Source organism: Salvelinus fontinalis, unplaced genomic scaffold (assembly GCF_029448725.1).
Source record: "Salvelinus fontinalis isolate EN_2023a unplaced genomic scaffold, ASM2944872v1 scaffold_0097, whole genome shotgun sequence".
NCBI classification, from domain to species: Eukaryota; Metazoa; Chordata; class Actinopteri; order Salmoniformes; family Salmonidae; genus Salvelinus; species Salvelinus fontinalis.
The window spans coordinates 148,950-292,648 of NW_026600306.1; the positions used below are offsets into that span (position 1 = coordinate 148,950).

The 143,699-nt window shown below is 41.8% G+C and overlaps 3 protein-coding genes and 2 pseudogenes across 3 annotated transcripts; all 5 read right to left on the reverse strand.

Annotated features, from left to right (window-relative positions):
• Nucleotides 1–1,395: 1,395 nt before the first annotated feature.
• Nucleotides 1,396–66,831, reverse strand: LOC129843065 (zinc finger protein 345-like). Its single transcript, XM_055911819.1, has 6 exons — nucleotides 66,267–66,831; nucleotides 65,707–65,804; nucleotides 65,399–65,576; nucleotides 34,094–34,998; nucleotides 20,243–20,420; nucleotides 1,396–3,791 (listed from the first exon to the last, which is right to left on the reverse strand). Exons 1-6 carry the CDS (start codon nucleotides 66,589–66,591, stop codon nucleotides 2,962–2,964), a joined length of 2,514 nt encoding a protein of 837 aa, XP_055767794.1. The 5' UTR covers nucleotides 66,592–66,831; the 3' UTR covers nucleotides 1,396–2,961.
• Nucleotides 66,832–72,168: 5,337 nt separating this feature from the next.
• Nucleotides 72,169–82,356, reverse strand: LOC129843076 (zinc finger protein 436-like). The gene is made up of 4 exons (XM_055911832.1): nucleotides 81,534–82,356; nucleotides 81,152–81,249; nucleotides 80,848–81,031; nucleotides 72,169–73,652 (listed from the first exon to the last, which is right to left on the reverse strand). Exons 1-4 carry the CDS (start codon nucleotides 82,105–82,107, stop codon nucleotides 73,039–73,041), a joined length of 1,470 nt encoding a protein of 489 aa, XP_055767807.1. The 5' UTR covers nucleotides 82,108–82,356; the 3' UTR covers nucleotides 72,169–73,038.
• A 4,593-nt stretch (nucleotides 82,357–86,949) lies between these two features.
• Nucleotides 86,950–106,087, reverse strand: LOC129843066 (zinc finger protein 345-like; annotated as a pseudogene).
• An 8,449-nt stretch (nucleotides 106,088–114,536) lies between these two features.
• On the reverse strand, nucleotides 114,537–116,121 carry LOC129843077 (N-lysine methyltransferase KMT5A-A-like). Its single transcript, XM_055911833.1, has 4 exons — nucleotides 115,981–116,121; nucleotides 115,664–115,876; nucleotides 115,339–115,574; nucleotides 114,537–115,180 (listed from the first exon to the last, which is right to left on the reverse strand). The coding sequence occupies exons 1-4, from the start codon at nucleotides 116,064–116,066 to the stop codon at nucleotides 114,573–114,575; spliced, it is 1,143 nt and encodes a 380-aa protein (XP_055767808.1). The 5' UTR covers nucleotides 116,067–116,121; the 3' UTR covers nucleotides 114,537–114,572.
• A 9,661-nt stretch (nucleotides 116,122–125,782) lies between these two features.
• Nucleotides 125,783–142,068, reverse strand: LOC129843067 (zinc finger protein 501-like; annotated as a pseudogene).
• Nucleotides 142,069–143,699: the final 1,631 nt, after the last annotated feature.

The window sequence follows — 143,699 nt, forward strand, 5'->3', positions numbered from 1 at the left end:
AATGTCAGAGTCTGGAATATAAATATATATACCGGTACAGTTAGTTTACAATGTATATGATGGTGTGCATAGACATTATGGACTGTATATGAATATAAAAGGTGTGTACAGTAGTAGTTATATAGGATGAGCCTTGACTAGAATACAAGGTGGAGTACTGGGTGGTAGACGGCAGTGTAACAGTGACTAAAGTTCAGGGCAGGATACTGTGCGGAGGCTGGCTAGAGGTGATTATTTAACAGTCTGATGATCTGGACATAGACCACACATTAACCACACAATAAGCATTGTGGTGGCAGCATCATGTTATGGGTATGCTTGTCACCAGCAGGGACTGGGGAGTTTGTCAGGATCAAAATAAATATGAAAGGAGCAAAGCCCAGGTAAAAAGTTTGAGGAAAACCCACCTCAGTCTTCTGAGAACCTGTTTCAATCACACCTGTTGTGAGTTTTTTTTTATAAGGTATGACTTTACTCACATAACATTTTGGATGGTTAATCAAGCAAAATACAGCCTAATTATTTTCCCCTCAGGAAGCTCCGGTAAACAGTGGTTGTAGTACACTGCTGCCACCACCAGTCCTGGAGGGCATTTTGACTTTTTTCCAAATATCACTTGATTATCAGAGGGATGTATTATGACATCATATAGAACTACTCAGACATTCCAAATATCACTTGATTATCAGAGAGGTGTATTATGACATCAGATAGAACTACTCAGACATTCCAAATCAGGCTTCATCCATATCATGAAGGTGGACATTGATCCAACCATTTCAAAAGTAATGACGGGGCTGATGGAAACAGGATATGCCTGTACACTTTTATAAATGCAGACAGATGTTAGTTCGTTTGACATCGTGGGGTCTTTTTGTGTCAGTAAAAATGTATAAACGAGAAATGGAGGTGGAAACACCTTTATGAGCAAATATTTATATACTAACCATTACATCTTAGTTAACTTGGAGTCACGTGATGATATGGTGTGTGGTCCTCCCTCTACGACCTGGGAACACATGCAGTTTATTAGGCTACAGATGAAATAAGTAAAGAACTTCACAGGGTGGTGAAACTGCATGTGATGAGCTTGATGCTCCTTTCCAATACATTTGGATGGTCTTATTCTGGTGACATGATGATTGATGCTTGGTTGCCAATTGACAAATAATTTTGCTCTCATCCATAATAATCTCATTGTGTATGTAGCCTACCATCACTGTATATGTGAGCTGCTGACTACAGTGCACGGGACAAGAGGACATTTTCTATTTCACGCAACAGTTTGACCCCAGGAAAGTCAAACAAAGAACTCTTCATTGAGACAATGATAAACAGCAATCTGTGGGAGAGTTGTGGTGGATATTATAAAATAAGGATCTGCTGGAGTCCAAGTCAAACCAAGATTCTTTATTTCTGAGCTCAGAGAGAATAACAGAGTTACACAGCGCAGTGTAGACAGTTTGAATTCCTGAAGCATTGGGTGATGAGCACATTTCTTTATAGTTTCCTGTTCCTGGGAGGGACTCTATTCATACAAGGATGCAGGTGCAGCTGGTTTGCAACGCAGGATGATACTCCCAGGAGCAGGAGATTATAATAGGTCAGTTTCACAAGGTTAGTCTGTGGTGGTTAATTTCTGTATTACCAAATGTGGAGAGACAAAGTTCACACACCAATCAGAGTTATACTTAAAAACTTCACACACCAATCAGAGTTATACTTAAACTACATCTTTAATAATAAGATCTTTGCAATGACTTTCAACAATTCACTATTTCTAATGAACCGTTGAGAGTGGCAACACAATGGCTACTGAGATCTTTTATAGCAAAGATCCACCCCCCTAGTCGACATAACAAACCACAGATATTAGGAACAGTTCACAAAGTGAGACTTTATAATGAGAAAGGAGTTTCCCGTAGCCAGATAGCATTCGCTATAATTTATCATTCAGTTTGGTCCCTAAGACGAGGTTCTAATCTCGTTCCTGGTACTTCATAGCACAAAAACACCAACTCATCCAATGGCATAACTCAATTGTCAACTCTAGATACCCCCATCTCAAGTAAAACCCCTTCTTGACCCCACTCCTGGACACGCTCACTGAGGGGAGTGAGCCTCTAGGTCATACACTATCCCAGGATAAGTGCAACATCAGAGAGGACATACAATGGTTCCAGACACTGCCATACACCTCCCCCCAATGCCAAAGGAGGGAGTGACTTGCGCACAGACATTGTGGAAACCAGTAAGTGGTTCCCCATAAATCACACCATCCCTTCACATAGTTTAACAGATACATTCACATTTGAAGACAATGTTCCCTCCTGTCCTCTTCCCTTCCTGATATTCTGCATAGCACCAGGGACATGTAAAAGACAAGCCTGACCTCTCCCCTCTCTGGGCCCCAGGTGACTGAGCCCCAGCTGAGGGAAGAAGTGCAACTGCCAACACCAGAGTCCGAACGGATTCATTCTAATAACAAGTATATCACATCAGCATATTATGCAGATAAGAGATCTTAATTATCTATGTTACCCAACTAATTCTGATTCATCCACCAGATTATAATAGGACAGTTTCACAAGGTTAGTCACATACTCAGATATGTGGACACATACAATTAACATTTTGCATTACAGAGTCTGTGAACATTTTCATTTCATTAAATCATCAGTGGGCCAACATTGCAAATGTAAACAACGGAACAAATGCATCACATCCAAATATCACTTGATTATCTGCAGTGCTGGAGGAATGACACACAGATAAACACACACACAGTGTTAGAGTTTAAAAACGAACCATTTAAAACAGAAGGAATCTGACCAACTCTATATTCAAACTCCATATTCAAACTCCATATTCAATTCATGTTTTCTAATAAAAACATACAAATATATGTTTTAGTATACTTTGTACAATTCAAGTTCATATGGTAAAAACAGGTAATCATTATCAGTCAACAATATAAGACAGCAAGTCCCCTGTGTGTATTCTCTCATGCCATTTCAGCTCCCCCGGCTGGTTGAAACACTTTCCACACTGGGAGCAGTGGTAAGGCTTCTCCCCTCTGTGTATTCTCTCATGTTCATTCAGATAACCTTTCCGGCTAAACCGCTTTCCACACTGGGAGCAGTGGTAAGGCTTCTCCCCTGTGTGTATTCTCTCGTGTCGATTCAGGTTCCCTAAATTGTTAAAACCCTTTGCACACTGGGAGCAGTGGTAAGGCTTCTCCCCTGTGTGTATTCTCTCATGCCGTTTCAGCTCCCCTGGCTGTTTAAAACACTTTCCACACTGGGAGCAGTGGTAAGGCTTCTCCCCTGTGTGTATTCTCTCGTGTCGATTCAGGTTCCGTAAATCGTTAAAACTCTTTCCACACTGGGAGCATTGGTAAGGCTTCTCCCCTGTGTGTATTCTCTTGTGTTGTTTCAGGTCCCATAATCGGTTCCATCCCTTTCCACACTGGGAGCATTGGTAAGGCTTCTCCCCTGTGTGTATTCTCTCATGCCGTTTCAGCTCCCCTGACTGTTTAAAACACTTTCCACACTGGGAGCAGTGGTAAGGCTTCTCCCCTCTGTGTATTCTCTCATGTTCATTCAGATTACCTTTCTGGTTAAACCGCTTTCCACACTGGGAGCAGTGGTAAGGCTTCTCCCCTGTGTGTATTCTCTTGTGTCGTTTCAGGTCCCATAATCGGTTCCATCCCTTTCCACAGTGGGAGCACTGGTGTCGTCTTGCTGGTTTGGACATCCCTGGCTCTGGTTCCTCTGAGTCTGGTCTTTCTCCTGCCAAAGACAGTGTGTTTTTAAAAAATAGAGACCTGAATGAAACCTCCACATGATAAACCAACCTTGCTATGAGGGCAAATCCTAATCAGATCCCTCAATAACCTGAGGCCAGTTTTAACAATCTTAGTGTGATTTTAAAATAAATGTAGAGCTTCCTGGTAATTACTGATATGTTTACATTACTTATTTTACTCATCCTGTTTTACCAGTCCGAACACAAAAAAACTAAACAGTTCTAGGACACAGACGTCGCTGGATTCCAATTGAGCAGGTGGTTCTAAATATATAACTTTCATAGCTGTTCTAAATATATAACTTTCATAGCTGTATGATACAGAATGCGACCTACACACTTCCTTAACCTGTCTAGGACAGGGGTTCCTCTAGCGCCACTCCTCCCACATTCCACTGAAAAGGCAGAGCGCGAAATTCAAAAAAAATATTTTTTTAATATTTAACTTTCACACATTAACAAGTCCAATACAGCTAATGAAAGATAAACATCTTGTGAATCCAGCCAACATGTCCGATTTTTAAAATGTTTTACAGCGAAAACACCACGTATATTTATGTTAGCTCACCACCAAATACAAATATAAAAGCACAGACATTTTTCAGAGACCAAATTGAAATACCTAAATACTCATCATAAAACATTTATGAAAAATACATGGTGTACAGCAAATTAAAGACAAACATCTTGTGAATCCAGCCAATATTTCCGATTCTTTAAGTGTTTTACAGCGAAAACACAATATAGCATTATATTAGCTTACCACAATAGCCAGAAACACAAGACATTTACCAGCAGCAAAAGCTAGCGATCGTAACAAACCAGCAAAAGATATATAATTTTTGACTAACCTCGACAAGCTTCATCAGATGACAGTCCTATAACATCAGGTTATACATACTTATGTTTTGTTCGAAAATGTGCATATTTAGAGCTGAAATCAGTGGTTATACATTGTGCTAACGTAGCATCTTTTTCCCAGAAAGTCCGGATATTTTTAGGACACACCTATTCTGACCAAATAACTATTCATAAACGTTACTAAAAAATACATGTTGTATAGGAAATTATAGATACACTAGTTCTTAATGCAATCGCCGTGTTAGAATTCTAAAAATAACTTCATTACGACATCCAGCTTACGTTATGGCGAGAGAGTGCCCAAAATCTGGGCGCAAACTAGTAGTACACATGTACGACAGATATATGAAATAGCATCATAAAATGGGTCCTACTTTTGATGATCTTCCATCAGAATGTTGTACAATGGGTCCTTTGTCGGGAACAATCGTTGTTTGGTTTTAGAATGTCCTCTCTGCAGTCAATTAGCACGGAAAGCTAGCAAAGTGGCGCGAAGCTCTCATTCGTGAACAAACGCAGACAAAGCAACACGCCTAACGTCCCGAAAAAATTTCAATAATCTAATAAAACTATATTGAAAAAACATACTTTACGATGATATTGTCACATTTATCAAATAAAATCAAAGCCGGAGATATTAGTCGTCTATAACGACAGCTTTTCAGAAGGCAATACCAGGTACATTCTCAAGCGCGCTCCAGAAAACAGGAAACTGGTGTCACAACCACAGACCACATATAACGCCGCCAGCCAAGGACCTCCACATTGTCTGAGACCAGCCACCCGACTTGTATTTCTCTTTGTAACGAAGCCCTTTTGTGGGGAAAACCTCATTCTGATTGGCTGGGCCTGGCTCCGCAAATGGGTGGGCGTATGCCCTCCAGGGCCCACCAATGTCTGCGCCCCTGCCCAGTCATGTAAAGTCCATAGATTAGTGCCTAATTTATTTATTTACAATGACTGACTTATATGAACTGTAAATCGTTGAAATTGTTGTTTATATTTTGGTTCAGTATACACACACGTGCATTCGTTAAGTATTCAGACCCCTTCACCTTTTCCAAATGTTGTTATATTTCAGCATTATTCTAAAATTGATAAAATTGTTTTCCCCCCCCAATGTAAACAATGGAGCAAATGCATCACATCCAAATATCACTGTACTATCTGTAGTGCTGGAGGAATGACACACCCAGATAAACACACACACAGTCAGAGTTTAAAAAAGGACCATTTAAACACATGGAATCTGATCTACACCTATATTCAAACTGACAGACTCCATATTCACTTCATGTTTTCTCGTAAAAACATAAAATATATGTTTAAGACTACTTTTTACAATTCAATATGGTAAAAACAAGTAAACACATTCTCAGTCAACAATATAAATTGGAGCACTGTGTATGTTCTCTAATGAATTTTAAGTCAATGTGATGTGAAACATGAATTTACACACGAGGAGAAGTAATTATTCTCCCGTGTGGATTCTCACATGACGTTTAAGTGACCGTGATGAGTAATATGTCTTCCCACAGTCTGAGCATTTGCAAGGGTTCTCCCCTGTGTGCAGTCTCATGTGTTCTTTCAGCTTTTCTGAATGGTTAAAACGCTTTCCGCAGTGGGAGCAGCGGTAAGGCTTTTCCCTTGTGTGTATTTGCTTATGAGCGTTCAGCTTTCCTGACTCTCTGAAACGCTTTCCACAATGGGAGCAGTGGTAAGGCTTCTCCCCTGTGTGTATTCGCTCATGAGATTTCATGTTTCCTAACTTGTTAAAACTCTTTCCACACTGGGCGCAATGGTGTGGCTTCGCTCCTGTGTGTATCCTCTCATGTCTTTTCAGGCTTCCTAATTTGGTAAACCTAGTTCCACACTGGGAGCAGTGGTAAGGCAACTCCCCTGTGTGTATTCGCTCATGAGCTTTCAGGCTTCCTAACTGGTTAAAACTCTTTCCACATTGGGAGCAGAGGTGTCGTCTTGCTGGTTTGGACATCTTTGGTTCCTCGAAGTTTGGTTTTCCTCCTGCCAAAGACAGTGTTTATTTAAAGAGAAACCTGAATGAAACCTCTTCATGATAATGCTGCCTTGTATGAGGTGTCATGACCGTACCGATTATCTCTCACCCCCAACTTAGGAGAGATCTAGGGGTATGAAGATGTGGGGGGGTTTTGACCCCTCACACCCATTGTAAATCTTAGGCAACAGACAAAATTCTTTTGTCCTCTCACTATGGAGAACCGGCCTCAGAACATTAAACATGGAATAAATGGACTTTGGAACAATGGTTTCCGTCAGCCACAATGGTTGTAATGACGATAGATGGAATATGAAAATGTATGTCATTTTTGTTTTGTTATTAAAGGTTAAAGGACGACGTCATTATGAAAACATTGTAACTTTAAGAGTTTTCCTAGTATATGCTTGATGTTTATACATTGTACGTTGTGTGGAAAATGTTCAAATCAAAGAGAATGTTTTGGTAAAGATGAAATGTGAAGTTAGTTGTCTAAAATTGGATTTGAGTAAAATCTAGACCTTGCCTCATAACTTGGTAGGCCCAGAGAATTGCCCTAAAGGCCGTTACGCCCACATCTGACCCGAGGGTATAAGACATGTGAGTTAAGAATTAACATATCAGACTAAGTGACCCGAGCTGCAGCAAAGGTCTGAGTAGTCAACGAACCCAAAACACAACACGAGGTTGAAGACAAAGGAATCCTTTTCTTCTCAAGCTATGGATGAATAGCTGCATCTAAGCGGGTGAATTCAAGCCGGACCACCAGGTCTCAACCCCCCATCGAATCGTGGTATCTACACTGTTTTCATTCCTACGCCGTGAGCCCTGAGCTACAGGGCTGGCTGTCCTCAGAAGAATACTTTCAGAACAAGGGTGAGGAATCAGACCACTAAGCAAAAAGGACACTGACATCGTGAGGACAACCAGAGAGTTGCACCCGAGAAGTGCGTCATTTCTTGAAGCCTAAACGGCCCACGCGGAGAGACCCACAGCGGAGACCTTCAACACGTAAGTACATAATTATATTCTGACCCATAAGTGCGGCAGTTCGGGGCAAGGTTAGGGTTCAAATAAGCATAGCTGTCAAATGCACCCAAAGGGATATTTCTCTCGTGTACCTTTTCTTTTTCTCTCTTTTAAATCCCCATTTTGGGGAACACGCGTCAGAGTGTGTTGGCCCGTTGTACTAAGTTCTAATCAACAGCCTAGACTGTGTTTTTGTTTATGCGTATCTTCTATTATCATTTTAGCTTTCTAGTAAATAAATAGTCAACTACAATTGGTGTGGTACGAACTCATTGGTGGGACTCGGGTTTGTGCAGATTCCTGGATTATGCGACGTTCACAATGAGACTGTAGAGGAAATTGATTAATTAGCGACTGTTGTCAAATCGATATTCTGATATTATTTGAGGTAATTTGGGAAATAGAAACTCAATAAAACTAATTTTCCCATGGTGCCCAGGTTAATGAGTTAATAATTGTCTGATTCATTTAATCACGCAATTATAAACCGTTAATCATTCGATGAGCAGCAGTCGTCACATTAACTAATACAACGTCACAACATATTGGCACCCCGTGGGAGGCATTGAAGATAAAACTATGGCCGCACTTTTGGGTTAATTCCATACCAATTGTGTAGCAAGATACATATATACCATTAATAGCTATAGGCAGGACTGGTGTGGGAGAAGCGTGTGTGTGTCGTTCCATTTCACCCAGATACTGGTCGGGAGAGAACCACCCCTGTGGTACATCTGACGAATGTCAGTGTGTCGGAGGGTCTACTGAATGCTACGTGCTAGGGCATATGTACCAGCCGATGTAGACATTCTGAGAATAATACTAGTGGACCAACTAGTAGGTCACTTTCAAGAGTGATCTGACTCGGTCATAAGCAATTCCTAGAGCAGAGGACATATGAGCCAGCCATTACGGAAATTTGAGTAGATATATTCGTTTGACCGAAGCCATTATCTTTCTACCTCTCGCATTTGGTAAAGTGAAGAGTTTAAGGGTTGAACGTGAGACGTCACCTAGTAAACCCGTTCCCTTGTTGGGGGGAACTTCCCTTGCGCGGCGAAGTGGAAGGAAAGCTAAGCATTGCGCCAGATCAGCCATTTTTGTTTTCCCCTTTGTTCATAGTGAATTCCCGCGCCGGGCGGGAATCATGTGAGATCTCAGCTTGCGCTATCAGTAACCTCTGGCGAAGAATCGCCAGTCATTTTTCATGAAATAATTCAGGTCACGCTGTAGGATATCAAACCAGTCTCAACTGATTGGATATCATTGTCTCATTCAATTTAATACATACATTAAATTGCTACACTACCTTTCCAGGTTGGTTATTGGAATAATACACACACTAATGTCTTCTAACCAATGAGATGGTTAAACTTTTCCACATTAACTTAGATATAACAACTATTTCAGGTTAATTAAAGCTAATACCTTTAGCATATACAGGGTTGACAAATCATTCAAATTGATTAATAGATTAAATCCGTTTTACCAGTTCAATGGTGTTTAAGGAGACCTTTTAACAGCATTGTGAAATTCCACCTTCACTGATACCTTGGCGATTTTAGCTTGTGTTAATAGAGACCTCCGGTGGAGAAGAATCGGCAATAATTACTTTTAAAAAATTCAGGTTACGCTGTATGATATCAAACCAGTCTCAACTGATTGGATATCATTGTCTCATTCAATTTAATACATACATTAAATTGCTACACTACCTTTCCAGGTTGGTTATTGGAATAATACACAAACTAATGTCTTCTAACCAATGAGACATAGTTAAACTTTTCAATGTTAACTTAGCGATAACAACTCTTTCAGGTGAATTAAAGTTAAAATTCCCAAATAGCCTATACAGGTTAGATTTATCATTAAAACCGATTTAATCAATCAAATCTGTTTTGGCAAGTTCAGTAATAACCAACTCGCATTACTGACTCAGTCTTGATGATTCATTGACATTTACAAACTGAGTTAAATCGTGTTTGCAGCCTCCAACTCAAAAACCCAAATATTACGTAAAGTGAAATAACTGATCATCATAAAACGAGCAATCCATCAGATGTGTTTCCACCCATTCCCCCTCTAATCAGTGGACCTTCACCCACGGAAAGATTGATCACTGACCTCAGCAACGATGCAAATCCTAACTATGCCGAGGGGCTGAAAATGTTAGATAAGCGAGAAAAATGCAGACATTGTGACAGACGCTCTCCAAAATAGACCATCAGGCGGAGGCCTTGTGAAGGTTCTCTCCAGTTTAGCCCTCAACTATGGCCACCAGCAGAGATGGACAGTGCACCAGTACCTCAGTGGCCACCAGCAGAGATGGACAGTGCACCAGTACCTCAGTGCCCACCAGCAGAGATGGACAGTGCACCAGTACCTCAGTGCCCACCAGCAGAGATGGACAGTGCACCAGTACCTCAATGCCCAGCAGCAGAGATGGACAGTGCACCAGTACCTCAGTGCCCAGCAGCAGAGATGGACAGTGCACCAGTACCTCAGTGCCCAGCAGCAGAGATGGACAGTGCACCAGTACCTCAGTGCCCACCAGAGATGGACAGTGCACCAGTACCTCAGTGCCCAACAGAGATGGACAGTGCACCAGTACCTCAGTGCCCAACAGAGATGGACAGTGCACCAGTACCCAACAGAGATGGACAGTGCACCAGTACCACAGTGCCCACCAGCAGAGATGAACAGTGCACCAATACCTCAGTGCCCACCAGCAGAGATGGACAGTGCACCAGTACCTCAGTGCCCAACAGAGGCACGAGCAGGAAGCTGGGGAGTTCAAGGCACAGGTGGAGAGAACCAGGGAGCTGGCATCGAAAGCCGAAAAAGATAAGCTACTGCTAGCCGAGGAACTGTGTGTGAGAACAGATAAATTGGAAGATCTGGCTAACACTCAAAGAACGCAAACAAACTCTTGACCAAGTCCGTATCCGAAAGGAACAACTCGTTTTAGCCAAAACTAAATACGATGAAGTCCACGCAAAACTAGATGAATCTGACGAGCTAGCTAGAAACCGGGGCGAGCAACTTGATGCCCTGCAAACGGTTGTGAATGAAACCCCTCAAAGCAATAATGTTCTATTCCAAAAGCTGCAGACCAAAGACGATCAGTTAATGAACACAATGACCAAGTTGGAGGACAAAACAGCAGAACTCATTGAAGTCGCTTATTTAATGAAGGATGACAAAAACCAGGTGAGAAAGTTGGAAAATGTGACCTCTAAACAAAAGGACATCGCATCACTGGATCTTTCACTCCACACTTGAGACCCCTCCCTGCAAACCATGACAGATAAGTATGAGGCCGAGCGGAGCAAGGGCGACACCTACATGTCTAAAATAAACACCCTCAACTCCCAGATGGAATCTGCGATGAAACAGAACACCACCTTTAGGTATCATCTGTAGGAACTCCAGAACAGTCACGCACTATTGCGGGACAACCAAACCAAGCAACCTGGCTCACATCCGGAGCTCAGAGAACGAGGGAATGTAGACGACAGGAGATTTCAGCCTCTTTCTCTTAGCCATTCGGCCCACAGTGACATGGGGCCTCCTCGCAAACACAACCACAGCTTGACTTTTCCTCTTGGCCTTTCGACCCACAATTACCAACGGGAGGGTCCAGATGCTCCCCGCGCACTCGGCGGGGATCGCCTTGACAAAATCATCAAAAACTTCCGCCTCTTTGACCCCGTTCCAGGAAAGCCAAACAACACTGAGACATTCTTAGCAGACATAGAGGACGCCTTGGTTACCATCGCTTGGTACCACTAATGGATTGGAAAACCAACCAAATCTGGTCACAAATATGTATGCCAACTCCGTTGACTTCCCCGCATTCTTCCAAGGCTACCTGTCATACATTGTGCAACGGCGTTTGTTCGACGTCAGCATCTGCCACAAACCCGGTGAACTTGGTCATGAGTCCGCCATTGGTGACAGATGACAAGGTGAGTTCAACTTGGAACTTAACCGAACATGAGGTTTTCCTGTGTGGCTTGGGTGATTCACCAGCCACATACCGACCTCCTCTGATAGGGGGCGTGTGCCTAAACGGCACTATGGTTGAGGATGCCAGACTGGCAACCTGGTCAGAAAAATCTGCAATCAGTTTGGAAATAATCAACGAAATTTCGAAAATGGCTAACTGCCATCCCATTGTGCCGAAAACGTTTAGATTTCCACTGGGAACGACTCCCCAGACGACGCTCACCGCAATAGGGGTGTGTGCGCTATCGATCCGCATTGTAACCAAGGAAGTATCTCACTACCTACTGGTTGTCGCAGACCTCCCACACACAGTCTATGTGGGAGCGGACATTTTGGTAAGATTGGGTGTTAAACTCGATACCATACACCAAGTTCTTTGGTCTTTGGCGCAGCCAAACCAACATGCCTTGTCTTTCGACCCGGTGTGAATGGCATCCGGGCAGACTATTCCTGAAGCTAGCAAGGTGATAACTGAGTCCGCCATGATGATTCCGGCAAGAACCACAGAGGTTTCTGTAAGACTGAACCTGGCGCCCGGATACCGGGTGGAAGGCACCACTGCGTTCTTCCAACCCTCTCCGCAACTATTCGACTTGGGGCTAACTATCAATGGCAACCCGCTGTTGGAACTGACCACTAGATCCACTTACCCCCGGTACAAAATCTGACTCAAGCGGATATTTCCATTCCTCGGCACACTCAGCTAGGAACATTGATCGATTACTCCTTCCATGATTTTGAACTGGTTGTTCCCATGATTGGGCCTCTTCCATCCTCCCTAGACCTAGATGGCGAGGGAGGTACGCTGTTTACTTGTCTGTCAAAGGCATTCGCAGTAACCCCCATATTGCCACTTGACGACACATCAACGTTCAGGCTGGATGTCGATTCTGACATCTGTTCTAAAACCAACCGGTAAATGGTGTCTTACCGTTGACTATAGACAACTCAACAAACTGGTTCCGTTGTCTCGTTGGCCAATGACACAGCTCAACCAAGAGTTGCCAAAGGTGGCAAATGCCAAGAACTTCTCCACCGTCGACGTGGCAAACGGTTTCTGGACCATGACTGTCAACCCTCGTGACCAACACAAGTTGGCTTTCTCTTTCTCGAACAAGCTCTTCACGTTCAATCGTTGCCCGCTCGGGTATGTGAACTCCCCCTCAGAGTTCAACATCTTTCTGCACAAGGTAATGCCAGACGCAGCCTCTAGGGGGACGATAATCTATGTGGGCGACGTTCTCATGAGAAGTGAGACTTTGTCACATCACCTCAACGAAATGTTCTCACCCAACTCAGGTGAATTTTGGCCCATTCCTCCTGACAGAGCTGGTGTAACTGAGTCAGGTTTGTAAGCCTCCTTGCTCGCACATGCTTTTTCAGTTCTGCCCACAAATCTTCTATGGGATTGAGGTCAGGGCTTTGTGATGGCTACTCCAATACCTTGACTTTGTTGTCCTTTTCTCCAAAAAGTACAATCTTGGTCCCTACGTGCAGTTGCAAACCGTAGTCTGTCTTTTTTATGGCGGTTTTGTTCCTTGCGGAGCGGCCTTTCAGGTTATGTCGATATAGGACTTGTTTTACTGTGGATATAGATACTTTTGTACCCGTTTCCTCCAGCATCTTCACAAGGTCCTTTGCTGTTGTTCTGGGAATGATTTTAACTTTTCGCACCAAAGTACGTTCATCTCTAGGAGACTGAAAACGCTTCTCCTTCCAGAGCAATATGACAGCTGCGTGGTCCCATGGTGTTTATACTTGCGTACTATTGTTTGTACAGATAAACGTGGTACCTTCAGGCGTTTGGAAATTGCTCCCAAGGATGAACCAGACTTGGCTGATTTCTTTTGATTTTCTCCTGGTGTCAAGTTTGAAGGTAGGTCTTGAAATACATCCACAGGTACAACTCCAATTGACACAAATTATGTCAATTAGCCTATCAGAAGCTTCTAAAGCCATGACATCATTTTCTGGAATTTTCCAAGCCGTTTAAATCTCTAGCCACTTTAATAATCTAAAACTGATTAAAATGTATTTTTACCTCATTAAAATGTACAAACTACACCCCGTAATGACAAAGCAAAAACAGGAATTTTGATTTAGATTTTTACAAATGTATTAAAAAAAAACTTACATTTCACATTTACACAAGCATTCAGACCCTTTATTAAGTACTTTGTTGAAACACCTTTGGCAGCATTGAGGCTTCTTGGGTATGACCCTACAAGCTTGGCACACCTGTATTTGGGGAGTTTCTCTCATTCTCTGCAGATCCTCTCAAGCTCTGTCAGGATGGATGGTGAGCATTGCTGCACAGCTATTTTCAGGTCTCTCCAGAGATGTTCGATCAGGTTCAAGTCCGGGCTCTGGTTGGGCCACTCAAGGACATTCAGAGACTTGTTCCGAAGCCACTTCTGCGTTGTCTTGGCTGTTGGCTTAGGGTCGTTGTCCCGTTGGAAGGTGAACCTTTGCCCCAGTCTGAGGTCCTGAGTGCTTTGGAGCAGGTTTTCATCAAGGATCTCTCTGTACCTTGCCCCGTTCATCTTTCCCTCGATCCTGACTAGTCTCCCAGTCCCTGCTGCTGAAAAACATCCCCACAGCATGATGCTGCCATCACCATGCTTCACTGTAGGGATGATGCCAGGTTTCCTCCAGACGTGACGCTTGGAATTCAGGTCAAAGAGATTCCATCTGGCCACTCTACCATAAAGGCCTGATTGTTGGAGTGCTGCAGAGTTGGTTGTCCTTCTGGAAGGTTCTCCTATCTCCACTGAGGAACTCTGGAGCTCTGTCAGTGACCATCGGGTTCTTGGTCACCTCCCTAACCAAGGCCCTTCTGCACCGATTGTTCAGTTTGGCCAGGCAGCCAGCTTTTGGAAGAGTCTTGGTGGTTCCAAACTTCTTCCTTTTAAGAATGATCGAGGACCTTGTGTTTTTTGGGACCTTCAATGCAGCAGAAATGTTTTGGTACACTTCCCCCGATCTGTGCTGTCACTCAATCCTCTCTCAAGGACAATTCCTTCGACCTCAGGGCTTTGTTTTTGCTCTGACATGCACTGTCAACTGTGGGACCTTATAAAGACAGGTGTGTCCATTCCAAATCATGTCCAATCAATTGAATTTACCACAGGTGGACTCCAATCAAGTCGTAGAAACATCTCAAAGATGATCAGTAGAAACAGGATGCTCCATTCCGAGTCTCATAGCAAAGGGTTTGAATACTTATGTAAATAAGATATGTATTTTTTTACATTTGCAAAAATGTCTAAAAACCTGTTTTTGCTTTGTGGTTAACTTTCTTGGGATAGGAGGCAGCATTATCACTTATGGACGAATAGCGTACCCAGAGTGAACTGCCTCCCACTCTGTCCCAGATGCTAATATATGCATATTATTATTACTATTGGATAGAAAACACTCTGACGTTTCTAAAACTTTTTGAATGATGTCTGTGAGTATAACAGAACTCATATGGCAGGTGAAATCCTGAGAAAAATCCAACCAGGAAGTGGGATATCTGAGGTTGGTCGATTTTCAACTCAGTCCCTATTGAATGCACAGTAGGATATGGATCTGTTTGCACTTCCTCCGGCTTCCACTAGATGTCATCCCTCTTTAGAAACTTGAATGGGGCTTCTACTGTGTTGTGGGGCTGAATAAGAGGGGAATGAGTCAGGTTACTGGTAGAGAGCCATTTCCTGGTCACGCGCATTTCACATGATAGCGACCTGTGCTTCTCTACACAGAAAGGAATTCTCCGGTTGAAACGTTATTGAATATTTATGATAACAACATCCTAAAGATTGATTCTATACTTAGTTTGACAAGTTTCTTCGGCCTGTAATATAACTTTTTGAAGTTTTCGTCCGACGTTCGCCTGGACCTGCACGAGCGTTTGGATATGTGTACTAAACATGCTAACAAAAGTAGCTACTTGGACATAAATAATGGACATTATCGAACAAAACAACAATTTATTGTGGAACTAGGATTCCTGGGAGTGCATTCTGATGAAGATCATCAAAGGTAAGGGAATATTTATAGTGTAATTTCTGATTTCTGTTGACTCCAACATGGCAGAGAATTTTTTTTTCTGAGCGCCGTCTCAGATTATTGCATGGTGTGCTTTTTCCGTAAAGTTTTTTTGAAATCTGACACAGCGTTTTCATTAAGAACAAGTGTATCTTTAATTCTATGTAAAACATGTATCTTTCAACAAAGTTTATGATGAGTATTTCTGTTATTTGATGTGGCTCTCTGCAATTTCTCTGGATATTTTGGAGGCATTTCTGAACATGGCGCCAATGTAAACTGAGATTTTTGGATATAAATATGCACATTATCGAACAAAACATACATGTATTGTGTAACATGATGTCCTATGAGTGTCATCTGATGTAGATCATCAAAGGTTAGTGATTAATTTTATCTATATTTCTGCTTTTTGTGACTCCTGTCTTTGGCTGGAAAAATGCCTGTGTTTTTTTGACTTGGTGGTGATCTAACATAATCATATGTTGTGCTTTCGCTGTAAAGCATTTTTTAAATCAGACACGATGGGTAGATTAACAAGATGTTTATCTTTCATTTGCTGTATTGGACTTGTTAACGTGTGAAAGTTACATATTTCTAAAAAATATTTTTGAATTTCCCGCGGAATGTTGTCGAGGGGTTCCGCTAGCGGAACGCATGTCATAGACAGGTTTAAGGGGTATTTGTGTGTAGATTGAATCAGGCTGTAACGTAACAAAATATGTAAAAGTCAAGGGGTCTGAATACTTTCCAAAGGCACTGTATATAGCCATGTTATGAAGTATGAAAAGGCTTGTTCAGTCACATGTCATGAATTCACTATAACATCATCATATTTATATACATTTTATGGGTTTAAAAGTTATTTTTTTTCTCAGACATAAATAAACAATTCCAGGTGAAAGCCAAAGGCCATAGTTGTAATAAAATAACAAATTAACTGGCAAAGCAGCAGAGCGAGGCCCACATCCAGCAACGTCATAAGTCACGTTTTGCAGCTGTTTCAGTAAAGCACTACAGGGAGAGAGAAAACTCCACTGGACTAGTTTCAATGTATGGAATCACTTCAGAGTTTCTGGATTTTGGGTAAACTTCTCCTTTAACCTCACTAGGGTAGGGGGCAGCATTCGGAATTTTGGATGAAATGCGTGCCCAAAGTAATCTGCCTGCTACTCAGGCCCAGAAGCTAGGATATGCAAATTAGTAGATTTGGATAGAAACCACTCTGAAGTTTCTAAAACTGTTAAAATAATGTCTGTGAGTATAACAGAACTGAAATGGCAGGTGAAAACCTGAGGAAAATCCACCCAGGAAATGCTTTTATTTTGAAATGCCTGTTTTTCCATTGAAAGCCTATCCACCATACAAAGACTTATGACGCAGGTCACTAGCTCTATTGTAGAAAAAAGCTGCCGTGAGCAAGGCAGTTAACCTGCAACAACTGCTCCCCGGGCACCGATAACGTGGACGTCGATTAAGGCAGCCCCCGCACACTCTGATTCAGAGGGGTTGGGTTCAATGCGGAAGACACATTTAGGGTGAATGGATTCAGTTGTGACTGACTAGATATCCCCTTTCCTTTCCCATCCCAGTCCTCCTTTAAGACTCCATAATGTTTCATCATTAGATGCTACAGTCCTCCTTTAAGACTCCATAATGTTTCATCATTAGATGCTACAGTCCTCCTTTAAGACTCCATAATGTTTCATCATTAGATGCTACAGTCCTCCTTTATGACTCCATAATGTTTCATCATTAGATGCTACAGTCCTCCTTTAAGAGAGATCTTTGATGAAAACCTGCTCCAGAGCAGAACCTGCTGCTTGAACAGAGTTCTGAGTATAGGGTCTGAATACTTAAGTAAATATAATATTTCAGTTTTGTATTTTTTGATAAATTTGCAAAATTATCAAACAAAAATGTTTGGTATTGTGTTTTTAGAAAAAGGCTGTAATGTAACAAAATGTGGAAAAAGTCAAGGGGTCTGAATACTTTCAGGAGGCACTGTACTCTCCGATAGCAACGGCCAATAGCAGACCACTTCCTGTATCAGGGACATAGTTGCTCCCGTCTTCCATGTGTGAAAGGTAACCTGGTGAATATCATAGAATCAGGGTTCTGTTAGGTAACCTGGTGAATATCATAGAATCAGGGTTCTGTTAGGTAACCTGGTGAATATCATAGAATCAGGGTTCTGTTAGGTAACCTGGTGAATATCATAGAATCAGGGTTCCGTAAGGGAACCTTCAGTTCTATTTCAGTGACTTGTTAGTCTCTCACTTTGGGGATATAGTCAACTACTACAGAGCTCATATACTCTCTGATGCCAAGTCTAGACAGGATCATCCCTCAGAGGTCCCCACTCTACTCACCGTATGTGTAGTGATGTCCAGTCAGTAGAACCTCATGAAGGTACATCACCACAACATGCTGCATTACAGATCTCTTGAACAGAGATGCCTTTGAACAATGCCTATGTTGTAGCCATACCTCTGGTGGATTGAGCCATCAAGCCCTCCGGAGGTGTCAGATACTTGCTACTATAGAACCTCATGAAGGTATGGGGGTGTAACTCATTATACGGATATAATGGCTAAAGTAAAGCAGTTTTAAACAAGATAAATCTAATTTCTATTCTTTCCAGCGGCTCCAACAGCAGAAATGGCCTCAAGCAAAACATAAAAATCCCAGGATGGGACTAGCTGTTTGGGTACTGGGCGTAGGTGACCCTTCATAAAACAACAGATCAGGGGGTGTTCCACTGTATAGTTGTTGCAGCCTAAATGGCAGCCAAATACACATTTATAGTTGAAAAGGCTTTCCTTCGTTAGAAGGCAGAGTAGCTCTGAAACAGAGCAACAAAGGGGCCGATTTGTGTCTGATCTCACCATCTATTAAATACACTATGCTATAGTAATTATTGTGCTATAGTGAGTGTGTGGCTCTAGAACTCTGAATAGAGTTTATTCTCAAGGAGAGCGGTCACGTGTGTTGAGAAGCAGAGGATCACTGGTTTGAGCCTGGTATGGGGACAGGGACAGTGGAGGAATTTCAACTGTTCGCATCAGTTACACATTTTATGAATAAAGTTAGTCATTTCCAAATGAACCATGTTCTGTAAGGTCAATATGTTGGAGTTCAGGCTTTATTTGACCTGTTAAAGTAGGAAATGAAATTAACTTTGTCCATTACAGAGATGGAGGTCAAGACAAAAAAAAGGAGCTTGTTTTAAAATATATATTGGCCTATTTAACAAGTTGTGTAGATCAGATATTAATGAAGCAATACAGACCACATTGAAGTGTCTGGAGTTTAGTTTGTGTGTTCTACAGTCTTGTAAAGAAATGGGGTCTTGACTGGGACAGGCAATCCATAATGTTTTGAGAAAAGGTTTTTGTAAAATATGCATCTTGGATCATCTTTTTTATTTTATTTATATATTTATTTAAATTAATTTTATCCCCTTTTCTCCCCAATTTTCGTGGTATCCAATCGCTAGTAATTACTATCTTGTCTCATCGCTACAACTCCCGTACGGGCTCGGGAGAGACGAAGTTCGAAAGCCATGCGTCCTCTGAAGCACAACCCAACCAAGCCGCACTGCTTCTTAACACAGCGCGCCTCCAACCCGGAAGCCAGCCGCACCAATGTGTCGGAGGAAACACCGTGCACCCGCCCCCCTCGGTTAGCGCGTACTGCGCCCGGCCCGCCACAGGAGTCGCTGGAGCGCGATGAGACAAGGATATCCCTACCGGCCAAACCCTCCGAAACCCGGACGACGCTAAGCCAATTGTGCGTCGCCCCACAGACCTCCCGGTCGCGGCCGGCTGCGACAGAGCCTGGGCGCGAACCCAGAGACTCTGGTGGCGCAGCTAGCACTGCGATGCAGTGCTCTAGACCACTGCGCCACCCGGGAGGCCCAATTGGATCATCTTTTAACTTTCTCTCTAAAGCAAACTTTCATCAAGGGTTTATATGGTCTATTGGTTTCTCTCTTTTCATTGGCAGAATCATTTTTCAGTGTTATGATATTCATAACATCCATATCCACCAGTCTATCTTCCTGTCAACTAACAGGACTCTGCTGGTTGTCCTGGTAACAGATACCAGTCTATCTTCCTGTCAACTAACAGAACTCTGCTGGTTGTCCTGGTAACAGATACCAGTCCATCTTCCTGTCAACTAACAGAACTCTGCTGGTTGTCCTGGTAACAGATACCAGTCCATCTTCCTGTCAACTAACAGAACTCTGCTGGTTGTCCTGGTAACAGATACCAGTCTATCTTCCTGTCAACTAACAGAACTCTGCTGGTTGTCCTGGTAACAGATACCAGTCCATCTTCCTGTCAACTAACAGAACTCTGCTGGTTGTCCTGGTAACAGATACCGGTCTATCTTCCTGTCAACTAACAGAACTCTGCTGGTTGTCCTGGTAACAGATACCAGTGGGCAGATCTATTTTACTTGTTCAAACTAAACCACAGCACTTACTTTGATGTGTCAAATCTGATCCTTTCTTCTCTTCTCCTCCTCTCACAGTTACACTCAGCCCCGTTGTTTTCCTGCAGTCCACCAGCAGCACAGACAACCTCTTCATACCCAGCAGTAAGGCGCTACCGGGAGAGGCACGACATGGGGACTCCGGGAGGGAGGAAGGGCTAGCGTTGTCCTGGTAACCATAAAGAAGGGACACAGACAAATATCATTATGGATGCTGATGTCACTGTTGTCATGAAGTGCTTTACAAAAACCCAGCCCAGACCCCGATAGAGCAAGCTGTATGCTAGACCAGACCAAGCTGTACCATCTGGTGTTCTGATCTGGAGAGACTCTTCTCTGACTCATCAGCATCAGGATGTTGTTGAGGCTCCCCAGAGGATCCCCAATAGTCATGTCTCTCTCCTGTGTGAATGAGAACATCAAACAGATAGTAAACTTACGACCGTCTATTACAATCATAGGGTCTTACAAGAGGCATTAATCTCTCTAAACAGCCTAAAATGCAAATGTTAAAGGGTCGTTCCACTAAATGGGTTCCTTTTGCATCCCTTTGATATTTTAAGTATAAATGATGCTCCAACATTGCATTTTAAAAGCCTGTTATACTAGATGAGATGCACTTTAATGTAGACCACATGGATAATTTAATAAATCTAATTTAAAAGTCCCCAAAATATATGTACCAATGGCAGATTAAAACTAACAAAAGGCAGATGGCCCCTTTAACAATTCCTACAGTACTGAACAACATATTCAAGTGTAGAACTTCAGTAGAATGCCCCTTTAAACGCCACATTAGTTCAACAACGGCATAGTGTGTGTCCCTGTTTAAGACAGTACTCACTGGTGTTAATCTGATATTCTGTCTCCTCCTCTTTCACTCCCAAAACGTCTTCCTCCTTCACCTTTATTGAGATAGCATCCTCTTCCTCTCTAAAAGGTTCTTCCTCTGTTTCCTCTATAACACCCTCTTCTTCTTTCACGACAATGTTCAGCCTCAGAGCTTCTTTCTGCATACAGCAGACCTCTTCTTCTTTAACGGGGGAGGAGTAGTTTAGTGAGCTCATGGTCTGGGATGTTAGAATTAGCGACTAGCCTAACGCTAGGCTCAGTATCAATGTTTAACAACTTTGAAAATTGAACAAGCAAATTAGGTTAAAGTTAACCAGTTGATACGTCAACTGAACTGCGTTAACAACACTGAGATTAGCTAATGTACATTAACATGGTCTAAAGCGTCAATCTTTCTGTTTAATGTTGGCTAGCAAGCTACCGAGGTGGTTGAAAGAGTAGCCGCGTTGTTGTTCCTGAAGAAGCGTCCGGTCCAGTAAATTATACGTCACGCAAGAATCAACACCTGAAAGACGCATATCGCCATCTGCTGTCTGGAGTGGGTAACGCAGTTTGGAAACAATAGTTAATACACTTTCTGTATTGGAAAAAAACGTCAGAATAATTTAACAATGAGCTGATATATTGTAAATGATGAATACATACTTCTATGAATAGGTAGTGTTTTAATAAACATTTGCTCTGTTCATTTTTCACATTCGTTTTTATCTAGATGTGACGGTACTATTCCCTTAAAGCTACGCTCTTTAAGATACCAATCATCCTGTAAACCAGGGGTGGGCACCTCCAGTCCTCGGGGGCCTGATTGGTGTCACACTTTTTCTCCCTCCCTAGCAAACACAGCTGATTAATCAAACTGCATTCTAAACTGAAGATTATGGTTAGGTGATTATTGGAGTCAGGTGTGTTAGCTGGGGCTGGAAGCTATGATCCCTAGTTGTCACTAGTTAAATCCCCTTCAATCAGTGTAGATGAAGGGGAGGAGACAGGTTAAATAAGGCATTTTAGGCCTTGAGACAAATGAGACATGGATTGTGTATGTGTGCCATTCAGACGGTGAATGGGGAAGACAAAATATTTAAGTGTCTTTGAACGGGGGATGGTAGTAGGTCCCAGGCACCGGTTTGTGTCAAGAACTGCAACGCTGCTGGGGTTTTCCAGCTCAACGGTTTCCCATGTGTACCAAGAATCATCCACCACCCAAACAGTGGTGTTTAAGATGAGGCAGAACGATTTGTTTTTTCATGAGCATGGCCTTAATTCTATTACAGCATATTGGATAACTGTCATTCATATTCCATTCACCCTGTTCAATGTAACAGCAATAGGTTTAGGCTACTACATGATACTAGAATTTTCCCTATACCCATCATGAGATTGCTACAACCTAGCCTATGAATGAAAGTTTAGAATGTAGGTGCACACAGGTCGAGATAGGTTTTTTAGGTGAGAGACAGTCTTGAAGACATCACCAACTAATGATCATGGTCCAAACACACCGAGACAGTCGTGAAGAGGGCACGACAACAACTTTTCCACCTCAGGAGACTGAAAAGATTTGGCATGGGTCTCCAGATCCTCAAAAAGTTCTACAGCTGCACCATCGAGAGCATCCTGACCGGTTGCATTACCGCCTGGTATGGCAACTGCTCGGCATCTGACCGTAATGCACTACAGAGGGTAGTGAACATCACTGGGGCAAAGCTTCCTGCCATCCAGGACAATTATAAAGAAAGCCCAAAAAATTGTCAGATACTCCAGTCACCCAAGTCATAGACTGTTTTCTCTGCTCCCACACGTCAAGCGGTACTGGAGCACCAAGTCTAGAACCAAAAGGCTCCTTAACAGCTTCTACCCCCAAGCCATAAGACTGCTGAACAATTAATCAAATGGCCACCTGGACAATTTACATTGACCCCACCTCCATTTGTTTTGTACACTGCTGCTACTTGCTGTTTATCTATGAAATGTCACTTCACCCCTACCTACATGTACAAATTACCTCGACTAACCTGTACCCCCGCACATTGACTCGGTACCAGTACCCCCTGTATATAGCCTTGTTATTGTTATTTTATTGTGTTACTTTTTTATTATTTTTTACTTTTGGTCATTTGCTCATTTTCTTAACTCTTCTTGAACTGTACTGTTAGTTAAGGGCTTGTAAGTAAGCAATTCACTGTAAGGTCTACACTTGTTGTATTCGGCGCATTTGACAAATAAAGTTTGATTTTATTTGACAAATTCAGGTATGTTTATCCCGTTTTTTTCTGTTTCAGAAACGTTTGTCTCTAGAGAGTTGAAACACAGCAAGGAGTCATCATGCCAGGTAGTCCTGAGGCATGGTCCTACGGCTCAGGTCCTCCGAGAGAGAGAAAGAAAGAAAGAAAGAGAGAATTCAAGAGAGCATACTTAAATTCTAACAGGACACCGGATAAGACAGGAGAAATACTCCAGATATAACAGACTGACGCCAGCCCCCCGACACATAAACTACTGCAGCATAAATACTGGAGGCTGAGACAGGAAGGGTCAGGAGACACTGTGGCCCCATCCTATGATACCCCCGGACAGGGCCAAACAGGCAGGATATAACCCCACCCACTTTGCCAAAGCACAGCCCCCACACCACTAGAGGGATATCTTCAACCACCAACTTACCATCCTGAGACAAGGCCAAGTATAGCCCACAAAGATCTTCGCCATGGCACAACCCAATGGGGGGTGCCAACCCATGAATACGGCTGCACAGTATTGTCTCTTCTCGATGGCGGTTATGATATCGTTTAGTACCTTGAGCGGGGTTGAGGTGCACCCATGACCAGCTCGGAAACCGCATTGCACAGCGGAGAAGGTTCATGCTGAAAGAGCTCTGATAGGTTGGAGGATGTCCTCCGGAAGTTGTCATAATTACTGTTTAAATCTATGGAAGGGCTTGAGAACCATGAGCCTCCAAGGTTTTGTATTGAAGTCAATGTACCCAGAGGAGGACGCAAAATATATGTTTTATTCAATTATTTGGTGATGTGATTATATGTAGTATAGTTTTATCCATAAAATGATTTTATTTTAATGTTTTACCAATTTATTTTATTCTGAAACTCACTGAAAATCCCATCCCACAATTATGTCATGTTGGCTCGATGTCCTTTGGGTGCAGTGGAGGCTTCTCAGAGGAGGAAGGGGAAGACCATCCTTCTCTGAGGAGCCTTCACTGCACCCAAAGGACATCCAGCCAACATGACACAATTGTGGGAAGCATTGGAGTCAACATGTGCCAGCATCCCTGTGGAAGGCTTTGGACACTTTGAAGAGTTCATGCCCCGACAAATTGAGACTCTGCTGAGGGAAAAGGAGGAGGTTCCTAGTCCATATTAGGACGTTTGTGTCTCTCCAAATGTTTGGTATGATCAGTGTATATATATATAAAGAAATTATTGCATGACCAAAAGCACAATTCTATTTTTGTAAAAATGAGACAAGAGTACGAGCATATGTGTGTTCTCTCATGAACTTTAAGTAGCCTGTATTTGATGTGATATACTCCTTTCGAGACAGGATTGTGTCAAGGCATAGATCTGGGGAAGTGGACCAAAACATTTCTGCAGCGTTGAAGGTCCCCATCGTCTTAAAAGGAAGAAGTTTGAAACCACCAAAACCCTTCCTACTGCTGGCTGCCCGGCCAAACTGAACAATCGGGGGAGAAGGGCCTTGGTCAGGGAGGTGACCAAGAACCCAATGGTCACTCTGACAGAGCTCCTCTGTGGAGATGGGAGAACCTTCCAGAAGGACAACCATCTCTGCATCACTCCACCAAGCAGGACGTTATGGTAGAGTTGCCAGACGGAAGCCACTCCTCAGTAAAAGGCACATGAAAGCCAGCTTGGAGTTTGCCAAAAGGCACCTAAGGACTATCAGACCATGAGTAACAAAATTCTCTGGTCTGATGAATGCCAAGGGTCACGTCTGGAGGAAACCTGGCACCATTCCTACGGTGAAGCATGGGGTTGGCAGCATCATGCTGTGGGGATGTTTTTCAGCGGCAGGGACTGGGAGACTCGTCAGGATCGAGGGAAAGATGAACGGAGCAAAATACAGAGAGATAATTTTAGAAAACTTGCTCCAGAGCACTCAGGACCTCAGAATGGGGCAAAGGTTAAGCAAAGGTTAACCTTCCAATAGGACAACGACCCTACGCAGAAAGCCAAGACAATGCAGGAGTGGCTTTGGGAGATATCTCTGAATGTCCTTGAGGGGCCCAGCCAGAGCCCGGATTTGAACCCGATTTAACATAACATAACCTGAAAATAGCTTTGTAGTGACACTCCCCATCCAACCTGACAGCGTTTGAGAGGATCTGCAGAGAATAATGGGAGAAACAAGAGGCTCCTGCTGCTGCTGTCCTCAAGGGCAAATTGACAGATTTTTCACCTAGTTGTCTTTGGGATTCAAACCAGAGATCTTTCGGTTACTGGCCCAACACTAGTAACCGCTAGGCTACCTGCAGCAGGAGCCCCATGTTGACAGGAGAGCCCACCTTTATTTTTCCCTCATTATGAACATTCATATTGGTCAACAGTCAACCTATTGTGTGTATTGAACATTAATATTGGACTGTAGCTGCTAGCTAACTGGCTACTGATCAACCTATTGTGTGTATTGAACATTCATATTAGACTGTAGCAGCTAACTAACTGGCTACTGATCAACCTATTGTGTGTATTGAACATTCATATTAGACTGTAGCAGCTAGCTAACTGGCTACTGATCAACCTATTGTGTGTATTGAACATTCATATTGGACAGCCTTACCTGTATAGTAGCACCACCACCCATCAGCCCATTCTCTTCTTGACGTCAAAGCTGCAGTGTATTGTTGGTATAGTTTTTGATGAATAATAATTCAAATTGTGAAAATAGAAGTGTACAATTTATATATATATATATATATATATATTTAATCAACTTTAAGATACTGTTTGCCTCTATGCAGATGTAGAAGCTGAATAGGAATATACATTATCAATAAATAGTTGATTGTTCTTTTTTCACATCATACTAAGAATACTGAGCCACAACCTGTAAATTTGACCATACTATTCCTTTAAAGCCCCTCTGTCAGATATAAATCATCAGAGTGGGAAACCAACTGACATGGAAACAATGAAGCAAATGGATCACTATCAGAGTGTATTATGACATCAGATAGAACTACTCAGACATTCCAAATCAGGCTTCATCCATATCATGAAGGTGGATATTGATCCAAACATTTCAAAAGTAATGACCGGGCTGACGGAAACAGGATATGCCTGTACAATTTTATTAATGCAGATAGACAATTTGTTAGTTTGTTAGACATGGTGGGGTCTTTTTGTGTCAGTAAAAATGTATGAGCAAGAAATGGCGGTGGAAACTCATTTATCCACAAATATTTATATACTAAGCATCACATCTGTTTTAACTTGGAGTCACGTGATGATATGTTGTGTGGTCCTCCCTCTACGACTTGGGAAACCATGCAGTTTATTAGGCTACAGATGAAATAAGTTATGAACTTCACAGGGTGGTGAAACTGCCTGTGATGAGCTTGATGCTCCTTTCCAATACATTTTGAGGGTCTTATTCTGGTGACATGATGATTGATGCTTGGTTGCCATTTGACAAATAAAATAATATCTCTCTCATCCATAATAATCTCAACATGTAGGTAGCCTACCAGCACTGTATATGTGAGCTGCTGACTACAGTGCACGGGACAAGAGCACGTTTTCTATTTTACACAAGTTTTAAAACCATCAGGGGAGTTGAAAATGTGATGGAAACCAATTTCACTTGTATTTTTCATTCGGTACATGGGAATTTAACAGGAAACAATATTCTTCTTGTGCACTACGTCATAACGCAAAGCCTTTTATCCGCAATAAGTCTGTTTGATGCAAACATTTCTGATGGGAAAATGTGTATATTGTTTTCTGCAGATTTGAGAATATTCACATGGAAATCTGGCGCAAATTGCATGGAAACTTAGCAACGAAAGTGGATATTGATCCAACACCTGCCACGTATTCAAACCAGCCCACTGGGCAGACGTCAGTTCAACATCTAGTTTCTATTTACATTTCTTTGATTCGTCAACTAAAGTGAATTCAACATGAAATCAACACAAAATGTCACCTGCCATTGGATTTAGGTTGCCAGTTCGTGAAAAATTAAAAATACCTGATGTTCATGGCTTTTTCAAAATCCAATCAGTTTTCCACATTAATCAAACATCATCACATGGATTTGTTTTGTTGAAATGACGTGGAAACAAAGTTTATTCAACCAGTGGGAGGTTTGTAAATGACCACAGGAAAAGAAAACAAAGAAGTCGTCATTGAGACAATGATAAACAGCAATCCGTGGGAGAGTTGAGGTGGATATTATAAAATACGGATCTGCTGGTGTCCAAGTCAAACCAAGATTCTTTATTTCTGAGCTCAGAGAGAATAACAGTTACACAGCGCAGTGTAGACAGTCTGAATTGCTGAAGCATTGGGTGATGAGCACACATCTTTATAGTTTCCTGTTCCTGGGAGGGACTTTATTCATACAAGGACGCAGGTGCAGCTGGTTTGCAACGCAGGATGATACTCCCAGGAACAGGAGATTATAATAGGTCAGTTTCACAAGGTTAGTCTGTGGTGGTTAATTTCTGTATTACCAAATGAGGAGAGACAAAGTTCACACACCAATCAGAGTTATTGTAACGGGTGACGCTCTCCTCATCCTCGGAAGAGGTGAGGAGAGAAGGATCTTCAGACCAAAACGCAGGCTCAGGGAAATAAGCCATCTTTATTATAAATTACGATGGCACACGAAACGAAACAAACACTTTCAAAACTACAAAATAACAAAACGACGTTGACGAAACCTGAACATAAACTTATATAACTAAACATAAACTTACGTACAGGAAACAGACGACATCGAAACGAAAACGAAACAAACAAACGCTACAGTCCAGTGTGGTACGAACAAACATACTGACACAGGAGACAATCACCCACAAACAAACAGTGAGAATGCCCTACCTAAATATGACTCTTGATTAGAGGAAAACGCAAACCACCTGCCTCTAATCAAGAGCCATACCAGGCAAACCAAAACCAACATAGAAACAGATAACATAGAATGCCCACCCAACCTCACGTCCTGACCAACTAACACACAAAACTAACATAAATAGGTCAGGAACGTGACAGTACCCCCCCCACAAGGTGCGAACTCCGGACGCACCAGCACAAAGTCTAGGGGAGGGTCTGGGTGGGCATCTAACCACGGTGGTGGCTCAGGCTCCGGGCGCGGTTCCCACCCCACCATAATCCATCCTAACTTCCTCCCTCCAAGAATGTCCACCCTCTTTTTCCCCCGACACAATTCTCTTAATAATATACCTAATAAGGATAACACCGGGACAGAGAGATAAATCAAGATAGAGGGATAGATAAGAATATAGAGGTAGATGAAGATAGAGAGGGAGATCAGGATAGAGGGGCAACTCCGGACTGAAAGGCAGCTCCGGACAGAGAGACAGCTCTGGACTGATGGGCAGTTCTGGGTATTTAGCCTTTTCAGGCTGAAGGGCAGCTCATGGCTGACTGACGAATCTCGACGCTCATGGCTGGCTGACGGCTCTCGACGCTCATGGCAGGCTGACGGCTCTCGACGCTCATGGCAGGCTGACGGCTCTCGACGCTCATGGCAGGCTGACGGCTCTCGACGCTCATGGCAGGCTGACGGCTCTCGACGCTCATGGCGCTCTGACGGCTCTGGCTGCTCATGGCGCTCTGACGGCTCTGGCTGCTCATGGCGCTCTGACGGCTCTGGCTGCTCATGGCTCGCTGGCGGCTCTGGCAGATCCTGTCTGGTTGGCGGCTCTGGCAGATCCTGTCTGGTTGGCGGCTCTGGCAGATCCTGTCTGGTTGGCGGCTCTGGCAGATCCTGTCTGGTTGGCGGCTCTGGCAGATCCTGTCTGGTTGGCGGCTCTGGCAGATCCTGTCTGGCTGACGGCTCTAGCGGCTCCTGTCTGGCTGACGGCTCTGTAGGCTCATGGCAGACGGGCGGCTTTGCAGGCTCATGGCAGACGGGCGGCTTTGCAGGCTCCTGGCAGACGGATGGCTCAGACGGCGCTGGGGAGACGGATGGCTCAGATGGCGCTGGGGAGACGGATGGCTCAGATGGCGCTGGGGAGACGGATGGCTCAGATGGCGCTGGGGAGACGGATGGCTCAGATGGCGCTGGGGAGACGGATGGCTCTGGCCGGATATGGCGCACTGTAGACCTGGTGCGTGGTGCCGGAACTGGAGGCACCGTGCTAATGACAAGCACCTTCCTACTAGTGCGGGGAGCAGGGACAGGGCACACTGTATTCTCAGAGCCTACTCTATCCCTGATGCGTGGTACCGGCACCGGTGACGCCGGGCTGAGGACAAGCACATCAGGATTAGTAGGGGGAGAATATATAGTGTGTACAAGGCTCTGGAGACGCACTGGTAGCTTAGTGCGTGGGGCCGGAACTGGAGGCACCGGGCTAGATACACGCACTACAGGGAGAGTGCGTGGAGGAGGAACAGGGCTCAGGATACGCACTGGTAGCCTAGTGCGTAGTGTATACACTGTAGGTACTAGGCTGGGGCGGGGAGGTGGTGCCGGAAATACCGGACCGTGGAGGCGTACTGGCACTCTTGTGCATTGAGCTTGCCCAACCTTACCTGGTTGAATACTCCCGGTTGCCCGACCAGTGCGGGGAGGTGGAATAACCCGCACCGGGCTATGTAGGCGAACCGGGGAAACCATGCGTAAGGCAGGTGCCATGTATGCCGGCCCGAGGAGACGCACTGGAGACCAGACGCGTTGAGCCGGCCTCATGACACCTGGCTCAATACTCAATCTAGCCCTACCAGTGCGGGGAGGTGGAATAACCCGCACTGGGCTATGCACTCGTACAGGAGACACCGTGCGCTCTACTGCGTAACACGGCGCCTGCCCGTACTCCCGCTCTCCACGGTAAGCCTGGGAAAGTGGGCGCAGGTCTCCTACCTGCCCTTGGCCCACTATCTCCTAGCCCCCCCCCAAGAAATTTTTGGGAATTACTCACAGGCTTTTTTGGCTTCCGTGCCAGACGCGTTCCCTCATAGCTCCGGTTCCTCTCCCAGGTAGCCTCTGCTCTCCTCAGTGCCTCCACCTGTTCCCATGGGAGGCGATCCCTCCCAGCCAGGATCTCCTCCCAAGTGTAGCAACCCTTTCCATCCAAAACCTTGTCCCATGTCCATTGCTCCTTTCTCTCCTGTCCCTTACTCCGTTTCGTTTTCCCTTGCCGCTTGGTCTTAGCGTGTTGGTGGGTGATTCTGTAACGGGTGACGCTCTCCTCATCCTCGGAAGAGGTGAGGAGAGAAGGATCTTCAGACCAAAACGCAGGCTCAGGGAAATAAGCCATCTTTATTATAAATTACGATGGCACACGAAACGAAACAAACACTTTCAAAACTACAAAATAACAAAACGACGTTGACGAAACCTGAACATAAACTTATATAACTAAACATAAACTTACGTACAGGAAACAGACGACATCGAAACGAAAACGAAACAAACAAACGCTACAGTCCAGTGTGGTACGAACAAACATACTGACACAGGAGACAATCACCCACAAACAAACAGTGAGAATGCCCTACCTAAATATGACTCTTGATTAGAGGAAAACGCAAACCACCTGCCTCTAATCAAGAGCCATACCAGGCAAACCAAAACCAACATAGAAACAGATAACATAGAATGCCCACCCAACCTCACGTCCTGACCAACTAACACACAAAACTAACATAAATAGGTCAGGAACGTGACAGTTATACTTAAACTACATCTTTAATAATAAGATCTTTGCAATGACTTTCAACAATTCACTATTTCTAATGAACCGTTGAGAGTGGCAACACAATGGCTACTGAGATCTTTTATAGCAAAGATCCCCCCCTTGGTCGACATAAACCACAGATATTAGGAACAGTTTACAAAGCGAGACTTTATAATGAGAAAGGAGTATCCTGTAGCCAGATAGCGTTCGCTATAATTTATCATTCAGTTTGGTCCCTAAGACGAGGTTCTAATCTCTTTCCTGGTACTTCATAGCACAAAAAAAACAACTCATCCAATGGCATAACTCAATTGTCAACTCTAGATACTCCCATCTCAAGTAAAACCCCTTCTTGACCCCACTCCTGGACAAGCTCACTGAGGGGAGTGAGCCTCTAGGTCATACACTATCCCAGGATAAGTGCAACATCAGAGAGGACATACAATGGTTCCAGACACTGCCATACACCTCCCCCCAATGCCAAAGGAGGGAGTGACTTGCGCACAGACATTGTGGAAACCAGTAATTGGTTCCCCATTAATCACACCATCCCTTCACATAGTTTAACAGATACATTCACATATGAAGACAATGTTCCCTCCTGTCCTCTTCCCTTCCTGATATTCTGCATAGCACCAGGGACATGTAAAAGACAAGCCTGACCTCTCCCCTCTCTGGGCCCCAGGTGACTGAGCCCCAGCTGAGGGAAGAAGTGCAACTGCCATCACCAGAGTCCGAAGGGATACATTCTAATAACAAGTATATCACATCAGCATATTATGCAGATAAGACATCTTAATTATCTATGTTACCCAATTAATTCTGATTCATCCACCACAAGACACATATGTGGACACATACAATTAACATTTTGCATTACAGAGTCTGTGAACATTTTCATTTCATTAACCTGTCTAGGATCAGCGTGGCGCTAGCGGCACACCCCCCCCCCCCCACTGAAAAACCAGTGCCGCGAAATTCAAAAAAAATATTTTTTTAAAATATTTAACTTTCACACATTAAAGTCCAATACAGCTAATGAAAGACACAGATCTTGTGAATCCAGTCAACATTTCCGATTTTTAAAATGTTTTACAGGGAAGACACAATATGTAAAGATGTACATCTATTACCTAAAAACACATTAGCATAATCCACCATCTTTTATTTGTCCACCAACACCAGTAGCCATCACCAATTCGGCTAAACTAAGATATTTATAGCCCCTAACCAACAAAAAAACTCATTAGATGACAGTCTGATAACATATTTATGGTATGGGATAGGTTTTGTTAGAAAAAAGTGCATATTTCAGGTAGATGGCATAGTTTACAATTGCACCCACCGTCACAAATGGACTAGAATAATTACAATGAGCAACGTGTTTACCTAACTACTAATCATCAAACATTTCGTAAAAATACACAGCATACACGAATCGAAAGACACAGATCCTGTGAATACAGACAATATTTCAGATTTTCTAAGTGTCTTACAGCGAAAACACAATAAATCGTTATATTAGCTTAGCACATAGCAATTAGCAGCCCAGCATTGATTCTAGCCAAAGTGAGCGATAAAAGTCAACATCGCCAAAAGATATTAATTTTTTCACTAACCTCAGAATTCTTCCGATGACACTCCTGTAACATCACATTACAACATGCATATACAGTTTGATCGAAAATGTTTATATTTAGCCACCAAAATCATGGTTAGACAATGTGAAATGTAGACAAGCTGGTAAAGAAAAAGTCCTTGCGCCACTTAGACAGTGATCTACTCTTATACATAAATACTCATAAACGTGACTAAAAAATATAGGGTGGACAGGGATTGATAGACAATTTAATTCTTAATACAATTGCGTTATTACATTTTTTAATTTATCCTTACTTTTCAATACAGTTTGCGCCAAGCGAAGCTACGTCAAAAAACATGGCGTCCTAAGCCACTAAAATGTTTCGACAGAAACACGATTTATCATAATAAAAATGTCCTACCTTGAGCTGTTCTTCCATCAGTATCTTGGGCAAAGGATCCTTTCTTGGGAGAAATCGTCTTTTGGTGGAAAGCTGTCCTCTTGCCATGTGGAAATGTCAACTGCGTTCGGGATGAACTGAAAAGCGTGCCCAACTTTTCACATCGTTGCAAAAATAAATGTCCCAAAATCGCACTAAACGGATATAAATTGCTATAAAACGCTTTAAATTAACTACCGTATGATGTTTTTAACTCCTATAACGAGTGAAAAGATGACCGGAGAAATATAACAGGCTAAACTAACGCTTGGAACAGGAGCGGGTCGGTGTCCAGCACGCGCGTTACGCAGCAAGGAAAGACTTGCTAGCTACAGGGTTTTTTGATTTATAGGGCCTGTGAACGCGCAATCGACCCCATTGGAATCGTCATCACGTAAATGCATCCAGGGGAAGACGTAAGAAGTGTCCGTATAGTCATAGCAATGACAGTGCCCTTTTAACTGACTTCAGAAGAGTGGCCAACATTTCTCAAATCTGACTCCATGTCAGGGAAATTGCTGTAGAATGGGCTCTGTTCCACTTAGAGACAAAATTTCAACTCCTATAGAAACTATAGACTGTTTTCTATCCAATAATAATAATAATATGCATATTGTACGATCAAGGATTTTGTGGGAAGCCGTTTCAAAAATTAGCAAAATTAGCATAAATAGTCTAAACAGCGCCCCCATCCCCAACAGGTTAAATCATCAGTGGGCTAACATTGCAAATGTAAACAACGGAACAAATGCATCACATCCAAATATCACTTTATATATGTAGTGCTGGAGGAAAGACACCCAGATAAACACAAACACAGAGTTTAAAAAAGGACCATTTAAACACATGGAATCTGATCTACTCTATATTCAAACTGACATACTCCATATTCAATTCATGTTTTCTAATAAAAACATACAAATATATGTTTTAGTATACTTTGTACAATTCAAGTTCATATGGTAAAAACAGGTAATCGTTATCAGTCAACAATATAAGACAGCAAGTCCCCTGTGTGTATTCTCTCATGCCATTTCAGCTCCCCCAGCTGGTTGAAACTCATTCCACATTGGGAGCAATGGTAAGCCCTGTGTGCATTCTCTCGTGTCTTCTCAGGTTCCCTATATCGATAAAACTCTTTCCACACAGGGAGCAGTGGTAAGGCTTCTCCCCTGTGTGTATTCTCTCGTGTCTTTTCAGGTTCCCTAAATCGTTAAAACTATTTCCGCACTGGGAGCAGTGGTAAGGCTTCTCCCCTGTGTGTATTCTCTCATGTTTTTTCAGGTTCCCTAAATCGTTAAAACTCTTTCCACACTGGGAGCAGTGGTAAGGCTTCTCCACTGTGTGTATTCTCTCATGCCGTTTCAGAACCCCCGGCCGGTTGAAACACTTTCCACATTGGGAGCAATGGTAAGGCTTCTCCCCTGTGTGTATTCTCTCATGCCATTTCAGCTCCCCCAGCTGGTTGAAACTCATTCCACATTGGGAGCAATGGTAGGGCTTCTTCCCTGTGTGCATTCTCTCGTGTCTTTTCAGGTTCCCTATATCGCTAAAACTCTTTCCACACGGGGAGCAGTGGTAAGGCTTCTCCCCTGTGTGTATTCGCTCATGTTTTTTCAGGTTCCCTAAATCGTTAAAACTCTTTCCACACTGGGAGCAGTGGTAAGACTTCTCCACTGTGTGTATTCTCTCATGCCGTTTCAGAGCCCCCGGCCGGTTGAAACACTTTCCACACTGGGAGCAATGGTAAGGCTTCTCCCCTGTGTGTATTCTCTCATGTTTTTTCAGGTTCCCTAAATCGTTAAAACTCTTTCCACACTGGAAGCAGTGGTAAGGCTTCTCCCCTGTGTGCATTCTCTCGTGTCTTTTCAGGTTCCCTAACTGTTTAAAACACTTGCCACAGTGGGAACACTGGTGTCTTCTTGTTGGTTTGGACGTCCCTGGCTCTGGTTCCTCTGAGTCTGGTCTTTCTCCTGCCAAAGACAATGTGTTTTAAAAAAAGAGACCTGAATGAAACCTCCACATGATAAATAGGCCTTGCTACGAGGGTAAATCCTAATCAGATCGCTCAATAACCTAAGGCCAGTTTTAACAATCTTGGTGTGATTTTAAAACAAATGTTATAGAGTTTCCTGGTAATTACTGATAATGTTAACATTACTTTTTTATTCATTCTGCTTTACAAGTCAGAACACAAAAAACTAAACCGTTCTTGGACACTCAAGACACAGACGTCGCTTAACTTCTTATGGCTGCAGGGGGCGTATTGACTAACTTGGAAAAATGTGCCCATTTCAAACGGCCTCGTACTCAATTCTTGCTCGTACAATATGCATATTATTATTACTATTGGATAGAAAATACTCTCTAGTTTCTAAAACCGTTTGAATTATTTCTCTGAGTGAAACAGAACTCCTTCTGCAGCCCACTTCCTGACAAGAAGTGAGTTTCTGAAATCGGAGGTCTCTGTTCAAGAGCTTGCCTATAAATGGGCATGACACGTATTGATATGCATACACGTCATACACCTTCCCCTAGATGTCAAGCGGAAGTGAGAGAAGAAATGAGTGGATTATCTTGCTCTGAAGTGGAATAAATCCTCTTGGAATGACTGGTCCCCCGTTTCCTGTATTTTCGAAAGCGCGAAGTTGAACCTGGAATCGCCTTCTGGAAAACCTTCTTTATAGGCGAATACTATCTTCGGCTTTGATTTTATTTGATACATGTCACAATATCATAGTAAAGTATGTTTTTTCAATATAGGTTTATTAGATTTCGAAATTTATTCAGGACGTTAGGCGTGTTGCGTTGTTTGACTTTGTTCACGAAGGAGAGCTTAGCACCACTTGGCCAGTGCGCTTGCTAATTCAAGAGGGAAAGAAGTCGTTCATATTCCAAACAATGACGTTTCTGGACAAAGGACTCCTTCAACAACATTCTGATGGAAGACCACCAAAAGTAGGACCCATTTTGGGATGCTATTTCATATATCTGTCGAACTGTGCTATCGGTACCGTTTGCCTTGAAGCAATGCTGTTGTGTGTTAGCTATTGTAGTAAGCTAATATAACGCTAGATTGTGTTTTCGCTGTAAAACACTTCAGAAAAAACGGAAATATTGGCTGGATTCACAAGATGTTTATCTTTCATTTGCTGTACACCATGTATTTTTCATAAATGTTTTATGATGAGTATTTATGTATTTCACGTTGCTCTCTGTAATTATTCTGGCTGCTTTGCTGCTATTTTTGATGGTGGCTGCAATGTAAAACTATGATTTATACCTCAAATGTGCACATTTTCGAACAACACATGTTATAAGACTGTCATCTGATGAAGTTGTTCAAGGTTAGTGATTAATTTTATCTCTATTTTGTCGGTTTTGTGAAAGCTACCTATGCGGTGGAAACATGGTGAAAATATGCGGTTGTGTGTTTGGCTATTGTGGTTAGCTAATAGAAATACATATTGTGTTTTCGCTGTAAAACATTTTAAAAATCGGAAATGATGGCTGGATTCACAAGAAGTGTATCTTTCATTTGCTGTATTGGACTTGTGATTTCATGAAAATTATATTATATGATATCCCTGTCCCGTTAGGCTAGGCTATGCTAGTCAGCTTTTTTGATGAGGAGGATCCCGGATCCGGGAGGGTGATGAAGAGGTTTTAAGGTTACAGTTATGAAAACTTAGAACTCTAAAGAGGCCTTTCTACTGACTCTGAAAAACACCAAAAGAAAGATGCCCAGGGTCCCTGCTCATCTGCGTGAACGTGCCTTAGGCATGCTGCAAGGAGGCATGAGGACTGCAGATGTGGTCAGGGCAATAAATTGCAATGTCCGTACTGTGAGACGCCTAAGACAGCGCTACAGGGAGACAGGACGGACAGCGTATCGTCCTCGCAGTGGCAGACCACGTGTAACAACACCCGCACAGGATCGGTACATCCCGAACATCACACCTACAGATACAGGATGGCAACAACAACTGCCCAAGTTACACCATGAATGCACAATCCCTCCATTGGTGCTCAGACTAGAGGTCGACCGATTATGATTTTTCAACGCCGATACCGATTGGAGGACCAAAAAAAGCCGATACCGATTAATAGGCCGATTATTTTAATTTTATTTGTAATAATGAAAATTACAACAATACTGAATGAACACTTATTTTAACTTAATATAATACATCAATAAAATCTATAAATAATGAAACGTGTTCAATTTGGTTTAAATTATGCAAAAACAAAGTGTTGGAGAAGAAAGTAAATGTGCAATATGTGCTATGTAAGAAAGCTAACGTTTCAGTTCCTTGCTCAGAACATGAGAACATATGAAAGATATTTCCCTCTATACCATTTGTATTTCATTAAACTTTGACTATTGGATGTTCTTATAGGCACTTTAGTATTGCAAGTGTAACAGTATAGCTTCCGTCCCTCTCCTCGCTCCTCCCTGGGCTCGAACCAGCAACACAACGACAACAGCAACCATCAAAGCAGCGCTACCCATGCAGAGCAAGGGGAACAACTACTAGAAGCCTCAGAGCGAGTGACGTTTAAAACGCTATTAGCGCGCACTAACTAGCTAGCCATTTCTCTTCGGTTACACCAGCCTCATCTCGGGAGTTGGTAGGCTTGAAGTCATAAACAGCGCAATGCTTGACGCACAACAAAGAGCAGCTGGCAAAACGCACGAAAGTGCTTTTTGAATTAATGTTTACGCGTCTGCTTCTGCCTACTACCGTTCAGTCAGAAACGTAGATACTTGTATGCTCAGTCAGATTATATGCAACGCAGGACACGCTAGATAATACCTAGTAATATCATCAACCATGTGTAGTTAACTAGTGGTTATGATTGATTGTTTTTTATAAGATAAGTTTAATGCTAGCTAGCAACTTACCTTGGCTTACTGCATTTGCGTAACAGGCAGTCTCCTTGTGGAGTGGAACGAGATAGAGGCATGTTGCAAGATTGGAAACCCCGGGCTGACAAGGTGAAAATCTGTCGTTCTGCCCCTGAACAAGGCAGTTAACTCACCGTTCCTAGGCCGTCATTGAAAATAAGAATGTGTTCTTAACTGACTTGCCTAGTTAATTAAAGGTAGCAAAAAAAAAAGGCAAATTGGCGCCCAAAAATACCGATTTACGATTATGAAAACTTGAAATCGGCCCCAATTAATCGGCCATTCCGATTAATCGGTCGACCTCTAGCTCAGACTGTCCGCAATTGAATGGGAGAGGCTGGACTAAGGGCTTGTAGGCCTGTTGAAAGGCAGGTCCTCACCAGACATCACCGGCAACAATGTCGCCTCTGGGCACAAACCCACCGTCATTGGACCAGACAGGACTGGCAAAAAGTTATTTTCACTAACCAGCCGCGGTTCTGTCTCTAGGGGTGATGGTCGGATTCACGTTTATCGTCGGATTCGCGTTTATCGTTGAAGGAATGAGCGTTACACCGAGGCCTGCACTTTGGAGCGGGATCGATTTGTAGGTGGAGGGGCCGTCATGGTCTGGGGCGGTGTGTCACAGCATCAACAGACTGAGCTTGTTGTCATTGCAGTCAATCTCAACGGTGTGCGTTACAGAGAAGACATCCTCCTCCCTCATGTGGTACCCTTCCTGCAGGCTCATCCTGACATGACCCTCCAGCATGACAATGCCACCAGCCATACTGCTCCTTCTGTGCATGATTTCCTGCAAGACAGGAATGTTAGTGTTCTGCCATGGCCAGCGAAGAGCCCGGATCTCAATCCCATTGCGCACGTCTGGGACCTGTTGGATCGGAGGGTGAGAGCTAGGGCCATTCCCCCCAGAAATGTCCGGGAACTTGCAGGTGCCTTAGTGGAAGAGTGGGGTAACATCTCACAGCAAGTACTGTCAAATCTGGTGCAGTCCATGAGGAGGAGATGCACTGCAGTACTTAACCTGTTTGGGATAAGGGGGGAGCATTTTCACGTTCGGATGAAAAGCGTGCCCAGAGCAAACTTCCTGCTACTCAGGCCCAGAAGCTAATATATGCATATTATTAGTAATATTGGATAGAAAACACTCTGAAGTTTCTAAAACTGTTTGAATTATGTCTGTGAGTATAACAGAACTCAAATGGCAGGCAAAAACCTGAGAAAAATCCAACCAGGAAGTGGGAAATCTGAGGTTTGTAGTTTTCAACTCATTGCCTATCGAATGTACAGTGTCTATGGGGTCATATTGCACTTCCTAAGGCTTCCACTAGATGTCACCAGTCTTAGAACATTGTTTGATGCTTCTACTGTGAAGGAGGGGGGAATGAGAGCTGTTTCAACCAGAGATCTGCCAGAGTGGCATGAGCTGATCACGCGCCTACAAGTGAGAGCGACCAGCATTCCATTGCATTTCTAAAGACAAAGGAATTCTCTGGTTGGAACATTATTGAAGATTTATGTTAAAAACATCCTAAAGATTGATTCTATACATCGTTTGACATTTTTCTACGAACTTTAACCTTTTCTCAATACAGGGGGTGCTGTTTCCACTTTGGAAAATATCGTCTCCAAATTAAACTGCCTCATACTCAATTCTTGCTCGTACAATATGCATATTATTATTACTATTGGATAGAAAACTCATCATGACAGTCATGACAGGAATCATGACAGGAACTGCGAAGGTCTGAAAACTAGGCTCTGATCTCGGATCAGTTTAAAGCTCTGTGTATATCCTATGGATCGAAATGAACTGCACCCGCCTTCCCCTGGATGTCAGTAACCAATGAGAAGTGGAATGGTGTTTCTACATATTTCTCAGAGCTTATAAAAGGGCAAGGAACGAGGTGCGCTCTCTTTTCGACTTCCGCCATTACGCAACGCAAGACCTCAGGATAGCATTTTGAAACGCTCAGTTATCGGCCATAGATATGTCCGTCTGTAATTTAATTCGATATAGGTGTTAGAAACATCATAACGAAGTTATTTGAAACCGATTTATATCAGTTTATGCGAGTATATTGCTATTTTCGGAATTTTCGTAGTATTGCGTTTGAGGATTTGGACATGTGTGTGCCACGTAGCAATTGTTAGCCGCTAGTTCCGAAGTTGAAGAGGACGTTTTACAACAAAGCAACGATTCTTTTGGACAAAGGACACATTGCCCAAGATACTGATGGAAGCTCGTCCAAAAGTAAGAGTTATTTATGATTTTATTCCGTATTTATGTGGAAAAATGTAAACGCATTTGTCGGCCATTGTTGCGGCACTAGTCAAGCTGTAACGCACACTGTATGTCTAGAAACTTTAATTTTAAAAATCTAACTCAGCGGTTGCATTAATAACTAATGCATCTTTCATTAGCTGTCCAACCTGTATTTTTTTTGTCAATCTAATCGATAGATAATCGTAAACTTACGTGCCTTTCCAAGATGGCGCCGGCCAGAATGCATGCCATGTTTTGACAGATTACATTGCATAACCACGATTTGTGATGCTAAATATGCACATTATCGAACAAACTCTATATGCATTGTGTAATATGATGTTACAGGACTGTCATCTGAAGAATCCTGAGAAGGTTAGTGAAAAAATTAATATATTTTGGTGGTGATAACGTTATTGCTCTTTTTGCCTTGAATCAATGCTGGGGTGATGTTAGCTCATGTGGTATGCTAATATAACGATATATTGTGTTTTCGCTGTAAAACACTTAGAAAATCTGAAATATTGTCTGGATTCACAAGATCTGTGTCTTTCAATTGCTTTATGCTGTGTATTTTTAAGAAAAGTTTTATGATGAGTAATTAGGTAATACACGTTGCTCTCTGTAGTTATTCTAGTCGCTTTGGTGAGTTTTGTGATAGTGGCTGCAATGGTAAACTATGATTTATACCTGAAAAATGCACATTTTTCTAAAAAAACATATGCTATACCATAAATATGTTATCAGACTGTCATCTTATGAAGTTGTTTCTTGGTTAGTGGCTATATATCTTTATTTAGTCGAATTAGTGATAGCTACTGATGGAGTAAAAAAGTGGTGGAGTAAAAAAAGTGGTGTCTTTTGCTAACGTGGTTAGCTAATAGATTTACATATTGTGTCTTCCCTGTAAAACATTTTAAAAATCAGAAATGATGGCTGGATTCACAAGATCTGTATCTTTCATGTGGTGTCTTGGACTTGATATTTAATGATATTTAGATGCTAGTATTTACTTGTGACGCTATGCTAGGCTATGCTAGTCAGCTTTTTTACTGTGGGGGGTGCTCCCGGATCCGGGATGCGTAGCAAGTAAAAGTTAATATACATTTTTGAATTTTTCATCGGAACTTTCGCCTGGACTTGCCCGCGCCTCGTGAGTTGGATTTGTTTACCAAACGCGCTAACAAAAGGAGGTATTTGGACATAAATGATGGACTTTATCGAACAAAACAAACATTTATTGTTGAACTAGGATTCCTGGGAGTGCATTCTGATGAAGATCATCAAAGTGAATATTTAAAACGCTATTTCTGACTCAACAACATGGCGGGTATCTGCATGGCTTGTGTCTGAGCGCCGTACTCGGATTATTGCATGGTTTGCTTTTTCCGTAAAGCTTTTTTGAAATCTGACACAGCGGTTGCATTAAGGAGAAGTATCTCTATAATTCTGTGCATAATACTTGTATCAACTTTTATAAGTTTATTATGAGTATTTCTGTAAATTTATGTGCCTCTGAAAATTTGCCGGATGTTTTCGATGCACAACATTACTGACCATAAAGCGCCAATGTAAACTGAGATTTTTGGAAATAAATATGCACTTTATCAAACAAAACATACATGTATTGTGTAACATGAAGTCCTATAAGTGCCATCTGATGAAGATCATCAAAGGTTAGTGATAAATTTAATTGAATCTATATTTCTGCTTTTTGTGACTCCTCTCGTTGGCTGGAAAATGGCTGTGTGTGTTTTTGTGACTAGGCTCTGACCTAACATAATTATATGGTGTGCTTTCGCTGTAAAGCTTTTTTGAAATCGGACACGATGGGTAGATTAACAAGAAGTTAAGCTTTAATTTGGTGTATTGCACTTGTGAATGCATCAAAGTTACATATTTCTAAAACATATTTGTGAATTTAGCGCTCTGCCTTTTCAGCGGAATGTTGTCGAGGGGTTCCACTAGCCATAAGAAGTTAAGACTAAATAATGTTTCATCATTAGATGCTACAGTTCTCCTTTAAGACTCCATAATGTTTCATCATTAGATTCTACAGTCCTCCTTTAACTTCTTATTGCTGAAGTGGCAGTACTGAGTAGCTTGGATGAAAGGTGCCCATATCAAACGGCCTGCTCCTCAGTCATAGTTGCGAATATTTGAATATTATTATTAGTATTGGATAGAAAACACTCTAAAGTTTCTAAAACTGTTTGGATTATGTCTGTGAGATTAACAGAACTCACTGCCTATGGGTTCCACTAGATGTCAACCATCAATATAAATTATAATGAGACTTCTATGATGTTGTGGGAGAGAATGAGAGCATAATCAGTCAGGTGTCCTTCAAGCAGCCATTTTCTGATCATGCTTTTTCCTCATGGGAGTCATTTGCGTTCCATTTACCACGAAGACAAGAAAGAATACTCCGGTTGGAACTTTATTGAAGCTATATGTTAAAAACATCCTAATGATTGATTGTGTACTTAGTTTGAAATGTTTCTTCGACCGGTAATATCACTTTTTGTCCGATATAACGCTGACTAGAATTAGTGTTTGGATATGTAAACCAGACGCGCTAACAAAAGAAGGTATTTGGACATAAATAACGGATTTTTTCAAACAAAACAAACATTTATTGTGGACCTGGGATTCCTGGTGTGCTTTCTGATGTAGATCATCAAAGGTAAGGGAATATTTATCATATATTTTCTTGTTTATGTTGACGCCATCTTTGCAGCTCTGGTGTTTTACTTTTGAGCGCCGTCTCAGATTATAGCGTGGGTTTCTTTTTCCGTAAAGTTTTTTTTAAATCTGACACAGCGGTTGCATTTACATTTACATTACATTTAAGTCATTTAGCAGACGCTCTTATCCAGAGCGACTTACAAATTGGTGCATTCACCTTATGATATCCAGTGGAACAACCACTTTACAATAGTGCATCTAACTCTTTTAAGGGGGGGGGGGGGGTAGAAGGATTACTTTATCCTATCCCAGGTATTCCTTAAAGAGGTGGGCTTTCAGGTGTCTCCGGAAGGTGGTGATTGACTCCGCTGACCTTGCGTCGTGAGGGAGTTTGTTCCACCATTGGGGTGCCAGAGCAGCGAAGAGTTTTGACTGGGCTAAGCGGGAACTATACTGCATTAAGGAGAGGTATATCTATAATTCCATGTGTAAAACTTGTATTATCATCTATTTATGATGAGTATTTCTGTTGAAACGATGTGGCTATGCAAAGTCACTTGATGTTTTTGCAACTAGTGAATCTAGTCACCTCAATGTAAACTCAGATTTTTTATATAAATATGAATTTAATCAAACAAAACATGCATGTAATGTGTAACATGAAGTCCTATGAGTGTCATCTGATGAAAATAATCGAAGGTTAGTGATTCATTTTATCCTTATTCAGGATTTTGTGAAGCTATCTTTAGCTGTAAAAAATGGCTGTGATTATTGTGGTTTTGTGGTGACCTAACATAATCGTTTGTAGTGCTTTCGCTGAAAAGCCTATTTGAAATCGGACACTTTGGTGGGATTAACAACAAGATTACCTTTAAAATGATATAAGACACATGAATGTCTGAGGACTTTTAATTACGAGATTTCTGTTTTTTTAATTTGGCGCCCTGCACTTTCACTGGCTGTTGTCATATCATCCCGTTACCGGGATTGCAGCCATAAGAAGTTTTAAGACTCCATCATGTTTCATCATTAGATGCTAAAATCCTCCTTTAAGACTCCATCATGTTTCATCATTAGATGCTAAAGTCCTCCTTTAAGACTCCATCATGTTTAGAATGTGTCTGGAAGCGCTACTCTATCTATCCTACTCTCATCCTTTCGGTTTGAATAATATTTAATAAGAATAATAATAATGTTATAATACGTAATAACTAACTTTAATAACTAGGGTTAATACCTGCCTGGCTCCCCAACAAAATCTTTATCTTTACCCCCCTCTAACAATACCGCTACAGAATTAGCATAGTAGGCCATGTAACTTAAGGTCATCTGAAATATTTAGGACTAACTAACTATTCCTTGCCACCCATTCTGAAACTCACTGCAGCTCTTTGTTAAGTGTTGCTGTCATTTCAGTCGCTGTAGTAGCTGACGTGTACAGTGTTGAGTCATCCTCATACATAGACACACTGGCTTTACTCAAATGTCAGGCTTCCATTAAAGAACACTCTCTGTGTTCTGTTAGACAGGTAGCTCTGGGGCGGCAGGTAGCCTAGTGGTTAGAGCGTTAGGCCAGTAACCAAAAGGTTGCTGGATCGAATCCCCGAGCTGACAAGGTAAAACTCCGTCGTTCTGTCCCTGAACAAGACAGTTAACCCACTGTTCCTAGGCCGTCATTGAAAATAAGAATTTGTTCTTAACCAACTTGCCTAGTTAAATAAAGGTTACATTTTTTTTTTAAAGCTCTTTATCAACAATATAGCAGGGGGTGTAAAGCCATACGTTTTTTTCAGCAGCAGACTATGATCGATACTGTCAAAAGTCGCAATGAAGTCTAACAAAACAGCCCAAACAATATTTATATCGTCATCAACTTCTCTCAGCCAATCAGTCATTTGTAAGTGCTATGCTTATTGAATGTCCTTCCCTATAAGCTGAAAGTCTATATTTGTTAACTGTAAAATAGCATTGTATCTGGCCAAACTATTTTTTCCAAAAAATGTAAGGGTTGGTAATAGGCTGATTGGTCGGCTATTTAAGCCAGTAAAGGGAGCTTTACTATTCTTGGGTAGTGGAATGACTTTAGCTTCCCTCCAGGCCTGAGGGCACACACTTTCTAGTAGGCTTACATTAAAGACAAGGCAAATAGGAGTGGCAATATCGGCCGCTATTATCCTCAATTTTCCATCCACGTTGTCAGACACCGGTGACATGTCATTGTTGATTTTTTCCCCCAAAATGTCATTGTTACTTATTAGTAACTGGGATAAGCATTTTCAAATGTGTCAAGGGCAGCGTCTGGTTGCTCATCATTACACACCACGGACCCAAAAATATTATTTACATCAACAACATAGGAATCACTACAAAACTTATTGTATGAACTCTTTTACACAATATTAGGCCCAGCCTTTGGAACTGTGGTTTTCCTAGACATGGCTACTATATTGTGATCACTACATCTGATGGATCTGGATACTGCTTTAAAATACATTTCTGCAGATTAGTAAAGATATGATCAAAACATGTTGATGATTTCATTCCTCTACTGTTTGTAACTACCCTGGTAGGTTGACTGATAACCTGAACCAGGTTAACAGCACTGGTTACAGGTTGAAGCTTTCTCTTGTGTGAGCAGCCTGATCACAGCTTTCCTCCAGTATTAGTTAATTAATTAACAGTGTCTGGAGTTTAGTTTTCCTGTTCTACAGTCTTCCCAAACCAGAAACCGTGGATTGACGGCAGCATTCGCGTGAAACTGAAAGCGCGAACCACCGCTTTTAACCAGGGCAAGGTGACCGGAAACATGACCGAATACACACAGTGTAGCTATTCTCTCCGCAAGGCTATCAAACAGGCTAAGTCCCAGTACAGAGACAAAATTGAATCGCAATTCAACAGCTCAGACACAAGAGGTATGTGGCAGGGTCTACAGTCTATCACGGATTACAAAAAGAAAACCAGCCCCGTCGCGGACCAGGATGTCTTGCTCCCAGACAGGATAAATACCTTTTTTACCCGCTTTGAGGACAATACAGTGCCACTGACACGGCCCGCTACCAAAACCTGCGGGCTCTCCTTCACTGCAGCCGAGGTGAGTAAAACATTTAAACGTGTTAACCCTCGCAAGGCTGCAGGCCCAGACGGCATTCCCAGCCGCGTCCTCAGAGCATGCGCAGACCAGCTGGCTGGTGTGTTTACGGACATATTCAATCAATCCTTATCCCAGTCTGCTGTTCCCACATGCTTCAAGAGGGCCACCATTGTTCCTGTTCCCAAGAAAGCTAAGGTAACTGAGCTAAACGACTACCGCCCCGTAGCACTCACTTCCGTCATCATGAAGTGCTTTGAGAGACTAGTCAAGGACCATATCACCTCCACCCTACCGGACACCCTAGACCCACTCCAATTTGCTTACCGACCCAATAGGTCCACAGACGACGCAATCGCAACCACACTGCCCTAACCCATCTGGACAAGAGGAATACCTATGTGAGAATGCTGTTCATCGACTACAGCTCAGCATTTAACACCATAGTACCCTCCAAACTCGTCATCAAGCTCGAGACCCTAGGTCTCGACCCCGCCCTGTGCAACTGGGTCCTGGACTTCCTGACGGGCCGCCCCCAGGTGGTGAGGGTAGGTAACAACATCTCCACCCCGCTGATCCTCAACACTGGGGCCCCACAAGGGTGCGTTCTGAGCCCTCTCCTGTACTCCCTGTTCACCCACGACTGCGTGGCCATGCACGCCTCCAACTCAATCATCAAGTTTGCGGACGACACTACAGTGGTAGGCTTGATTACCAACAACGACGAGACGGCCTACAGGGAGGAGGTGAGGGCCCTCGGAGTGTGGTGTCAGGAAAATAACCTCACACTCAACGTCAACAAAACAAAGGAGATGATTGTGGACTTCAGGAAACAGCAGAGGGAACACCCCCCTATCCACATCGACGGGTCAGTAGTGGAGAAGGTGGAAAGTTTTAAGTTCCTCGGTGTACACATCACGGACAAACTGAATTGGTCCACCCACACAGACAGCGTTGTGAAGAAGGCGCAACAGCGCGTCTTCAACCTCAGGAGGCTGAAGAAATTCGGCTTGTCACCAAAAGCAATCACAAACTTCTACAGATGCACAATCGAGAGCATCCTGTCGGGCTGTATCACCGCCTGGTACGGCAACTGCTCCGCACACAACCATAAGGCTCTCCAGAGGGTAGTGAGGTCGGCAGAACGCATCACCCGGGGCAAACTACCTGCCCTCCAGGACACCTACACCACCCGATGTCACAGGAAGGCCATAAAGATCATCAAGGACAACAACCACCCAAGCCACTGCCTGTTCACCCCGCTATCATCCAGAAGGCGAGGTCAGTACAGGTGCATCCAAGCAGGGACCGAGAGACTGAAAAACAGCTTCTATCTCAAGGCCATCAGACTGTTAAACAGCCACCACTAACATTTAGCGGCCGCTGCCAACATACTGACTCAACTCCAGCCACTTTAAAAATGGGAATTGATGGAAATTATGTAAAAATGTACCACCAGCCACTTTAAACAATGCCACCTAATATAATGTTTACATACCCTACATTACACATCTCTTATGTATATGTATATACTGTACTCTATATCATCTACTGCATCTTGCCATCGTATGTAATACATGGACCACTAGCCACTTTAAACTATGCCACTTTATGTTTACATACCCTACAGTACTCATCTCATAGGTATATACCGTACTCTATACCATGTACTGCACCATTGCCTATGCCGTTCTGTACCATCACTCATTCATATATCTTTATGTACATATTCTTTATCCCTTTACACTTGCGTGTATAAGGTAGTAGTTGCGGAATTGTTAGGTTAGATTACTTGTTGTTATTACTGCATTGTCGGAACTAGAAGCACAAGCATTTCGCTACACTCGCATTAACATCTGCTAACCATGTGTATGTGACTAATAAAATTTGATTTGACTTGATTTATAAAGATAGGGGGGTTGACTGGGACAGGCAATGTAACATCCATAATATTTTGAGAAAATGTTTTTGAAAAACGAGCACCTTACATAGGATCATCTTTTAACTGTCTCTCTAAAGCTACCTTTAATCAAGGTTTTATATGGTCTATTGGTTTCTCTCTTTTCATTGGCAGAATCCTTTTTCAGTGTTATGATATTCATAACATCCATATCCACCAGTCTATCTTCCTGTCAACTAACAGAACTCTGCTGGTTGTCCTGGTAACAGATACCAGTCTATCTTCCTGTCAACTAACAGAACTCTGCTGGTTGTCCTGGTAACCGATACCAGTGGGTAGACCTATTGTATTTGTTCAAACTAAACTACAGCACTTACTTTGATGTGTCAAATCTGATCCTTTCTTCTCTTCTCCTCCTCTCACAGTTCCACTCAGCCCCGTTGTTTTCCTGCAGTCCACCAGCTGCACAGACAACCTCTTCATACCCAGCAGTAAGGCGCTACCGGGAGAGGCACGACACGGGGACTCCAGGAGGGAGGAAGGGCTAGTGTTGTCCTGGTAACCATAAAGAGGGGACACAGACACATATCATTATGGATGCTGATGTCACTGTTGTCATAAAGTGCTTTACAGAAAGCCAGCCCAGACCCCGATAGAGCAAGCTGTATACTAGACCAGACCAAGCTGTACCATCTGGTGTTCTGATCTGGAGAGACTCTTCTCTGCCTCGTCAGCATCAGGATGTTGTTGAGGCTCCCCAAAGGATCCACGATAGTCACGTCTCTCTCCTGTGTGAACGAGAACAGCAAACAGACGTAAACTTATGACCATCTATTACAATCAAGAGGCATGAATATGTCTACAATGGCCTTTTTCATCATGATTTTGTCAAATATTGTTTGTGTTGCAAATGTATAGGGTCAATTCCACAAAATTGGTGCCTTTAAATTCCCTTTGATATTTTTAGTACATTTTAAAAGCCTGTTATATTAGATGAGGTGAACTTTAATGTACACCACATGGAGAATGAGAATTCAATCTCAAAGTCCCAAAAACATATGTACCAATGGCAGATTGTCCCTTACACAATTCCTACAGTACTGAACAACATATTCAAGTGTAGAACTGAAGTAGAATGACCCGTTAAAACAATACATTATTTCAACAACTGCATAGTTTGTGCCCCCGTTTTTAAGACAGTACTCACTGGTGGTAATCTGATCTTCAGCCTCCTCCTTTTTCACTCCCAAAACATCTTCCTCCTCTTTTATTGAGATAGCCTCCTCTTCCTCTTTTACTCTAAAAGGTTCTTCCTCTTCTTTCACTACATTCTCTTCTTTCAATGTTATGGCATCTTCCTCCTTTTTGATTCTGAAAGCTTCTACCTCCTCCTCTTCCACTTTGACCTCTTTCCCATCTTCCTCTTTCACTGTAATATCATCCTCTTCTTCTTTCAATGTGATAGCCTCCCTTTCCTCCCTATTCATGCTGAAAGCTTCTTCCACTCCTTGGATATAGTTTCTTTCTCCGTCGAGCTTTGTGAGCTCATGCTCCGGTCGATTAGCCTAGTACATTATCAATTTACCACATTTGCTAATTTAACAAGCAAATTACGTTTAAATGAACTAGTAGAAAGGTAAACAGAATTATCTTCAAAACACTAAGAGTAATATACACAAGATTGGTCTAAAGCGCTCCAATGTTTCAGTTTTATGTTCGCTAGCAAACCACCACGTTGGTTGAATCAGAAGTCTTTTGTCGCTGTTGTAGAAGCCTCCTGTCCCGTCCACTAGATTACACGTCACGCAAGAAGCATCAACTGAAATACTCATATCGCCATCTACTGACTGGAGTGGGTAATGCAGATTGGAAAAGTATTATTTACAATGTTTATTCTGGCAAGCAATGTCATGAGAAGTAATTTAAAAACAACCGGATTTGATGTTTTCTCTTACTTCTTACAGCCAATACTTTCCTCCAGGGCTGACCTGCCCATTAGGTAGGATTAGGTGACAGATTGATGAGTATTCATTTTTTGTCATAGTTATTCTGAACCCACTGCCTGCTAGTCGTCATTAAATTAGCCTCAGTGATTTGTACTTTCCTTAAACTTTCTGAAGAGGAAACAGCCCGGAAATCCCCCTGTCTGACTGCATTTGTCTACCACTATGTGTAGCTGTTAGCGATGATGCTAATGACAACCATCTTCTGGTTGATAGAAAAGTTTTCCCACAAACCTTGTCAATTAGATGTTAACTACAAAGTAGTCTATGCCTACCTGGCAGAATGATATCATGATTATTTGCATCAATCCAGTTGTGATTTGTTCAGCAGACTCTGCAATCACATGTGTGCTACAAAGACACCACTAACCAAGCAAGGCTCTTGCTGGTGCCACTTACATTAAAGGGTATCTACAAACAAAATTGAATTTTATTTCAAAAGTGGTCTCCTGATGTGGTTTGAGTATTGTTGAGGACTTAGAACATCCAATGTTGATGTTTTTCTATTAACAGTGTGATTTAGAGAGAAAAACAGAAAAACAGGGACAAATCAGAAACCTGGAAAAATGGAGAAAATGGAATTAGGTTAAAAAAAAACAAAAAAAAGGATTTGATGAATTGGGTAAAAAAATAAAATAATAATTGATAGAGATGTTATATATAGATAGAGATGTTATAGAGCCCTAAATCATGTAGAAATGTTCTCTTATTACTGGATTTACTAGGGATAGTGTAGAGTAACAGCTGTATCCTGAAGTGACCTTTAACCTCCCTGCTCCTCAATACTTCTTCCACTGGATCAAAGCTTTAGCCAAGTAGAATACATGATAGTGGCAACACATGGAGTTGGGTTGGATATAGTCATGGTAGGATACATGATAGAGGAAACACATGGAGCTGGGTTTGATATAGTCATGGTAGGATACATGATAGTGGCAACACATGGAGTAGGGTTTGATATAGTCATGGTAGGATACATGATAGTGGCAACACATGGAGCTGGGTTTGATATAGTCATGGTAGGATACATGATAGTGGCAACACATGGAGTAGGGTTGGATATAGTAATGGTAGGATACATGATAGTGGCAACACATGGAGTAGGGTTGGATATAGTAATGGTAGGATACATGATAGTGGCAACACATGGAGTAGGGTTGGATATAGTCATGGTAGGATACATGATAGTGATAACACATGGAGTAGGGTTTGATATAGTCATGGTAGGATACATGATAGTGGAAACACATGAAGTAGGGTTTGATATAGTAATGGTAAGCAAAATACTTTACTCAACATATTGTGCAGCTTTCTGTTGCAGGATCTTTTTATGGGGGGTGCCCTTTGTGTTATTGGTTGGTAGGTGATCAAATACTTATGTCATGCAATAAAATGCAAATTAATTACTTAAAAATCATACAATGTGATTTTCTGGATTTTTGTTTTACATTCCGTCTCTCACAGTTGAAGTGCACCTATGATAACAATTACAGACCTCTACATGCTTTGTAAGTAGGAAAACCTGCAAAATCGGCAGTGTATCAAATACTTGTTCTCCCCACTGTACATACATGACTGAATGGTTTCATGAACTTCTTTAAAGGTTTTGTAGGTAAATTGTAACAGGTCCTCATTCAGAAGTCTGAATTAACCTAGAGTCACCAAAACAAACGTTTAGAGATTATTCCACAAGTAAGGTGCAAAGAGCTGATTTACCTAACTCTGTACAGACCAAAGGAATTCCCAGAGCTAGCCATCCCTGAGACTGTGTCTGATAACACCAACTCTTACCTCTAATGGTTATTGTAGATGTTAGCTACAGAGGGAGTTACTGTCAAAAAGCTTTATAAATGCAAAGAGAGCAATGAATGGACCTACGTGACCACAAAGAGAGTCAAGCCTACTTCCTGATGGAGAATACAGGGATGTGTACTGAACCTGTACCCATAATAAAACAAAGTGCACTATGGTCAAATGCATCTAATGGCTTTAATGAAGTGGCAGCTGCATTCATATACAGTGGGGCAAAAAAGTATTTAGTCAGCCACCAATTGTGCAAGTTCTTCCACTTAAAAAGATGAGAGAGGCCTGTAAGTTTCATCATAGGTACACTTCAACTATGACAGACAAAATGAGAAAAGAAAATCCAGAAAATCACATTGTAGGATTTTTAATGAATTTATTTGCAAATTATGGTGGAAAATAAGTATTTGGTCAATAACAAAAGTGTATCTCAATACTTTGTTATATACCTTTTGTTGGCAATGACAGAGGTCAAACATGGCCCCATTCATGGCCCCAGAGGTCGATACATGGCCCCATTCATTCTTTCCTTTACACGGATCAGTCGTCCTGGTCCCTTTGCAGAAAAACAGCCCCAAAGCATGATGTTTCCACCCCCATGCTTCACAGTAGGTATGGTGTTCTTTGGATGCAACTCAGCATTCTTTGTCCTCCAAACACGACGAGTTGAGTTTTTACCAAAAAGTTATATTTTGGTTTCATCTGACCATATGACATTCTCCCAATCTTCTTCTGGATCATCCAAATGCTCTCTAGCAAACTTCAGACGGGCCTGGACATGTACTGGCTTAAGCAGGGGGACACGTCTGGCACTGCAGGATTTGAGTCCCTGGCGGCGTAGTGTGTTACTGATGGTAGGCTTTGTTACTTTGGTCCCAGCTCTCTGCAGGTCATTCACTCGGTCCCCCCGTGTGATTCTGGGATTTTTGCTCACCGTTCTTGTGATCATTTTGACCCCACGGGGTGAGATCTTGCGTGGAGCTCCAGATCGAGGGAGATTATCAGTGGTCTTGTATGTCTTCCATTTCCTAATAATTGCTCCCACAGTTGATTTCTTCAAACCAAGCTGCTTACCTATTGCAGATTCAGTCTTCCCAGCCTGGTGCAGGTCTACAATTTTGTTTCTGGTGTCCTTTGACAGCTCTTTGGTCTTGGCCCTAGTGGAGTTTGGAGTGTGACTGTTTGAGGTTGTGGACAGGTGTCTTTTATACTGATAACAAGTTCAAACAGGTGCCATTAATACAGGTAAGTGGAGGACAGAGGAGCCTCTTAAAGAAGAGGTTACAGGTCTGTGAGATCCAGAAATCTTGCTTGTTTGTAGGTGACCAAATACTTATTTTCCACCATAATTTGCAAATAAATTCATTAAAAATCCTACAATGTGATTTTCTGGATTTTCTTTTCTCATTTTGTCTGTCATAGTACTATGTACTTTGTACTATTAAGCAAGAGGCCTGACCTATTTCTATAGAAGAAGACCCTTTTCATACTCAGCATCTTAATTAACTAACTGATCAATATGTTTTTAAAAGACAGCTTAATGTCTATACAGAAACCCAGCCTAAAACACCAACTCAGCATCTTAATGAACTAACCCATCAATATGTTTTTAAAAGACAGCTTAATGTCTATACAGAAACCCAGCCTAAAACACCAACTCAGCATCTTAATGAACTAACTCATCAATATGTTTTTTAAAAGACAGCTTAACGTCTAGACAGAAACCCAGCCTTAAACACCAACTCAGCATCCTAATTAACTCATCAATATGGTTTTTAAAAGACAGCTTAACGTCAGATACACCATACAAGGTACATACTATATACTTTAATCATTAGAATAATTTTTGTTCACTCTAGAAAATACACTTAGTTTTACACGGATTCAATAACAATGTAAGGTCAACAAAGGTTTTCTGTAAAATAATGACAGCATACTGTAGTTCAGATAGAGTGTCACGTTCCTGACCTGTTTTCTCTTAATTTTGTATGTGTTTAGTTGGTCAGGGCGTGAGTTGGGATGGGCATTCTATGTTATGTGTTTCTATGTTGGTTAATGGGTTGCCTGATATGGTTCTCAATTAGAGGCAGGTGTTTTACGCCTCCTCTGATTGAGAACCATATTAAGGTAGGATGTTCTCACTGTTTGTTTGTGGGTGATTGTCTTCCGTGTCTGTGTTTGTCGCGCCACACGGGACTGTTTCGGTTTGTGTAGTCTATTCCTGTTCTGCGTGTTTATGTATGTTTTCCAGTACATGTCTGTCTACGTCGTTTTGTTGTTTTGTATATTCTCAAGTGTTTTTCGTGTTCGTCTTTTACTTTAAATAAATTCATTATGACTGCATACCTCGATGCCTATTGGTCCGATCCCTGCTTCTCCTCTTCAGACGAAGAGGAGGAGAGCAACCGTTACAGAGAGATTGATCAGCAGGGTGGGCAATATAGTACACAACTGTATCGTCTGCATACAGATGCAGGAAGCAGTTCATTTTGACAAAACAATATTGTTAATGTATACAATATAGTTGTTTATTAGACATTATCACATATAAAACAATGCCTAGGAACTAAAGATGTTATATGCAACATTTGAACAACAATTTGACCACCCTTGGGTTACGATGTATATGACATGACAAGATACTTTTTAGTAATTTGTATTTTATTTACATGTTTATAATCCAAGTAATAGATGAAGACATCAAAACTATGAAATAGCAGTGAAGTCCTATTACCAGTCAGATAGGAAGTAGCAGTGAAGTCCTATTACCTGTCAGATAGGAAGTAGCAGTGAAGTCCTATTACCAGTCAGGTAGGAAGTAGCAGTGAAGTCCCACTACCTGTCAGATAGGAAGTAGCAGTGAAGTCCTACTACCTGTCAGATAGGAAGTAGCAGTGAAGTCCTATTACCTGTCAGATAGGAAATAGCAGTGAAGTCCTATTACCTGTCAGATAGGAAGTAGCAGTGAAGTCCTACTACCTGTCAGATAGGAAGTAGCAGTGAAGTCCTATTACCTGTCAGATAGGAAGTAGCAGTGAAGTCCTACTACCTGTCAGATAGGAAGTAGCAGTGAAGTCATATTACCAGTCAGATAGGAAGTAGCAGTGAAGTCCTATTACCAGTCAGGTAGGAAGTAGGAGTGTCAACACTGCCAAGTGGCTGGGATGTCCTCCACTGAGTCCACAGTCCTCTGCACCATAAACACCATCTGTTGTCTGCACACCTCTGACCAGATCAAATCAAATGTTATTGGTCTCATACACATATTTCTCTGATGTCATCCCTGTTGTATCGAAACAGTGCTGTAATATCTAACAATACAAAACAATACATGCAAATCCCCACAATTTATTTCAAGGAAGAAGAAATATAGAAATAGTAGAACGAGCAATGTCAGAGTCCGGAATATAAATATATATACAGTTAGTTTACAATGTATATGATGGTGTGTATAGACATTATGGACTGTATATGAATAGAAAAGGTGTGTACAGCAGTAATTATACAGGATGAGCCTGGACTAGAATTCATGGTGGAGTACTGGGTGGTAGACGGCAGTGTAACAGTTACTAAAGTGCAGGGCAGGGTACTGGGCGGAGGCCGGCTAGAGGTGACTATTTAACAGTCTGATGATCTGGAGATAGACCACACATTAACCACACAATAAGTATTGTGGTGGCAGCATCATGTTATGGGTATGCTTGTCACCGGCAGGGACTGGGGAGTTTGTCAGGATCAAAATAAATATGAAAGGAGCAAAGCCCAGATAAAAAGTTAAAACCCACCTCAGTCTTCTGAAACCCTGCCACATTGTTTAATTTTTCTGAAGGACAATTACACAGATGTTTACACTGCTGCCACCACCAGGCCTGGAGGGCTGGGATAGGGTTTTATGTTTCTGCAATTACACAATTTTTTATGCAAAAAACACACCAGAATGGCAAGACTTGTTGAGTGTTCCTAAGTGGTCTGATCTCAGTCCTGACTTAAATGTACTGAAAAAACCCATCTGGTTTAAATATCGCTGTCCACCAATGAGCAGTTTTAACAAAAACTATGGATGTATTTTGCACAAAGTTGGTGGAATCTTAATGAAACTGTAATGGCTTCCACCAAGTATTAACTTGGACGGGGGACGGACTTATCCAATTATGATGTAAACAAAAAAAAAATTCAACATTTTCTATTAAATCTAATTTAATCCCTTTATAGATTTAATTTTAAGGAGCAAAACGTGTCAAAAAGTTAAAAGGCGTGTAGATGTTCTATAGGCACTGTTCAGCTTTAACTATGGAGTGACCCCATGAAATGGGACATCAGCCAACTCAGTGACAACCACAGAACACTGTTCAGCTTTAACTATGGAGTGACCCCATGAAATGGGACATCAGGTCAACTCAGTGACAACCACAGAACACAACTATGTATCGTTTACACAAATATTAGCGTCTTAGCTTTTATTGCAGGACTTTGACTGTGGTACATCACCTCCATAGTCAACCTATTGTGAGAATTGAACATTCATTGGACTGTACAGACTTACTAGCTGTGTTAAGATGGAGCAGCTAGCTAACTGGCTACTGATCAACCTATTGTGTGTATTGAACATTCATATTGGTCAGCCTTACCTATAGAGTAGCACCACCACCCATCAGACCATTCTCTTCTTGACGTCAAAGCTGCAGGGTATTGTATCTGTAGGTGTTTATGATTAATAATCCTATTTATTTAAAGCCACCCTAAGATGTCACCATAGTATTCCTTTAAAGCCCCTCTGTTAGATATAAATCTTCAGTGGGAAACCAACTGACATGGAAACAATGGAGCAAATGTATCACTACTCAGACATTCCAAATATCACTTGATTATCAGAGGGGTATTATGACATCATATAGAACTACTCAGACATTCCAAATTTCACTTGATTATCAGAGGGGTATTATGACATCAGATAGAACTACTCAGACATTCCAAATATCACTTGATTATCAGAGGTGTATTATGACATCATATAGAACTACTCAGACATTCCAAATCAGGCTTCATCCATATCATGAAGGTGGATATTGATCCAACCATTTCAAGAGTAATGACCAGGCTGACAGAAACAGGATATGCCTTTACAATTGTATTAATGCAGACAGACGACTTGTTAGTTCATTTGACATGGTGGGGTCTTTTTGTGTCAGTAAAAATGTATAAACGAGAAATGGAGTTGGAAACTCCTTTATGCGCAAATATTTATATAATAACCATCACATCTTAGTTAACTTGGAGTCACGTGATGATATGTTGTGTGGTCCTCCCTCTACGACTTGGGAACCCATGCAGTTTATTAGGCTACAGATGAAATAAGTTATGAACTTCACAGGGTGGTGAAACTGCATGTGACGAGCTTGATGCTCCTTTCCAATACATTTTGATGGTCTTATTCTGGTGACATGATGATTGATGCTTGGTTGCCATTTGATAAAATAAAGTAATATATGCTCTTATCCACAATAATCTCATCACGTAGGTAGCCTACCCCACTGTATCTGTGAGCTGTTGGCTACAGTGCAGTTTTCTATATAATGTTAAAAAAATAAACCATAGTAGATTTGAACATGTAATGGAAATCCATTTAACTTCTATTTTTCATTCGGTACATGGGAATTTAACAGCAAAAGTTTATTTTGGCAGTTACAGTCTTGTCCCATGGCTTCATCTCACGTACAGACTCGGTAGAGGCGAAGGTCGAGAGCCCGAAACACGACCCAGCCAAGCCGCACTGCTTCTTGACACAATGCACGCTAATCCCGGAAGCCAGCCCACTGGTCAGTTCAGCATCTAGTTTCTATTTACATGTCTTTCAGTCGTCAACTAAAGTTAATTCAACATGAAAATACCTTATGTTGATGGATTTTCACTAATCCAATCCGTTTTTCACATTGATCTAACATCACATGGATTTGTTTTGTTGAAATGACGTGGAAACAAAAGTTTATTCAACCAGTGGGAGGCTTGTAAATGACCCCAGGAAAGTGGAACAAAGAACTCTTTACTGAGACAATGATAAACAGCAATCTGTGGGAGAGTTGTGGTGGATATTATAAAATAAGGATCTGCTGGAGTCCAAGTCAAACCAAGATTCTTTATTTCTGAGCTCAGAGAGAATAACAGTTACACAGCGCAGTGTAGACAGTCTGAATTGCTGAAGCATTGGGTGATGAGCACATATCTTTATAGTTTCCTGTTCCTGGGAGGGACTTTATTCATACAAGGATGCAGGTGCAGCTGGTTTGCAACACAGGATGATACTCCCAGGAACAGGAGATTATAATAGGACAGTTTCACAAGGTTAGTCTGTGGTGGTTAATGTCTGTGTTACCAAATGAGGAGAGACAAACTTCACACACCAATCAGAGTTATACTTAAACTACATATTTAATAATAAGATCTTTGCAATGACTTTCAACAATTCACTATTTCTAATGAACCGTGGAGAGTGGCAACACAATGGCTACTGAGATCTTTTATAGCAAAGATCCACCCCCTAGTCGACATAAACCACAGATATTAGGAACAGTTTACAAAGTGAGACTTTATAATGAGAAAGGAGTATCCCGTAGCCAGATAGCATTCGCTATAATTTATCATTCAGTTTGGTCCCTAAGACGAGGTTCTAATCTCGTTCCTGGTACTTCATAGCACAAAACACCAACTCATCCAATGGCATAACTCAATTGTCAACTCTATCAATTGTCAACTCTAGATACTCCCATCTCAAGTAAAACCCCTTCTTGACCCCACTCCTGGACAAGCTCACTTGGTTCCCCATTAATCACACCATCCCTTCGCATAGTTTAACAGATACATTCACATATGAAGACAATGTTCCCTCCTGTCCTCTTCCCTTCCTGATATTCTGCATAGCACCAGGGACATGTGAAAGACAAGCCTGACCTCTCCCCTCTCTGGGACCCAGGTGACTGAGCCCCAGCTGAGGGAAGAAGTGCAACTGCCATCACCAGAGTCCGAATGGATACATTTTAATAACAAGTATATCACATCAGCATATTATGCAGATAAGACATCTTAATTATCTATGTTACCCAACTAATTCTGATTCATCCACCACAAGTCACATACTCAGATATGTGGACACATACAATTAACATTTTGCATTACAGTCTGTGAACATTTTCATTTCATTAAATCATCAGTGGGCCAACATTGTAAATGTAAACAACGGAACAAATGCATCACATCCAAATATCACTTGATTATCTGTAGTGCTGGAGGAAGACACCCAGATAAACACACACAGAGTTTAAAAAAGGACAATTTAAACACATGGAATCGTATCTACTCAATATTCAATTCATGTTTTCTAATAATCGCATAAAAATTGACCATTTAAAACAGAAGGAATCTGACCTACTCTATATTCAAACCGACAAACTCCATATTCAATTCGTGTTTTCTAATAAAACATACAAATATATGTTTTAGTATACTTTGTACAATTCAATTTCATATGGTAAAAACAGGTAATCATTATCAGTCAACAATATAAGACAATGGGAGCACTGTGTATGTTCTCTGATGAATTTTAAGTCAATGTGACATGAAATATCAATATACACGCTAAGAGAAATAATTTCTCTCTCCTGTGTGTATTCTCTAATGACCTTTAAGTGACTGTGATGAGTAATATGTTTTCCCGCAGTCTGAGCTTTTATAAGCCTTCTCCTCTGTGTACGGTCTCATTTGTTCTTTCAGTCATGCAAAACTTTTCCACACTGGGAGCAGTGGTAAGGATTCTCCCGTGTGTGTTCTCTCATGTCGTTGTAGGTCCCTTAACTGGTTGAAACACTTTCCACACTGGGAGCAGTGCTAAGGCTTCTACCCAATGTGTATTCTCTCATGTTTTTTCAGGTAGGCTTTCTGGTTAAAAAGCTTCCCACACTGTGAGCATTGGTAAGGTTTCTCCCCTGTGTGTATTCTCTCATGTCGTTTTAGGTCCCCTAACTGGTTAAAACACTTGCCACACTGGGAGCAGTGATAAGGCTTCTCCCCAATGTGTATTCTCTCATGTATTTTCAGGTAGCTTTTCTGGTTAAAACTCTTTCCACACTGTGAGCATTGGTAAGGTTTCTCCCCTGTGTGTATTCTCTCATGTCGTTTTAGTTCCCCTACCTGGTTAAAACACTTTCCACACTGGGAGCAGTGATACGGCTTCTCCCCTGTGTGTATTCTCTCATGTCGTTTTAGGTCCCCTAACTGGCAAAAACACTTTCCACACTGGAAGCAGTGAAAAGGCTTCTCCCTTGAGTGTATTTTCTCGTGTTGGTTCAGGTGTCCTTTCCTTTTGAAACTCTTTCCACACTGGGAGCAATGGTAAGGCTTCTCCCCAGTGTGTATTCTCTCATGTTGTTTAAGCTCCCATAACTGGTTAAAACACTTTCCACACTGGGAGCAGTGATACGGCTTCTCCCCTGTGTGTATTCTCTCATGTCGTTTTAGGTTCCCTAACTGGCAAAAGCAATTTCCACACCGGGAGCAGTGAAAAGGCTTCTCCCTTGTGTGTATTTTCTCGTGTTGGTTCAGGTGTTCTTTCATTTTGAAACTCTTTCCACACTGGGAGCAATGGTAAGGCTTCTCCCCAGTGTGTATTCTCTCATGTTGTTTAAGCTCCCATAAGAAGTAACAACCCTTTCCACACTGGGTGCAGTGGTACGGCTTCTCCCCTGTGTGTCTTCTCTCATGTCGTTTCAGGTCCCCAAACTGGTTAAAACACTTTCCACAGTGGGAACACTGTCTTGCTGGTTTGGACCTCCCTGGCTCTGGTTCCTCTGAGTCTGGTCTTTCTCCTGCCAAAGACAGTGTTTAAAAAAAAATAGAGACCTGAATGAAACCTCCACATGATAAAACGGCCTTGCTTCGAGGGTAAATCCTAATCAGATCCCTCAACCTGAGGCCAGTTTTAACAATCTTGGTGTGATTTTAAAACAAATGTTGTAGAGCTTCCTGGTAATTACTGATAATATGTTTACATTACTTATTTTATTCATTCTGTTTTACAAGTCAGAACACAAAAAACTAAAAAGTTCTAGGACACTGAAGACACAGACGTCGCTAGATTCCAATTGAGCAGGTGGTTCTAAATATATAACTTCCATAGCTGTATGATACAGAATGTGAACTACACACTTCCTTAAACATAAAATAAGTAAATAAGTAATTTTAAGTGGAAGTCCAAAACTAGTTTTTACGTCGAAGACACAAAGCACATCAGTAACATCTCCCCGTTGTTGAAAGGGTTCGACACCTGCTGTTTAAATGGACCAATTTCTTATTTAGACGTTCACAGATTTTCAACATTTTGAAACATGTCATATTTTGGGTAAAGTAAAAAAATAAGGTGAAATATTTGGGTAAATGTTCCTAAAACTGATAGTTACGACAATGAACAAAAATATAAACACAAGTGTTGGATGTTTCATGAGCTGAAAAAAAAAAGATTGGAGAATTTTTAACATCCCAGTTAGTGAACATTTATTCTTTGCCAAGATAATCAATCCACCTGACAGGTGTGGCATATCAAGAAGCTGATTGAACAGCTTGATTATTAAACACAGGTGCACCTTGTTAATAAATAAAAGGCCACTCTAAAATGTGCAGTTGTCACACAACAATGCCACAGATGTCTCAGAGGGAGCGTGCAATTGGCATGCTGACTGCAGGAATGTCCACTGGAGCTGTTGCCAGGGAATTCAACGTACAGTACCAGTCAAAAGTTTGAACTCACCTACTCATTCAAGTGTTTTTCTTAATTTTTTACTATTTTCTACATTGTAGAATAATAGTGAAGACATCAAAACTATTAAAAAACACAAACGGAAACATGTAGTAACCACAAGTGTTAAACAAATCAAAATATATATTAGATTCTTCAAAGCAGCCACACTTTGCATTGATGACAGCTTTGCACACTCTTGGCATTCTCTCAACCAGCTTCACCTGGAATGCTTTTCCAACAACAGACTTGTAGGAGTTCCCAAATATGCTGAGAACTTGTTGGCTGCTTTCCCTTCACTCTGCGATCCAACTCATCCTAAACCATCTCAATTTGGTTGAGGTCGGGGGATTGAGTAGGCCAGGTCATCTGATGCAGCACTCCATCACTCTCCTTCTTGGTCAAATAGCTCTTACACAGCCTGGAGGTGTGTTGGTCATTGTCCTGTTGAAAAACTAATGATAGTGGGACTAAGCCCAAACCAGATGGGAGGGCAATTCGCTGCAGAATGCTGTGGTAGTCATGCAGGTTAAGTGTGACTTGAATTCTAAATAAATCACTGACATTGTCAACAGCAAAGCACCCGCACACCATCACATCTCCTCCTCCATGCTTCACAGTGGGAACCACACATGCGGAGATCATCCGTTCACCTCCCTCACATCTCACAAAGACATGACGCTCGGAACCAAAAATGTCAAATTTGGACTCATCAGACCCAAGGACAGATATCCACCGGTCTAATGTCCATGGCTCGTGTTTCTTGGCCCAAGCAAGTCTCTTCTTCTTATTGGTGTCCTTTAGTAGTGGTTTCTTTGCAGCAATTCGACCATGAAGGCCTGATTCACGCAGTCTCCTCTGAACTGATGATGTTGAGATGTGTCTGTTGCTTGATCTCTGTGAAGCGTTTATTTGGGCTGCAATTTCTAAGGCTGGTAACTCTAATGAACTTATGCATCCGAAGTAACTCTGGGCTTTCCATTCCTGTGATGGTCCTTAAAGTAATGATGTTCTGTTGTTTCTCTTTGCTTATTTGAGCTGTTCTTGACATAATATGGACTTCGTCTTTTACCCAATAGGGCTATCTTCTGTATACCACCCCTACCTTGTCACAACACAACTGATTGGCTCAAACACATTAAAACCTGTTATGGCTAGGGGTTCCGCTAGCGGAACGTTTCGACAACATCCGGTGAAACTGCAGAGCATGAAATATATATATTTTTATAGGAAATATTTAACTTTCATGCATTCACAAGTGCAATACACCAAATTCAATTTTAACTTCTTGTTAATCTAGCCACCGTGTCAGATTTCAAAAAGGCTTTACGGCAAAAGCAAACCATACGATTATCTGAGGACAGCACCCCATCAAACAAACACATGACAATCATTTCAACCAGCCAGGCGCGACACAAAACTCAGAAATAACGATATAATTTGCGCCTTACTTTTGAAGAGCTTCTTCTGTTGGAACTCCAATATGTCCCATAAACATCACAAATGGTCCTTTGGTTCGATTAATTCCGTCGTTATATCTCCAAAATGTCCATTTATTTGGAACACCGGTTCCAACTCACCCAACATGACTACAAAATATCTAATAAGTTACCTGTAAACTCTGTCCAAACATTTCAAACAACTTTCCTAATCCAACTTTAGGTATATTAATACGTAAATACGTAAAACAACGTGAAGCACGTGACCTGGAGCGCGCATCAAAACATTAGAGAGCACAAGGCTGGACCCTCGTTCTGAATAGCCGTACCTCTTCATTTCTATAAAGAAAAACATGAACCAATTTCTAAAGACTGTTGACATCTAGTGGAAGCAATAGGAACTGCAACCAAGTGCCACAGAAATCTATGTTCCCATAGAAAAACAATTGAAAACAGAGTCACCTCAACAACAAAATGATCCTCCTGGATGGTTTGTCCTCTGGGTTTTGCCTGCCAAATAAGTTATGCTATACTAACAGACATTATTTTAACAGTTTTAGAAACGTTATAGTGTTTTCTGTCCAAATCTACCAATTATATGCATATCCTAGCTTCTGGGCCTGAGTAGCAGGCAGTTTACTTTTGGGCACGCTTTCAACCTGGATGTGAAAATACTGCCCCCTATCCCAAACAGGTTTTAAGGAAAGAAATGCCACACCTTAACTTCTAAAAAGGCACACATGTTAATTGAAATGCATTCCAGGTGGCTACCTCATGATGCTACAGTCCTCCTCTAAGACTCCATAATGTTTCATCATCAGATGCTACAGTCCTCCTTCAAGACTCCATAATGTTTCATCATTAGCTGCTACAGTCCTCCTTTAAGACTCCATAATGTTTCATCATTAGATGCTACAGTCCTCCTTTAAGACTCCATAATGTTTCATCATTAGATGCTACAGTCCTCCTTTAAGACTCCATCATGTTTCATGTCCATAATGTTTCATGTCTGGAAGTGCTACTCTATCTATTCTACTCTTATCCTTTCGGGTTTTTATAATATTTAATAATATTAATAATGTTATAATACGTAATAACTAACTTTAATAACTAGGGTTAATACCTGCCTGGCTCCCAACAAAATTTTTATCTTTACCCCCCTCTAACAATACCGCTACAGAATTAGCATAGTAGGCCATGTAACTTAAGGTAATCTGAAATATTTAGGACTAACTAACTATTCCTTGCCACCCATTCTGAAACTCACTGCAGCTCTTTGTTAACTGTTGCTGTCATTTCAGTTGCCGTGATAGCTGACGTGTACAGTGTTGAGTCATCCGCATACATAGACACACTGGCTTTACTCAAATGTCGTTGGCATGTTGTTGGTAAAGATTGAAACAAGCAGGTGCCAAACAGCTGCCCTGGGGAATTCCTGATTCTACCTTGATTTTGTTGTACAGGCTTCCATTAAAGAACACTCTCTGTGTTCTGGTAGACAGGTAGCTCTGGGGCGGCAGGTAGCCTAGTGGTTAGAGCGTTAGATCAGTAACCAAAAGGTTGCTGGATCGAATCCCCGAGCTGACAAGGTAAAACTCTGTTGTTCTGCCCCTGAACAAGGCGGTTAACCCACTGTACCCAGGCTCTTAACTGACTTGCCTAGTTAAATAAAGGTAAAATAGAAATTAAACACCGGTGACGTGTCATTGCTGATTTTTTTAAACCAAAATTTAATTGAAGATGCTCCAAAGATTTTTACAATCATTCTTTATGTCATTTATCTTTGTTTAAAAAAAAGTATATTATTTACATCAACAACATAGGAATCACTACAAAACGTATTGTATGACCTCTTTTACACAATATTAGGCCCAGCCTTTGGAACTGTGGTTTTCCTAGACATGGCTACTATATTGTGATCCCTACATCTGATGGATCTGGATACTGCTTTAAAACACATTTCTGCAGCATTAGTAAAGATATGATCAAAACATGATGATTTCATTCCTCTACTGTTTGTAACTACCCTGGTAGGTTGACTGATAACCTGAACAAGGTTGACGGCACTGGTTACAGTTTGAAGCTTTCTCTTGAGTGGGCAGCCTGATCACAGCTTTCCTCCAGTATTAGTTCATTAATTAACAGTGTCTGGAGTTTAGTTTTCCTGTTCTACAGTCTTGTAAAGATAGGGGGGTTGACTGGGACAGGCAATGTAACATCCATGTTTTAATGAAAAGTTTTTGTAAAACAAGCACCTTACATTGGATCATCTTTTAACTTTCTCTCTAAAGCTAACTTTCATCAAGGTCTTATATGGTCTATTGGTTTCTCTCTTTTCATTGGCAGAATCCTTTTTCAGTGTTATGATATTCATAACATCCATATCCACCAGTCTATCTTCCTGTCAACTAACAGAACTCTGCTGGTTGTCCTGGTAACAGATACCAGTGGGCAGATCTATTGCATTTGTTCAAACTAAACTACAGCACTTACTTTGATGAGTCAAATCTGATCCTTTCTTCTCTTCTCCTCCTCTCACAGTTCCACTCAGCCCCGTTGTTTTCCTGCAGTCCACCAGCAGCACAGACAACCTCTTCATACCCAGCAGTAAGGTGCTACCGGGAGAGGCATGACATGGGGACTCCGGGAGGGAGGAAGGGCTAGCGTTGTCCTGGTAACCATAAAGAGGGGACACAGACACATATCATTATGGATGCTGATGTCACTGTTGTCATAAAGTGCCTTACAGAAACGTGGATCCTGATAGAGCAAGCTGTATGCTAGACCAGACCAAGCTGTACCATCTGGTGGTCTGATCTGGAGAGACTCTTCTCTGCCTCGTCAGCATCAGGATGTTGTTGAGGCTCCCCAGAGGATCCACGAAAGTCATGTCTCTCTCCTGTGTGAACGAGAACATCAAACAGATGGTGAACTTATGACCATCGATTGCAATTACAGAGTCTTACAAGAGGCATAAATATGTCTAAAAAAGTGCCTATAATGGCCACTTTCATCGTGATTTCCTAAAATGTTGTTTGTGTTGCAAATGTAAAAGGGTCGTTCCAAGAAAAGGGGTCCTTTTGCATCCCTTTGAAAATGTATTAGAAATTATGCTCCCAGATGTTGAATTCTGAAAAGCCTGTTTTATGAAGTGCACTTTAATGTGGACTACATGGATATTTCAATACATCTAATATAAAAGTCACAAAAATATATGTACCAATGACGGATAGCACCATTAACAATTTATTGAGTACTGAACAACATATTAAAGTGTAGAACTTCAGTAGAATGCCCCTTTCAAACCCCACATTAGTTCAAGAAATGCATATTTTGTGCCCGTTTTTAAGTCAGTACTCACTGGTCTTAATCGACTCTTCAGGCTCCTTTTTCACTCGCAAAACGTATTTCTCCTCTTTAATTGAGATAGCCTCCTCTTCCTCTTTTACTCCAAAAGGTTCTTCCTCTTCTTTCAATGTTACGGCATCTTCCTCCTTTCTGATTCTGAAAGCTTCTACCTCCTCCTCTTCCACTTTGACAACCTCTCTCCCATCTTCGCCTTTCACTGTAATATCATCCTCTTCTTCTTTCAATGAGATAGCCTCCTCTTCCTCCCTTTTCATCCTGAAAGCTTCTTCCTCTCCTTTCACCAGAGCTTCTTTCTCCGTCGAGATTAGTGAGCTCATGTTCCGGGCGATTAGCCTAGTGCAGTATCAATTTAACACATTAGCTAATTTAACAAGCAATCTAGGTTTCAATGAACTAGTAGATATGTAAACAGAATTGTGTTTAAAACACTAAGAATAATATACACAAGATTGGTCTAAAGCGCTTCAATGTTTCGGTTTTAGGTTCGCTAGCAAATCACCACGTTGGTTGAATCAGAAGCCTTTTGTCGCTGTTGAAGAAGCCTCCAGTTCCGTCCACTAGATCATACGTCACGCAAGCAGCATCCCCTGAAAGGCTCAAATAGACACCTGCTGACTGGAGTGGGTAACGCAGGTTGGAAAAATATTAATTACAATGTTTATTCTTGCAAGCAATGTCATGAGAGGTAATAAAATAAAAAAAACAGATGTTATGTTTTCTCTTACTTCTTACAGCCAATACTTTACTCCAGGGCTGACCTGCCCATTAGGTAGGATTAGGTGACAGATTAAAGAGTTTTCATTTTTATGTCATAGTTATTCTGAACCCACTGCCTGCAAGTCGTCTAAATTAGCCTAAGTGATTTGTATTTTCCTTCAACTTTCTGAAGAGGAAAAAGCCCGGAAATGCCACTGTCTGAGTGCAATTGTCTACCATTATGTTTAGCTGTTGGGCGATTATGCTAATGACAACCATCTTCTGGTTGATTAAAAAGCTTTCCCACAAACCTTGTCAAGTAAATGTTCACTACAAAGTAGTCTATGCCTACCTGGCAGAATGATATCATGATTATTTGCATCAATTCAGTTGTGATTTGTTCAGCAGACTCTGCAATCACATGTGTGCTACAGAGACACCACCAACCAAGCAAGGCTCTTGCTGGTGCCACTTGAATTAAAGGGTATCTACACACAAAAATGAAAATGTCTTAGATTTTTCTCAGACTTAAAAAGTGGTCTCCTGATGTGGTTTAAGTATTATTGTGGACTTAGAACATCCAATGTTGTTGTTTTTCTATTAACAGTGTGATTTAGAGAGAAAAACAGAAAAACAGGGACAAATGTGAAACCTGGAAAAACTAAACGGAGAAAATGGAATTAGGTTAAAAAAAGAAAAGACAACGGATTTGATACAGATGTTATATATAGATAGAGATGTTATAGGGCCCTAAATATTCTATTCAGTTTCTCTCATTACTGGATTATCTAGGGATAGTGTAGAGTAACAGCTGTATCCCGAAGTGACCTTTAACCTCCCTGCTCCTCAATACTTCTTCCACTGGATCAAAGCTTCAGCCAAGTAGGATACATGATAGTGGCAACACATGGAGTTGGGTTGGATATAGTCATGGTAGGATACATGATAGTGGCAACACATGGAGCTGGGTTGGATATAGTAATGGTAGGATACATGATAGTGGAAACACATGGAGCTGGGTTGAATATAGTCATGGTAGGATACATACACGCAAGATGTTCTTTACGATTCGGCCATCAGATTTGCCACCAATGCTCCTTATAGGACACCTCACTGCACTCTATACTCCTCTGTAAACTGGTTATCTCTGTATACCAGTTGCAAGACCCACTGGTTTAATGCTTATTTATAAAACCCTCTTAGGCCTCACTCACCCCTATCTAAGATATCTACTGCAGCCCTCATCCTCCACATACAACACCCGTTCTGCCAGTCACATTCTGTTAAAGGTCCCCAAAGCACACACATCCCTGGGTCGCTCCTCTTTTTAGTTCGCTGCAGCTAGCGACTGGAACAAGCTGCAACAAACACTCAAACTGGACAGTTTTATCTCCATGTCTTCATTCAAGGACTCAATCATGGACACTCTTACTGACAGTTGTGGCTGCTTCGCGTGATGTATTGTTGTCTCTACCTTCTTGCCTTTGTGCTCTTGTCTGTGCCCAATAATGTTTGTACCATGTTGTGTTGCTGCCATGTTGTGTTGCTACCAGGTTGTTGTTATGTGGTGTTGCTTCCATGTTGTTGTTGTGTTGTGTTGCTACCATTTTTTTGTCATGTTTTGTTGCTACCATTTTTTTGTCATGTTTTGTCGCTACCATGTTTTTGTCATGTGGTGTCGCTACCATATTGTTGTCATGTAGTGTTGCTACCACGTTGTTGTTATGTGGTGTTGCCACCATGTTGTTGTCATGTTGTGTTACTACCATGTTGTGTTACTACCATGTTGTTGTCATGTGGTGTTGCCACCATGTTGTTGTTATGTTGTGTTGCTACCATGTTGTGCTGCTGCCATGTTGTGTTGCTACCATGTTGTTGTTATGTGGTGTTGCTTCCATGTTGTGCTGCTGCCATGTTGTGTTGCTACCATGTTGGGCTGCTGCCATGTTGTGTTGCTACCATGTTGTTGTTATGTGGTGTTGCTACCATGTTGTGCTGCTGCCATGTTGTGTTGCTACCATGTTGTGCTGCTGTCATGTTGTGTTGCTGCCATGTTGTTATTATGTGGGGTTGCAACCATGTTGTTGTTATGTGGTGTTGCTACCATTTTTTTGTCATGTTTTGTTGCTACCAGGTTGTGTTTCTACCATGTTGTGTTGCTACCATGTTGTTGTCATGTTGTGTTGCACCATGTTGTTGTTATGTTGTGTTGCTACCAGGTTGTTGTTATGTGGTGTTGCTTCCATGTTGTTGTTATGTTGTGTTGCTGCCATGTTGTTGTCATGTTGTGTTGCTACCATGTTGTTGTTATGTTGTGTTGCTACCAGGTTGTTGTTATGTGGTGTTGCTTCCATGTTGTTGTTATGTGGTGTTGCTACCATTTTTTTGTCATGTTTTGTTGCTACCATTTTTTTGTCATGTTTTGTTGCTACCATGTTGTTGTTATGTGGTGTTGCTACCATGTTGTTGTTATGTTGTGTTGGTACCATGTTGTTGTCATGTGGTGTCGCTACCATGTTTTTGTCATGTGGTGTCGCTACCATATTGTTGTCATGTAGTGTTGCTACCACGTTGTTGTTATGTGGTGTTGCCACCATGTTGTTGTCATGTTGTGTTACTACCATGTTGTGTTACTACCATGTTGTTGTCATGTGGTGTTGCCACCATGTTGTTGTTATGTTGTGTTGCTACCATGTTGTTGTTATGTGGTGTTGCTTCCATGTTGTGCTGCTGCCATGTTGTGTTGCTACCATGTTGGGCTGCTGCCATGTTGTGTTGCTACCATGTTGGGCTGCTGCCATGTTGTGTTGCTACCATGTTGGGCTGCTGCCATGTTGTGTTGCTACCATGTTGTTGTTATGTGGTGTTGCTACCATGTTGTTGTTATGTGGTGTTGCTACCATGTTGTGCTGCTGCCATGTTGTGTTGCTACCATGTTGTGCTGCTGTCATGTTGTGTTGCTGCCATGTTGTTATTATGTGGGGTTGCAACCATGTTGTTGTTATGTGGTGTTGCTGCCATGTTGTTGTCATGTTGTGTTGCAACCATGTTGTTGTCATGTTGTGTTGCAACCATGTTGTTGTCATGTGGGGTTGCAACCATGTTGTTGTTATGTGGTGTTGCTACCATGTTGTTGTCATGTGGGGTTGCTACCATGTTGTTGTTATGTGGGGTTGCAACCATGTTGTTGTCATGTGGTGTTGCTACATGTAATAATAACATGTATGATTTATATAAAGTTCTTTAGTAAAAAACATTAGTGACATAATTTAGTATTTAATATTACATAGTAAACTTTAATAATTGTAATATGTATGTTTAAATGACTGTACTAAAGTTTTTGAATAAAATAAAAGGTTTGAAAGAAAATGTAATTTACCTTCAATGAAATATATATCTCTCTCTTTCTCTCCCTCTATCTCTCCCCTTGGCTGGGAATGTTAAGGGTTAAGAAGTTGTGAATCTAAGGGGCCCTTGCACACAGGGGAACTATATGTATGTAACAGTATATCTTTACGTCCGTCCCCTCGCCCAAACCCGGGCGCGAACCAGGGACCCTCTGCACACATCAACAACAGTCACCCATCGTTCTACAAAAGCCGCGGCCCTTGCAGAGCAAGGGGAACCACTACTTCAATGTCTCAGAGCAAGTTAGCGCACCACCGCTAACTAGCTAGCCATTTCACATCGGTTACATGTACACAAAATAACTAACAACCTGGACCCCCAGGTGTCTTTCAAAACATATGTTTTACTAATGACCTAAACAGATCATTTTTACCCTTTTAAAAATAGTTATGGGGGGAGGTCCGGGGGATGTCTGTCTTTGAAAGGGTCATTGTAATCTTTAAGATGTCCCCTTTACTGATGACCTAAACAGATACATTTTACCCCCCATAAAAGACTGTCCGAGGGATGTCTCAGTCAACCCCCCCAAAATAAGCCCCAGAGGCCTCACCCCATCCTCTTTGAAAGGGTCATTGTACTATTTAACTATACTTCCTTTACTGACGACCTAAACAGATCACTTTTACCCTTTAAAAAAATAGTTGTCAGCTATCCAGATTTAATGGTCAAGAGATTGTGAACCGAGGGGCCCTTGCACACATGTTGTGTTTAGGTTAACGTTTTCTGTTTATGAAGGAATACATGATTGAGAGGATATAGACCACAAAAAAAAGATAATTGTATTCTTAACGATGTGCCCTTTACTAATGACTTAAACAGATCATTTTACTCCATGAATAACCTTTTACTGCAGGGGGCTAAATCAGGGGCCTTCAATGCTGCAGAAAAGTTTTGGTACCCTTCCCCAGATCTGTGCCTCAACACAATCCTGTCTCGGAGCTCTACGGACAATTCCTTCCACCTCATGGCTAGGTTTTTGCTCTGATCTGCACTGTCAACTGTCGGACCTGATATAGACAGGTGTGTGCCTTTCCAAATCATGTCCAATCAATTGAATTTACCACAGGTGGACTCCATTCTAGTTGTATAAAAACATCTCAAGGATGATCAATGGAAACAGGATGCACCTGAGCTCAATTATGAGTCTCATATAGCAAAGGGTCTGAATACTTATGTAAATCATTTTTTGTGTTTAAAACATTTGGAAAAATGTATAAAAAACTTGTTTCCGCTTTGTCATTATGGGGTATTGTGTGTAGATTGCTGAGGAAATGTTTCATTTAATACATTTTTTAATAAGGCTGTAACATAACAAAATGGGAAAAAGTCAAGGGGTCTGAATACTTTCCAAAGAAACTGTAAGTGATTGAGGAGAGAGCATAATTGCTATATTCTAATTAAAATCATTGACCCATAAGGGAACATATGACCAAAGCAATGCGTGACCCATACAGAATTAAAAAAATATTAATCTCAATGAGAAATATAATTAAATAAACAAATGTTTGCATAATCAAAGACATGAAAACTGGTAGGGAACATTGTATTTAGCTAGGATTTCATATGGCCAGGAAGGTTACTGAGAATAACAATAGACAATAGTTAATGTTGCTAGTTTAGGGATGAAGATAGTGAAGGTTCATCAATGTTAAAGATGTTTTTTATTTTGACGTGGAAACAATGTTTATTGGAAAGTAAAACAAAGAAGGTTTCATTGAGACAATGATAAACAGCAATCCGTGGGAGAGTTGTGGTGGATATTATAAAATAAGGACCTGCTGGAGTCCAAGTCAAACCAAGATTCTTTATTTCTGAGCTCAGAGAGAATAACAGTTACACAGCGCAGTGTAGACAGTATAATTCCTGAAGCATTGGGTGATGAGCACATATCTTTATAGTTTCCTGTTCCTAGGAGGGACTTTATTCATACAAGGACACAGGTGCAGCTGGTTTGCAACACAGGATGATACTCCCAAGAACAGGAGATTATAATAGGTCAGTTTCACAAGGTTAGTCACATACTCAGATATGTGGACACATACAATTAAAATTTTGCATTACAGAGTCTGTGAACATTTTCATTTCATTAAATCATCAGTGGGCCAACAATGCAAATTTAAACAACGGAGCAAATGCATCACATCCAAATATCACTGTATTATCTGTAGTGCTGGAGGAAAGACACACCCAGATAAACACACACAGTCAGAGTTTAAGAAATGACCATTTAAACCCATGGAATCTGATCTACTCTATATTCAAACTGACATACTCCATATTCAATTCATGTTTTATTACAAAAACATACATTTGAGTATACTTTGTACCATTTCATTTAATAAAATAAACACATTCTCAGGCAACAATATAAGACAACAATATAAGACAGTGGGAGCACTGTGTATGTTCTCTGATGAATTTTAAGTTAATGTGATGTGAAATATACATTTACACACTAGGAGAAGTAATTATTCTCTCCTGTGTGGATTCGCACATGATGTTTAAGTCACTGTGATGAGTAATATGTCTTCCCACAGTCTGAGCATTTGTAAGGCTTCTCCCCTGTGTGCAGTCTCATGTGTTCTTTCAGCTTTCCTGAATAGTTAAAACGCTTTCCACAGTGGGAACAATGGTAAGGCTTCTCCCCTGTGTGTATTCGCTCATGAGCTTTCAGGTTTCCTAAATGGGTAAAACGCGTTGAACACCGGGAGCAGTGGTAAGGCTTCTCCCCTGTGTGCACTCTCATGTGTTCTTTCAGGCTTCCTAATTGGATAAAACGCTTTGCACAATGGGAGCAGTGGTAAGGCTTCTCCCCTGTGTGCACTCTCATGTGTTCTTTCAGGCTTCCTAATTGGAAAAAAACGCTTTGCACAATGGGAGCAGTGGTAAGGCTTCTCCCCTGTGTGTATTCGCTCATGAGCTTTCAGGCTTCCTGACTGATTAAAACTCTTTCCACACTCGGAGCAGTGGTAAGGCCTCTCCCCTGTGTGCAGTCTCATGTGTTCTTTCAGGCTTCCTAATTGGGTAAAACTCTTTCCACACTGGGCGCAATGGCATGGCTTCTCCCCTGTGTGTATTCGCTCATGAGCTTTGAGGGTGTCTAACCGCTTAAAACTCTTTCCACACTGGGAGCAATGGAGTGGCTTCGTTCTTATGTGTACCCTCTCATGTCTTTTCAAGCTAACTAACTGGTTAAAACTTTTTCCACAATGGGAGCAGAGGTGTCGTCTTGCTGGGTTGGACGTCTTTGGTTCCTCCAAGGTTGGTTTTCCTCCTGCAAAAGACAGTGTTAATTTTAAAGAGATGACAGAATGAAATCTCCACATGATAAAACTGCCTTGCTGAGGTTTAATCCAAATCACATCCCTCAATATCCTGATGCCAGTTTTCAAACATTTCATAATTTAAAACAAATGATGTAGAGCTTCCTGGTAATTACTGATAATATGTTTACATTACTTATTATTCTTTCTGTTATATAAGTCAGACCACAAAACACTAAACAGTTCTAGAACACTGAAGACACAGACTGGATTCCAATCAGCAGGTGGTTCTAAATATATAACCTTCATAGCTGTATGATACAGAATGTGACCTACACACTTCCTTGAACCTAAATTAAGTAAAGAAGTCATTTTGTGTGGAAGTTTCATTTTTACATTGGAGACAGACACAAAGCACATCAGTAACATCTCCCCGTTGTCGATAGGGTCGACACATTCCAAGATGGCGTAGCAGTCGGACGTGTGTTTTGTCTTGTCCCGTCCTGTCCCATGTAAATATTTGTATATGTTGTTTTCATTTCGTATATATTGTAATCTCACTTTCCATTTACGGACTGAATTAACTTTCCTGCAACCCGCCTCCCCCAATGTGGTACAGATCTGCTATTTTTATACTTTAGAACCGGAACCCCCATCAGAAGCTAGCCAGCTAACTAGCTACTAGCTACTAGTCAGTTAGCCACTACTAGCGGTCTTCACTGTTAACTGGGACACCAGCCAGCTTCAGCCTGGTCAATACCTGCCAGTCTGCACAGCGCGATATCAACCCAGAGCGTATCGGACTGCTTTTTCTCTACCACATCACCGGATTCCTACCGCTCTGAACCTTTACACATCGCAGCTAGCTAGCTGCAATCCGAGTAGCTACTCCTGGTAAACGTCTCTGTCCCGAAGCAAGCACCACTTAGACTTGAACTAGCCTCGAGCTAGGCCTATCTCCCGGCTAGCCGAAGAGGTCCACCAGCTAATTCTTGGGCTACAATACCTCTTTTGCCAATTGGCCTGGACCCATTACTGCCGACACGGAGCCCCGCCGATCCATCACGACTGGTCTGCCGACGTAATCGCCCGACATCGCCGAAGACCCATCTGCTAGCCCCGGCCCGCTAGCTTTCTGAATCACCGTGTCTCCAGCTCGCCTAGCGTAGTAGCGACTACCGAACGCCTCCCTGACTCACCTATTGCTGCTCATTGGACCCTATGATCAGTCGGCTACACATGCCTCTTCCTAATGTCAATATACCTTGTCTATTGCTGTTTAGGTTAGTTATTATTGTTTTATTTCACTGTAGAGCCCCCAGCCCCGCCCAACATGCTTTAGATAGCCCTTTTGTCCCACCCCCCACACATGCGGTGACCTCACCTGGGTTAACTGGTGCCTCTAGAGACAAAACCTCTCTCATCGTCACTCAATGCCTAGGTTAACCTCCACTGTACTCACATCCACTGTACTCACATCCTTGTCACGTGCGTTGAATACAACAGGTGTAGACCCTAGAGTGAAATGCTTACTTACCAATAGTGCGAAAAAAAAGATATGTGTAAAATAACAGTAGCAAGGCTATATACAGACACCGGTTAGTCAGGCTTATTGAGGTAGTATGTACATGTAGGTATGGTTAAAGTGACAGAAACAAGTCTCTCACTGTTGCCGCTTGTTATAGATTCCCCTCAGCCCCCAGCTGTGCCCTGGACACCATATGTGAATTGATTTCCCCCCAATCTATCTTCAGAGTTCGTACAGTTAGGTGACCTAAACTGGGATATGCTTAACACCCCGGCCGTCCTACAATCTAAGCTAGATGCCCTCAATCTCACATAAATCATCAAGGAACCTACCATCAACCCTAAATCTGTAACCATGGGCACCCTCTTAGATATCATCCTGACTAACTTGCCCTCTAAATACACCTCTGCCGTCTTCAACCAGGATCTTAGCGATCACTGCCTCATTGCCTGCGTCCGTAATGGGTCCGCGGTCAAACGACCATCCCTCATCACTGTCAAACGCTCCAGCAGGCCCGGGTATCCTGGTAGGATATTGACCTCATCCCGTCAGTAGAGGATGTCTGGTTTCTCTTTAAAAGTAATTTCCTCACCATCCTAAATAAGCATGCCCCATTCCAAAAATGTAGAACTAAGAACAGATATAGCCCTTGGTTCACCCCAGACTTGACTGCCCTTGACCAGCACAAAAACATCCTGTGGCGTTCTGCATTAGCATCGAATAGACAGCGATATGCAACTTTTCAGGGAAGTCAGGAACCAATATACACAGTGTCGTGGAAAATTGCAAGATTATGTTATAATGCTTGTATTGCGTTATAATGGTTATTTTATTCGACAGAATGGAGTGTTCTGTTAACTATTGTGTGTTCCACTGAGGATGGGCCTCTATGAGATATAGCACTGACAGAGGAGATTTACGATGTCTTTGGGTGATAAAACCTAAAGAGCATTCCAGATAACATGAGGTAATGTTTTTGTGCTACCAGGAACGAGATTAGAACCTAATTTTAGAGACCAAACTGAACGATAATTTATAGCGAATGCTATCTGGCTATGTGCTACTCCTCTCTCTCTCAAGTAAAAGTCTTTCTTCGTGAACTTTTCATAAGATATGTGGTTCGTCATGGAAGTTGAGAGGGGTGTATCTTGGCTATAAAAGATCTTTGTACTTTTCTGTTGACACTTTCAATGGTTCATTAGAGATAGCGCATCATTGAAAGTAAAATGCTATTGCAAAGCTCTTAATATTAAAGATGTAGTTTAAGTATAACTCTAACTGATGTGTGAAGTTTGTAACACTCCTCATTATGGTAAACCAGAAAAATACCACCACAACACTCAGTTAGGAAAGCAAAGGCTAGCTTTTTCAAACAGAAATTTGCGCCCTGTAGCACTAATTCCAAAACGTTTTGGGACACTAAAGTCCATGGAGAATAAGAGCACCTCCTCCCAGCTGCCCCCTGCACTGAAGCTAGGAAACACTGTCACCACCGATAAATCTACAATAATCGATAATTTCAATAAGCATTTTTCTACGGCTGGCCATGCTTTCCACCTGGCTACCCCTACCCCGGCCAAAAGCTCTGCACCACCTGCAGCAACTTGCCTAAGCACCCCCCCCCCCCACCCAAATCAAGACAGCTGATGTTCTGAAAGAGCTGCAAAATCTGGATCCCTACAAATCAGCTGGGCTAGACAATCTGGAACCTCTTTCGTACTTGTTGCAAACCCCAACTATTACTAACCTGTTCAACTTGTCTTTCGTATTGTCTGAGATCCACAAAGATTGGAAAGCTGCCGCGGTCATCCCCCTCTTCAAAGGGGGAGACACTCTTGACCCAAACTGTTATAGACCCATTCCCATCCTGCCCTGCCTTTCTAAAATCTTTGACAGTCTCTATGGGGGTGACACAGGGTTCAATTTCTCTGTATATACAGTTGAAGTCGGAAGTTTACATACACCTTAGCCAAATACATTTAATCTCAGTTTTTCACAATTCCTGACATTTAATCCCAGTAAAAATTCCCTGTTTTATGTCAGTTAGGATCACCACTTTATTTTAGGTGTGAAATGTCAGAATAATAATAGAGAGAATGATTTATTTCAGCTTTATTTCTTTCAACACATTCCCAGTGGATCAGAAGTTTACATACACTAAATTAGTACTTGGTAGGATTGGCTTTAAATTGTTTAACTTGGGTCAAAGTTTCGGGGAGCCTCCACAAGCTTCCCACAATAAGTTAGGTGAATTTTGGCCCATTCCTTCCTGACAGGGCCAAAATTGTAATTGAGACAGGTTTGTAGGCCTCCTTGCTCGCACATGCTTATTCAGTTCTGCCAACAAATATTCTATGGGATTGAGGTCAGGGCTTTGTGATGGCCACTTCAATACCTTGACTTTGTTGTCCTTAAGCCATTTTACCACAAATTTGGAAGTATGCTTGGGGTCATTGTCCATTTGGAAAACCCATTTGTGACCAAGCATTAACTTCCTGACTGATGTCTTGAGATGCTGCTTCAATATATCCACATAATTTTCTTTCCTCATGATGCCATCTATTTTGTGAAGTGCACCAGTCCCTCCTGCAGCAAAGCACCCCCACAACATGATGCTCCCACCCCCGTGTTTCGTGGTTGGGATGGTGTTCTTCGACTTGTAAGCATCTCCCTTTTTCCTCCAAACATAACGATGGCCATACAGTTCTATTTTTGTTTCATCAGACCAAAGGTATGATCTTTGTCCTCATGTGCAGTTGCAAACCGGAGTCTGGCTTTTTAATGGCAGTTTTGGAGCAGTGGCTTCTTCCTTGCTGAGCGACCTTTCAGGTTATGTCGATATAGGACTCGTTTTACTGTGGATATAGGTCATTTTGTACCTGTTTCCTCCAGCATCTTCACAAGGTCCTTTGTTGTTGTTCTGGGATTGATTTGCACTTTTCGCACCAAAGTACGTTCATCTCTAGGAGACAGAACGCGTCTCCTTCCGTAGCTGTATTTATTTATTTTACCAAGTATGTTGACTGAGAACACATTCTCATTTACCACAACAACCTGTGGAATAGTTACAGGGGAGAAGAGGGGGATGAATGAGCCAATATGACGGCTGCGTGGTCCCATGGTGTTTATACTTGCGTACTATTGTTTATACAGATGAACGTGGTACCTTCAGGCGTTTGGAAATTACTCCCAACAATGAACCAGACTTGTGGAGGTCTACAATTTTCTTTCTGAGGTCTTGGCTGATTTCTTTAGATTTTCCCATGATGTCAAGCAAAGAGGCAGTGAGTTTGAAGGACGGCCTTGAAAACATCCACAGGTCCACCTCCAAGCGACTCAAATGAGGTCAATTAGCCAATCAGAGGCGTCTAAAGCCATGTCATCATTTTCTGGAATTTTCCAAGCTGTTTAAAGGCACTGGAATTGTGATACAGTGAATTAAACGTGAAATAATCTGTCTGTAAACAATTGTTGGAAAAATTACTTGTGTCATGCACAAAGTAGATGTCCTAACCGACTTGCCAAAACTATAGTTTGTGAACAAGAAATTTGTGGAGTGGTTGAAAAACGAGTTTTAATGACTCCAACATAAGTGCATGTAAACTTCCGACTTCAACTGTATCAATGATGTCGCTCTTGCTGCTGGGGATTCTCTGATCCACCTCTACGCAGACGACACCATTCTGTATACATCTGGGCCTTCTTTGGACACTGTGTTAACAAACCTCCAAATGAGCTTCAATGCCATACAACACTCCTTCCGTGGCCTCCAACTGTTTTTAAATGCTAGTAAAACTAAATGCATGCTCTTCAACCGATTGCTGCCCGCACCCACCCGCCTGACTAGCATCACTACTCTGGACGGTTCTGACTTAGAATATGTGGACAACTACAAATACCTAGGTGTCTGGTTAGACTGTAAACTCTCCTTCCAGACTCACATTAAGCATCTCCAATCCAAAATTAAATCTAGAATCGGCTTCCTATTTCGCAACAAAACCTCCTTCACTCATGCTGCCAAACATACGCTCGTAAAACTGACTATCCTAACGATCCTTGACACCGGCGAAGTCATTTACAAAATAGCCTCCAACACTCTACTCAGCAAATTGGATGTAGTCTATCACAGTGCCATCCGTTTTGTCACCAAAGCCCCATATACTACCCACCACTGCAACCTGTATGCTCTCGTTGCCTGGCCCTCTCTACATATTCGTCACCAAACTCACTGGCTTCAGGTCATCTATAAGTCTTTGCTAGGTAAAGCCCCGCCTTATCTCAGCTCACTGGTCACCATCAGCTCACCCACCAGTAGCACGCACTCCAGCAGGTATATTTCACTGGTCACACCCAAAGCCAATACCTACTTTGGCCGCCTGTCCTTCCAGTTCTCTGCTGCCAATGACTGGAACGAATTGCAAAAATCACTGAAGCTGGAGACTTGTATCTCCCTCTCTAACTTTAAGCATCAGTTGTCAGAGCAGCTTACCTGTACACAGCCCATCTGTAAATAGCACACCCAACTACCTCATCCCCATATTGTTATTTTTTTGCACCACAGTATCTCGACTTGCACATCATCATCTACACATCTATCACTCCAGTGTTAATGCTAAATTGGCCTATAGCCTATTTATTGCCTTACCTCCCTAATCTTACTACATTTGCACACGCTGTACATAGACCTTTTCTTTTGTGTTGTTGACTATACGTTTGTTTATGTGTAACTCTGTGTTGTTTTTGTAGCACTGCTTTGCTTTATCTTGGCCAGGTCGCAGTTGTAAATGAGAACTTGGATAAATAAAGGTGGAAAAAAAAGGCAATTTTTATTTATTTCGAAGTTCACCATTTTTTTTTTACATTTTGACTATCATTAATGTCATGATATTTTGAGTAAAGTAAAAAAAGAATGAAATATTTTGGGTAGATGTTCCAAAAATATAAATATGTAAAGTGTTGGTCCCATGTTTCATGAGCTGAAATAAAACATGCCAGAATTTTTCCACACGCATGAAAGATAATTTCTCTCAAATCTGGTTCACAAATTTGATAACATCCCTGTCAGTGAACATTTCTCCTTTGCCAAGATAATCCATTCACCTGACAGGTGTGGCATATCAAGAAGCTGATCAAACAGCATGATCATTACGCAGGTGCACCTTGTGCTGGGGACAATAAAAGGCCACTAAAATGTTCAGTTTTGTCACACAACACAATGCCACAGATGTCTCAAGTTTTGAGGGAGCGTGCAATTGGCATGCTGACTGCAGGAATATCCACTGGAGCTGTTACCAGAGAATGTAATGTTAATTTCTCTACCACAAGCCGCCTCCAACGTTGTTTTAGAGAATTTGGCAGTACATCCGACCGGTCTCACAACCGCAGACCATGTATAACAACGCCAGCCCAGGACTTCCACATCGTCTGAGCACCCGCCACCCAGAGCTACTTGACCAATTAGGAGAGTGATGTGGTGCTGCAGCAGTTGACCTGGCCTCCACAATCAACCGACCTCAACCCAATTGAGAAGGTTTGGGATGAGTTGGACCGCCGAGTGAAGGAAAAGTAGCCAACATGTGCTTAGCATATGTGGGAACTCCTTCAAGACTGGTTGTCCTGGTAACAGATACCAGAGGGCAGATCTATTTTATTTGTTCAAACTAAACTACAGCACTTACTTTGATGAGTCAAATCTGATCCTTTCTTCTCTCCTCCTCTCACAGTTCCACTCAGCCCCGTTGTTTTCCTGCAGTCCACCAGCAGCACAGACAACCTCTTCATACCCAGCAGTAAGGCGCTACCAGAAGAGGCACAACACGGGGACTCCGGGAGGACGGAAGGGCTAGCGTTGTCCTGGTAACCCTAAAGAGGGGACACAGACCATTATGGATGCTGATGTCACCGCTGTCATGAAGTGCTTTACAGAAACCCAGCCCAGACCCCGATAGAGCAAGCTGTATGCTAGACCAAACCAAGCTGTACCATCTGGTGTTGTGATCTGGAGAGACTCTTCTCTGCCTCGTCAGCATCAGGATGTTGTTGAGGCTCCCCAGAGGATCCACAATAGTCATGTCTCTGCCCTGTGTGAACGAGAACATCAAACAGATTGTAAACTTATGATCTTCTATTACAATCATAGGGTCTAACAAGAGGCATTAATATGTCTAAAAAGGGCCTAAAATGGCCACTTCCATCATGATTTTATTAAATATTTTTTGTGATGCAAATGTAAAAGGGTCGTTCCACGAATTGGGTGAGTTTTGCATTCCTTTTAAGTATAAATTATGCACCAATATTGAATTTTAAAACCCCACATTAGTTCAACAATGGCAGAGTTTGTGTCCCTGTTTAAGACAGTACTCACTGGTGGTAATCCGATCTTCTGTCTCCTCCTCTTTCACTCCCAAAATGACCTCCTTCTTCACCTTTATTGAGACAGCCTCCTCTTCCTCTCTAAAAGGTTCTTCCTCTTTTTCCCCTATAACATCCTCCTCTTCCACTCTGCCTGCCTCTATCCCCTCTACCACTCCTAAAGGTTCTTTATTTTTTTTCACAGCAACATCCTCCTCCTCTTTCACAGCCTCCTCTGCCTCCTCTTTCATTCTGAAAATGTCTACCTCCTCCTCTTCCACTGTGACAGCCTCTATCCCCTCTTCCACTACAATATGTTCTTTCTCATATTTCACTGTAATATCGTCCTCTTCTTTCAGTGTGATATTCTCCTCTTCCTCCTTTTTCATTCTGAAAGCTTCTTCCTCCTCTTCTTCCACTGTGAGAGCCTCCATCCCCTCTTCCTCTCCAAACGGAGATTTCTCTTCTTTCACTGTAACACCCTCTTCTTCTTCTTCTTTCACGACAATGTTCAGCCCCAGAGCTTCTTTCTCCGTCCAGTAGACCTCCTCTTCTTTAGCAAGGGGCGAGTAGTTTAGTGAGCTCATGGTCCGGGATGTTAGCTAGCTAGTTAACATTAGCGACTAGCCTAGTGCTATGCTCAGTATCAATCTTTAACAAGTTTGCAAATTGAACAACCAAATTACCTTAAAGTTAACCAGTAGAAACGTCAACAGAATTGTGTTTAAAACACTGAGATTAGCTAATGTACATTAACATGGTCTAAAGCGTCAATGTTTCGCATTTAAATTAGCTAGCAAGCTACCGAGCTGGTTGAAAGAGTAGCCGTGTTGTTGTTCCTGAAGAAGCGTTCAATCCACAAGATTATACAAGAAGAGTCACCTGAAAGACGCATATCGCCATCTGCTGGCTGGAGTGGGTAACGCAGTTTGGAAACAATAGTTACTACACTTTTGTATTGGAAAGAACGTCATAATAATTTAACAATAAACTGATATATTTTCTCTTCCATCTTACAAATAATACTTTCCTGTACACAGAAGTATAAGCGTAATATGAACATGTATATTGATTGAATTTATTTGACAGTTTGTAAAATACATACAATAAGGGCGCTCCAGCTGGTGACGCCTCCACATACAATTTAAGAAAATCATGAAGGATAACACAATAATGCTTAACAGATATTTACATGGTGGTCCTTTTCAAAAGGGGAAGGGGAAATACAACAAGGTTAGGCGGCGATTGTAATGACAACAGACAACGACAGACACAATTGTTGTTTGTTTCACAACATCTGATAATTAATACAATTTCCTTTCCTAATAAACAACTATGGTACGTCTTCCTTGTCTCACATACCCTTAATATATAAACAATCAATCCCTAATATATATATATATACACAAGACAATCACAACATAATACACAACATACCCTTAATATATAAACAATCAATCCCTAATATATATATGTATATATATATATATATACACAAGACAATCACAATATAATAAACAACATACCCTTAATATATAAACAATCGATCCCTAATATATATATATATATATATATATACAAGACAATCACAATATAATAAACAACTAAAGACTGGAAACCCAAATTGGTCTACACGGACAAGTTCTGGCCTGGTTTAGATCTTACCTGTCGGAAAGATATCAGTTTGTCTCTGTGAATGGTCTGTCCTCTGACAAATCAACTGTACATTTCGGTGTTCCTCAAGGTTCCGTTTTAGGACCACTATTGTTTTCACTATATATTTTACCTCTTGGGGATGTTATTCGAAAACATAATGTTAACTTTCACTGCTATGCGGATGACACACAGCTGTACATTTCAATGAAACATGGTGAAGCCCCAAAATTGCCCTCGCTAGAAGCCTGTGTTTCAGACATAAGGAAGTGGATGGCTGAAAACGTTCTACTTTTAAACTCGGACAAAACAGAGATGCTTGTTCTAGGTCCCAAGAAACAAAGAGATCTTCTGTTAAATCTGACAATTCATCTTGATGGTTGTAAAGTCGTCTCAAATAAAACTGTGAAGGACCTCGGCGTTACTCTTGACCCTGATCTCTCTTTTGACGAACATATCAAGACTGTTTCAAGGACAGCTTTTTTCCATCTACGTAACATTGCTAAAATCAGAAATTTTCTGTCCAAAAATGATGCAGAAAAATTAATCCATGCATTTGTTACTTCTAGGTTAGACTACTGCAATGCTCTACTTTCCGGCTACCCGGATAAAGCACTAAATAAACTTCAGTTAGTGCTAAATACGGCTGCTAGAATCCTGACTAGAACCAAGAAATTTGATCATATTACTCCAGTGCTAGCTTCCCTACACTGGCTTCCTGTTAAGGCAAGGGCTGATTTCAAGGTTTTACTGTTAACCTATAAAGCGTTACATGGGCTTGCTCCTACCTATCTTTCCGAGTTGGTCCTGCCGTACATACCAATACGTACGCTACGGTCACAAGACGCAGGCCTCCTAATTGTCCCTAGAATTTCTAAGCAAACAGCGGGAGGCAGGGCTTTCTCCTATAGATCTCCATTTTTATGGAACAGTCTGCCTACCCATGTGAGAGACGCAGACTCGGTCTCAACCTTTAAGTCTTTACTGAAGACTTATCTCTTCAGTAGGTCATATGATTGAGTGTAGCCTGGCCCAGGAGTGTGAAGGTGAACGGAAAGGCTCTGGAGCAACGAACCGCCCTTGCTGTCTCTGCCAGGCCGGTTCCCCTCTCTCCACTGGGATTCTCTGCCTCTAACCCTGTTACAGGGGCTGAGTCACTGGCTTGCTGGTGCTCTTTCATGCCGTCCCTAGGAGGGGTGCGTCACTTGAGTGGGTTGAGTTACTGACGTGATCTTCCTGTCTGGGTTGGCGCCCCCCCTTGGTTTGTGCTGTGGTGGAGACCTTTGTGGGCTATACTCGGCCTTGTCTCAGGATTGTAAGTTGGTGGTTGAGGATTACCCTCTAGTGGTGCGGGGGCTGTGCTTTGGCAAAGTGGGTGGGGTTATATCCTTCCTATTTGGCCCTGTCCGGGGGTTTCTTCGGATGGGGCCACAGTGTCTCCTGACCGCTCCTGTCTCAGCCTCCAGTATTTATGCTGCAGTAGTTTGTGTCGGGGGGCTAGGGTCAGTTGGTTACCTGGAGTACTTCTCCTGTCTTATCCAGTGTCCTGTGTGAATTTTAAGTATGCTCTCTCTAATTCTCTCGTTCTCTCTTTCTCTCTGAGAACCTGAGCCCTAGGACCATACGTCAGGACTACCGGGCATGATGACACCTTGCTGTCCCCAGTCCGCCTGGCCTTGCTGCTATTCCAGTTTCAACTGTTCTGCCTGTGGTTACGGAACCCCTACCTGTCCCAGACCTGCTGTTTTCAACTCTTAATGATCGGCTATGAAAAGCCAACTGAGATTTATTCCTGATTATTATTTGACCATGCTTGTCATTTATGAACATTTTGAAAATCTTGGCTCTCTCTAATTTTCTCCTTCTCTCTTTCTTTCTCTCGGAGGACCTGAGCCCTAGGACCATACGTCGGGACTACCGGCCGTGGTGACTCCTTGCTGTCCCCAGTCCGCCTGGCCTTGCTGCTATTCCTGCTGCTATTCCAGTTTCAACTGTTCTGCCTGCGGTTATGGAACCCCTACCTGTCCCAGACCTGCTGTTTTCAACTCTTAATGATCGGCTATGAAAAGCCAACTGAGATTTATTCCTGATTATTATTTGACCATGCTTGTCATTTATGGAAATTTTGAAAATCTTGGCTCTCTCTAATTTTCTCCTTCTCTCTTTCTTTCTCTCGGAGGACCTGGGCCCTAGGACCATGCGTCGGGACTGCCGCCCGTGGTGACTCCTTGCTGTCCCCAGTCCGCCTGGCCTTGCTGCTATTCCAGTTTCAGCTGTTCTGCCTGCGGTTATGGAACCGCTACCTGTCCCAGACCTGTTGTTTTTCAACTCTTGATGATCGGCTATGAAAAGCCAACTGAAAATTATTCATGATTATTATTTGACCATGCTTGTCACTTATGAACATTTTTGAACATCTTGGCATAGTTCTGTTATAATCTCCACCCGGCACAGCCAGAAGAGGACTGGCCACCCCTCATAGCCTGGTTCCTCTCTAGGTTTCTTCCTAGGTTTTGGCCTTTCTAGGGAGTTTTTCCTAGCCACCGTGCTTCTACACCTGCATTACTAGCTGTTTGGGGTTTTAGGCTGGGTGTCTGTACAGCACTTCGAGATATTAGCTGATGTACGAAGGGCTATATAAAATAAAATTGATTGATTGATTGAACTATGGTACATCTTCCTTGTCTCACATACCCCCAATACATTTTGATTTGGCAAAATTATACAACTCAAATTCTTACACTATTAACTACTATCTTACACTACTTCTAACAAATTTGGCAAATACGGCTATTGGATCTTCCCAGACTCTTATCATCGGATGGACCCCAGCCATCAATCTGCAAGGCTTTGATCTTCCCAGACTCTTATCATCAGATGGACCCCAGCCATCAATCTGCAAGGCTTTGATCTTCCCAGACTCTTATCATCGGATGGACCCCAGCCATCAATCTGCAAGGCTTTGCTCTTCCCAGACTCTTATCATCGGATGGACCCCAGCCATCAATCTGCAAGGCTTTGATCTTTTGATCTGTGGAACCTTGCAAGTTGATTTGTAACAATAAATTCATAAAGTATTTGCTTGTTAGTTTGGATGAAAATGTAATTGAAACCAGAGTGAAAATTATCTTGAAGTTATACATTAGAATTTATTTCCTGTTGGAGTTTACATTATAGGACCACTACTTATTCAGTAGTTATTCAGCACACTACGATGATACACATCCATATGATTCCCTATGATACCCATCCCTATGATATCCTATGATACTATGATACACATCCCAATGATTCCCTATGATACACATCCTTATGATTCCCTATGATACCCATCCCTATGATTCCCTATGATATCCTATGATACCCATCCCAATGATTCCCTATGATACCCATCCCTATGATTCCCTATGATATCCTATGATACAATGATACCCATCCCAATGATATCCTTATGATACCCATCCCTATGATACCCTATGATACCTATCCCTATGATACTATGATACCCATCCCTATGATACCCTATGATACTATGACACACATCCCTAAGGGCCAGTGGAGGCGGCGCGAGACATTATAGCACCAGTACTTAATTACCCCAACATCATTCTGAGATAACAGTTTATTTACATAAAAATACATGCAGTAGTGAAAACACTGGAAAGTCAATACCTAACACGAATTTCCCAAGTCTCTGCAGCCTACTCTCCCACCACGTATAGGGCTTGCACCTCTCCTATGTCCCACTGTTCAGAGGCATATATTTATCCTACTGTTCAGTAGCCTACATCCTTATCTCCTGTGTGTTTTATCTCATGTGTTCTCATGTTACCTAACTGATTAAAACAATTTCCACACTGGGAGGAGTGGTAAGGCTTCTCCCCTGTGTGTGTATTCTCTCATGTGTTTTCAAGTTCAATAACTGGGTAAAACTCTTTCCACACTGGGAGCAGTGGTACAGCTTTTCTCCTGTGTGTATTCTCTCATGCCGTTTCAGGTCCCCTAACTGGGTAAAACATTTTCCACAATCGGAGCAGTGGTAAGGCTTCTCTCCCGTGTGTATTCTCTCATGCCGTTTCAGGACCCCTAACTGGGTAAAACTCTTTCCACACTGGGAGCAGTGGTACAACTTTTCTCCTGTGTGTACTCTCTCATGTTGTTTCAGGTCCCCTAACTGGTTACAACCCTTACCACACTGGGAGCAGTGGTAAGGCTTCTCCCCTGTGTGTGATCTCTCGTGTTTTTTAAGGTAGCTTTTCTGATTAAAACTCTTTCCACACTGGGAGCAGTGGTAAGGCTTCTCCCCTGTGTGTAACTGCTCATGTGTTTTCAGGTTACATAAGTGGATAAAACGCTTTCCACACTGGGAGCAGTGGTAAGGCTTCTCCCCTGTATGTATTATCTCGTGCGTTTTCAGGTTACGTAAGTGGGTAAAACTCTTTCCACACTGGGAGCAGTGGTACAGCTTTTTTCCTGTGTGTATTCTCTCATGTCGTTTCAGGTCACCTAAGTGGTTACAACCCTTTCCACACTGGGAACAATAGTACAGATTTTCTCCTGTGTGTATTCTCTCATGTCGTTTCAGGTCACCTAAGTGGTTACAACCTTTTCCACACTGGGAACAATAGTACAGCTTTTCTCCTGTGTGTATTCTCTCATGTCGTTTCAGGTCACCTAACTGGTTACAACCCTTCCCACACTGGGAGCAGTGGTAAGGCTTTTCTCCTGTGTGTATTCTCTCGTGTTTTTTCAGGTAGCTTTTCTGGTTAAAACGCTTTCCACACTGGGAGCAGCAGTAAGGCTTCTCCCCTGTGTGTAATTGCTCATGTGTTTTCAGGTTATTTAAGTGTGTAAAATTCTTTCCACACTGGGAGCAATGGTAAGGCTTCTGCCCTGTGTGTATTCTCTCATGTGTTTTCAGGTTACGTAAGTGGGTAAAACTCTTTCCACACTGGGAGCAGTGGTACAGCTTTTCTCCTGTGTGTATTCTCTCATGTGTTTTCAGATTACACAAGTGGGTAAAACTCTTTCCACACTGGGAGCAGTGGTAAGGCTTCTCCTCTATGTGTATTCTCTCATGTTTTTTCAGGTAGCTTTTCTGGTTAAAACCCTTTCCACACTGGGAGCAGTGGTAAGGCTTCTCCCCTGTGTGTATTCTCTCATGTTGGTTCAGGTGTCCTTTCTGGTTAAAACTCTTTCCACAGTGGGAACACTGGTGTCTTCTTGCTGGTTTGGACGTCCCTGGCTCTGGTTCTTCTGAGTCTGGTCTTTCTCCTGCTAAAGACAGAGTGTTCATTTAAATAGAGACCTGAATGAAACCTCCACATGATAAAACGGCCTTGCTACGAGGGTAAATAATAATCAGATCCCTCAATAACCTGATGCCAGTTTTAACAGTCTTGGTGTCATTTTAAAACAAATATTGTAGAGCTTCCTGGTAATTACTGATAATATGTTTACATTACTTATTTCATTCATCCTGTTTTACAAGTCAGAACACAAAAAACTAGACAGTTCTAGGACACTTAAAACACAGACGTCGCAAGATTCCAATCGAGCAGGTGGTTCTAAATATTTAACTTTCATAGCTGTATGATACAGAATGCGACCTACGATATGATACAGAATGCGACCCTTAAACTGAAAAATAAGTAAATTAGGAATTTTGTGTGGAAGTCCAAAACTAGTTTTTACGTCGAAGATACAAAGCACATCACATCCCCGTTGTTGAAAGGGTTCGACACATGCTGTTTAAATGGACCAATTTCTTATTTAGACGTTCACAGATTTTCAACATGTTGACTATCGCCGATGTCATATTTTGGGTAATGTAAAAAATAAGGTGAAATATTTGGGGTAGATGTTCCTAAAACTGATAGTTACTATATATAGTAAGTCTATATACAGCCATATCATAGAGTCTGAAAAGGCTTGTTCATTCTCATGTGATGAATAACCTATGACATCATATGTTTCTAAAACTGATAGCAACTACACTGAACAAAAATATAAACGCAACATATAAAGTGTTGGTCCCATGTTTCATGAGCTGAAAAAAAAGATAGCAGAATTTTTCCCCATACGTACAAAATGCTTATTTCTCTTGAATTGGGCACAACTTTTGCATCCCTGTTAGTGAACATTTCTCCTTTGCCAAAATAATCCATCCACCTGACAGGTGTGGCATATCAAGAAGCTGATTAAACAGCATTATCATTACACAGGTGCACCTTGTGCTGGGGACAAAAAAAGGCCACTCTAAAATGTGCAGTTTTGTCACACAACACGATGCCACAGATGTCTCAGAGGGAGCGGGCAATTGGCTGACTGCAGGAATGTCCACTGGAGCTGTTGCCAGGGAATTTAATGTACAGTACCAGTCAAAGGTTTGGACTCACCTACTCATTCAAGGGTTTTTCTTCATTTTTACTATTTTCTACATTGTGGAATAATAGTGAAGACATCAATATTATGAAAAACACATATGGAATCATGTAGTAACCAAAAAAGTGTTAAACAAATCTAAATATATATTAGATTCTTCAAAGTAGCCACCCTTTGCGTTGATGACAGCTTGGCATTCTCTCAACCAGCTTCACCTGGAATGCTTTTCCAACAGTCTTGTAGGAGTTCCCACATATGCTGAGCATTTGTTGGTGGTTTGTTTGCAGCAATTTGACCATGAAGGCCTGATTTACGCAGTGTCCTCTGAACAGTTGATGTTGAGATGTGTCTCTTAATTGAACTCTGTGAAGCAGTTATTTGGGCTGCAATTTCTGAGGCTGGTAACTAATTAACTTTTCCTTTGCAGCAGAGGTAACTATGGGTCTTCCTTTCCTGTGGTGGTCCTCATGAGAGCCAGTTTCATCATAGCTCTTTTGCGACTGTACTTGAAGAAACATTTAAAAAGTTCTTGAACTTTTCTGGATTGACTGACCTTCAAGTAATGATGGACTGTCTTTTCTCTTTGCTTAATTGAGCTGTTATTGTCATAATATGGACTTGGTCTTTTACAAAATAGGGCATCTTCTGTATACCACCCCTACCTTGTCACAACACAACTGATTGGCACAAATGCATTAAGAAGAAAATAAATTCCACAAATTTACTTTTAAGAAGGCACACCTGTTAATTAAAATGCATTCTACGTGCCTACCTCATCAAGCTGGTTGAGAGAATTCCAAGAGTGTGCAAAGCTGTCATCGAAGCAAAGGGTGGCTAATTTGAAGAATCTCAAATAGAAAATATATTTATTTGTTGAACACTTTTTTGTTTACTACATGATTCCATATGTGTTATTTCAGAGTTGATGTCTTCACTATTATTCTACAATGTAGAACATAGTAAAAATAAAGAAAAACCCTGGAATGAGTAGGCGTTATAGCGGTATTAATTAGAGAAAGGTAAAGAAGATTTTGTTCGGGCGCCAGGCAGGTATTAACCCTGCCGAAAGAAAAGAATAGTAGAACAGCGAGTACCACTACCAGACCCACACACATCAACAGAAGAGACTGCCTAGAGTGTAGCCTGTTGACCAGATAGCCAGCGGAGAGAAAAAGAATACACATCACATCACAGTCCTTCCACAATTCTTGGTAACCCCACCAAACATACCCCATATAACAATAATGGCAGAGCCAATAAACAGCAACTTCATACAATAACAAATGAACCCAGTCATCACACAGAGGATTTGCAATAGTTTGTATTTTCTTCCTGGGAAGGAGTGCAGAGGGTATGAATGTGTGGTGTTCATATACACACTAGTCCAGCTCCAATGAAACTTCAATGTACTTAGGAAATAGAGTCGGTTGCAGTGTAAAGCACTGGAACATAGCGTGAAGAGAAAGAGAGAAAGGGAACAAGAGAGGGCTTAGCTGTGGTCTTGAGGTTGCAGGTATCCGGTCTGACTGTCCGATGGTATGTTGGGTTGTAGTTGAACGCTTCGCAACAAATGTTGCTACTAATCCATTTGATCCATAACCATCGTGGTCCCAAATGAGAACAACCACGTCGTCGAGCGATCACACCGAGGATTGATCCAAACACTGTACAACCACATACGCTGAAGACAAACAAAAAACCTCTGCAGCATAGCACACAACAAAAACTGTCGCGCCAATCAATAGCTCCCCTCCAATAGAGCTTAACGAGCTCTTTTATCTCCTCCTTCCTACTGCTCATGCGCTCTTAAAGTGGCAGCGCACTTAAGTGCAGGATTTCGCCACACTCCTCCCCCCATGAAAAAACAAAGCCTGTAGAAACAGAGAGGATGCAGGCTTTGACAAGTTAATGTTCCTGCAGGTGTTGCTTTTGCCGGCGATCCAGCTCTTCTGCCGTAGGGTAGCAGGGCTTTAGGTCAACAACATGCACCGTCCTGACATCTTCCCCAGTGTCCTCCAAACAGACAAAGTAGTTCACTGGTCCCAACTGCTGCACTACACGGTATGGGCCTTTCCATCTCGAAGCTAGCTTGGCAGTGAACTTCTTAGATGCTTTCGACAGATGATGGGAACGTACCCAGACACGAGACTGGGGTGGGAAACACACGTCTCGTCTATGTTTATCATAGTTTCTCAGCTGTCGTTGTTTGGCTTTGTTCTTTATATTTTCTCGGTCTCTGACTTGACCTTGTCCGGACTCTGCATAATGCAGCAGGCTCCAGCCTGAAATCAGTGCATTACCAGGTTGAAATGGATGAGGCTGGGAATAGTCAGAGTGCAGCCGATAGGAGGGTTCGGACATCGAGATGGTCAGTCCACTGAAGAACAGGAAGTCTAGACCAAGGACTACAGCAAATGCAAGGCTTGAATTTGCAAGAATAGCCACAGGAAGTTTAATAGTCTTTTCATGCAGTTGTATTATTATACTAATCCAGCCCAAAGGGGTGGTAGGTTCTCCATTGGCCAAGTACAATGGTCCCTTCTCCCATGTTTGTATCTCCTCATGAGGTAATGCCATTTTCTGCCACAGGGCCTCTTGCATCAGGGTGTAAGTTGCTCCTGTGTCAATTATGGCCTTCCCTCTCCAGTTCCTAACAGTCAGGGGCACCAATAGTTGTTGCGGAATAGGAATAAGACCGCTAGTTGTGATTTCTAAAGGCTTCATGGGCATTAAGGCTGACCCAATGGTATGCAAGCCACCACGTCTGTCTAGGCTGTCGGTCTTCTGTCCTTTCTGACCTTTTCCAGCATCCTGACGCTGGACATAGAGCGGGCAAGAACCTGGAGGATGTTGGACTTTACACCTCCAACACATCACTGGACTTTTGTCTTGGCTCTTGGGTACAAATATCTGAGATGGTTTAGCCCTAGGAGAGCTATGGGTATACTGGGATGAAGGAACAGGGGTTTTAGTTTGAAGGTGGTGCTTCCAGTCCTTCTCAAACTGAGTCCCCAGACGCACCAGATCATCCACATTCTGCACACGTTCTCGAAGTTGACTAGCAAGGCGGGGAATCATGTTCTTGAGAATGAGTTTGACCATCTCCGGCTCAGTAATGTCAGCCTTCCATCTCCTACATAGAACTCGATAGGAGAAGGCAAAGTCCCGTATTGGCTCTGCTTCACCCTGGACTCTGTTACGAACACGTTCCGCCAGTTCATCCCCATAATCCTCTGAGAGGAAGGCTGAGAGGAATCTTTTTTGAAACTCCTCCCAGGTTGACACATGTTCACGGGCTATCTCCCACCAGTCTCTTGCTGTACCATGGAGAACACTGCGGAGGGTGGCAAGAACCTCCCAGTCAGTAAGGGGCCGGATAGAAAGAAAATCATTACACTTAGATAAGAAAAACAGTGGATCAACATCATCTTCTGGGCTGCCAAAAGTGGGGAAAAGTAGTTTGATAGGGAGGGAGCGCTCTAGAGGAGGCATGACAGTTTCAGCGGGAGTTCTGTTTAACAGTATCTTCATAGGGGGTTTTGTAGTGCTACCTGTTCCTATTCCGGTACTGACCAAGCCAGTGGCAGAGGTAAAACCTAAGGGAGGTACAGAAGATTTGTCCAGAAGGGAAAAGCCTTTCATTTCCTCCTTGTGCAGCTCTTCCATTTGAAGGTCTGTGGCCTTCTGTGCTTTTCCCATCTCATTAACGGTGTCCTTTATAGTTTGTTCAATCAACAATCGTAGTTCCCCTGTGAGAGAGTTCTTCATGTCCTCCATAACTTCCTTCAGATAAGAACACACTCCCTTCACAACAGAGGCAGACTCCTCTGCTCTCTGTTTTTGTTCCTCCTCAAGATAGATTAGGACTTGCTGATGGTTAGATTCCATTTGCGTTTTGAACTGGTTCAGTTGTCCCTGAATATCCTGTTTCAGAGAATCGTGTGAATATTTCTGTATCTGAACAATTTGATGTTGGTTTTCCTCCATTTGACAGGGAAGGTAATCCAACCTCCGCTGCACATCTGTCTGATGAGCCTCCACACATTCACTGAGTTTGCGAATGGCATTCTCCTGCATTGTCAAACTATGATTGGTGTGTGTCCATTGATGTTCCAGTCGTCCAGTGATCACAGAGACACCTCTCCCAGTCTCTCTGGGCAGGGTAACAGGAAGAGGTTGAGGGGAGGGTAATGGTGGAGAGATTATTAGCGAGCCAGAAACCTGGGGATTAGGGTCAGTGCTATCCAACTCCATTAGTTCATCGAATCCTTCCACAATGAAAGAATCTTGAACACGATGACCATTAGGTGTGTCCACATTGACACAGTATGGGGTTCCAACAAAAGACATGATTTCAACTTTGTGTGGATGGGGTCAGGGGTGTTTCTGTTCAAGTCCTTGTTCGGGCGCCACTTCTATAGCGGTATTAATTAGAGAAAGGTAAAGAAGATTTTGTTCGGGCGCCAGGCAGGTATTAACCCTGCCGAAAGAAAAGAATAGTAGAACAGCGAGTACCACTACCAGACCCACACACATCAACAGAAGAGACTGCCTAGAGTGTAGCCTGTTGACCAGATAGCCAGCGGAGAGAAAAAGAATACACATCACATCACAGTCCTTCCACAATTCTTGGTAACCCCACCAAACATACCCCATATAACAATAATGGCAGAGCCAATAAACAGCAACTTCATACAATAACAAATGAACCCAGTCATCACACAGAGGATTTGCAATAGTTTGTATTTTCTTCCTGGGAAGGAGTGCAGAGGGTATGAATGTGTGGTGTTCATATACACACTAGTCCAGCTCCAATGAAACTTCAATGTACTTAGGAAATAGAGTCGGTTGCAGTGTAAAGCACTGGAACATAGCGTGAAGAGAAAGAGAGAAAGGGAACAAGAGAGTGCTTAGCTGTGGTCTTGAGGTTGCAGGTATCCGGTCTGACTGTCCGATGGTATGTTGGGTAGTAGTTGAACGCTTCGCAACAAATGTTGCTACTAATCCATTTGATCCATAACCATCGTGGTCCCAAATGAGAACAACCACATCGTCGAGCAATCACACCGAGGATTGATCCAAACACTGTACAACCACATACGCTGAAGACAAACAAAAAACCTCTGCAGCATAGCACACAACAAAAACTGTCGCGCCAATCAATAGCTCCCCTCCAATAGAGCTTAACGAGCTCTTTTATCTCCTCCTTCCTACTGCTCATGCGCTCTTAAAGTGGCAGCGCACTTAAGTGCAGGATTTCGCCACAGCGTGTCCAAACTTTTGACTGGTACTGTAAATTCCTCTACCATAAGCCGCCTCCAACGTCATTTTAGAGAATTTGGCAGTACGTCCAACCGGCTTCACAAATGCAGACCACATGTAACCACGCCCGCCCAGGACCTCCACATCCGGCTTCTTCCCCTGCGGGAGACTGAGACCAGCCACCTGGACAGCTGATGGAACCCAGTAGAACGTCTCTCTGTAATAAAGCCATTTTGAGGGGGAAAACAAATTCTGATTGGCTGGGCCTGGGCTCCCCAGTGGGTGGGCCAATGCCCAGTCATGTGAAGTCCGCAGATCAGGGCCTAATGAATGTATTGACATTGACTGACGTATATGTACTGTAAATCGTTGCGTTTATATTTTGTTCAGTCTATATATAGCCATATTATATAGTATGTAAAGGCTTGTTCATCCACATGTCATGAATTCACTGTGACATATTTGTATACGTTTTATTAGACTTATGACGTAATAGATCATATGGGTTGAGTAGTGTTTTATGATGTAATAGATCATATGGGTTGAAGAGTGTTTTATGATGTAATAGATCATATGGGTTGAGTAGTGTTTTATGATGTAATAGATCATATGGGTTGAAAAGTGTTTTATGATGTAATAGATCATACGGGTTGAAGAGTGTTTTATGATGTAATAGATCATATGGGTTGAAAAGTTTTTTATGAGGTAATAGATCATATGGGTTGAAAAGTGTTTTATGATGTAATAGATCCTATGGATTGAGTAGTGTTTTATGATGTAATAGATCATATGGGTTGAGTAGTGTTTTATGATGTAATAGATCATATGGGTTGAGTAGTGTTTTATGATGTAATAGATCATATGGGTTGAAAAGTGTTTTATGATGTAATAGATCATATGGGTTGAAAAGTGTTTTATGATGTACTAGATCATATGGGTTTAGTGTTTTATGATGTAATAGATCATATGGGTTGAGTAGTGTTTTATGATGTAATAGATCATACGGGTTGAGTAGTGTTTTATGATGTACTAGATCATATGGGTTTAGTGTTTTATGATGTAATAGATCATATGGGTTGAGTAGTGTTTTATGATGTAATAGATCATACGGGTTGAGTAGTGTTTTATGATGTAATAGATCATATGGGTTTGAGTAGTGTTTTATGATGTAATAGACCATATGGGTTGAAGAGTGTTTTATGATGTAATAGATCATATGGGTTGAGTAGTGTTTCATGATGTAATAGATCATATGGGTTTAGTGTTTTATGATGTAATAGATCATATGTGTTGAAAAGTGTTTTGTGATGTAATAGATCATATGGGTTAAGTAGTGTTTTATGATGTAATAGATCCTATGGGTTGAAAAGTGTTTTATGATGTAATAGATCATATGGGTTTGAGTAGTGTTTTATGATGTAATAGACCATATGGGTTGAAGAGTGTTTTATGATGTAATAGATCATATGGGTTGAGTAGTGTTTTATGATGTAATAGATCATACGGGTTGAGTAGTGCTTTATGATGTAATAGATCATATGGGTTGAGTAGTGTTTCATGATGTAATAGATCATATGGGTTGAGTAGTGTTTCATGATGTAATAGATCATATGGGTTGAGTAGTGTTTTTTGATGTAATAGATCATACGGGTTGAGTAGTGTTTTATGATGTAATAGATCATACGGGTTGAGTAGTGCTTTATGATGTAATAGATCATTCGGGTTGAAGAGTGTTTTATGATGTAATAGATCATATGGGTTGAGTAGTGTTTTATGATGTAATAGATCATATGGATTGAGTAGTGTTTTATGATGTAATAGATCATATGGGTTGAGTAGTGTTTTATGATGTAATAGATCATACGGGTTGAGTAGTGTTTTATGATGTAATAGATCATACGGGTTGAGTAGTGCTTTATGATGTAATAGATCATTCGGGTTGAAGAGTGTTTTATGATGTAATAGATCATATGGGTTGAGTAGTGTTTTATGATGTAATAGATCATATGGATTGAGTAGTGTTTTATGATGTAATAGATCATATGGGTTGAGTAGTGTTTAATGATGTAATAGATCATATGGGTTGAGTAGTGTTTTATGATGTAATAGATAATACGGGTTGAGTAGTGTTTTATGATGTAATAGATCATACGGGTTGAGTAGTGCTTTATGATGTAATAGATCATATGGGTTGAGTAGTGTTTCATGATGTAATAGATCATATGGGTTTAGTGTTTTATGATGTAATAGATCATATGTGTTGAAAAGTGTTTTGTGATGTAATAGATCATATGGGTTAAGTAGTGTTTTATGATGGAATAGATCATATGTGTTGAAAAGTGTTTTATAATGTAATAGATCATATGGGTTGAGTAGTGTTTTATGATGTAATAGATCCTATGGGTTGAAAAGTGTTTTATGATGTAATAGATCATATGGGTTGAGTAGTGTTTTATGATGTAATAGATCATATGGGTTGAGTAGTGTTTTATGATGTAATAGATCATATGGATTGAGTAGTGTTTTATGATGTAATAGATCATATGGGTTGAGTAGTGTTTTATGATGTAATAGATCATATGGGTTGAGTAGTGTTTTATGATGTAATAGATCATATGGGTTGAGTAGTGTTTTATGATGTAATAGATCATACGGGTTGAGTAGTGTTTTATGATGTAATAGATCATACGGGTTGAGTAGTGCTTTATGATGTAATAGATCATACGGGTTGAGTAGTGTTTTATGATGTAATAGATCATTCGGGTTGAAGAGTGTTTTATGATGTAATAGATCATATGAAGAATGGCGCTGAAGGAGATGGCATAGTCTCTGATCTGTAGGTATCTGAAAAAGTTACTTCTGGGAAGATGATACGTTTCCCTCAGCAACTCAAAGGAGGCAAAGGTCCCTTCTATATATAGATCCCCTATGGTATTTATCCCCAACTCTCCCCATCGCTCAAAGTTGTTACCAAGGTTAGAGGGAGAAAAGGAGGAATTCCTGACAACGGGGAGCATGAATGATATTGGTCTCATGTCAAAGTAGACTATAATTTGCTTCCAGATACGGACTGTGCTATGTATAATAGGATTGTTACGATAACGTGACATCTCCAGATACGGACTGTGCTATGTATAATAGGATTGTTACTATAATGTGACATCTCCAGATTGACAGGCAACACAATCCCAGCGCCAATAGAGAAGGGGTGGATATCCTCACGGTCCGTACTCAACCAGCTGGATGACGGATGTGTGTCATCCAGCCAAAACGTAACAGCGTGGAGGTTAGCAGCCCAATAGAGAAGGGGTGGCAATCCTCACGGTCCGTACTCAGCCAACTGGATGACGGATGTGTGTCATCCAGCCAAAACGTCACAGCACTGAGGTTAGCAGCCCAGTAGTAAAATATAACATTTGGGAGAGACGATCCTCCTTCCATCTTGGATTTACAGAGGTGTTGTTTACCTATCCTGTGTGTTTTATAATCCTCCTTCCATCTTGGATTTACAGAGGTGTTGTTTACCTATCCTGTGTGTTTTATAATCCTCCTTCCATCTTGGATTTACAGAGGTGTTGTTTACCTATCCTGTGTGTTTTATAATCCTCCTTCCATCTTGGATTTACAGAGGTGTTGTTTACCTATCCTGTGTGTTTTATAATCCTCCTTCCATCTTGGATTTACAGAGGTGTTGTTTACCTATCCTGAGTGTTTTATAATCCTCCTTCCATCTTGGATTTACAGAGGTGTTGTTTACCTATCCTGTGTGTTTTATAATCCTCCTTCCATCTTGGATTTACAGAGGTGTTGTTTACCTATCCTGTGTGTTTTATAATCCTCCTTCCATCTTGGATTTACAGAGGTGTTGTTTACCTATCCTGTGTGTTTTATAATCCTCCTTCCATCTTGGATTTACAGAGGTGTTGTTTACCTATCCTGAGTGTTTTATAATCATCCTTCCATCTTGGATTTACAGAGGTGTTGTTTACCTATCCTGTGTGTTTTATAATCCTCCTTCCATCTTGGATTTACAGAGGTGTTGTTTACCTATCCTGTGTGCTTTATAATCCTCCTTCCATCTTGGATTTACAGAGGTGTTGTTTACCTATCCTGTGTGTTTTATAATCCTCCTTCCATCTTGGATTTACAGAGGTGTTGTTTACCTATCCTGTGTGTTTTATAATCCTCCTTCCATCTTGGATTTACAGAGGTGTTGTTTACCTATCCTGTGTGTTTTACAATCCCAGATGAAGGATTGATAATTGAGTCCAGTTGTTTATGAAAGGATTTAGGTATGAATACTGGGATGTTCTGGTATAGGTAGAGCAGTTGTTTATGAAATGACTTAGGTATGAATACTGGGATGTTCTGGTATAGGTAGAGCAGTTGTGGGAGGAAGACCATTTTAATGGCATTCATTCTTCCGAGCAAAGAAATTTGGGAGAGTTCTCCAAAATTGTATGTTTGCCTTGAGTTTTTGCATCAGAGAGGGGAAATTCTCTTTAAATAGTGAGAAGTATTGCTTGTTAACTACACCATTTTACGATCCCGTAACCAATTGTGCGATTGTGTATGCTTCTTCTCGTTATTTGTAACTTATTTTGTACATAATGTTTCTGCCACTGTGTCTTATGACCGAAAATAGCTTCTAGATATCAGGACAGCGATTACTCACCCCGTACTGGAGAAATACTTTTTCTTCAATGAAGGATTTACTTCAGAAGCCGGACAAGGCCCTCATCCTCGTCATTCGCATGAGAAAGAAACGGAGGTATCAGGGACGAAGGTCCAGGTGCCTTGTAAGGATCCGTCGCCAAGAGGGTAATCTACCTTTACCATCGGTCCTATTAGCCAACGTACAATCAATCGATAAAAGACGAAGTACGATTACGTATATATCCTACAAACGGGACATTAAAAACTGTTTCACCGAGTCATCATATCACAACCAGCTATTGTTGGGAGTCCCATAGGGCGACGCAGAATTGGCCAAGCGTCGTCTGATGTAGGCCGTCATTGTAAATAAGAACTTGTTCTTAACTGACTTGCCCAGTTATATAAAGGTTCAATATAAATATGGCCATAAGCAAACAGGAAAACACTCATCCAGAGGTGGGCTCCTAGTGGCCGGGGACTTTAAACAGGAACACACTCATTCAGAGGTGGCGCTCCTAGTGGCTGGAGACTTTAATGCAGGGAAACTCAAATCTGTTTTTCCTCATTTCTACCAGCGCGTAAAATGTGCAACCAGAGGAAAACTCTAGACCACCTTTACTCCACACATAGACGCAAGTTTGCGGACGACACTACAGTGGTAGGCTTGATTACCAACAACGACGAGACGGCCTACAGGGAGGAGGTGAGGGCCCTCGGAGTGTGGTGTCAGGAAAATAACCTCACACTCAACGTCAACAAAACAAAGGAGATGATTGTGGACTTCAGGAAACAGCAGAGGGAGCACCCCCCTATCCACATCGACGGGACAGTAGTGGAGAGGGTAGTAAGTTTTAAGTTCCTCGGCATACACATCACGGACAAACTGAATTGGTCCACCCACACAGACAGCGTTGTGAAGAAGGCGCAGCAGCGCCTCTTCAACCTCAGGAGACTGAAGAAATTCGGCTTGTCACCAAAAGCACTCACAAACTTCTACAGATGCACAATCGAGAGCATCCTGTCGGTCTGTATCACCGCCTGGTACGGCAACTGCTCCGCCCACAACAGTAAGGCTATCCAGAGGGTAGTGAGGTCTGCACAACGCATCACCGGGGGAAAACTACCTGCCCTCCAGGACACCTACACCACCCGATGTCACAGGAAGGCCATAAAGATCATCAAAGACAACAACCACCCGAGCCACTGCCTGTTCACCCCGCTATCATCCAGAAGGCGAGGTCAGTACAGGTGCATCAAAGCAGGGACCGAGAGACTGAAAAACAGCTTCTATCTCAAGGCCATCAGACTGTTAAACAGCCACCACTAACATTTAGTGGCTGCTGCCAACATACTGACTCAACTCCAGCCACTTTAATAATGGGAATTGATGGAAATATATGTAAAAATGTTTCACTAGCCACTTTAAACAATGCCACTTAATATAATGTTTACATACCCTACATTACTCATCTCATATGTACAGTATATCACAAAAGTGAGTACACCCCTCACATTTTTGGAAATGTTTGAGTATATCTTTTCATGTGACAACACTGAAGAAATGACACTTTGCTACAATGTAAAGTAGTGAGTGTACAGCTTGTATAACAGTCATGAGAAAATCAAAAGAAATCAGCCAAGACCTCAGAAAAAAATTGTAGACCTCCACAAGTCTGGTTCATCCTTGGGAGCAATTTCCAAACGCCTGAAGGTACCACGTTCATCTGTACAAACAATAGTACGCAAGTATAAACACCATGGGACCCCGCAGCAGTCATATTGGCTCATTCATCCCCCTCTTCTCCCCTGTAACTATTCCCCAGGTTGTTGCTGTAAATGAGAATGTGTTCTCACTAAACATACCTGGTAAAATAAAAATAATTTAAAAAATACAGCTACGGAAGGAGACGCGTTCTGTCTCCTAGAGATGAACGTACTTTGGTGCGAAAAGTGCAAATCAATCCCAGAACAACAACAAAGGACCTTGTGAAGGCGCTGGAGGAAACGGGTACAACATTATCTATGTCCACAGTAAAACGAGTCCTATATCGACATAACCTGAAAGGTCGCTCAGCAAGGAAGAAGCCCCTGCTCCAAAACCGCCATAAAAAGCCAGACTACAGGTTGCAACTGCACATGGGGACAAAGATCATACTTTTTGGAGAAATGTCCTCTGGTCTGATGAAACAAAAATATAACTGTTTGGCTATAATGACCATCGTTATGTTTGGAGGAAAAAGGGGGGAGGCTTGCAAGCCGAAGAACACCATCCCAACCGTGAAGCACGGGGGTGGCAGCATCATGTTGTGGGGGTGCTTTGCTGCAGGAGGGACTGGTGCACTTCACAAAATAGATGGCATCATGAGGCAGGAAAATTGTGGATATATTGAAACAACATCTCAAGACATCAGTCAAGAAGTTAGAGCTTGGTCACAAATGGGTCTTCCAAATGGACAATGACCTCAAGCATACTTCCAAAGTTGTGTCAAAATGGCTTAAGGACAACAAAGTCAAGGTATTGGAGTGGCCATCACAAAGCCCTGACCTCAATCCTATAGAAAATGTGTGGCCAGAACTGAAAAAGTGTGTGTGAGCAAAGAGGCTTACAAACCTGACTCAGTTACACCAGCTCTGTCAGGAGGAAGGGGCCAAAATTCACCCAACTTATTGTGGGAAGCTTGTGGAAGGCTACCCGAAACGTTTGACCCAAGTTAAACAATTTTAAAGGCAATGCTACCAAATACTAATTGAGTGTCTGTAAACTTCTGACACACTGGGAATGTGATGAAAGAAATAAAAGCTGAAATATATAATTCTCTCTACTATTATTCTGACATTTCACATTCTTAAAATAAAGTGGTGATCCTAACTGACCAGGGATTTTTTACTAGGATTAAATGTCAGGAATTGTGAAAAACTGAGTTTAAATGTATTTGGCTAAGGTGTATGTAAACTTCTGACTTCAACTGTAATTATGACATAACATTGAAGGTTGTGCAATGTAACAGCAATATTTAGACTTATGGATGCCACCCGTTTTATAAAATATGGAACGGTTCCGTATTTCACTGAAAGAATAAACATTTTGTTTTCGAAATTATAGTTTCTGGATTTGACCATATTAATGACCTAAGGCTTGTATTTCTGTGTGTTTATTATATTATAGTTAAGTCTATGATTTGATAATTGACAGAGCAGTCTGACTGAGCGGTGGTAGGCAGCAGCATGCTCGTAAGCATTCATTCAAACAGCACTTTACTGCAATTGCCAGCAGCTCTTAGCAATGCTTGAAGCACAGCACTGTTTATGACTTCAAGCCTATCAACTCCTGAGATTAGGCAGGCAATACTAAAGTGCCTATAAGAACATCCAATAGTCAAAGGTATATGAAATACAAATGGTATAGAGAGACATAGTCGACGCGTCATAATTCCTATAATAACTACAACCAATATTGAAGACTCATGTTAAAAGGAACCACCAGCTTTTATATGTTCTCATGTTCTGAGCAAGGTGTCCATGCTCAGTCCCCTCCTGTACTCCCTGTTCACTCATGACTGCACAGCCAGGCACGACTCCAACACATCATTAAGTTTGCCGATGACAACAGTGGTAGGCCTGATAACTGCACCATCGAGAGCCTCCTGACTGGTTGCATCACTGCCTGGTATGGCAACTGCTCGACCTCCGACCACAAGGCACTAAAGTATATCACTGGGGCCGAGCTTCCTGCCATCCAGGACATTTATACCAGGCGGTGTCAGAGGAAGGCCCTAAAAATTGTCAAAAGACTCCAGTCACCCTAGTCATAGACTGTTCTCTCTTTTACCACATGGCAAGCGGTACCACATGGCAAGCGGTACCACACGGCAAGCGGTACCACACGGCAAGCGGTACCACACGGAAAGCGGTACCACATGGCAAGCGGTACCACACGGCAAACGGTACCACACGGCAAGCGGTACCACACGGCAAGCGGTACCACATGGCAAGCGGTACCACACGGCAAGCGGTACCACACGGCAAGCGGTACCACACGGCAACCGGTACCGGAGCGCCAAGTCACAGGTGGAGATAACCAACATATATGGTCGATTCCGTGGGAAAGTCAACCTGAACATGTGTAACGGGGGTGAGAACGGGACGTAAACTCACTCCACAGCTAGCTTGAAACGTCACAGATGGAGATAACCAACATGTACCTTTTGTATATCTTCAATCGGTTCATTGTCAAGGAGAGCGGTCACATGTGTTGAGAAGCAGAGGATCAACAGTTTAAGCCCGGTATGAGGACAGGGACAGTGGAGGAAACTAAACTGTTAGCAGCACATTGATGTCAAAAAAGTTAGTAATTTCAAATGAAACAATGTTCTTTAAAGTCTATGTTGGAGTTCAGCCGTCATTTGACCTGATAAAGTAGAAAATTAAATGAATTTTGGCCATTACAGAGTCGGAGGCCAAGTCTCACAAAAAATGCTTTTCATTTATACATATTTCATGGCTTTTAGAAAAGGCTTACAGAGTTTGTTTTAAACAATATATTTGTTGTGTAGATTAGATGTTAATGAAGCAATACAGACCATATTGGAGTGTCTGGAGTTTAGTTTGTGTGTTCTAGAGTCTTGTAAAGATAGGGGGGGTTGACTGGGACAGACAATGTAACATCTATAATGTTTTGAGAAAATGTTTTTGTAAAACATGCACCTAACATCAGATCAAACTTTCTCTCTAAAGCTAACTTTCATTAGGGTTTAATATGGTCTATTGGTTTCTCTCTTTTCATTGGCAGAATCCTTTTTCAGTGTTATGATATTCATAACATCCATATCCACCAGTCTATCTTCCTGTCAACTAACAGAACTCTGCTGGTTGTCCTGGTAACAGATACCAGTCTATCTTCCTGTCAACAGAACTCTGCTGGTTGTCCTGGTAACAGATACCAGTCTATCTTCCTGTCAACTAACAGAACTCTGCTGGTTGTCCTGGTAACAGATACCAGTCTATCTTCCTGTCAACAGAACTCTGCTGGTTGTCCTGGTAACAGATACCAGTGGGCAGATCTATTGTATTTGTTCAAACTAAACTACAGCACTTACTTTGATGAGTCAAATCTGATCCTTTCTTCTCTTCTCCTCCTCTCACAGTTCCACTCAGCCCCGTTGTTTTCCTGCAGTCCACCAGCAGCACAGACAACCTCTTCATACCCAGCAGTAAGGTGCTACCGGGAGAGGCACGACATGGGGACTCCGGGAGGGAGGAAGGGCTAGCGTTGTCCTGGTAACCATAAAGAGGGGACACAGACACATATCATTATGGATGCTGATGCCACTGTTGTCATGAAGTGCTTTACAGAAACGCAGCCCAGACCCAGATAGAGCAAGCTGTATATTAGACCAGACCAAGCTGTACCATCTGGTGTTCTGATCTGGAGAGACTCTTCTCTGACTCGTCAGCATCAGGATGTTGTTGAGGCTCCCCAGAGGATCCACAATAGTCATGTCTCTCTCCTGTGTGAATTAGAACATCAAACAGATGGTAAACTTATGACCATCTATTGCAATCTTAGAGTCTTATAAGAGGCATGCATATGTCTAAAATGGCCACTTTCATCATGATTTCCTAAAATGTTGTTTGTGTTGCAAATGTAAAAGGGTCGTTCCACAAAATGGGTGCCGTTTACGTCCCTTTGACATTTTAAGTAGGAAATTATGCATCAATATTGCATTTTAAAAGCCTGTTATATTAGATGAAGTGCACTTTAATATAGACCACCTGGAGAATTCAATATATCTCATTTAAAAGTCCCAAAAATATATGTATCAATGGCAGATTACACCTTTAACAATTCCTACAGTACTGAACAACATATTCAAGTGTAGAACTTCAGTAGAATGCCCCTTTAAAACCACACATTAGTTCAACAACTGCATAGCTTTTGCCCCTGTTTTTAAGACAGTACTCACTGGTGTTAATCTGATATTCTGTCTCCTCCTTTTTCACTCCCAAAACGTCTTCCTCCTCTTTTATTGAGATAGCCTCCTCTTCCTCTTTTACTCTAAAAGGTTCTTCCTCTTCTTTCACTACATTCTCTTCTTGTATTGTTACGGCATCTTCCTCCTTTCTGATTCTGAAAGCTTCTACCTCCTCCTCTTCCACTTTGACAACCTTCCCATCTTCCTCTTTCACTGTAATATCATCCTCTTCTTCTTTCAATGTGATCGCCTCCTCTTCCTCCTTTATCATCCTGAAAGCTTCTTCCTCTCCTTTCATCAGAGCTTCTTTCTCCGTCTAATTTAGTGAGCTCATGCCAGGTCGCAGTTGTAAATGAGAACTTGTTCTCAACTACTCTACTTGGTTAAATAAAGGTGAAATAAATAAAAAATAAAAATGCTCAGGGAGATTAGCCTAGTGCAGTACCAATGTAACACATTTGCTAATGTAATAAGCAAATTGCGTTTAAATGAACAAGTAGATACGTAAGCAGAATGATGTTCTAAAACACTAAGATTAATATACACAAGATTGGTCTAAAGATCTTAAATGTTTCGGTTTTATGTTCGCTAGCAAACCACCGCGGTGGGTGAATCAGAAGCCTTTTGTCGCTGTTGAAGAATCCTCCCGTCCCGTCCACTATATTATACGTCACACAAGAACCATCAACTGAAAGACTCATATCGCCGTCTGCTGTCTGGAGTAGGTAACGCAGACTGGGAAAAAATCCCCATTACATTGTTTATTCTGGCAAGCAATGTCATAAGAAGTCATTTAAAAACAACCAGATGTTATGTTTTCTCTTCCTTCTTACAGCCAATACTTTCCTCCAGGGCTGACCTGCACATTAGGCAGGATTAGGTGACAGATTGAAGAGGGTGGCATATTCCTAGCTAAATTGACCAAGGCTCATCTAGTGGTATAATTTGTATTCCTTTTTGCCATAGTTATTCTGAACCTACTGCCTGCAAGTTGTCATTATCTACACCCAAAAAATGAAAATATCTTCTCAGATATCTCAAATATTTTTCTCAGACTTCAAAAGTGGTCTCCTGATGTGGTTTAATTATTGTTGTGGACTTAGAACATCCAATGTTGTTGTTTTTCTATTAACAGTGTGATTTTGGAAGAGAAAACCAGAAAAACAGCGACAATCAGAACCTTGAAAAACTAAACATAGAATATAAATTAAACATTAGGTCCCTGAATGGTCAAAAACCTCTTCAAATAGAAGTATGTTTATAGCACAAAATATCTTACAGGTGGGCCATCTCTCAGTATTTAGCAAGACTTTCATATGGCCAGGAAGGTCATTGAGAATAACAATAGACAATAGTTATTGTTGCTAGTTTAGGGATGAAGATAGTGAAGGTTCATGAATGTTACAGATGTGGTGTTCACAGTGCAGATTTTAACAGAGGGGGATTAGAACCCCAAAGTAATAGTGGTACAACAGATCATAAAGGTCATTTAATATTCTGGTTTAGGGAGAAATAACTTTTTGGAAACCACTATTCACACTATGTACAGACATAAAAAAACCTCACATCAAGGAGGTGTAACAGTGATGAATGGCTATTCAATGTACAACAGTAGTCTTCTGTAACAAGCAATACCTGGTAAATATGTTTACATACATCCATGACTGAATGGTTTCATGAACTCCGTTAAAGGTTTTGTAAGTAAGTTGTAACTGGTCCTCAATCAGCAGTCTGAATTAACCTAGAGGCACCAAAACATCAACTTTTAGAGAAGTTTGGAGATTATTCCACAAGTAAGGTGCAAAGAGCAGATTTACCTAACTCTGTACAGACCAAAGGAATTCCCAGAGCTAGCCATCCCTGAGACTGTGTATGATAACACCAACTCTTACCTCTAATGGTTATTGTAGATGTTAGCTACAGAGGGAGTTACTGTCAAAGAGATTTATAAATGCAAAGAGAGCAATGAATGGACCTACGTGACCACAAAGAGGGTCAGCCTACTTCCTGATGGAGAATGCAGGGAGGTGTACTGAACCTGTACCCAGAATAAAACAAAGTGCATTATGGTCAAATGCATCTAATGGCTTTAATGAAGTGGCAGCTGTATTCATATAGATGATGTCACCACAGTCTAGGACCAGTAAGAACATCGATTGAATGATCTGCTTTGTACTATTAAGCAAGAGGCCTGACCTATTTCTATAGAGGACCCTTTTCATACTCAGCATTTTAATTAACTAACTGATCAATATGTTTTTTAAATACAGCTTAATGTCTATACAGAAACACAGCCTAAAACCCCAACTCAGCATCTTAATTAACTAACTCATCAATATGTTTTTTTAAAGACAGCTTAACATCTAGACAGAAACCCAGCCTAAAACACCAACTCAGCATCTTAACTAACTCATCAATATGGTTTTTAAAAGACAGGTTAACGTCAGATACACCATACAAGGTACACACACTTCAATCATTAGAATTATTTTTGTACAATCTAGAAAACAACATATACTTAGTTTTTTTTGTATTGTTGTACCGGGTCTTGTTGTAACGGGTCTCGTCCCGTGTATTGTCATTACGGGTCTCGTCCCGTGTATTGTTGTAACGGGTCTCGTCCCGTGTATTGTCATTACGGGTCTCGTCCCGTGTATTGTCATTACGGGTCTCGTCCCGTGTATTGTTACTATGGGTCTCGTCCCGTGTATTGTCGTAACGGGTCTCGTCCCGTGTTTTGTCACTACGGGTCTCGTCCCGTGTATTGTCACTACGGGTCTCGTCCCGTGTATTGTCGTAACGGGTCTCGTCCCGTGTATTGTTACTATGGGTCTCGTCCTGTGTATTGTCATTACGGGTCTCGTCCCGTGTATTGTCATTACGGGTCTCGTCCCGTGTATTGTCATTACGGGTCTCGTTCCGTGTATTGTTACTATGGGTCTCGTCCCGTGTATTTATTAGAGGTTTACACCTCGCTCATTGTTTGGGTTACAGCCTCGTGTAAAATATACGTGTTTGCTTTGGGCTTCGTCCCCGTCATGTTTATGACGTACGCATCTGTGGGTAGAAAAAAATATACCACATACACTGCTCAAAAAAATAAAGGGAACACTTAAACAACACAATGTAACTCCAAGTCAATCACACTTCTGTGAAATCAAACTGTCCACTTAGGAAGCAACACTGATTGACAATACATTTCACATGCTGTTGTGCAAATGGAATAGACAAAATGTGGAAATTATAGGCAATTAGCAAGACACCCCCCAAAACAGGAGTGATTCTGCAGGTGGTGACCACAGACCACTTCTCAGTTCCTATGCTTCCTGGCTGATGTTTTGGTCACTTTTGAATGCTGGCGGTGTTCTCACTCTAGTGGTAGCATGAGACGGAGTCTACAACCCACACAAGTGGCTCAGGTAGTGCAGTTCATCCAAGATGGCACATCAATGCGAACTGTGGCAAAAAGGTTTGCTGTGTCTGTCAGCGTAGTGTCCAGAGCATGCAGGCGCTACCAGGAGACAGGCCAGTACATCAGGAGACGTGGAGGAGGCCGTAGGAGGGCAACAACCCAGCAGCAGGACCGCTACCTCCGCCTTAGTGCAAGGAGGTGCACTGCCAGAGCCCTGCAAAATGACCTCCAGCAAGCCACAAATGTGCATGTGTCAGCATATGGTCTCACAAGGGGTCTAAGGATCTCATCTCGGTACCTAATGGCAGTCAGGCTACCTCTGGCGAGCACATGGAGGGCTGTGCGGCCCCACAAAGAAATGCCACCCCACACCATGACTGACCGATCGCCAAACCGGTCATGCTGGAGGATGTTGCAGGCAGCAGAACGTTCTCCACGGCGTCTCCAGACTCTGTCACGTCTGTCACGTGCTCATGTGCTCAGTGTGAACCTGCTTTCATCTGTGAAGAGTACAGGGCGCCAGTGGCGAATTTGCCAATCTTGGTGTTCTCTGGCAAATGCCAAACGTCCTGCACGGTGTTGGGCTGTAAGCACAACCCCCACCTGTGGACGTCGGGCCCTCATATCACCATCATGGAGTCTGTTTCTGACCGTTTGAGCAGACACATGCACATTTGTGGCCTACTGGAGGTCATTTTGCAGGGCGCTGGCAGTGCACCTCCTTGCACAAAGGCGGAGGTAGCGGTCCTGCTGCTAGGTTGTTGCCCTCCTACGGCCTCCTCCACGTCTCCTGATGTACTGGCCTGTCTCCTGGTAGGGCCTGCATGCTCTGGACACTACGCTGACAGACACAGCAAACCTTTTTGCCACAGTTCGCATTGATGTGCCATCCTGGATGAACTGCACTACCTGAGCCACTTGTGTGGGTTGTAGACTCCGTCTCATGCTACCACTAGAGTGAGAGCACCGCCAGCATTCAAAAGTAACCAAAACATCAGCCAGGAAGCATAGGAACTGAGAAGTGGTCTGTGGTCACCACCTACAGAATCACTCCTGTTTTGGGGGGTGTCTTGCTAATTGCCTATAATTTCCACCTTTTGTCTATTCCATTTGCACAACAGCATGTGAAATTTATTGTCAATCAGTGTTGCTTCCTAAGTGGACAGTTTGATTTCACAGAAGTGTGATTGACTTGGAGTTACATTGTGTTGTTTAAGTGTTCCCTTTATTTTTTTGAGCAGTGTATTTAGTTTTACACAGATTCAATAACAATATAAGGTCAATAAAGGTTTTCTGTAAAATAATGACAGCATACTGTAGTTCAGATAGAGCCTGATCAGCAGGGTGGGCAATATAGTACACAACTGTATCGTCTGCATACAGATGCAGGTAGCAGTTTATTTTGACAAAACAATATTGTTAACGTATACAATATAGTTGTTTATTATACATTATAACATATAAAACAATGCCTAGGAACTAAAGATGTTATATGCAACATTTGAACAACAATTTGACCACCCTTGGGTTACGATGTATATGACATGACAAGATACTTTAGTCATCTTTCTTTATTGACATGTTTATAATCCAAAAGTATGTTTTTAGAGGGGAGGGAAATACTGTTTATGTTAAACTGTAGAGAACAAGAACCTTTGGTGAATCAAGGAGTCCCTGATATTTTATATACTACACATGTCCAAAAAGCTGGTTCTGACAATAAACTTTTCAGTTTCAAACGTCAAGACAGGACCGTACTGTAGTACTAGACTATTACACTGTTATGTACTACTAATGTACTAGTATCTAAGATGTTAAGGAATGTCAACAAGGGGTACATGCACACAATATAACACATTCCCAGAGCATCTAAGGATACTGACACTGACATTATATTATGTTATGTGACAGTAGCATAAGGATACAGAACCAGTCAAAAGTTTGGACACATCTACTCATTCAAGGGTTTTTCTTTATTTTCACTATTTTATACATTGTAGAATAATATATGAAGACATCAAAACCATGAAATAGCAGTGAAGTCCTATTACCAGATAGGAAGTAGCAGTGAAGTCCTATTACCAGTCTTGTATGTATCAGTTCATGAGGGTTGCCTAATCACACATATGACATTTTGGAAAGATGTGACCTTTTTAACCCCTCAAAACAGCACCTATGACCTCAATGTAAGGCACTTCCGGTTGTCACAGGAAGCTACAATTAAACACATTTCCTCACTGGGACACCCGTTTACATAATCCTGAGTTTCAAGTCTTTATGTTAAAAACGGATTGATTTTCATAGGGTTGAATACCTCTTTTAGGGTCAACTTAACCACTTCCGGTTGCTCCAGGAAGCTGAAAAACAACACAGGCAATCCTTATAGTAGCCTGATTAGTTGTCATTGATGATAGTTTTCTAGGGTAACCCTAACCCACTTAGTCATCCAGTTGAATTTCGAGCAGCAGGCAATGTATTCCTAAGGGGAGAGAACTAAGGCACATTTAGGAATTGATTCACTGTTTTAAGGGTTCATTTCAAATGGTCTGAGTAAATAAGGAGGACCTCCCAACCATTCCTGTGGTTGAATTGTGTTTCTAGCCTCCACGGTTTGGCTGCTGTAACCCAAAAGCACCTTAAATTTAGGTCAGGCTTCATTCTGGCCTAGAATGTACACACTCTCTCCCTATCTTAATGGATACCTTTATGAAATAGATTCTCTCTCTCTATGACAAAAGACAACAGACATGGCATTGACTCAAATCAAATTTATTTATAAAGCCCTTCTCACATTAGCTGATTTCTCAAAGTGCTGTACAGAAACCCAGCTTAAAACCCCAAACAGCAAGCAATGCAGGTGTAGAAGCATGGTGGCTAGGAAAAACTCCCTAGAAAGGCCGGAACTTAAGAAGAAACCAGAATTTAAAAAAATTAAAGGATCAGGGCTGAGCAGGGACTTCTTTGGCATTTGTACTTTGGTTCTTGTCCCTTTAAGGTTAGAAAGTCCATCAAATCCACATACTTTAGTGTAGACATTCATTTATTTATGATTTCATGACTGTTTGATAGTAGATCCCTGAATGGGAAAAAAAACCTTCTCCAAATAGAAGTATGTTTGTATCACAAATTATCTTAGATATATCTTACAGATATTTTGACCATATCTGACAGGCTCCCCTCTGCAAGGCAATCAAAGGCTCCAGCTCACTGAACTGCCCCTCCCCTTTGCAACAGAAGATAATGAAATGTTGACATCCTGGGAAGATCACCTCCAAATGTCATTCTCTTAGCCTATCAACAATTTTCTGACAGGGAAACATTCAAACTACAGGGACAATTTAAGCCTTTCCTGTGGCTCCAGGTCCATAGCTTAAATCAGTAAAGGTAATCCTTATAGTAGCCTGATGAGCTGTCATTGTAGGTGATTTTGCAAGGCAAATCATTCAATTACCCGTGAGGACCTGACATTTTCAGTCAAACTTGCATGGCTAAACATATTACAGAAATTACAGTTTTTGAATTTTTAAAGAGAGGTTTGTTGGGTTCTGAGAATATTTGTCCGTCAAGTTCTTACTCTAATATTTAGAACCAAACATGTTAATGGATAGTATTGTGTCCCATTAGATTTCAAGCAGATGGACCTAGCAGTAAAGAGAGAAGGTACATTTTGGAATTTATTCACTGTTAAGGGTTCATTTCACATGGTCAGAGAATATATGGAGGACCTCAAAAACATTCCTGTGGTTTAATTTGTGTTTCTAGCCTCAACGGATTGGCCGCTGTTACCCAAAATCACCCTCAATTTAGGTCAGGCCTCATTTTGGGCCTACTTTTTTGTCTTGAGAGAAAACAGCCCATGCTTCCTATGAACACAACTTTTTCAACATTTCAAGATAGCAGTTTGTTCAATAGGAGAACAGGGCTCTGGCGGTTTAGGTTTCGGAGAAAATGGACCTCAAAGAGAACAAAATACACGGGCGCATGTTCTCCAACTCTATTGCTCCTTTGGATACATCTTTATGAAAGCTATTCTACTGGAAGTGAGGAAACATTCCCAAAAGGAGGGGGTAAAGGTTATTGTAGAATAAAAAGGTAAAATTAACATTTTCACATGTATGAGGAGGAGGGCCACTGCGGTGAGAACGGAAGACTAGGGCGCGGGCCCGGGTGGAGCCGCCGCGGGTGCAGATCTTGATGGTAGTAGCAAATATTCAAACGAGAGCTTTGAAGGCCGAAGTGGAGAAGGGTTCCATGTGAACAGCAGTTGAACATGGGTCAGTCGGTCCTAAGAGATGGGCGAACGCCGTTCGGAAGGGAGGGGCGATGGCCTCCGTCGCCCCCGGCCAATCGAAAGGGAGTCGGGTTCAGATCCCCGAATCCGGAGTGGCGGAGATGGGCGCCGCGAGGCGTCCAGTGCGGTAACGCGACCGATCCCGGAGAAGCTGGCGGGAACCCCAGGGAGAGTTCTCTTTTCTTTGTGAAGAGCAGAGCGCCCTGGAATGGGTTCGCCCCGAGAGAGGGGCCCAAGCCCTGGAAAGCATTGCGGTTCCGGCGGCGTCCGGTGAGCTCTCCCGGGCCCTTGAAATTCTGGGGAAGAGGGTGTAAATGTCTGGGGATGTTTAAAAATGGAAAAAGCTCAAAACTTTCCCAAAATGCTCTCAAATTATAGGTCTAGTCACACTGGAACAGAGCATTTGTGATACATCACCGTGACTGTCCAATCTATGGATCTATGCAGCCTCAAAACAAGCTTGTTTTTACTGTACGTTCAAATCATTGCCCATTTTCGTAATACCTAATAAAACAAAATTGTATTCAGTTTACTGGATTTTAGGTGCACCTTACCAATCACATGAATCATCTCCTTTCCTCTTGCTGGCTTCTCCACTTGTCACAGCAGTGGAGCAGTGTAAACATTCATCTTTTAATGATTTCTTGACTGTTTGATAGTAGATCCCTGAATGGTAAAAAAAAAAAACTCTCCAAATAGAAGAAGTATGTTTGTAGCTCAAAATATTTTACAGATATATCTTACTGATATTTTGAACATATCTGACAGGCTCCCAGAGGCAGGGCAATCAAAGGCTCCAGCTCACTGAACTGCCCCTCCCCTCTGCAACAGAAGATAATGAAATGTTGACATCCTGGGAAGATCACCTCCAAAGGTCATTCTCTTAGCCTCTCAACAATTTTCTGACAGGGAAACATTCAAAACTACAGGGACAAACAATTGCTTCTGGCCCGTTCGGTTGCATTTGACTTTATTATTGTACCAAAACTTCTCAGACTAGAAAATACAATTAGAAAGTACATTTAGAAACTATGATTAGAAACTATGGCCAACTATATTCAAACTATGATCATATGCGATAATTAAAAATGGTGAGAAACTATGAATAAACTGTGAACAACGATGAAGCCATGTTTGTGTGTGTGTGATGATCTATTATTTAATATTGCACATTCTCTTTCAATATGTATAACAACAGAAGAAAACAAAATGTTGACAGGCTGGGAAGATCACTTCCAAAGGTCACTCTCTTATCTCCGCCACAGCACCACCCAAGGGGGGTTGTTTAGAGACCCATCAGATTTCAAGCTGACGGACCTAGTTGTCACAAAGCCATTCCAAATCTTCTCCTTTTCACATTTACATTTAAGTCATTTAGCAGACGCTCTTATCCAGAGCGACTTACAAATTGGTGCATTCACCTTATTCTCCAACAAAAGATTTTCTTGACACCCCATAGTCAAATAACAGTTCTTGTTGCACCTGAATGTCTCGTAGGGCAATGAAAAGGATGATGTTCCACACGTTGCCATCCTCTTCTAATTGCTGAAGCTGACCCTTTATGTTGCTTCTCTTTCTGGAATGATTTATCCTACGTCCAATTGTGTCCATCTCTGGGTGGCAAGGGCAGGGCACAGTCTTTGCATCTATACAGTACGTTTTCCCTGACGATTCCTTGTAGAAGTAAAGGAACCCCATCTCGTCATTATCTGTTGCTTCCAACAATTCTTTCCCCTGCTTCCCTGAGAGTGGGAGACCGTGGTAGTCACAGACAACTTCCCCTTTAGCAAATGGACGTGTCGTCATGACCTTTTTTCCTTTATCAGGGTCAGTGGCAATGTACAGTCCTTTCCACTTCTGTGACTTCACCAGCTTCTTAATTGCCTTGTTGTCTTTTGGTGTGTCAGTGTTAATTGAAGGTTGCCAGTAACAAAGGACATTCTCCACTTTCACTTTGTTCTTCTCCCAGTTCTGCCTTTCAATGTATCTCTCTACTTGACTTGCAGTGGGCTGTCTTCTGGGGAAGTGCGCTGTAACCAAAAAATAAGTGTTATTAATAATTTCATTTATTCAATAGTAGAAGCCCTTATCAAGTAGTACTTTATTTACTGACTAAATACAGTACATTTTTGTAATATATAATATAACAAAATTGTATTTAGTTTAGTGTATTTTAGCTGCTTCATACCGATCACATAATCACGTCTCATTTTCTCTTGCTGGCTTCTCCACTTGTCATAGCAGTATCTCTCATACGTTCCTGCAATCAGTCGTCTGTCCTTCGTCTTGATTGATTGTCCATCAATTGTGACAGGGAAGTGTTCATAGAAGAGTTTCAAGGTCTGTGCCTCATCCAACTTTTTGCTGCTGGACAATGCTCCTTTTCTCCTTGTGCTTGCACAGGAGGGGCCTGCAGTCTCACTACTTGAAAAAGGGAACATAACACATTTATATGTAGCAGCATTTACAAGACAATGTAAAGTGTAATTTATATAATTTGTGTAAATACTTACTCAGATTCAATGGACATGGCAACTTTGGAGATCAGCTTCATTTCCATGCAGGCATTGACTGTTGTCTTCAAGCAGTAATGCTTTTTAGTTGTAGCTGTTGTATGGGCCAAGTAGTCAGCAACAAGGGACATCTCTTGGTCTGTGAAGCTGGCTTTGGTATTTGTCTCAAAAACTTTTCTTGCTACCTGGCTCGTGATGTTGGGCAAGTTGTATCTGATGAAAGAACAAGAAAAACAGTTTGGTTTCAGAAAACTGTACTGTCCAAAAAGTATTGTGGAATGATTAAACAGTGTTCTCCTTAACAGTGGTGTACTTACTTGGCATGAAACCTTTGTAGGTCATTGGATGGGTTGTAGATGGGTTTCCCGGTTGTGGAAATGAAGAATCTCTCATCTTCTTGCATGTCGTCAGAGTTTTTAAGAAAAGCTGGTCGAACATGTCGGTAGTACACATCGAACCACTGAAAATATAGACAACATTAATACATGTAAATAGGGGGCACCCGATTCACTTCTGGATAAAATCGTGCCCAATTTAAACGGCCTCGTACTCTGTCCTAGATTATATGATATGCATATTATTATTACTATTGGGTAGAAAACACTCTGACGTTTCTAAAACTGTTTGAATTATATCTGTGAGTAAAAAAGAACTCATTTGGCAGGCAAACTTCCAAACAGGAAGTGAAAATTCTGAAATGGGTCTCTGTGAAAGGCATTGCCTATTCAATTGTCTTTTATTTATGGATCTGTATGCACTTCATACGCCTTCCACTAGATGTCAACAGGCAGTAGAACGTGGAATGAAGTGTCTAGCCTTTTCTGGGACCGGATGGGACTAGTTGGAGTGAGAGGTCAGCCATATTGGTAGTACTTGGCTACGCACTTCGGTTTGCCATATCGTTGTCTGCAATGTGTTAGGTAGACACGAAGAAAGGCTCCGTCTGGGACGTTATTGGATATATATGAGAAAAACATCCTAAAGATGGATTCTCAACTGAGTTTGACCAGTTTATTCGACTATTATTATGACTTTTTGAATTTTTCGTTCATGCGTAAAATCTTCATGGACACGTGAGCTCCACTATGCTAGCCAAATTTGCTAATTCGACAGAAGAAATGGACATTCTAAAACAAAACAACAATTTATTGTGGAACTAGGATTCCTGGCACTTTAAAAAAAAATATTTATCAGTTATTTTACCAGGGAAGTTGACTGAGAACACGTTCTCATTTGCAGCAACGACCTGGGGAATAGTAACAGGGGAGAGGAGGGGGATGAATGAGCCAATTGTAAACTGGGGATTATTAGGTGACTGTGATGGTTGAAGGCCAGATTGGGAATTTAGCCAGGACACCGGGGTTAACACCCCTACTCTTACGACAAGTGCCATGGGATCTTTAATGACCTCAGAGTCAGGACACCCGTTTAACGTCCCATCCCGAAAGACGGCACCCTACACAGAGCAGTGTCCCCAATCACTGCCCTGGGGCATTGGGATCTTTGTTTAGACCAGAGGAAAGAGTGTCTCCTACTGGCCCTCCAACACCACTTCCAGCAGCATCTGGTCTCCCATCCAGGGACTGACCAGGACCAACTGCATTCTGATGAAAGATCATCAAAGGTAAGGGAATATTTATGATGTAATTTCGTATTTTTGTGGACTCTTTGGACTCCAACATGGCGGAGAATGGCTGAGCGCTGTCTCAGATTATTGCATGCTGTGCTTTTTACTAAAGTTATTTTTTTTAAATCAAACACAGCGGTTGCATTAAGAACCAGTGTATCTTTAATTATATATGCAACTTGTATTTTTCAGCAATGATGAGTTTTTCTGTTAGTTCTCCGGACATATTCTCCGGACATTTTGGTGCCATTTGTGACCATGGCTGCAATGTAAAACCCAGATTTGTAGCTATAAATATGGACATTTTCGAACAAAAAATAAATGTATTGTATAACATGATGTCATAAGACTGTCATCTGATGAAGTTGTTCAAAGGTTAGTGATTCATTTTATCTCTATTTGTGGGTTTTGTGAAAGCTATCTTTGCGGTGAAAAAATGGCGTTGTGTTTTGGGCTATTGTGGTGAACATAAATATATGTTGTGTTTTCGGTGTAAAACACTTCAAAAAAAAAATCTGAAATATTAGCTGGATTCACAAGATGTTTATCTTTCATTTGCTGTATTGGACTTGTGATTTCATGAAATTATATTATATGATATCCCTGTGGCGCTAGGCTAGGCTATGCTAGTCAGCTTTTCTGATGAGGATGATCCCGGATCCGGGGGTCCGTAGAGGTTAAAACAAATTTATGCAGCATTAGTAAAGATATGATCAAAACATATTGATGATTTCATTCCTCTACTGTTTGTAACTACCTTGGTAGGTTGATTGATAACCTGAACAAGGTTGACGGCACTGGTTACAGTTTGAAGCTTTCGCTTGAGTGGGCAGCCTGATCACAGCTTTCCTCCAGTATTAGTTAATTAATTAACAGTGTCTGGAGTTTAGTTTGCCTGTTCTACAGTCTTGTAAAGATAGGGGCGTTGACTGGGACAGGCAATGTAACATCCATAATGTTTTATGGAAGTTTTTGTAAAACAAGCACCTTACATTGGATCATCTTTTAACTTTCTAAAGCTAACTTTCATCAAGGTTTTATATGGTCTATTGGTTTCTCTCTTTTCATTGGCAGAATCCTTTTTCAGTGTTATGATATTCATAACATCCATATCCACCAGTCTATCTTCCTGTCAACAAACATAACTCTGCTGGTTGTCCTGGTAACAGATACCAGTGGGCAGATCTATTGTATTTGTTCAAACTAAACTACAGCACTTACTTTGATGAGTCAAATCTGATCCTTTCTTCTCTTCTCCTTCTCTCACAGTTCCACTCAGCCCCGTTGTTTTCCTGCAGTCCACCAGCAGCACAGACAACCTCTTCATACCCAGCAGTGCGGCGCTACCGGGAGAGCCACGACACGGGGACTCCGGGAGGGAGGAAGGGCTAGCGTTGTCCTGGTAACCATAAAGAGGGGACACAGACACATATCATTATGGATGCTGAAGTCACTGTTGTCATAAAGTGCTTTACAGAAATCCAGCCCAGACCCTGATAGAGCAAGCTGTATGCTAGACCAGACCAAGCTGTACCATCTGGTGTTGTTATCTGGAGAGACTCTTCTCTGACTTGTCAGCATCAGGATGTTGTTGAGGCTCCCCAGAGGATCCACGATAGTCATGTCTCTCTCCTGTGTGAACGAGAACAGCAAACAGACGGTAAACTTATGACCGTCTATTACAATCAAGAGGCATGAATATGTCTAAAATGGCCACTTTCATCATGATTTTGTCAAATATTGTTTGTGTTGCAAATGTATAGGGTCAATTCCACAAAATGGGTGCCTTTAACATCCCTTTGATATTTTAAGTACATTTTAAAAGCCTGTTATATTAGATGAGGTGAACTTTAATGTAGACCACATGGCGAATGAGAACTCAATACATCGAAGTCCCAAAAACATATGTACCAATGGCAGATTTCCCCCTAAACAATTCATACAGTACTGAACAACATATTCAAGTGTAGAACTTCAGTAGAATGTCCCTTTAAAACCACACATTAGTTCAACAAGTTTTTTATTTTTTTCAAAAACTGCAGTTTGTGCCCCCGTTTTTAAGACAGTACTCACTGGTTGTAATCTGATCTTCAGCCTCCTCCTTTTTCACTCCCAAAACGTCTTCCTCCTCTTTTATTGAGATAGCCTCCTCTTCCTCTTTTGCTCTAAAAGGTTCTTCCTCTTCTTTCACTACATTCTCTTCTTGTATTGTTACGGCATCTTCCTCCTTTTTGATTCTGAAAGCTTCTACCTCCTCCTCTTCCACTTTGACAACCTCTTTCCCATCTTCCTCTTTCACTGTAATATCATCCTCTTCTTCTTTCAATGTGATAGCCTCCTCTTCCTCCTTTTTCATCCTGAAAGCTTCTTCCTCTCCTTTCATCAGAGCTTCTTTCTCCGTCGAGCTTAGTGAACTCATGCTCCGGTCGATTAGCCTAGTGCGTTATCAATTTACCACATTTGCTAATTTAACAAGCAAATTACATTTAAATGAACAAGTAGACAAGTAAACAGAATTATATTCAAAACACTAAGAGTAAAATACACAAGATTGGTCTAAAGCGCTTCAATGTTTCGATTTTATGTTCGCTAGCAAACCACCAAGTTGGTTGAATCAGAAGCCTTTTGTCGCTGTTGAAGAAACCTCCCGTCCCGTCCACTAGATTATACGTCACGCAAGAAACATCACCTGAAAGACTCAAATCGCCATCTGCTGACTAGAGTGGGTAACGCAGATTGGAAAGCCTAAAACCCCAACTCAGCATCTTAACTCATCAATATGTTTTTTAAAAGACAGCTTAAAACCTTTTCTCAATAGGGGGTGCTGTTTACACTTTGTAGGAATTTCGTTCCCAAATTAAACTGCCTCGTACTCAATTCTTGTTTGTACAATATGCATATTATTATTACTATTGGATAGAAAACACTCTCTAGTTTCTAAAACCGTTTGAATTATATCTGTGAGTTAAACAGAACTCGAGTTGGAGCAATTTTCCTGTGAGGAAGTGAGAAGTCTGAAATCGAGGTCTCTGTTCCAGGGTCGGTTTATAAATTCCCTTGTAAGCTATGGGGCTACATGCACTGCATACGCCTTCCCCTAGATGTCAGTAAGCGGTGAGACTTTGAATGGAGTGGATAGCACCATCTGGGGGAGTATAAATCCTCTTGGAACGGAAGGACCGACCTTTTCGACGCGGGGCCTGACGCAGGAGGGACACCAGCATGGCGTCCTGAAAAGCTTTCGGTTTAGCAGTTCTATATATCCGGTTCTGATTTAATTTGTTTTTTGTCTTAAAAACTTCATAAGGTAGTTAATTTAAACCGACTTATAGCAGTTTATATCAGTGTATTGCGATTTTCTGGAGTTTCTTTGTCAGGCGTTATCACGAATTGGGCACCTCTCCGGTACATCGCTGGCGTTAGCAGCTAATTCTACAGGAGTAGAGGACATCTTTCAACCAAAAGACGATTGTTCTGGACAAAGAACCACTTGCCCAAGATTCTGATGGAAGCTCATCAAAAAGTAAGAGCTATTTATGATATTAATTCGTATTTCTGTGGAAGAATGTAAAATTATTAGTCCGCCATTAATTTAGGCATGGTCTCCCTGTAACGTTGTCGAGTAACGTTAATTTTAAAAATCTAACACAGCGGTTGCATTAAGAACTAATGTATTTTTCATTTGCTGTCCAACCTGTATTTTTTAGTCAAGTTTACGATTAGTCATCGATTAGATTAGGTGTCTCTCCAAGATGGCGCCGGACAGATTGCTTCAAGTTTGGCTACAATTCACATTGTATAACCACGATTTGTGCCGCTAAATATGCACATTTTCGAACAAATCCTATATGCATTGTGTAATATGATGTTACAGGACTGTCATCTGATGAAGTATATGAAGGTTAGTCAAAAATTATATATCTTTTGCTGGTTTGTTAGGATCGCTAACCTTTGCTGCTGGTAAACGGCTTGTGTTTCTGGCTATTGTGGTAAGCTAATATAATGCTATATTGTGTTTTCGCTGTAAAACACTTAAAAAATCTGAAATATTGGCTGGATTCACAAGATGTTGGGCTTTCATTTGCTGTATGCTGTGTATTTTTCGGAAATATTTTATGATGACTATTTAGGTATTTGACGTTGGTCTCTGTAATTATTCTGGCTGCTTCGGCACTATTTCAGATTGCAGCTGCAATGTAGAACTGTGATTTATACCTGAAATATGCACATTTTTCTAACAAAACATATGCTATACAATAAATATGTTATCAGACTGTCATCTGATGAAGTTGTTTCTTGGTTAGTGGCTATTTATATCTTTATTTGGTCGAAATTGTGATAGCTACCTATGCAGGAAAAAAATGGTGGAAAAGAAAAGTTGTCTTTTGCTATCGTGGTTAGCTAATAGATTTACATATTGTGTCTTCCCTGTAAAACATTTTAAAAATCAGAAATTATGGCTGGATTCACAAGATGTGTATCTTTCATCTGGTGTCTTGGACTTGTGATTTAATGATATTTAGATGCTAGTATTTACTTGTGACGCTATGCTAGGCTATGCTAGTCAGCTTTTTTACTGATGGGGGTGCTCCCGGATCCGGGATTGGGACCAATTAGAAGTTAACATCAGATACACCATATAAGGTACATACTATATACTTCAATCATTATAACCATTTTTGTTTACTCTAGAAAACAATATATACTTAGTTTTACACAGATTCAATAACAATTTAAGGTCAGTAAAGGTTTTCTGTAAAACAATGACAGCATACTGTAGTTCAGATAGAGCCTGATCAGCAGGGTGGGCAATATAGTACATACAGATGCAGGTAGCAGTTTATTTTGACAAAACAATATTGTTAATGTATACAATATAGTTGTTTATTAGACATTCTAACATATAACACAATGCCTAGGAACTAAAGATTTATATGCAACATTTGACACACAAAAGTACTCGTTACATTTTGAATGCTAACTATTCAAATTCACACACTTATTAAGAGAATATACGTGGTCATTTCCTACTACCTCTGATCTGGCGGACTCACTAAACACAAATACATCGTTCGAAAACAAGAAAATGGTACCGTCTGCTTTGCTTAATAGAAGGAATTTTAAGTAATTTATACTTTAACTTTTAATAATTAAAATTATTAATAAAATCAGTATATTTAGAACCAAATACTTTTAGACTTTTAGACTCTCAAGTAGTATTTTACTGGGTGACTTTCAATGAACTTCTATACATTTACTCCTGAAGTATAACATATGGATACTTTTTCCAGTCAAAAGTTTGGACACACCTACTCATTCAAGGGATTGTCTTTATTTGGGCGGCGCACAATTGGCCCAACGTCGTCTGGGTTTGGCCGGGGCAATTGTAAATATGAATTTCTTCTTAACTTCTTGAGAAAACAGGGGGTGCTGTTTTCGCATTAGCATAATTGCCTCTACAGATTAAACTGCCTCTTATTCAATTATTGCTGTTACTATATGCATATAACCATATACCATTGGATAGAAAACAAGCTATGGTTTCTAAAACCGTTTCAATTTTCTCTCTGAGTGAAACACAAGTCATTTGACAGCACATTCCCTGAGCAAGAAGAAGATTGCAAGATGTGTATGCTCGCTTCAACGCTCTGCCTATATATGGTCACGCCACCTATGACCCGAAACACACTTCATTCGTCTTCCTCTGGGTGTCAGGAAGACGTCAGAGGAGAAATGTTTTGTTTATCTTGTACTGACGTGAAATAAGACCTATTTCTTTAGCGTGACCAACAAATTCAGGTTTTCTGAAACGCGCGTTTTAGAGGTGCAATTGTCGTTTGTTATGCTGACGTTACGGATGAAAACTATCTCCGTCTCGAAGTTTGTTTGATACATGTGACCATATCATCGTAATGTATGTTTTTTCAATATAGTTTAATCAGATTATTTGAATTTTTTCTGGAGTTTTGCCGTGTTCCGTTCTGTGAGTTTTTTAACTTTGGACAGGGACCGTGCCAGTCGACCAGTACCCAGGCTAAATGTAGAGGGGAAGTTGCCATTGTGAATGGATTGAACGACTCATCAGGACTAAGGACACCTTGATCAACATTCTGATGAAAGATCAGCAATAGTAAGACCCAATTTACGATGTTATTTCATATATCTGTCGTGCATGTGAACTGGTCGGGCGCGCCCAGCTGGTTCTGCCTGGCGTGGCTATGCTAATTTAGCGCTACATTTTGTTTTCGCTATAAAACATTTAATAAATCTGAAATATTGTTTGGATTCACCAGATGTTGGGCTTTCAATATCTGTACGCTGTGTATTTTATCTGAAATGTTTTAAGACAAGTAATTAGTTATATAACGTTGGTCTCTGTAATTGTTCTAGCTGCATCAGCACTATATCAGATTGCAGCTGCAATGTAGAACTGTGATTTATACCTGAAATATGCACATTTAAAAAAAAAAAACTATGCTATACCATAAATATGTTATCAGACTGTCATCTTATGAATTTGTTTGTTGGTTAGTGGCTATATATATTTTCATTTAGTCGAATTAGTGATAGCTACTGACGCAGGAAAAAACTGTTGGAGTAAGAAAATGGTGTCTTTTGCTAACGTGTTTAGCTAATAGATTTACATATTGTGTCTTCCCTGTAAAACATTTAAAAAATCTGAAATGGTGGTTTTATTCACAAGATCTGTGTCTTTCATTGGGTGTCTTGGACTTGTGATTTAATGATATTTAGATGCTACTATTTAATTGTGACGCTATGCTAGCGATGCTAATCAGTGTGGGGGGGGTGGGGGGTGCTCCCGGATCCGGGTTAGGTACTCGGTAGAGGTTAACTAACTTGCCTAGTTAAAGATTACACACACACACACCACACTGTCCAAAGTTATTTTGTTGGCATTTACATATGTCCCCATTACCAGTAAAACATAATCAAAACCTATTTCTTTCACTTACTTTTGTGGCGTCATTACGTCATCTACTTACATTATATAGGTATGCACCTCAGCTTTGACATCAATTTAGCACATCGGCGGTAAACTATATATCGGGCTGATGCCGATGTTAGCAAATATCGTCCGATTCCGATATGCTCACCAATATATCGTCCATCCCTACCAAATATCACTTGATTATCAGAGGGGTGTATTATGACATCATATAGAACTACTCAGACATTCCAAATATCACTTGATTATCAGAGGGATGTATTATGACATCATATAGAACTACTCAGACATTCCAAATCAGGCTTCATCCATATCATGAAGGTGGATATTGATCCAACCATTTCCAAAGTAATGACCGGGCTGATGGAAACAGGATATGCCTGTACACTTTTATAAATGCCGACAGACGATCTGTTATTTCGTTTGACATGGTGGGGTCTTTTTGTGTCATTAAAAATGTATAAACGAGGAATGGCGGCATTAATCCTTTATGCGCAAATATTGATTTAATAACGATCATATCTTAGTTAACTTGGAGTCACGTGATGATATGTTGTGTGGTCCTCCCCCTACGACTTGGGAACACATGTAGTTTATTAGGCTACAGATGAAATAAGTAATGAACTTCACAGGGTGGTGAAACTGCATGTGATGAGCTTGATGCTCCTTTCCAATACATTTTGAGGGTCTTATTCTGGTGACATGATGATTGATGCTTGGTTGCCATTTGACAAATAAAATAATATCGCTCTCATCCATAATAATTTCATCATATAGGTAGCCTACCAGCACTGTATATGTGTGCTGCAGGATACAGTGCACGGGACAAGAGCACGTTTCCTATTTCACACAAGTTTTTAAAACCATCAGTGGAGTTGAAAATGTGATGGAAACCAATTTAACTTGTATTTTTCATTCGGTACATGGGAATTTAACAGCAAACGTTATTTTTCTTGTGCACTACGTCATAACGCAACGCCTTTAATCCGCAATAAGTCTGTTTGATGCAAACATTTCTGATGGGAAAATGTGTATATTGTTTTATGCAGATTTGAGAATATTCACATGGAAATCTGGCACAAATTGCATGGAAACTTAGCTACTAAGGTGGATATTGATCCAACACCTGCCGCGTATTCAAACCAGCCCACTGGGCACAGACGTCAGTTCAACATCTAGTTTCTATTTACATTTCTTTGAGTCGTCATCAAAAGTGGATTCAACATTAAATCAACACAAAATGTCACCTGTCATTGGATTTAGGTTGCCAGTTCGTGAAAAATAAAAAATACCTGATGTTCATGGCTTTTTACAAATCCAATCAGTTTCCCACATTGATCAAACATCATCACATGGATTTGTTTTGTTTAAATGATGTGGAAACAACGTTTATTCAACCAGTGGGTTGCTTGTAAATGCCCCCAGGAAAGTAAAACGAAGAACTCTTCACTGAGACGATGATAAACAGCAATCCGTGGGAGAGTTGTTGTGGATATTATAAAATAAGGATCTGCTGGAGTCCAAGTCAAACCAAGATTCTTTATTTATGAGCTCAGAGAGAATAACAGAGTTACACAGTGCAGTGTAGACAGTCTGAATTCCTGAAGCATTGGGTGATGGGCACATATCTTTATAGTTTCCTGTTCCTGGGAACGACTTTATTCATACAAGGATGCAGGTGCAGCTGGTTTGGAACGCAGGATGATACTCCCAGGAACAGGAGATTATAATAGGACAGTTTCACAAGGTTAGTCTGTGGTGGTTAATTTCTGTATTACCAAATGAGGAGAGGCAAAGTTCACACACCAATCAGAGTTATACTTAAAAACTTCACACACCAATCAGAGTTATACTTAAACTACATCTTTAATAATAAGATCTTTGCAATGACTTTCAACAATTCACTATTTCTAATGAACCGTTGAGAGTGGCAACACATCGGCTACTGAGATCTTTTATAGCAAAGATCCACCCCCCTAGTCGACATAACAAACCACAGATATTAGGAACAGTTCACAAAGTGAGACTTTATAATGAGAAAGGAGTATCCCGTAGCCAGATTGCATTCGCTATAATTTATCATTCAGTTTGGTCCCTAAGACGAGGTTCTAATCTCGTTCCTGGTACTTCATAGCACAAAAACACCAACTCATCCAATGGCATAACTCAATTGTCAACTCTAAATACTCCCATCTCAAGCAAAACCCTTCTTGACTCCACTCCTGGACAAGCTCACTGAGGGGGGTGAGCCTCTAGGTCATACACTATCCCAGGATAAGTGAAACATCAGAGAGGACATACTATGGTTCCAGACACTGCCATATACCTCCCCCCAATGCCAAAGGAGGGAGTGACTTGCGCAGACATTGTGGAAACCAGTAATTGGTTCTCCATTAATCACACCATCCCTTCACATAGTTTAACAGATACATTCACATATGAAGACAATGTTCCCTCCTGTCCTCTTCCCTTCCTGATATTCTGCATAGCACCAGGGACATGTAAAAGACAAGCCTGACCTCTCCCCTCTCTGGGCCCCAGGTGACTGAGCCCCAGCTGAGGGAAGAAGTGCAACTGCCAACACCAGAGTCCGAAGGGATACATTCTAATAACAAGTATATCACCTCAGCATATTATGCAGATAAGAGATCTTAATTATCTATGTTACCCAACTAATTCTGATTCATCCGCCACAAGTCACATACTCAGATATATGGACACATACAATTAACATTTTGCATTACAGAGTCTGTGAACATTTTCATTTCATTAAATCATCAGTGGGCCAACATTGCAAATGTAAACAACGGAACAAATGCATCACATCCAAATAACACTTGATTATCTGCAGTGCTGGAGGAATGACACACAGATAAACACACACAGTGTCAGAGTTTAAAAAAGGACCATTTAAAACAGAAGGAATCTGACCTACTCTATATTCAAACTCCATATTATATTTGCATTTTAAACATGAATTTAACATACAAATATATGTTTTAGTATACTTTGTACAATTCAAGTTCATATGGTAAAAACAGGTAATCATTATCAGTCAACAATATAAGACAGCAAGTCCCCTGTGTGTATTCTCTCATGCCATTTCAGCTCCCCCAGCTGGTTGAAACACTTTCCACATTGGGAGCAATGGTAAGGCTTCTCCCCTGTGTGTATTCTCTCATGCCGTTTCAGCTTCACAGGCCGGTTGAAACCCTTTCCACACTGGGAGCAATGGTAATGCTTCTCCCCTGTGTGCATTCTCTCATGCCATTTCAGCTCCCCCGGCTGGTTCCTTTCCAAATTGGGAGCAGTGGTAAGGCTTCTCCCCTGTGTGTATTCTCTCATGCCGTTTCAGATCCGCAGGCCGGCTGAAACCCTTTCCACACTGGGAGCAATGGTAAGGCTTCTCCCCTGTGTGTATTCTCTCGTGACGTTTCAGCTCCCCTGACCGGCTGAAAAACTTTCCACACTGGGAGCAGTGGTAAGGGTTCTCACCTGTGTGTATTCTCTCGTGTTCTTTCAGGTTCCCTAACTGGTTAAAACACTTTCCACACTGGGAGCAGTGGTAAGGCTTCTCCCCTGTGTGTATTCTCTCATGTTGTTTCAGGTTCCCTAACTTGTTAAAACACTTTCCACACTGGGAGCAGTGGTAAGGCTTCTCCCCTGTGTGTATTCTCTCATGCCGTTTCAGATCCGCCGGCAGGTTGAATCTCTTTCCGCACTGGGAGCAGTGATAAGGCTTCTCCCCTGTGTGTATTCTCTCATGCCGTTTCAGATGCGCAGGCCGGTCGAAACACTTTCCACACTGGGAGCAGTGGTAAGGCTTCTCCCCTGTGTGTATTCTCTCATGTCGTTTCAGATGCGCAGGCCGGTTGAAACACTTTCCACACTGGGAGCAGTGGTAAGGCTTCTCCCCTGTGTGTATTCTCTCATGCCGTTTCAGACCCGCCGGCAGGTTGAATCTCTTTCCGCACTGGGAGCAGTGATAAGGCTTCTCCCCTGTGTGTATTCTCTCATGCCGTTTCAGATGCGCAGGCCGGTTGAAACACTTTCCACACTGGGAGCAGTGGTAAGGCTTCTCCCCTGTGTGTATTCTCTCGTGCCGTTTCAGATGCGCAGGCCGGTTGAAACACTTTCCACACTGGGAGCAGTGGTAAGGCTTCTCCCGTGTGTGTATTCTCTCATGCCGTTTCAGGTCCCATAACCGGTTACAACCCTTTCTACAGTGGGAGCACTGGTGTCGTCTTGCTGGTTTGGACGTCCCTGGCTCTGGTTCCTCTGAGTCTGGTCTTTCTCCTGCCGAAGACAGTGTTTAAAAAAAAAAAAATAGAGACCTGAATGAAACCTCCACATGATAAAACAACCTTGCTACGAGGGTAAATCCTGAATCAGATCTCTCAACCTGAGGCCAGTTAACAATCTTTGTGTGATTTTAAAACAAATGTTGTAGAGCATCCTGGTAATTACTGATATGTTTACATTACTTATTTTATTCATCCTGTTTTACAAGTCAGAACACAAAAAACTAGACCGTTCTATGACACTAACATCGCTGGATTCCTATCAGCAGGTGGTTCTAAATATATAACCTTCATAGTTGTATGATACAGAATGTGACCTATGTGAGTTACAAACTTCCTTAAACATAAAATAACTAAATAGGTAATTTTGTGTGATAATCCAAAACTGTTTTTTACGCCGAAGACACAAAGCACATCAGTAACATCTCCCCGTTGTTGAAAGGGTTCGACACATGATGTTTAAATGGACCAATTTCTTATTTAGACGTTCACAGATTTCCAAAATTTTGACTATCCCCGATGTCATATTTTGGGTAAAGTAATATTTTGGGTAGATGTTCTTAAAACTGACAGTTGATACAATTAACAAAAATATAAACTCAACATGTAAAGTGTTGGATGTTTAATGAGCTGATAAAAAAAAAAATGTTTACATCCCTGTTAGCTAACATTTATTCTTTGCCAAGATAATCCATCCTCCTGACAGGTGTGGCATATCAAGAAGCTGATTGAACAGCTTGATTATTACACAGGTGCACCTTGTGCTGGGGATAATAAAAGGCCACTCGAAAATGTGCAGTTTTGTCACACGACAATGCCACAGATCTCTGAGGGAGCGGGCAAATGGCATGCTGACTGCAGGAATGTCCACTGGAGCTGTTGCCAGGGAATTTAATGTACAGTACCAGTCAAAAGTTAGGACTCACCTACTCATTCAAGGGTTTTTCTTTCTTTTTACTATTTTCTACATTGTAGAATAATAGAGAAGACATCAAAATTATTTAAAAAACACATGGAATCATGTAGTAACCACAAGTGTTAAACAAATCAAAATATATATTAGATTCTTTAAAAGTAGCCACCCTTTGCCTTGATAGCTTTGCACACTCTTGGCTTTCTCTCAACCAGCTTCACCTGGAATGCTTTTCCAACAGTCTTGTAGGAGTTCCCACATATGCTGAGAACTTGTAGGCTGCTTTCCCTTCACTCTGCAATCCAACTCATCCCAAACCATCTCAATTTGGTTGAGGTCGGGGGATTGAGTAGGCCAGGTCATCTGATGCAGCACTCCATCACTCTCCTTCTTGGTCAAATAGCTCTTACACAGCCTGGAGGTGTGTTGACCAAGGTCATTGTCCTGTTGAAAAATAAATGATAGTGGGACTAAGCCCAAACCAGATGGGATGGCGTATCGCTGCAGAATGATGTGGTAGCCATGCTGGTTAAGTGTGACTTGAATAAATAAATCACTGACATTGTCAACAGCAAAGCAACCGCACACCATCACATCTCCTCCTCCATGCTTCACGGTGGGAACTACACATACGGAGATCATCTCTTCATCTACTCCGCGTCTCACAAAGACATGACGCTCGGAACCAAAAATCTCACATTTGGACTCATCAGACCCAAGGACAGATATCCACCGGTCTAATGTCCATTGCTCGTGTTTCTTGGCACAAGCAAGTCTCTTCTTATTGGTGTCCTTTTGTAGTGGTTTCTTTGCAGCAATTCGACCATGAAGGCCTGATTCACGCAGTCTCCTCTGAACCGATGATGTTGAGATGTCTGTTGCTTGAACTTTGTGAAGCGTTTATTTGGGCTGCAATTTCTAAGGCTGGTAACTCTAATGAACTTATGCATCAGAAGTAACTCTGGGCTTTCCATTCCTGTGATGGTCCTAAAAGTAATGATGGACTGTTGTTTCTCTTTGCTTATTTGAGCTGTTCTTGACATAATATGGACTTCGTCTTTTACCCAATAGGGCTATCTTCTGTATACCACCCCTACCTTGTCACAACACAACTGATTGGCTCAAACACATTAAAACCTGTTATGGCTAGGGGTTCCGCTAGCGGAACGTTTCGACAACATCCGGTGAAATTGCAGAGTGCGAAATATATATATTTTTTATTAGAAATATTTAACTTTCATGCATTCACAAGTGCAATACACCAAATTCAAGTTTAACTTCTTGTTAATCTAGCCACCGTGTCAGATTTCAAAAAGGCTTTATGGCAAAAGCAAACCATGCAAATATCTGAGGACAGCACCCCATCAAACAAACACATGACAATCATATTTCAACCCGCCAGACGCGAAACAAAAGTCAGAAATAACGATATAATTCATGCCTTACTTTTGAAGAGCTTCTTCTGTTGGAACTCCAATATGTCCCATAAACATCACAAATGGTCCTTTTGTTCGATTAGTTCCGTCGTTATATCTCCAAAATGTCCATTTATTTGGAACACCGGTTCCAACTCACCCAACATGACTACAAAATATTTAATAAGTTACCTGTAAACGCTGTCCAAACATTTCAAACAACTTTCCTAATCACACTTCAGGTATTTTAAAAGGTAAATAATCGCTAAAATTTAAGATGGGATAAACTGTGTTCAATACCGGATAAAAACAACGTGAAGCGTGTGACCTGGAGCGCGCATCAAAACATTAGAGAGCACTAGGCTGGACCCTCGTTCTGAATAGCCGTACTTCTTCATTTCTCTTAAGAAAAACATCAACCAATTTCTAAAGACTGTTGACATCTACTGGAAGCAATAGGAACTGCAACCAAATGCCACAGAAAAGTGCCACACAAAACCAATTGAAAACAGAGTCAACTCAACAAAACAAACATCCTCCTGGATGGTTTGTCCTCGGGGTTTCACCTGCAAAATAAGTTCTGTTATACTCACAGACATCATTTTAACAGTTTTAGAAACTTTAGAGTGTGTTCTATCCACATCTACCAATTATATGCATATCCTAGCTTCTGGGCCTGAGTAGTAGGCAGTTTACTTTGGGTACGCTTTCAACCAGGATGTGAAAATACTGCCCCCTATCCCAAACAGGTTTTAAGGAAAGGAATTCCACACCTTAACTTCTAAAAAGGCACACATGTTAATTGAAATGCATTCCAGGTGACTACCTCATGATGCTACAGTCCTCCTTTAAGACTCCATGCTACAGCCCTCCTTTAATACTCCATGTGTCATCATTAGATGCTACAGTCCTCCTTTAAGACTCCATAATGTTTCATTATTAGATGCTAAAGTCCTCCTTCAAGACTCCATCATGTTTCATCATTAGATGCTACAGTCCTCCTGTAAGACTCCATAATGTTTATCATTAGATGCTACAGGCCTCCTTTAAGACTCCATCATGTCTCATCATTAGATGCTACAGTCCTCTAAGACTCCATAATGTTTCATCATTAGATGCTACAGTCCTCCTTTAACTTCTTGTCACTACAGGGGGTGCTGTTTCAACTTCGACATTTTGCATCTCCAAATTAAACTGCCTCGTACTCAATTCTTGCTCGTACAATATGCATATTATTATTACAATCTCTAGTTTCTAAAACCGTTTGAATTATGTCTGTGGGTGAACCAGAACTCTTTCTGCAGCGAAATCCATGACAGGACATGCGAAGCTCTGAAAAATAGTCTCTGATCTCGAATCAGTTTAAAACTCTGTGTATGCCCTATGGATGAAATGAATTGCACCCGCCTTCCCCTGGATGTCAGTAACCAATGAGAAGTGGAATGGCGTCTCTACGTGTTTGTCAGAGTTTATAAAAGGCAATGGAGTCAGATGTACCTTCTTTTGGACGCTCGCCAGGACGCAATAGAGGATATCAGAATGGCATGCTCAAAAGCTCTCGTTATTGACCAAAGATATGTCCGTCTGTGATTTAATTCGAAATAGGTGTTAGAAACATCATAACGAAGTTATTTGAAACCGATTTATATCAGGTTATGCGAGTATATTGCTATTTTTCGGAATTTCCTTAGTATTGCGTTTGAGGATTTGGACATGTGTGTGCCGTGTAGCTATCGTTAGCTGCTAGTTCCGAAGTTGAAGAGGTCGTTTTACAACAAAGCAACGATTCTTTTGGACAAAGGACACCAAGCCCAAGATACTGATGGAAGCTCGTCCAAAAGTAAGAGTTATTTATGATTTTATTCCGTATTTATGTGGAAAAATGTAAACGCAGTTGTCGGCCATTGTTGCGGCACTAGTCTGGCTGTAACGCACACTGGATGTCTAGAAACGTTAATTTTAAAAATCTAAATCACCGGTTGCATTAATAACTAATGCATCTTTCATTAGCTGTCCAACCTGTATTTTTTTAGTCAATCTAATCGATAGATAATCGTAAACTTACGTGCCTTTCCAAGATGGCGCCGGCCAGAATTCATGCCATGTTTTGACAGATTACATTGCACAACCACGATTTGTGATGCTAAATATGCACATTTTCGAACAAACTCTATATGCATTGTGTAATATGATGTTACAGGACTGTCATCTGAAGAATTCTGAGAAGGTTAGTGAAAAAATTAATATATTTTGGTGGCGATAACGTTATCGCTCTCTTTGCCTTGAATAAATGCCGGGGTGATGTTAGCTCATGTGGTATGCTAATATAACGATATATTGTGTTTTCGCTGTAAAACACTTAGAAAATCTGAAATATTGTCTGGATTCACAAGATGTTGGGCTTTCATTTGCTGTACGCTGTGTATTTTTCTGAAATGTTTTAAGATGAGTAATTAGGTAATACACGTTGCTCTCTGTAGTTATTCTAGTCGCTTTGGGTGAGTTTTGTGATAGTGGCTGCAATGGTAAACTGTGATTTATACCTGAAAAATGCACATTTTTCTAAAAAAACATATGCTATACGATAAATATGTTATCAGACTGTCATCTTATGAAGTTGTTTCTTGGTTAGTGGCTATATATATCTTTATTTAGTCGAATTTGTGATAGCTACTGATGGAGTAAAAAACTGGTGGAGTAAAAAAAGTGGTGTCTTTTGCTATGGTGGTTAGCTAATAGATTTACATATTGTGTCTTCCCTGTAAAACATTTTAAAAATCAGAAATGATGGCTGGATTCACAAGATCTGTATCTTTCATCTGGTGTCTTGGACTTGTGATTTCATGAACATTTGATTATATGATATCCCTGTAGCTGTAGGCTAGGCTATGCTAGTCAGCTTTTGTGATGGGGGGGATTCCGGATCCGGGGTTGGTAGCAATGAAAGGTTAAGACTCCATAATGTTTCATCATTAGATGCTACAGTCCTCCTTCAAGACTCCATCATGGTTCATCATTAGATGCTACAGTCCTCCTTTACGACTCCATAATGTTTCATCATTAGATGCTACAGTCCTCCTTTAAGACCCTATCATGTTTAGAATGTGTCTGGAAGCGCTACTCTATCTATTGTACTCTTATCCTTTCGGTTGTAATAATATTTAATAATAATGTTATACTAAGTAATAACTAACTTTAATAACTAGGGTTAATACCTGCCAGGCGCACCAACAAAATCTTTCTTTAACCCCCTCTAACAATACCTGTAACGGGGCACGCTCTCCTCATCCTCGGACGAGGTGAGGAGAGAAGGATCCTCAGACCAAAACGCAGGCTTTGGGAAATAAGCCATCTTTATTAAACAACGATGGCAAACACGAAACGAAACAAAACACTTCCAAACTACAAAACAAGAAAACGACGTTGACGAGACCTGAACATAAACTTACATAACTAAACATAAACTTACGTACAGGTAACAGACGACATCGAAACGAAAACGAAACAAACAAACGCTACAGTCCTATGTGGTACTAACATAACATACGGACACAGGAGACAATCACCCACAAACAAACAGTGAGAATGCCCTACCTAAATATGACTCTTAATTAGAGGCAAACGCAAACCACCTGCCTCTAATCAAGAGCCATACCAGGCAAACCAAAACCAACATAGAAACAGATAACATAGAATGCCCACCCAACCTCACGTCCTGACCAACTAACACACAAAAACTAACATAAATAGGTCAGGAACGTGACAGTACCCCCCCCACAAGGTGCGAACTCCGGACGCACCAGCACAAAGTCTAGGGGAGGGTCTGGGTGGGCATCTAACCACGGTGGTGGCTCAGGCTCCGGGCGCGGTTCCCACCCCACCATAATCCATCCTAGCCCCCTCCCTTCAAGAATGTCCACCCTCTTACTTCCCCCACAAAATCCTCCTAATAACATATCTAATAATGACAATACCGGGACAGAGAGATAAACCAAGACAGAGGGATAGATAAGACTATAGAGGTAGATAAAGATAGAGAGGGAGATCAGGATAGAGGGGCAACTCCGGACTGAAAGGCAGCTCCGGACAGAGAGACAGCTCTGGACTGATGGGCAGTTCTGGGTATCTAGCCTTTTCAGGCTGAAGGGCAGCTCATGGCTGACTGACGACTCTCGATGCTCATGGCTGGCTGACGGCTCTCGACGCTCATGGCAGGCTGACGGCTCTCGACGCTCATGGCAGGCTGACGGCTCTCGACGCTCATGGCAGGCTGACGGCTCTCGACGCTCATGGCAGGCTGACGGCTCTCGACGCTCATGGCAGGCTGACGGCTCTCGACGCTCATGGCGCTCTGACGGCTCTGGCTGCTCATGGCGCTCTGACGGCTCTGGCTGCTCATGGCGCTCTGGCGGCTCTGGCTGCTCATGGCGCTCTGGCGGCTCTGGCTGCTCATGGCGCTCTGGCGGCTCTGGCTGCTCATGGCTCGCTGGCGGCTCTGGCAGATCCTGTCTGGTTGGCGGCTCTGGCAGATCCTGTCTGGTTGGCGGCTCTGGCAGATCCTGTCTGGTTGGCGGCTCTGGCAGATCCTGTCTGGTTGGCGGCTCTGGCAGATCCTGTCTGGTTGGCGGCTCTGGCAGATCCTGTCTGGTTGGCGGCTCTGGCAGATCCTGTCTGGTTGGCGGCTCTGGCAGATCCTGTCTGGTTGGCGGCTCTGGCAGATCCTGTCTGGTTGGCGGCTCTGGCAGATCCTGTCTGGTTGGCGGCTCTGGCAGATCCTGTCTGGCTGACGGCTCTAGCGGCTCCTGTCTGGCTGACGGCTCTAGCGGCTCCTGTCTGGCTGACGGCTCTGTAGGCTCATGGCAGACGGGCGGCTTTGCAGGCTCATGGCAGACGGGCGGCTTTGCAGGCTCCTGGCAGACGGATGGCTCAGACGGCGCTGGGGAGACGGATGGCTCAGACGGCGCTGGGGAGACGGATGGCTCAGATGACGCTGGGGAGACGGATGGCTCAGATGGCGCTGGGGAGACAGATGGCTCAGATGGCGCTGGGGAGACGGATGGCTCAGATGGCGCTGGGGAGACGGATGGCTCTGGCCGGATATGGCGCACTGTAGACCTGGTGCGTGGTGCCGGAACTGGAGGCACCGTGCTAATGACAAGCACCTTCCTACTAGTGCGGGGAGCAGGGACAGGGCACACTGTATTCTCAAAGCCTACTCTATCCCTGATGCGTGGTACCGGCACTGGTGACACCGGGCTGAGGACAAGCACATCAGGATTAGTAGGGGGAGAATATACAGTGTGTACAGGGCTCTGGAGACGCACTGGTAGCTTAGTGCGTGGGGCCGGAACTGGAGGCACCGGGCTAGATACACGCACTACAGGAAGAGTGCGTGGAGGAGGAACAGGGCTCAGGATACGCACTGGTAGCCTAGTGCGTAGTGTATACACTGTAGGTACTAGGCTGGGGCGGGGAGGTGGTGCCGGAAATACCGGACCGTGGAGGCGTACTGGCACTCTTGAGCATTGAACCTGCCCAACCTTACCTGGTTGAATGCTCCCGGTTGCCCGACCAGTGCGGGGAGGTGGAATAACCCGCACCGGCCTATGTAGGCGAACCGGGGAAACCATGCGTAAGGCAGGTGCCATGTATGCCGGCCCGAGGAGACGCACTGGAGACCAGACGCGTTGAGCCGGCCTCATGACACCTGGCTCAATACCCAATCTAGCCCTCCCAGTGCGGGGAGGTGGAATAACCCGCACTGGGCTATGCACTCGTACAGGAGACACCGTGCGCTCTACTGCGTAACACGGCGCCTGCCCGTACTCCCGCTCTCCACGGTAAGCCTGGGAAGTGGGCGCAGGTCTCCTACCTGCCCTTGGCCCACTACCTCCTAGCCCCCCCCCAAGAAATTTTTGGGAATTACTTACGGGCTTTTTTGGCTTCCGTGCCAGACGCGTTCCCTCATAGCTCCGGTTCCTCTCCCCGGTAGCCTCTGCTCTCCTCCGTGCCTCCAGCTCAGCTTTGGGACGGCGATATTCTCCCTGCTGTGCCCATGGACCTCTCCCGTCCAATATTTCCTCCCAAGTCCAGAAATCCTTGTTTCTCTCCTGTCCTTTACTCCGTTGAGTTTCCCTTTGCCGCTTGGTCTTAGCTTGGTGGGTGATTCTGTAACGGGGCACGCTCTCCTCATCCTCGGACGAGGTGAGGAGAGAAGGATCCTCAGACCAAAACGCAGGCTTTGGGAAATAAGCCATCTTTATTAAACAACGATGATGGCAAACACGAAACGAAACAAAACACTTCCAAACTACAAAACAAGAAAACGACGTTGACGAGACCTGAACATAAACTTACATAACTAAACATAAACTTACATACAGGTAACAGACGACATCGAAACGAAAACGAAACAAACAAACGCTACAGTCCTATGTGGTACTAACATAACATACGGACACAGGAGACAATCACCCACAAACAAACAGTGAGAATGCCCTACCTAAATATGACTCTTAATTAGAGGCAAACGCAAACCACCTGCCTCTAATCAAGAGCCATACCAGGCAAACCAAAACCAACATAGAAACAGATAACATAGAATGCCCACCCAACCTCACGTCCTGACCAACTAACACACAAAAACTAACATAAATAGGTCAGGAACGTGACAATACCGCTACAGAATTAGCATAGTAGGCCATGTAACTGAAGGTAATCTGAAATATTTAGAACTAACTTATTCCTTGCCACCCATTCTGAAACTAACTGCAGCTCTTTGTTAAGTGTTGCTGTCATTTCAGTTGCTGTGGTAGCTGACGTGTACAGTGTTGAGTCATCCGCATACATAGACACACTGGCTTTACTCAAATGTCGTTGGCATGTCGTTGGTAAAGATTGAAAAAAGTAGGTGCCAAACAGCTGCCCTGGGGAATTCCTGATTCTACCTTGATTTTGTTGTACAGGCTTCCATTAATGAACACTCTCTGTTAGACAGGTAACTCTGGGGTGGTAGGCCAGTAACCGAAAGATTGTTGGATTCCCGAGCTGACAAGGTAAAACTTTGTTGTTCTGTCCCTGAACAAGGCTGTTCACTGTTCCTAGGCCGTCATTGAAAATAAGAATTTGTTCTTAACTGACTTGCCTAGTTAAATAAAGGTTACATTTTAAAATATATTATTAAAAAATGTATCCACAATATAGCAGGGGGTGTAAGGCCATACGTCTTTTTCAGCAGCAGACTACGATCGATAATGTCAAAAGCCGCACTGAAGTCTAACAAAACTTGCTTGTTGAATGTCCTTCCCTATAAGCTGAAAGTCTATATTTGTTTACTGTAAAATAGCATTGTATCTGGCCAAACTATTTTTTTCCAAAAATGTAAGGGTTGGTAATACGCTGATTACTGGCTTAAATAGCCGACCAAAGGGAGCTTTACTATTCTTGGGTAGTGGAATGTCTTTAGCTTTCCTCCAGGCCTGACGGCACACAATTTCTAGTAGGCTTAAATTAAAGACAAGGCAAATAGGAGTGGCAATATCGGCCGCTATTATCCTCAATCATTTTCCATCCACGTTGTCAGACACCAGTGACATGTCATTGTTGCTTTTTTTGCCCAAAATGTCATTGAAGATGCTCCAAAGATTTTTACTATCATTCTTCATGTCATTTATCTTTGTTTCATAGTGTAGTTTCTTCTTCTTTTTATTCAGTTTAGTCACATGATTTCTCAATTTGCAATACGTTTGCCAATCAGTTATTCAGCTAAACCTATTTGCCATCTCTTTTGCCTCCTTCATACCATTTTTTAAATTCCTCATCAATCCACGTGGATTTAACAGTGTTTACAGTAATATTCTTAATGGGTACATGCTTATTAGTAACTGGGATAAGCATTTTCAAATGTGTCAAGGGCAGCGTCTGGTTGCTCATCATTACACACCACGGACCAAAAAATATTATTTACTTCAACAACATAGGAATCACTACAAAACTTATTGTATGAACTCTATTACACAATATTAGGCCCAGCCTTTGGAACTGTGGTTTTCCTAGACATGGCTACTATATTGTGATCACTACTACTGATGGATCTGGATACTGCTTTCAAACACATTTCTGCAGCATTAGTAAAGATATGATCAAAACATTTTGATGATTTCATTCCTCTACTGTTTGTAGCTACCCTGGTAGGTTTACTGATAACCTGAACCAGGTTGACAGCACTGGTTACAGTTTGAAGCTTTCTCTTGAGTGGGCAGCCTGATCACAGCTTTCCTCCAGTATTAGTTAATTAATTAACAGTGTCTGGAGTTTAGTTTGCCTGTTCAACAGTCTTGTAAAGATAGGGGGGGTTGACTGGGACAGGCAATGTAACAGCCATAATGTTTTAAGGAAAAGTTTTTGTAAAACAATCACCTTACATTGGATCATCTTTTAACTTTCTCTCTAAAGCTAACTTTCATCAAGGTTTTATATGGTCTATTGGTTTCTCTCTTTTCATTGGCAGAATCCTTTTTCAGTGTTATGATATTCATAACATCCATATGCACCAGTCTATCTTCCTGTCAACTAACAGAACTCTGCTGGTTGTCCTGGTAACAGATACCAGTCTATCTTCCTGTCAACTAACAGAACTCTGCTGGTTGTCCTGGTAACAGATACCAGTGGGTAGATCTATTTAATTTGTTCAAACTAAACTACAGCACTTACTTTGATGTGTCAAATCTGATCCTTTCTTCTCGTCTCCTCCTCTCACAGTTCCACTCAGCCCCGTTGTTTTCCTGCAGTCCACCAGCAGCAAAGACAACCTCTTCATACCCAGCAGTAAGGCGCTACCGGGAGAGGCACTACACACGGACTCCGGGAGGGAGGAAGGGCTAGCGTTGTCCTGGTAACCATAAAGAGGGGACACAGACACATATCATTATGGATGCTGATGTCACTGTTGTCATAAAGTGCTTTACAGAAACCCAGCCCAGACCCCGATAGAGCAAGCTGTATGCTAGAACAAACCAAGCTGTACCATCTGGTGTTCTGATCTGGAGAGACTCTTCTCTGCCTCGTCAGCATCAGGATGTTGTTGAGGCTCCCCAGAGGATCCACGATAGTAACGTCTCTCTCCTGTGTGAACGAGAACAGCAAACAGACGTAAACTTATGACCATCTATTACAATCAAGAGGCATGAATATGTCTAAAATGGCCTTTTTCATCATGATTTTGTTAAATATTGTTTGTGTTGCAAATGTATAGGGTCAATTCCAATTCTCTCCACTGGGATTATCTGCCTCTAACCCTATTACAGGGGCTGAGTCACCGGCTTACTGGTGCTCTTTCATGCCGTCCCTAGGAGGGGTGCGTCACTTGAGTGGGTTGAGTCACTGACGTGATCTTCCTGTCTGGGTTGGCGCTCCCCCTTGGGTTGTGCCGTGGCGGAGATCTTTGTGGGCTATACTCGGCCTTGTCTCAGGATGGTAAGTTGGTGGTTGAAGATATCCCTCTAGTGGTGTGGGGGCTGTGCATTGGCAAAGTGGGTGGGGTTATATCCTTCCTGTTTGGCCCTGTCCGGGGGTATCATCGGAGGTGGTCACAGTGTCTCCTGACCCCTCCTGTCTCAGCCTCCAGTATTTATGCTGCATTAGTTTATGTGTCGGGGGGCTAGTGTCAGTTTGTTATATCTGGAGTACTTCTGTCTTATCCGGTGTCCTGTGTGAATTTAAGTATGCTCTCTCTAATTCTCTCTTTCTCTCGGAGGACCTGAGCCCTAGGACCATGCCTCAAGACGACCTGACATGATGACTCCTTGCTGTCCCCAGTCCACCTGGCCGTGCTGCTGCTCCAGTTTCAACTGTTCTGCCTGCGGCTATGGAACCCTGACCTGTTCACCGGACGTGCTACCTGTCCCAGACCTGCTGTTTTCAACTCTCTAGAGACAGCAGGAGCGGTAGAGATACTCTTAATGATCGGCTATGAAATGCCAACTGACATTTACTCCTGAGGTGCAGCACCCTCGACAACTACTGTGATTATTATTATTTGACCATGCTGGTCATTTATGAACATTTGAACATCTTGGCCATGTTCTGTTATAATCTCCACACGGCACAGCCAGAAGAGGACTGGCCACCCCTCATAGCCTGGTTCCTCTCTAGGTTTCTTCCTAGGTTTTGGCCTTTCTAGGGAGTTTTTCCTAGCCACTGTGCTTCTACACTTGCATTGCTTGCTGTTTGGGGTTTTAGGCTGGGTTGCTGTACAGCACTTTGAGATATCAGCTGATGTACGAAGGGCTTTATAAATACATTTGATTTGATTTAGAATGCCCCGTTAAAACAATACATTAAATCAAGAACTTCACAGTGCCCCTGTTTTTAAGACAGTACTCACCGTTTGTAATCTGATCTTCAGCCTCCTCCTTTTTCACTCCCAAAACGTCTTCCTCCTCTTTTATTGAGATAGCCTCCTCTTCCTCTTTTACTCTAAAAGGTTCTTGCTCTTCTTTCACTACATTCTCTTCTTTCAATGTTATGGCATCTTCCTCCTTTTTGATTCTGAAAGTTTCCACCTCCTCCTCTTCCACTTTGACAACCTCTTTCCCATCTTCCTCTTTCACTGTAATATCATCCTCTTCTTCTTTCAATGTGATAGCTTCCTCTTCCTCCTTTTTCATCCTTAAAGCTTCTTCCTCTCCTTTCACCAGAACTTCTTTCTCCGTCGAGCTTAGTGAACTCATGCTCCGGTCGATTAGCCTAGTGCATTATCAATTTACCACATTTGATAATTTAACAAGCAAATTACGTTTAAATGAACTAGTAGATAAGTAAACAGAATTATTTTCAAAACACTAAGAGTAAAATACACAAGATTGGTCTAAAGCGCTTCAATGTTTCGGGTTTTAGGTTCGCTAGCAAATCACCACGTTGGTTGAATCAGAAGCCTTTTGTCGCTGTTGAAGAAGCCTCCTGTCCCGTCCACTAGATTATACGTCACGCAAGCAGCATCCCCGGAAAGACTCAAATCTCCATCTGCTGACTGGAGTGGGTAACGCAGATTGGAAAAATATTAATTACAATGGTAATTCTTGCAAGCAATGTCATGAGAGCTAATACAAATAAAAATAAACAGATGTTATGTTTTCTCTTACTTCTTACAGCCAATACTTTACTCCAGGGCTGACCTGCCCATTAGGGAGGATTAGGTGACAGATTCTAGAGTTTTCATTTTTATGTCATAGTTATTCTGAACCCACTGCCTGCAAGTCGTCTAAATTAGCCTCAGTGATTTGTATTTTCCTTCAACTTTCTGAAGAGGAAAAAGCCCTGAAATGCCCCTGTCTGACTGCATTTGTCTACCACTATGTTTAGCTGTTGGGCGGTTATGCTAATGACAACCATCTTCTGGATGATAGAAAAGCTTTCCCACAAACCTTGTCAATTAAATGTTAACTACAAAGTAGTCTATGCCTACCTGGCAGAATGATATCATGATTATTTGCATCAATCCAGTTGTGATTTGTTCAGCAGACTCTGCAATCACATGTGTGCTACAGAGACACCACTAACCAAGCAAGGCTCTTGCTGGTGCCACTTGAATTAAAGGGTATCTACAAACAAAAATGAACATTTCTTAGATTTTTCTCAGACTTTAAAAGTGGTCTCCTGATGTGGTTTAAGTATTGTTGTGGACTTAGAACATCCAATGTTGTTGTTTTTCTATTAACAGTGTGATTTAGAGAGAAAAACAGAAAAACAGGGACAAATGTGAAACCTGGGAAAACGGAGAAAATGGAATTAGGTTAAAAAAAGAAAAGACAACGGATTTGATACAGATGTTATATATAGATAGAGATGTTATAGGGCCCTAAGTATTCTATTCAGTTTCTCTCATTACTGGATTATCTAGGAATAGTGTAGAGTAACAGCTATATCCTGAAGTGACCTTTAACCTCCCTGCTCCTCAATACTTCTTCCACTGGATCAAATCTTCAGTCAAGTAGGATACATGATAGTGGCAACACATGGAGTTGGGTTGGATATAGTCATGGTAGGATACATGATAGTGGCAACACATGGAGTAGGGTTTGATATAGTCATGGTAGGATACATGATAGTGGTAACACATGGAGTTGGGTTGGATATAGTCATGGTAGGATACATGATAGTGGAAACACATGGAGTAGGGTTGGATATAGTCATGGTAGGATACATGATAGTGGCAACACATGGAGTAGAGTTGGATATAGTCATGGTAGGATACATGATAGTGGCAACACATGGAGTAGGGTTGATATAGTCATGGTAGGATACATGATAGTGGTAACACATGGAGTTGGGTTGGATATAGTCATGGTAGGATACATGATAGTGGAAACACATGGAGTAGGGTTGGATATAGTCATGGTAGGATACATGATAGTGGCAGCACATGTAGTTGGGTTGGATATAGTCATGGTAGGATACATTGAGCGACAAGATGTTCTTTACTATTCGGCCATCAGATTTGCCACCAATGCTCCTTATAGGACACCTCACTGCACTCTATACTCCTCTGTAAACTGGTCATCTCTGTATACCAGTCGCAAGATCCACTGGTTTAATGCTTATTTATAAAACCCTCTTAGGCCTCACTCACCCCTATCTAAGATATCTACTGCAGCCCTCATCCTCCACATACAACACCCGTTCTGCCAGTCACATTCTGTTAAAGGTCCCCAAAGGACCTTTATGTTGTGTTGTTTTCATGTGGTGTTGCTACCATGTTGTTGTTATGTGGTGTTGCTACCATGTTGTTTTCATGTTCTGTTGCTACCATGTTGT

Bases quoted from the DNA above. Each gene is read 5' to 3' on its own strand.
- LOC129843077 (XM_055911833.1), bottom strand. From the start codon at position 116,066: ATGCAAGAAGATGAGAGATTCTTCATTTCCACAACCGGGAAACCCATC. The intron at 115,575-115,663 runs GTAAGTATTTAC...CCCTTTTTCAAG, and splicing joins GCCATGTCCATTGAATCTGA to TAGTGAGACTGCAGGCCCCT. The intron at 115,181-115,338 runs GTATGAAGCAGC...TTTTGGTTACAG, and splicing joins GAGACGTGATTATGTGATCG to CGCACTTCCCCAGAAGACAG.
- LOC129843065 (XM_055911819.1), bottom strand. From the start codon at position 66,591: ATGAGCTCACTAATCTCGACGGAGAAAGAAGCTCTGGTGAAAGGAGAG. The intron at 65,577-65,706 runs GTACAGCTTGGT...TATGGTTACCAG, and splicing joins CCAGATCAGACCACCAGATG to GACAACGCTAGCCCTTCCTC. The intron at 3,792-20,242 runs GTAAGTGCTGTG...TGTCTTTGGCAG, and splicing joins ATCAGATTTGACACATCAAA to GAGAAAGACCAGACTCAGAG.
- LOC129843076 (XM_055911832.1), bottom strand. From the start codon at position 82,107: ATGAGCTCACTAAACTACTCGCCCCTTGCTAAAGAAGAGGAGGTCTAC. The intron at 81,032-81,151 runs GTACAGCTTGGT...TCCCCTCTTTAG, and splicing joins CCAGATCACAACACCAGATG to GGTTACCAGGACAACGCTAG. The intron at 73,653-80,847 runs GTAAGTGCTGTA...TGTCTTTTGCAG, and splicing joins ATCAGATTTGACTCATCAAA to GAGGAAAACCAACCTTGGAG.